The following is a 144,179-nucleotide window of genomic DNA, read 5'->3' as shown; positions in this document are numbered from 1 at the left end:
CAGAAGAGCGTCGCATATTGGACGCAGATCTTGGTCGCGGTCCCGCGGCATGTTATAATGTGATTGAACACCACGGCCGGACCAGAGGGAAACGCAAAGCGCGTCGTGCCGCCCCGGTAGCCCGGCCGCGATTTTTCTAGGAGCGAGCGCGTGAGCGGGGAACGCAGTGTAACAGCCAGGTGAGGCGGGCGCGCTTCGCAGAGCTATGAGCGAGGTCGACGCTTTTGCGACGCTTGCCTAAGGTCGCCCCCTCACGGTGTGTTAAGGCATTGACAAAATTAAACTTCTATTGAAAACGCGCCGAATGGGAGGGGCGTGTTACGCGTTGCAGACGCTAATCGCGGAGGCCACAGCAATGACGAATTACTTTACCGCTCCCAGAGGGCAACACCACCCCGCCGACCGGGAGACTGGTAGATATAAAAGGCGCGTTTGTAAAGACTCTAGAGTCTGTGACCGTGGCGCAGTCTGGTATAGCTCCCGGTAACGTGACCTGAATAATTGTGCGGATGAAAGGGTTCTGCTGATCTCTTAAGAATAAAAATCTACTAACTACCTGTTTCAAGAACAGGTGACTTAACCCCAACCCACCGTCTCTGACCTTCCGGAAAAGATTAGTCTGAGATGTTCGCTCGTATTTAGTTGCCTCCACCATGGACAACGGTCCATATAAATTATCCCGCTACTTATGCGAGGTTGTCTCTTCCTATGGGTTTCTTATAAGTAGATTTTCTATTGAATATTTAGGTAACGTTCCCAGGAAGCGCCTACTGAAAGACCTGGTAGACATAGTTTTTCCAGCCCCCCTTTACAGAACCATTTATGGGGAGGGATCGGGGAGGGACGTCGTGAAACGCTTCAAAAATATGTTAGTTGCACCTGGGGTTAAAACGTTTTTCTTTAAACTTCACACGGGCACACTACCTGTGAAAACATGGCTCGAACAACGAGGCATGTTTGTGTCGTGGGGAGTGAATTGTCTTTTGTGTAACAAACCAGAAACTGTAGAGCATGTTTTTATTGACTATTTCGACGCTGTGTTTTATTGGGATGTGCTGCAGAGAACATTGAAGAAGGAACTACCAGTTGATGCCTACGGAGTTCGTTTTCTGCCTGTTCGTGGAAATAGTGTCCCGTATGACCTCTTTACGCTTCTAGTTCTTTATAGCATATGGAGGTCACGTATGGATATACGAAATGCTGAGCCACAAGCGCTATCGGTTAACGCCTATTTTGTTGAACAGATCACGAAGCTCAGAGAAGTGGTGGAGCACTGAGGGGCAAGTGATGAAATGATTTGTATATTAGATACACTGAAACAGTTAAAAGTGCATAAGTAGATCCAGCCAGCCTTACGCATGCTGGTGGGTGATGTGTGGCACATGTGTATATGTATATAACGTAATAAAATTGCAATAAAGCAAAAAAATGGCCGCGTATCTGCGTGATTCGCTGCAAATGTCGTCTAAAGACGATAGAAGAGGCGCTGCGTGAGATATGGACGCCATCTGGCAATACGTCGGGAAACATGAGGGCTGTGTTGCGGGCTGGTAGTCCCGGCGCAGCAGCAGGCGAAGACCGGCGGTGACCAATGCGATCGGCGGGGACGCCAGCCAGCCCGAACACGCGGTTTGGCGCGAAGCGCTGAAGCAAAAGAAACGTCCGCACTCAACGAGTACTCTCCACACACTGTTTTATTTACACGTCGCCGGGGTAAAGCAGGTATGCCAGAGCGGCGCCCCATGGCATTCGTACAGTGCAATACAGAACCGAAGCCTAAACACAACAATGAGCTCGTGCAGAGGGCACGGAGGAAGGCAAGTTTCAGCGCAGTCGCATTTTTAGCGCAGCCTAAGAAACTAGGGTCTTTAGAATTACGTATGTACGCATTTTCTATTAAAGGAACACACCACCTAATACTTACTTAGTGATGTTGTGCCTCAGATATGCGTAATGTTTACTTTTTGATAGATAATGTACACAAGTATGAACCTAGTCAGCCGTTCAAGATGGCTGGCCCTTGGGCCAGTGGTTGTACTTTGGCCGAGTGGCTGAATCGAGTGACGTGTTGACAAACAGAAAGACAGACAGAAAGACAGACCAAAATTTCTCCGTTTAAGTGTCCCAAGAAAGACTATCGTCTTTAAAAGTGACCGTGGCGCAGTGGATAGCGTGCCCGGCATCTGCAGTAGCGGACCGAGCGGTCGTGGGTTCGATGCCCGTTGACGGAACATTTTTTCTTTGCCATGTGATCGTGTATATTTTTTCAACGTCATTTCCGTGACGGAAATACATCACTGAAGTCTTGGTGGACCGTGGCATAAAACACTTTTGTGTTAAAATTCAGGAGCCTTTCCCTAAAAGGGTAAATGGTGGCGAACGAACATTGGCATGGGCGTTCTTGACGTACTGCTTTTCTTTCTTTCTTTCTTTCTTTCTTTCTTTCTTTCTTTCTTTCTTTCTTTCTTTCTTTCTTTCTTTCTTTCTTTCTTTCTTTCTTTCTTTCTTTCTTTCTTTCTTTCTCTCTTTCTTTTTTCTTTCTTACGTTATTTCTTTGTTTCTTCCTTCCTTCCTTCCTTCCTTCCTTTCTTTCATTCGTTCTTTCTTTCTTTTTTTCTTTCTATGGTTATTCCTTTCTTTACCCTTACGGAAATGTCATATATAGCACTTATATAAATTATATGTGGCCATATATGAGTATATATGTCTGCATATGTGGCTACCGCTTACCATATATGACTGATGCATATATGGAGCCAAATACAGCCATATATGGCGCGGCTGGTCCATATGAGGAGCCAAATCCAGCCATACATGGCACCGCCGCACCATATATGACATCAAGTAGATCCTTATATGGGATCCCCATATAAGGTGCTGGGATGAACAACGTATATATAGCACCAGCCACTGACCTATATGCGGATTGTCATATATGGCAATCCGTACAGAAAATTGGCCTAATTATTATCTACACCAGCAAGAGTATCAATTATAGATATTGTTTCTTGCTATGCAATCACAAAGGATAAAATATTAGGGTTTATGTACGTGACAGTGCATGGTGCACTCGTGTAAAACTTGTACTAGTTTTTCATGTACTTTAGGTTTGCAACAATAATTTGCAATTATTACGACGTCGTTAGAATATACGCGAGAACAGAAATGTTTTTACAAGGGCGCAATCCTGTGGGCACGTATAACACATGTAGGTCCCCAAACCTCGCTATTATGATTAACCAATCCGATATTATAGTTGTGGTGTATAAAAAACGCCATGCATGCAACTTCTTCTTTTGTTCACAGTAATGCATGTTTAAATAAATCGTAGTTTTTAGCTTGCACATCAGTGGACAAAATTGCTGATAATTGGAAGGTGTGATGGCTACATGCTATACACTTCATTTAAATAGATTTCTGTGAATATTGTTTATTGACATCTGCGATTACTGTCATGTCAGCTGCCATTTACCAGTGTAGTATGCGCAGGTCAATGTTTGAGGTACCATTTAATTGACCAAGAACTGAACACTCATAATGCTGAAGTTTTATAATACCAATCCTTAACGTAAGCGGCAACATTCACAAAAATATTTTTTGTGCGTCCTTTCTTGGTCGGGATCGGTAATACGTGCCCCATCAGGATTGGCGTAAATATTACCTTGCGAATGCAATTATCATGAGACGTTTTTTTGAATAAGGGACTTGCATGAAGCGTAAACCAAACTCCACATTATGTTTACAGCACTCTGTGGAAAAGACACGTATTAAATAAAACAACATGGAAGGAAATCCTTTCAACACTAACAGTGTGGAGCATATTCTTGAGAACTATATACGGATACCCTTACATATGCACGCACATGCACAATTACACTCTTGAGTGCAGCGGTTCATAGGCATACGGACACGCGCAATTCGTTCAATGGGGCGAAAGAATTTCTGCATGTGAGAGTAATATCATCAATGTTCATTTCATGCTTGTAGCGCCATTGCATTCATCATTATTATTATTATTATTATTATTATTATTATTATTATTATTATTATTATTATTATTATTATTATTATTATTATAAATGCATGAGAAGTAAGAAAAAAATCCGGCTCGAACGCCTCGTGGTAGTCAGCATACGCGAAGCAGCAGTTGCAGATTCGGCGAATGCCTCTCTCAAAGGTCATGCACGTGTCGCTCTCCGCGGCCAGCGGGGACACGTTGAGCCTTATTGTCCCGAAACGCGACTGACTAGAAAGAAGGTGGAAGGGATAGGTCTGAGGGGTGAGAAATTGGGCGAAGCGTTCTCGGCACACAGCAGCCGTTCAGCGCAGGCTACAAGAAGGCGCGTCGGTCCATTTACAGTTGCGATAAAGAAAATAGCGCGCGAAAAGAATAATTCCTATGGTATTAATATTGCGTCATTATTTGTGAAGAGTTGAAACTTATATCGCCAATAAGCTCCACAAAGCTTACCTGCAGGGAAAAGCGTGTAATTTGGTGATCTCACGGATGTTGTACCGGTGAGTCAGCATCCATCCGCGCCATTGTTGCTTCTTCGCTCACCGGAGTGGCGAGTGCGGCTCGTGTTCGTCACTTGTGATCTCTGTTGCTCTTATTTTGTGTTCAGCTACTGCTGTGATTTACACAGGATATTAACGCAGCTCCGAGGAATCTACTTCGCTGCACGTGGTGCAATTGTGGACGCACACGGAAGGGTTTGTGTGTGTGCGAATGCCGTTGGATTGACCATCGTTAACTTTTCATGCGGAAAAAATGGACACCTAAGCTTGCGTGTAGGCTTTCCCTAGCAACTTCCCTTCTGAAAAGCAGTACAAATTAACCTGCGATTACCGTGCCTTAAGGTGTGATTAAGTTTCACGGGTTTTACTGGCTCCGTGAACCACAAGCCTGTGCTAAATTTTAAGGTAAGTTTATCATTTTCATTGCCTTATTCGCACGTTGTACTATGAAATAATGCAAACTCAGAAAATGTAGCGCATTGCATGTTTTGTGACTGAGTGACTTCATAATAACTGTGGTTACGTGATTAGGCCGTCGTGTTCTAGGAATTTTGTTTTTATGAAATCACTTTTTTTCTATTTCTTCCAGACATGACTCACCCTATTTAATCGGAAACAAGCGCCACAACAAAATTATGGCTTTCGTGCTATGGTAGTTTTCGTAAAAATAAAAATAGATGTAGCAATATATTTGGATGTCCTTTGCTTTGACACTTGAGGGAACAGCAAAACTAAATTACAACTTGCGCAATTAAGAAATGAAAAACAGTTGGAAATCTGCATCCCCAGTTGTGTGTCATGAGGTTTATGTGCCTGTGTCCTAACGTGTGTGTTTTCGCCCAATTTTTGCGAGTGCAATTCTTGAAGGCGGTGTGCAGTACTCACGGATTGAAACGGCACAATGTGGGCCTAAGTCACGCACGTAATTTCGTTTCCATCATCTACAGTTCGGGTCATATATCTGCTTAATTTCAACTCGAGCGGGTACATAACAGCCAACATTATATTTACAGACCAGATTCGTCGCGACATGACGTGGTTATCTCGAGCAATTGCGCATACCAGTCGTTACACCAAAAAAATGTGATATTGCGTTTGAATCCGTTAGTACTGTATATAATTTATGCAAGTCGACAAAAATCGACTGATCTGCATTAGGGCTTGCAACTGCTCAAAATAGTGCATTAGTAGCAGTATAGAAAGCGGCCGCGGTAACGTTTTGAAACCACAATTTGTTTAGTGTGCCGTGCAAGAAATATCGCTAATAGCCTCCGTTCCAATACGTGCGCAGAGACTTATAGCCACCATTTCTAGCAGTTACACTATAATTGCTTCCTAGCCACTATACTTGTGCATCGTAAGCTTCCATATCTATTGCTTTTGATCCAAGTGCATCAATGGTGAATATGAAGTCCTCTAAATTATTCAATGCACACGCAGTCCATACGGTCAATCAAAAACAAGTCGATAATTTCGTTTGACTCACAAAAGACTCTCAACTGACACGCAAAAAAGATTTTAAATAAAAATACGGTGGACAATCTGATTATAAAACTCAACGAAAAATGTCGATAAGCATTTAATTTAAACACAATGTATCTTTTCGGGAAAAGTTGACTAACAGGGACATGTGCTGACCACTAACTTTTAATACACAGCAAAAAACATTTCTAACAATGTTTTGGGGATAACTTGAGGAGTGATGACGAAAACTTGAGCAATAATGTTTTTAGGATAATTTTGAGCAATAATATTTTGAGGATACAACCCTTGCATCAGAACACGACAGCCACGGCAGAACTTCGGGGGCATCATTAATTATCAAGCAGCAACATTTATAGCTGTACAATAATTTGTGCAGCTATTATTCATGCCGGCCACACAAGCTGAATTCATATATAGCAATCATCTATATATGGCTATATAAGGAACTATCCATATGAAGCCATATATGGCTTGCATCCATATATAGGCCTCATCCATATATGGGTATATAATGAATTGGGCATATAGGGCCATATATGGCACATATATGGGGAGCATTCATATATGGCCTGATATGCTCAATTCCTGATATACCCATATATGGGAATTTTAATATAGGTCCATATATGGCATTTTCTTATGGGTATCTCTTTCTTTCCTTCGTTCTCTCTTTCTTTCTTCCTTTCGTTCTTTCTTTCGTTCATTCTTTCCTTGCTTCTTTCTTTCCTTCTTTCTTTCTTTCGTTATTTCTTTTTTTCGTTCATTCTTCCTTCGTTCTTTCTTTCTTTAGTTCTTCCTTTCTATCCTTCTTTCGTTCGTTCTTTCGTTCTTTTTGGGCAGCGGGCTTCTCTGGCTGTTTTCGGGTGGAATCTGCCTGACGTCTTTCACGTCCTTTCCACTTTTCGTGAGCCTGTAGAACGGCCCAACGTAATGACCATCACGCGAGGATAGCAACGCAGTTTAGGAATTCAGTTTTCGGGCAGTCCGAATTTTTATGAATGGTGCCATACCTGATATCAACCTTACGCGTCACCCAGAAGATCGCTTTTAGTTGACCAACATAAAAAAATGTCACAGTTTTGCCGCAACCCCTAAGCAGTAAATTCGATAGCAACAAAGTAGAATGTCACACGAAGAACGGAGAGCAGCTCGATATTTGCAACGCACCGCTCGAGCGCAAAAGACTGACGAAAAGAACACAGGATGACCGCGAACTAACAACGGTCACAGCTCGACTCTTGCAGCGCGCTGCTCAACACAAGGAAGGACAGTCAAAAAGAACTCACAGATATACACAGGACGAGCGCGAACTAAGAATGTTTACGATTGTTACTTCTTCGTGTTTGAGCAGCGTGCTACAACCCAACGGTCTTATTTTTTGTCTTTAAACCTCCGGCACGTGAAGTGACCCTTCCGCATCTCCTGCTGCGCGGTGGCGTTCGACGCAATGTTTACTCGGCGTTCCAATCGTCAGTGGGTACCGAAATGAACCACTTTTAGGGGTGAAGCACCTTAGGGCCTAGACTTGTCCGGCCATCCACGTCCGGCCGTCACGGTACACGAAACCGAAACCAACAGTGCTCGCGCGAAAAAGAAATCTACTTGCTCTTGTTCTTCGAACGCCTTGATGATGTTAAGTGAGCACGCACTCACGCCTTGGAGAGGTATTCCTTCTTGTTGGCCGAGGCTTGTCCGTCCAGCCGCCTCCGGCCATTACGATACACGAAACCGAAACCGACACCACCATGTACAATCGGAACAGAAAACATTTGTGAAAAAAGGTTATGAAAAGGTGAACAAGCACAAAAATAAAATGGCAAAACACCGTAAAAACAGAGCATCTAAAGGTTAACAAAAGGTGAACCCAGGTGCTTCGCCCACTCACCATCCTTCACTTCGTGGAGATGCGGTGATTATTTTTTTGTGTGTGCGCGTCTCAAGGCCAGCTTCCAAAGTGAAGGAAAATGTAGGATCGTTGCTTTAAAGCGCGTCCTTCGGGCAATCTCGCTGGCAATACTACACACACTGAAGCACCTCCGAGCTCTGCGAGCCGTTAGTGTTAAATGGTGTATACAGATAGCTCGCCGTTGTCGTGCTAAACAGCCGGTGGCGCGTGGCCGAGTTGTTTAAAGCAACGCACTGGGGAGCGAGAGATCGCAGATACGAATCCCGGTGGCGCGCTTCAGAAGTTCGTAGCTTCTGCTTCATTTTTCTTTGTGGCTTTTTTTTATATATACATACATACACGTATCCGGGACGTGACGGCGACAGCAACAACCAACCGACAGTGTCCATACCATTGCTATCGCAATGATATTGCAATGAAGCACCCACAGCAAATGTTTTTTTTTTTTTGCATCGTCGGTAGAACGCATACATGTGCTTCAGTTCGCATTGAACAAGCATGGGCGCGTAGCCTAGCGTTCAAGGCAATCCGTTTCGTGCCGCGGGGACGGGCTTTCATGCGCCAGCCCCGGAAAGAAAATTTATTATGTTTTATTTATTATTTGTTTGGAGCGCGCGTGCCAGCTGTGGTTGAGGAGGGTTTTTTTTAACACAATCAGCTACACAAGTCAGTGAATACAAGCTTCGCTTGAAAAACGTTCCCATGTGGTTGATATGGCACAACAGAATTCTCCGAAATCGACCTAGCCCGAGCATTTTAGCAAATCACAGTAATCACAGTTGCAAAAGAAATTGTTACGTGGACGTGACATTGGAGAAGGCAGCAGTCGGCAGATTTTAAGATCAAACTTTTTATGTGGGTGAACCTGTGCCTGGTAAACGAGAAGCTAAACTGCAAGACTTACACGCTGTGCAGTGATCGCGGCGAGCAGAGCGCCGGCCGTCGGTAATATCCACCGCGGTAAGGCTGTCGGCATTTGTACGTGCGCCATCGAACATTCGAGCCTTATTGCTCGTGGCCGCGTTAGTTCGAGAAAAAAACTCAGCTGTTCGCGTTTGCGCGCTCCGGCCTAAAAGAAGATCCTAAAATAATGTGGAGTGGTCTCAGACATTTTAACGCGGTTTGCGCAAGGCAGCAGCTACATGCGCTATTGGCCGGTAATACAAAACATGAAAAGAAAAGGGTGTTTGTCGCAGTATTACGAAGACAGAAATTTTCACCCCATTCGGCCGTCTTCAGTTTCTGAGAATGTCATTTGGCCTCTCAAACTCAGCACAGACGTCACAGTGGTACCACGACACGGTCACACGTAGATTCCCGTTATTAAGGCCCAGGCCATGAGAAGCACCTGCAATATCTACGGCACCACGTGCTCGCTTACGCGCTGTAGCTTAGCCTGGCTGAGATCAACATTGACACATGACACTAGTCAGTGTAGCCCATTTGGGTGGGTACAATTAGGAAAACGGCGGAGCGACTGTTTACGGGCGCGTTAATGTATGCCACGTGGTCAACATTACATAATCATAAAAAATTCTTCTCAAAATATTATTGGGAATTGTATGCGAACAATTCTGAATTCCTTTTTTATCACTGTTCTTGCACGTTGCTTCAGCAACAAACAGAAAGCAGGCTTTCTAGCGCACCGTTACGTCGTTTCTATTCAGCACACGCTAAAGCGATAGGATTACAAATAACCACGGGTGCCACGACAGACCAGCAGGCCCATATCTCCCTACTTAACTTAAAAGATATGTATGGCAAACTTATATATATATATATATATTGTTAATTATACGTACATAATATATAAACATATCTCAAACAAGGCGTCATGATCATAGAACAATACGTGTCATAAACCTCGATGACACGGATTGTCATCGAGGTTTATACATAATCCCGTCCCAGCAAGCGCAGGGACGGGATTATGCAAAACAAGGAAGATACTAGATTGGCTAGACATAAAAACAAACATGTTAATGAAAATTGAAGTAAAGGTGACGTTATTGTACAACTCGAAGCGCTTTCATGCAGCAGCTTGGTGCGCTCCATGCAGAACACTTAACTATGTGATATACTTGCAAATGTCACGTCGTTAGCTTCAGCGCATGCCGCATGTACGTATGAGGCCTGATGGAACGAACATTTCGAAATGAATAAGCACTTCATGGAACATTGCAAAAAGTAAGCCTATTTTTCATTAGTGATGAGCTTAAATAGAAATTATTGGATATGTAGCTGTTTCTTTGTCCTGATGAATATTACGAAGACCCTAGTGACCTTGGTCACCTGTACGATGTGCGCACAATACACTATTAGTGTGCGAAATCTGTCGGAAGTGCAAGACAATGTGTGTGCATATCACTTAATTACTGCGGTATACAAGCATTACAAGCATATTTCTCATTGTTCTGCGAAAGTAACATGACGCTTGCTTCAAATTTAAAAGCTTCTTTGAAGAGTACGAAGTTCATATATACATTTCTATGCAATGGGTTATACCCTCCGTTCAATTAGAGCAAATTACCACAATAATTTATGGAAACGCTTGACTCAAACTTATTATTCTGAAAATTTGACTGGCTTTCTATGGTCAAAATAATCCTGTCAGTTCTACTGAGACTCCCACCTAATAGCCTGGAACATATTCTTTATTACTAGAATAATGTATTACTATGTATAGAAGAAGAATAGAGAAAAGCCGGTCAACGATGATACATATTTCGCTATGACTGCTTCCACGTCGTTTTTTTACTGCACATATATGCGTCATCCTCTAAATCAGGGGTCGGCAACCTGGGGGCCGCGGGCCGCAGGTCGCATGCGGGCCGCGAGGCAGTATTATACGGCTTCCGGTGCGACATCAACCCCCCCTCCCCCCTATCTTTTAAATACGTGGTCTTCTCTTGTCACTTCCTATCCTAAGGTCGACATGGCAGTTTTAACGTAAAACAGAACTTTCGCTTGTAACCTATGTTTTCTTGCAGCTTTGTGGCATGCATACTGGAAATAAACATGATTTCTTCTCCAGTTTTACAAATTATTGCGTATTCGTCCAAGTTTTACGCTTTGCCTGCAAAGCAACGCCCCACCCCCTCCCTTAGCTGTTCAGCTTCCCGCTATATCGGCTTTGTGCAACTTGGCCTTCCGCCTCAAAGGGTTGCCGACCCCTTCTTTTAACTACGTGATCTTATGGTGAGACAATTCAAGAAACAAGCATTTCAGTCTTTTTTATGAAAGAACTTTAGAAATACGACTAACGAAAAAGTATAATATAGTACCGGAACATATACAACGAATTGCACTTGTTCTACTGAAAACAATGTGTCCGAGAATTGGTGCACACGAAGGCCCGCATAACGGCGGTGAATGAAAAAAAAGAAAAGCCCAAAGAAACAAAGAAATCTTCATCGGGAGCATGACAGCATTTGCGGCCACACATCTCGTCTTGCAATGTTGATAGCCGCGAGGCGGTGGGTGTTACGAAAAATTGTCACTTAGTTGCCAGTCCAGCAGGTTGCTGGCCCTATCATAGATAACGCTGACATAGAAGCTTTGTATACGTAGGCTCATTCATAGTCTCATGGCAGGGGCGTTAGCTGAAATTTTTTTCGAGGGGGGGGGGGAGGCACCTCCTTGAATTGTAGTGGGGAGCCGGGCAGGCAGATGTGGTCGAGCGTCATTTTCTGCTCTGTACGTTATAGAAAAAAAAATATTCGGTAGGGGTACTCGCACGGGCCAGACGTGCCACACCCCCCCCTCCCCTCGTCCTCGACTACACCAGCGCTAAGAAACTTCCATATTTCACAGCGCAAGACGACAACACAGTAAGGAACACAAGACACACGGAGCGCTGTGTACGGAACACAGACACACGGAGCGCTGTTCCTTACTGTGTTGTGTTGTCGTTTGTTGTCGTCTGTTACTGTGTTGTCGTCTTGCGCTGTGAAATATGGAAGCTAGAAACCAACTCGCCCAACATATTACCTTGTGGAGCTAAGAAACTGGCTCCCCCCCCCCCCCCCCTGGATACGCCACTGCCGCATGGCGAGCTCTCTCTTCTCTGGTTATGTTTGATTGGTCATCACTAAATACGTTATGTGATGATGTTCATCTCTACTAAAACACCGATGTCCCGAGAGGCTGGATATGACTGCCTCAAATATATGTCAGAGCGGTAACGACAAATGAACGTAACGGTAACGACTGTCAGAACGGTAAAGACAAGGGGAACGCTTCTGCTCGTGTACTGTTCTTCCCATTCTACTGCTTCGCGCTGCACAGCTTCATATTCTCGCCTGAAAGTTGTTCACCACGCTCAAACGCGCCGCGTGGTGAACAACTTTCAGTCGAGAAAATTGTTAGCTAGACTTCTAGCCGGCACTGTTTATTCTTCCTGTTCATAGCGTTCGAAGAATTTTTATATACCGCTCTTATGTAATGGTGCGCTCTTTTTTCAGATAATTCAACAACGATTAAAACTTGTGTAGGCGATGAAGGAAATTGTACTATTTCTCATTCTCGCATCAACCTGTTTGGAAATGTTGGAATTTACTGCCGCAAACAATCAAAAAAAGCCAGAAAGACCAAAGCGGTCCTGGTACATTGTAGTCCCAGTCGGCACTGAGAATGGTAAGACACCGTATATTGCAAACAGCGGCTGACGTGCTACCGCAGAAAGGTGTCCACATAGTGGACGTTTCCAACAGTATTCTAAGTTTCTGTGATCAATAACAAGTTACCGAGCCACGGTTGCAAAGTTGGCCATTGATGCGCGTGCTGCAAAACATAATTTTTGATATGCTGACTAGCATATGCTGTCTACATGTTGAGTCCAATTTAATTTATCCGTAATTGTTACACCCAAGTACTTGAAGCCAGTCACATTATCCAGAGTTTTGTCCTAAATCCTATATTCAAAGAAAAGCGTAGGTTTCTTTTTCGTTATGTAAGTGTAGCTGGACATTATTTGTAATTAATTTCCATCACCCGTTTTCTGCACCACTAACTTAGTGATTGAAGACAGCGGTTCATTTTAAGCTGGTCGTATCTGCATGTAACTTGGCAATAAATTAGACGGTCGTCTGCAAAAAGCTCAATTTTAACAGGTGATTCGACAACTGAAGCAATGTCGTTTATATATATATAGGGTGTTTCAGCTAACTTGCCCCAAGTATACTTTTTAATTTCGCACACTCTAGAAAAAAGCTGGAAAAAAATTTAACAGGGCAGTTATCTTAGCATAGATGAAGCAACTCGAAGTTGCTTAAAAACGTTACAACGTTCCTAGTTAATATTTTTCGTTATAGTTAATATTTTAAAGGTTAGTTAAGCAGTCTTGGTTAATTACCAAGCTTATCGGATTGGCAGTTATACTAGCATGGATAAAATATTCTGACGTTTCAGAACAAGTGCTACATCTTTCGCATTGAAGATTTTTCTCTAGAGTCAATACTAAAAAGTTCATTAAGCAATCTTTGTTAATTGCTGAGCTTAGTGGAATGGAAAAAATAATCTGACGTGCTCTATATGGCTCAGAACAATGCTACGATTATTGGAGACGCGTAGCACCCATGCTTAATTTTTTAATACTTGGTGCTTTTTAGCTGGAACACCCTGTATATTGCCACGTGGTCGTGACGTCGACGAAGACAGCAGTCGGCGTTTTCAAGATGAAACTGTTTATTTTGCCGAACTTGCGGCCGGGAAACGGAAAGTTAATTTACAGCAATACACACGGTAGGCACTGATAGCGGCGAACAGAACGTCGACCGTCCATCAACTGACAAGCGGTGAAGCGCGTCGGCATTTGTACACGTGCCTTCGAATATTCCAGCGTTATCGCTGGTTGTCGCGCAAACTCTAGAATAAGCTCGAGTGTTCGCGTCTTGCGCGCAATCTTAACAAAACAATCTACAATTAACGCGAAGTTTCTCGAACAATGAGGCGCGGTTTGCGCTGAGCGTTGTTGACAGTCTTTGTGGGCGAAAAACAAATACAGCAAAAGTGATAATAGGAAACGCACTTGGCAATATCAGGAACAAGAGGGGCCCTAGCACAGATCCCTGTGGCACTCCTGACTACAGATCTAAATTGCTCGATACACAGTTTTTAAATGCGAAGCATTTCTTAGCGAATTTCTGCGTATTTGAGCGTATCTATCTATCTATCTATCTATCTATCTATCTATCTATCTATCTATCTATCTATCTATCTATCTATCTATCTATCTATCTATCTATCTATCTATCTATCTATCTATCTAGCCGCCTACGACTTTGTGCTCTCCTGGCCGTTTCGTTAATCGGACGTATACCAAAAATGGTGCGTCATAACATGGCCTTATTACGAACATAAATGACAGGTCATATAATGAAAATCATCACACGCATGTCATGAACAGCACGATTTACATTCCACGGCCTTTGGGCTCCCTGGCCGTTCCGTTAATCGGATGTATACCAAAATTGGTGCGTCATAACATGGCCTTATGACGAACATAAATGACAGGTCATATCATGAAAATCATGACACGCATGTCATGAACAGCATGATTTACATTGCACGGCCTTTGGGCTCTTGCGGCCGTTCCGTTAATTTCATATATAACAAAATTGGTACGGCGTGACAAGAGTTCATGAGGAACATAATGACAGGTCCTAACATGCAAATCATGAAGCGCATGTCATGTGCAGCATGATTTACATGACATGGTCTCGGGGCGCTCGCGGCCGTTTAAATGAAGGGATACATACGAAAACTGGTATGACGAGACATTTCGGTATGACGAACATAACTGACACGTGCTAACATGAAAATCATGATATGCATGTCATGTATGACATAATTTACATGCCACGCTCATGGCGCACTCGCGGCCGTTTCGCTAGATTGATATACACCAAAATTGGCATTGTGCGATGTGACTTTATGAAGAACATGAATAACAGGTGGTAGCACGATAACCATGATATTCATGACATGTATGTCATGATTTACATGTCACGCTCATGATGCATTCGCCTCTGTTTCGCTTGCGTGATACACACCAAAATTGGTATTGCGCGACGCCACTGCATGACGAACGTAAATGAAAGGTGGTAACATGATAATCATGATATGCATGAAATGTACGACATGATTTATATGCCATGCTCATGGCGCACTCGTGGCTGTTTCGCTAGATTGATATGCACCAAAATTGGTATTGCGCGATGTGACTGTATGAAGAACATGAATAACAGGTGGTAACATGAAAACTATGACATGCATGTCATGTATGTCATGACTTACATGCCACGCTCATGGTGCATTCGCGGCCGTTTCGATTGCTTGATATACACCAAAACTGGTATTGCGCGATGTGACTGTATGATGAACATTAGTGACAGGTGGTAACATGAAAAATCATAATATTCATGTCATGTATGACAAGATTTACATGCTGTACTCATGGTGCACTCGCGGCCATTTCGCTCCTTTGATATACACCAAAATTGGTATTGCGCGATGTGACTGTATGACGAACATAAATGAGACGCCTTAACATGCGAATCATGTTATGCATGTCATGTACGGTATGATTTACATGCCACTGTCATGGTGCGCTTCCGTCCGTTTTGCTAACGTGATATATACCAAAATTGGTATGGCTTGACACGAGTGCGTGATGAACATAAACGACAGGTCATGCATTGATATACCAGAATATGCGTTTCATTGGCATGGTGTACACTAGATTGTGCATGCATGCGTGCATGGCAAACATGCGATATATGGTGGACTAGATGCCATGGCATGAATGATTTCATTTGGCTCAAAGACAAACAAGGCGATGTATGCAGCTCTTTGCTGGCTGCTTCGCATTACATCGATTCCCACAGTGCCTGGGATCTGCCGAATTTTTTTTAACTTTAACAGCTTTTGGACGATGTGACAAGTATGCACCAATCCAATCAAGCAACTGCATACTGATTCCTAAACTGCGGAGTTTAGAAAGAAGTTTATGGTGAGATACTTTTTCAAATGCCTTTGCAAAATTGATACGTATGACATCAATTTACTGACTTGCATCCATCAAATGCCTTTGCAAAATTGATACGTATAACATCCATTTACTGACTTGCATCCGAAGAGTTCATCATTCGTTCAAAGGTGGCTGGGGCGTTACAAAGGCCAAAGGGCATGACCTTGAATTGATATAGGCCATCGGGGGTGATAAATGCCGTCTTTTCACGATCCATATCGTCCACCTCAATCTGCCAGTACCCGGAACGGAGGTCGATGGAAGAAAAATAGCGGGCACCATAGAGGCAGTCAAGGGCATCATCTATTCGTGGCAGAGGGTAGACTTCTGTTTTTGCAATTCTGTTTAGGTGGCGATAATCGACACAGAAACGCCGTGTGCCGTCCTTTTTGCGCACTAGCACGACAGGCGATGCCCAAGGACTGCAGGATGGCTCAATGATGTTCTTGGCGAGCATTTTGTCGACTTCAGCTTGGATAATTTGACGCTCAGTCGCCGACACGCGATATGGGCGCCTATGAATAGGAGGCTGGTCAGCTGTGTTGATGCGGTGGGTTACACCAGTAGCTTTTGCCAATGGACGGCCGCTGAGATCGAAAACGTCGACGTAGGACAGCAGAAGCTGGTGGAGCTCGTCAGTCTGCTGCGGCGTTAAGGTGCAAGCAATCATCGACCGTATGGCGCTGTCGGGACAAGGATTAGATTGTTGTTGGGCATGGGGATCGGACGGAGCGGTCACCGTGAGAGCAGCCACCGCGCTGTTATCTAAGGTCGAAAGTAATGCCAAGAGATGTCTTGCGGGAGCACTTGCGGTGTCAAACAGATGCACCGGACAGGCGTTGCTCGCAACTAAGCTTCATTCAGGAAAGTGTCCCTAGATATATACACAGCCGTGTGGCACGCGCAGGCACACTGCATGTACCCTACAGTCACAGTTGCAGTTGTTACAGTTGTTATGCTTATACTTGTCCGTTATGACGGAGAAAGCACGCACGCACGGAGAACGAACGAACGCACGCACAAATCGGTGTGCATGTGTGGAAGAGGTTCTTGACAGTTCTTGAACAAGGTCGTCACCACCGTGATCAGTGAGCCCCAGCAGATGGACCGGACTTGTTATTCGGATCCGTTCGTGATCGCGGCTGCGAGGGGTCTAAGTGCATTAAAGTGCGAGTACAGCTGGTGGAAATCCTGGATGCCTCGTACGATGAAATGATCTAAGATGCCTCCTTTCCTGGACGTGGCAGCGATGTCTTTTGATGCCCTGTCGACTTCCAAGCCGTCTTTCACGCAATTTCACGCAGTATGACGCAGGATTAGGCGTTGTTCGGTCTTGTTAAATCAATGTTGAAGTCACCGGTAATGATGGGAGACCTAGTTCTCTCGGCAGATTTATTTTAGAAAACATTGATCCCGGTTTTTGCGCAATCCACGTGGTCCACATTGCGCACCATGGGGACGAGTGGATGGTAGCTGAGCGTCCTCCAGGGCTGTCCTGTCTTCAGTTTCCTCACTTTCCTTGCGTCCGCCGCGGTGGTGTAGCGGTTACGGTGCTCGGCTGTTGACCCGAAGGTCGCCGGTTCGATACCGGCCACGGCGGTCGAATTTCGATGGAGACAGAATGCTAGATGCCCGTTTATTGTGTGATCTCGGTACACGTCAAAGAATACAAGGTGGTCAAAAGTTCCGGAGCCCTTTGCTACGACATCTCTCATAATCATATCGTGGTTTGGGGACATAAAACCCAACAATTAATATTATTATCCCTCTCCCTGCATGTGAATGTGTGTGTGTGTTCGCGGTTACTGTGTTTAGTCGAGACTCTGTATCACCTGTGACACATACCCGCAAACATGAACGCTGTTATGCGGGTATGTGCCACACGTGACTGAGAGAAAGGGTTTCGTGACGTACGCGACAGGTATTTTGAGTTATTCATGTCATGACCAGTGGATCGTGTTCGTCATACGCTTATCCCCTGCTATGCCAATTTTAGTATAATACAATTTAGGGAGACGACCTGGAGAGTGCCCAGACGTAGGCGGCTGGATAGATAGATAGATAGATAGATAGATAGATAGATAGATAGATAGATAGATAGATAGATAGATAGATAGATAGATAGATGGAAACGGCCAAAGCGCCTCAGGTTCGCTAATAAATGCTTCGCATTTAAAATTGTGACACGGATAACGTGGCAGGCACATAAGTCATGAAACCATTTCCCTCAGTCACGTGTGGCACATACCTGTATTCTACTGCCTGGGAAATGTGGACATGTGGCATTTGTTATTACTAGCCTACATCAACCTAGGAACGGCAAGAACAGACTTTGGAAATATTATCGCAATTGTATGTCGCAGAAAACCTCTTGGCGGCATTGGTGATGTTTTCGTGGAATCGAATATGTCCATGGACGCAAAGAACAGAAATCGCCCTTCGGACAGGATTCGTATCCAGTTATTCTTCGTGGCACTCAAGTATTCTACCACACAGCCACCACAGTGCACGTACCTGCTTCGGAAAAAGACGCCGTACAGGTGGCATGCCAGGGCAACATCAGTCGTTCTTTCAGTGTTAGAAATGCGCTTATGACAATTAAATAAACATTACATATGTACTCCGACACTCAACAAGCTATGGTAATGCGTTGCTTGACCCTGGAGGAATTCGAAAATGACTGCTACTAAGAATACTCACACCATCACATTATAGCGTGCACATCCTTGGGACTATCCTGGCGTCTGTGCTGTAACGCGAATGCCCAGGTCACGTCGGAGTGCAAGATACCTTTCAGGTGCCAGTTTAGTCGAAGTCCCTGCATTGCCGTCGATATCGACGCAACTACTGCATTTAAACTGAGACGTGCTTGACTCAAAGAAAAAAAACGGAACATATGTGGGTAGTCACTGACTGCTTCACACGATATGGATTCTTACAAGGCGTTGGAAACACCAGAATTAGTTTAGTTCATGTGTGTATATACATTTTACATTGATAAATATATATTTCACCGATCACCTTCATGTAATCATTCAAATTGTTGAGAAACACGCTGCCAAAAAAAAACGTTTGCGACATTCACAGATTACGAAAACACATTCGAATTAGTATCGACACCAGCAGTTATGAAGGCAAGAGGTCGGCATAGAGCACTTAACACACGCGAATGCAAGAGGCAACATCTACAGAAATTCCAGACACCCTGCTCCTCCTCAACAAAAGCAGTCGACTTAGACTAATGCCTAGGGACTCTGTGAGCTTTCAGGGAATTCCTAATTGTGGCCGTTAGTACTTTTGTAACAATTTGTACCAAACATCAAGTAATTATTCAATACGATGCTATCGTTATAAATCACCCCAGTTTTTTTTGTTACTAGATGCAGGAAAAGCTTTTTTACTGGAGATTGTAGGTGCTTCCTCGAACCCGTACTGCAGAAAGAGATACATACGGCCCTTGTCTTGATATATATTATTGTCAGCGTTGGCATGCTAGAAATAGTGGCGTTAATGCGACCGAGCTGCCTTTTAGGTCAGGCTGCTGTGCTAAGTGACCAAGACTTAATCCCTAAGGTGTATAATTGTATAAAAAATTCCAGCGAGTTATTCATCAGTGCAATCGCATCCACTAGCAAAATGAGAAAAGTCCTCGAACACTCGTAAAAGTTTTCATTTCTACACCACATGACATTGGTGTACCTGATATTTTTTCATTGGTACTGTATTTTCATGGTGAACAAAAGTATGCACTACTTCCAAAAGACCACCTTTCAAGACACTGCTTCATCTTAATTCGTTCGTAGCATCATCTTCCGATATTTCGTTGTAAATGAGCGACATGAAGATATAAATATTGCTTCTTTTCTTAGATATATGCGCTCATAGACGCATGTGCGTAGTATGAACTGCAAAAATATACTGACCGCGTTATGTTCACAAACGCTTACATATTCCTTAGGGATAGTGCCGTGACATCGTTTTTTGTGTGTGTGGCTGCATCAAATCAAATGCGTTGATGTCATCTCGTCGCAGGTAAATGCATGTATCACGGCCTGACCCTAGCTGCGAACAGCTTCAGTCTTTTTGAGAAACCATGTGAAGCAATCGCATGTAATAATAATGGCACGGAAGTTTCTATAAAAGGGTGAGTACTGCGAATACCGTATATCTGTACAATTACGTCTGTTAATATAACATAAATAATTGAAATCCTGGTACAGGCTCCCTTCTGTTATTGCGATAGCAATAATATCAACACTCTTGGAAGGTTTTGGCCGTCGCCGTCATGTTCTTCATACACACACACGCATATATATATATATATATATATATATATATATATATATATATATATATATATATATATATATATATATATATATATATATATTGACACGACGTCAGGCACGCGGTACGGTTGTGGTATTTACAACACAGGCGTGTGCAAGCCAAAGAACGAACGCCCGGCGAGACAATAGATGACTATGACTAGGATGATTTGTATGCACAGGTGAAGACAATAAACTACACAGTCAGGCTTGACGGTTGCTGCTAAAGTGCATGCATTGGTGTCGGTCCGTTGGTTTTCTCTACACTGTGGTCAGGAACTTATTGTCCGATATTTTCACTGAAACATCAAGGAAGTTAGTGGTATATGCCGAATATTCATGAGAGAAAGAAATATTCTCGTGGGCGTTGTTGAAAGCACTGATGAAATCTATGAGTTTCTTTTCTCCATGGCACCAAATGAGAAAGATGTCATTGATGAACTTACGATAAAAAATCACACCATCTCCCGCTAAAGGGGACCATGAGGTGATGGGAAGCAGCGTTTCGGCATGTAGAGCCCGCGTTTCAGAGGGGTAGGGGAAAGGAGGAAAGAGGAGAGGGGAATCGGAGAGGGGGGTAGTAGAGGGGGTAGGGGAGAGGTGAAGTGGTGAGGGGCGAGTAGATGTGGAGGGGAGAGGGGAGGTGGAGAGGGAGGGGGAGGGAGAGAAGGGGTGTGTGTGAAAAGGAGGTGTGTGGAGAGGGTATGCGCATGCGCACTAAGGGTGGTCACGCCGCACACCACCACCGGATTGAACTCCACTATAAGATGCTTCACATCTAAAAAGAATTGGGCATATCCTACGCATTGTGGGAATCGGTTTCCTGCGAAGCAGTCAGCGAGTACTTCTATGCTGTTCGAAGTTGGAGCTGCGGCAACTTCTCGGCCCGTGGCAAGACAGCGTTTGTGCGATGCGCAACACAAAAGCGCTGTTGGTGTTGTGAGGTACGCTCGACTTAACCAAAGTTTGTGAAAGACTGTTTTGTGTATATATGTGTGTTTGTGACTGTACGGAATATTTGTGTGTATATGCGATCACTGTATATACCATAGTCCTCACCCGACACCTGGAGTAGTAAGCCAGGCAACAAACCAGGCTAACGTCTTCGGGATTTTCATTAAAAATTTTTATCTCTCTCTATGTTGTATATATGACATTGAGCCAAGTGTTACGAGGTAGATCGACGGGTTTTTGTAAGCGTAGTAGATACGTGCACTTCGCGGGCTTACCAGGCACGTTGACAATAATGTCGTTTAAAGGGTAACTTATGGTGCGACGTAACGTCAGCGCTCACGTTAGAGCACATACGTCAGTATTATCGAAACTAAGTGCACATTATGGTGCAATCATGTGAATATCACATGTAACTTTCCTTAATGTAATCAACCGGGGTCGAGAAATGCTTCAATATAGCTTGCTGAATCATTGGAATACAAATTTAGTGTTCATTAGACTGCTATAAAAGCGGAGCCAACACTGAAACCACAGACGTTAATCTGGTACGGCGCCTGTATCATAGGAGTACAGCCGCGGCCACGTCTGTGTAGAGCGCGCGAGCAGCCGGTTTTCGATCTGCGGGTCGACACGTTGAGACAGTTTCGGGCTCTGACGTGGTGTGTCAGGAGCATGTGCGGTCTAGTAGTCAGGCTGACCACGTCAGAGCCCGAACTGCCTCAAGGTGTCGGCCCGCAGAGTAAAAACCTGGCTTCTCGCGCGCTCTACACAGACGTCGCCGCGGCTGTACATATGTGGTGTTTATCGCTTTCTTGTAAAATTAGATAGCCAGCATCACAAACACAATGAACGTTGCACCGACATTACGCCTGCATAGGTTGTTTTTCCAAACCAGTTTATAGACCTGGCGTGGCTCTGTGGTAGAATACCTGAGTGCCACGCAGATTGCCTGGGTTCGATTGCTGCTGGGATCCTAATTCTTATTCTTTCCATTCATCGAGTCAACGCTGCCGATGTAGATTTTTCTTTACGCTCTCTCATTTAAATTATCAATGTCTGTTTTCGCCGCTCCTGGGTAGATACAAACTGTCAATCACCTGTGGCGCATACCCGTACACCGTGGCCCGTGGTAAACGGGTATGTGCACACGTGTCTAGTGGAAAGGGTTTGACGACGTACGCGACAGTATTTGCATGTTATTCATGTCATGACCAGGCAATCATACTCGTCAAACGCTCTTACCCTCCCATGCAAATTTTGGTCTACACCAAGTTAAGGATGCGATCATGAGAGCACCCAGACGTAGGCGGCTAGATAGATAGATAGATAGATACGTAGATAGAAACGCTCAAAGTGCCAGAGGTTCGCTAAGAAATGCTTCGCATTTAAAAAAAAAAACGACGTGACCAGCGCATTTCCGTGCAGCGAAGGTGCTGCTATCAGCCGCGGTTTCAGCGAACAAAATTAGCTGCGGCCGCGACTCGCCGGCTCCGTTGCAGCTGTAGGCCGATAAATTGGCGGTGGTTTCTTGGCCCGCGTCAGCCAGTTGGCGCGCGTGACGGTGCAAGTTGTAGCGAGCGCGGGCCAAGAGACCACCGATAACCCATCGGCCTACCGCTGCAACGGAGCCTGCGAGTTGCGATCGCAACTGATTTCGTTCGCTGATTTCGTGCCGTAGAGCTTGCTTTCACACCGTGCCATAATACCGGTGTCGCACGGACACTTTTCATCGCGATCGGGGCCAATACGGATCGAATTTGGCGTGGAGGTTAGCCAAATCCCGTATAAAATTGACCATGCAGAAGCACCTCAGATTTTGTCGTTATGAAGCCTGCTATCAAATGTGCTCGTGTCAGCCTGTCGGCGGGGTCCATGCTTCGCCCAGTGTTTTCCCTATCCGCGCGAGAAAAAAAAAGAAAGGAAGGATGACTTCAAGAAGCACGTAACTGCTCTGCACGGCAAAAGAAACAAAGAAACGAAAGCGACATCAGGAAACAAACTGCAACAAAAAGCAACGTGGCTCCGCCCCAATCCCTTAGTGCACCTCCGGAAAAGGCGACCCAAGGAGAACAGGACTGGCATGGCATGATGTGAATGGGATAAATTTACTTTCACGTACGCCATGAAATCCTTTTTATCAGTCACGTGTGGCACATACCCGCATCCTGCGCCACAGCTGATGCAGAGCTTATATCAACCAAGACTTTAGAAAACGTACGGTGTGAAGAAGCGCGCGTAAGAGACAATGTGGCTCCGCGGTCGGCGGTGTTGTCGGTTGGTTAAATATGTCGATGGAAGCAAACAATAAAAATCACTGCCCGGCTCCGAATCAAACCAGCGTACTCTACATGGCAGTCAAGTATTCTACCACTAAACCACGGCAGTGGTTTAAACTGTTTCGGAAAAAGAGTCTATACAAGTGTCTAGTCAACACAACGCCAATTGAGGTTGCAGTGTCGGCTATGCGCTTTTAAAACAATGAAATAAACATTACATAATAATGGCTTCTCAAGCTGTAAGCAAACTTATCGTGAGTACGCATACGACCCCCATGTATGAATATGATACGCATATCATCGCCCCGTCTATAGCGTGCACTTCGTGACGACGAAAGGTGCGTCTCTGCTCTAATGTTATTCCGACGTTAGGTCGGACCATGGGCTACCCTTTACAACCATGTGCGCTTGGAATGTCGGGTAAGTGACGCAGAATAATTCAATTTACACGATGACAGCCAAATCATCTTGGAACGCTTGGCTCAGAGCGAAAAATCGGCATAAGCTGCTATAATTCGACTTTTTCGCAAGACACCGAGTCACACAATGAGTAGGATTAGCCAGATATTTTTTTTACAGTGGGGGATTTCTCTATAGCGAACGATATAGTTATATCTTTGACAACGGATTCGTCGGAAACAAAACAAATTGCCGCGTCTTAGTTGCGCGTCACAATTTTTACAGAGGTGAAATGCACACGTAGCATTAAATATATGCAGCAAATCTTTCAATAGCCCAGTAACTTAACTCTACTCATAGGTATATCTTTTGCAACGTCATGTATACCAAATAAACGCATGCCTTTGAGGCAAATAATAAGGACGTGACGCCGCGTGCCACCCGACTGAATTGACACACATGCCTGCGACATGTCCTTTTTCTGGAATCGGCATATTATGTGTGCTGTAGATTATGCGATTTTACCATTGTAGAGTCACTGCGGCCTAAAATGCGATTCCACGCGATGCTGTAAAGTCATGCCCTTGAAATCCCGGGAAAGGGAGTGCGACCGCGGACGCAGAAGCAGTGACACCAGCAACATTCACTTTGTGCTCTTCAGTCCTAAGCATAGTCCTATGTTCATTCCACATCATTATCCATCTCGATGCATTGCAGTTCTCTTACTTTGGCCGATGGCTGTCACTCTTACGGATCCGCGAAAGGGCAGCTGCGAAAGCTGTCACTTGGAATAACTTGTAGGAACAGTGATGTCACCCGCGGCTCCACCTTATCTTACGTCGGAGCGTCATAAATTGGAGCGTTATTCACCGCTCCATCTTATCTTACGAAGAGGGATATGTAGATTTAATTTTCAGACAATTAGCTAAAACATCAGCAGTATTCAGAATATAATTGGAAGTCATATAGAAAGTGAACCGCATGGCGAACGCCTTATCACAGTAAAAATGCCAACTAGTTGCCGAGGGAAGCGAAAAAGGTTTGCAGAAGCGACAATGCAAAAACAACTAGCGCAGGATATTGGAGATTAAAATTGTACAAGTTAAAGCACCAAAGACCAATATTAATGATCAGTGTTGAAAAATGAGAAAATTTCAGCGAAATGGTAAACAAGTGAAAAAAATTTTCGCATCTTAAACGTCAGCGTCTAAGGAATTAAAAGCAAATATTGCGGACTCCTCGTGACTGCGCAGCCAGGTTATGAACTATAGAGTGGAAGTTGTGTGTGATGTCTCCGTCGGTGCGTGTGGGTTACCTACTGCGCATGCGTGGCTTGTCCAGGTGGTGTGGTATCTGGTTGCTAGACGACGCGATGCTTGCTTCAGCTTTCTTTGTCTACTTTTTGTAGCGTTAGCTACACTGGCCTAGCCGGGCCAGTTTCGTGTGGATCCTCAATAGCCGTGCTGCACATGCGCGAGGATCAGTGATGTCACGCACCAGAGCTGGCATCTCCCGTGCACTCCGCCGCCGCCAATCTGCGCTTTCCAGAGGAGTGACGTCGTAGCCTTGGCAAACGTGTTGGTGCCGGTGCGCGCGCAGCTATTCGCCTTCGCTGTGCAGTCGCCGTCTGACACCGCGCTGGAGCCGCTTGATAGCCCCTCTGACTGGCGTTTGCCAGTGTGGTTTAGCCATGGAGAAGGAGAGCACAAATGCTGCTCAACGGCGCAGAAGAGCGGAGAAGCTTAACTAATCTGATTTCGAAGTAGTTGCCTGGCAAAGAAACATGTGCCACATATTACGTATACCGTGTGTGTGTCATTGGAGCAGCAGTAAGCATGATAATGATGCTAATCCTAGACAATCAGGAAAGCTAAGAATAATCAACTGAACCTTTGCTAACGCTACGTTATACTGGCATAGCCGAGCTAAGCCACTGCAACATCTTTTTCTCTCTATTTCGTTGATGTTCTCTCTGTGTGCCTTTTTCTTTCTGCATTTCATTCTATTTCTCTCTTTCTCATTCTTTCTCCTTCTCCTAACCATAACATCTCACCCCTCACGCTCACTTTACTTTCCCACCCTCTTGCTACACTGTACTTTAAAAGGGTAGGGGTTGCCGTGCTAGCGTGCCTAGATAGCCGGGTGGTTAGGACGCTTGCATTCGGATCGAGGGTATGCTGGTAGCATCCCGCATCGTGAAGAATTCTTTTTCGGCAAGAATTTCTCTTTCTTTATATCTTTCTTGCCGCCTGTCTGTTTGTTTCTCTCGTTCTTTCCTTCTCTCTTTCTCTTTCTGTACTCGTTGTCAGCGACCCGCACAGTGGCACATACCCGTTAAGATGATAGTTTTCTGCGATCGACTCGCAAAGAAGAATTTGCTAAATGGCTTCACTATTAAAAAGTCACAGTTCCGCCGCAACGGCGAAGCAATGAATGCGATAGCAACAAATTGCAATCTACCGCGGAGAATGGAAAGCAAGTCGAAATTGCCAGCGCGTCGCTCGAGCCCAAAGGACGCACGAAAAGAACGCACACAGGACGAGCGCGAACTATCATGCGTCACAGCTCGATACTTGAAGTGCACTGCTAAAACATAAAGCAGGACGCACGAAACGAACGAACAGGTACACACAGGACGAGCGCGAACTAAATGTCGCAGTTGTTACTTATTTCTGTTTGAACAGCGCGCTCCCTTCGCAAACGCGGCCGCTGTAGCGAGCGAAAGTCCTTCGCTGCGCTCCTCGCGCCACCTCGCTGGCAATGAAGAAACGCTTATAAGCGCCTTCAGTCTCTGAGTCCAGCCAGCGGTAAAGGGTGTGCATATAACGCTCGCCGTTAGCTCCCTTGAGGATCGGCGTTTCGTGGCGTAGTGGCTAGCACCACGGGCTGCGGAGCGAGAGGTCCCTGGTTCGATTCCGTGCTTCGGAAGCACTTTTCTAAATTATTTTCCTGCGGGACTTTCATATATATATATATATATATATATATATATATATATATATATATATATATATACGTATACATATACGGTGAATGACGGCGACGGGGACGGACAAAATCAGCCGAGACTGTCCATATAATTGCTATCGCAATAAAAACATATAGTTTAACGTCTATGCCACTGACGCAGCTGTTGCATCATGGAGGAAGTCGACGGTGTAAGGCGTCGGGTTCGGCGGGTCTCGTTACAGTAGCTGGCTCCCGCCGTCCGTCCCCATAGCCGATTATTCCCAGTGAGGAGGCGCGTTCTTTCAAGAAGGAACGTAGATTTATTTACATGATTAAGGGTTTGACGTGAAAAGAGAGAGCAGTAACATCAAAAGTCTTCGGCTTTTATAGCCCCGAGAACGTCACTGCAGAAGCACAGTCAAACCGGTGTCAGCGTCTCCCGCCAATCCGGTGACCTGTCGTCTTGGCGTCCGGCCTCCCGAAAGGAGGCAAATAGTCACACAATACACTCGCCACGCCCCGAAGACTCGTAGGTGAGAAGGTCGGCGAGGAGTTTCAGTCCAAAGGGGAAAGGGCCGATGACCTCCGCTTCCACTGCCAGTAATGCTTGGAAGAAGCGTTGAATGATGGCTGCCTCGGGTGAAGGCCCCACCTGGGTTGATGGGAGCGTCTTCAACGGCGCACTCCCACGCTGACCAAAACGCATGATAAAGCGGGTGTGTCGAATTTCGGAAGACACGCAGACCGCTCCCTCCGGCACGGGTTAATTTTCCTTGCTGCGGTAGGGTAGAAGGCAGAAGTGGCTGGCTGAGAATCCCTTCCGCGGTGCTATCTCACGCAGAGAACAACGAGCCAAAAAGGGGTCTCCGAATTCCGACGTCCTTTTTCTGGGAAATCCATCTACGGCGACATGTCCGCTCGCCCGGCAAAAGCTCCTCCAGGAAGAATCTGCGTTCCCGCCTCCGTCTAAGCGCCGATACGGGGGGGGAAGACAGCATTCTGGCAGACAGCTGCACGCCCAATGGCGTCTGTCTCGATGAATTTTAAGGCCAAACGTAACAACGGGCGACCACCAGAGCTCTGTTGCAGTAGGAGGGGTCATGGGACGTGTCTGGCAAGCCAAGTAGTCCTGATGACATTTGTCATGTCTGGCGAGTGCTCGGCTTTGAGGTTTACAACTGGCTGTCTCGTAGCAGCTTCTACATATCTGCATTCGCTTCCGAAATCGGCATGTGCCAGAATTTAAGAACTTGTATTTGAAGGGCACCACTACCGCTGGTTCACGCCAACTGCCGCGTTGGCATTGTGGTCACAGATATGGCGTCAATAGCTTCCACGACTGCACTTGCCGTAGTGCTACGCTTTGGAGACAGCTGGCGATGCCGAAGCGTACAGGTGGTACGAGCAGAGGACTTCCTGTAGCCAAGTGGTACGCCTGTTGATAACAATCAGTTCTAAGCTCTTTTTTGCCTGGACCTGCGACAAAACGATATGCATCTAAAACCTTTGTTCTCAGTGTTCTGTTGGTGATTAAAGGAGCGCCGCAATTTTCTGGTTAATATACGCGCTAGTGGAATGCAATTAGTGGTTTCCTAGTCTCGAAGGCTACAGTGGCAATGAAATCAAGGAAGAGTGAAGTTGAGTCCAGGATGTTGGAGTTCAGTGACAGAGACGCAATGGTGACTGACGGTGGTGCATGTTCATCTGGCATTTGCGCAGCCTTTGCGCGTTTCCTGTAAACCTGATATTGCGAAAAGATGCAATCTTACTGTCGTATTATACTTCTAGCAGTTCAATTCACAATGCGCAAAAAGAAATTGCAGCACACATATTAGGCCAAGCGGGTAAGTATTCCCAGAAATGACGTTTTGAAAGACTTTCTACTACAATCTGCTATTTGAAAACTTCCTAGAAGTTTGCGTGCCGCAACTGTGCTCCTTATTCGATTTGGCATTTCATATAATTTGCACAATTGTAACATGTGATGTAGAAACTAAGGAAGACAACTTACTTCCGAAATACCTGGTTTTTCACGCAGGTGCCCGCCTCCCAAGAATGCTCTTTCGAGCGCAGATAAAAGGAGCTGGCCTAACTGCTGCCCACAATGGTCTAAAGAAACAAAGTGAAACTCGGCGCCTCACTACGCCACAACCGACATGGCTTTTTATTGTACAAGGATTTGCATAGGTCGACGACGCAAGCTTCATCGAGGCCACATATGAGGAACTAAATATCCATAATGTGCACAGAAAAAAACTGTCAAATGATGCAAGCCGACAGTTTTATAATGTAATTGGGTAACTCTTAAATAACGAGAGTGAATATTCTGCAACAAAATAAAGCAATTTTAATACAAGGTCTGCCGGTACTACGGGGCTTTATGATGTGCATAAAATAGATTCGGTACATTAGTGGCACTTGGTTGTGAGGGCGAAGAACCGTCGTCGTTGTCGAGCCATCAGATTTTATTTGTACGTGTGTGTATGTGTGCTCTTTGAAGATGACAGTGAAGAAGGCGGAAGTCAGGTTGCCACAGACTAAACTTTCTTAGGTGATCTTGTACTATGAAATCAATAACACTCACTGTACAGGACGGAGTCACACTTGACTAGGACCGGTGGTGCGCGTGGCTGTGGACGCTATTGTTGTCCGGAGCTGCTACCTCACGTTAGCTATAAGCTTCCGTCGTGCTTGAATATAGCCCAACAACCTAGCATGTAGCACGATTTTGTTAGGTGTTATTACAGCGTCGGGCTACATATTTCTACAAAAAACGGCAGCTGTAGCGGCCGGTTGCGACACTCTACACAAGTATGATCTCGTCTGTACAAGGACGTCACGCTCAACAACAACGGATAGCGGCGGCCAGGGTCGTCGATCGTCGATAACCTGATCGTTGGTGAAACAAGTCAGCTTCTACACGTGCACGAATGAAGATCCCATCGTTATCGCTGAAGCCCGCGTAAGTTCTAGAGGCTAGTCGACTAGCGCACAGCCTTATCACAGCAGTCTAAAACAAACGCAAACTTCGGAGACATTCTGCCTTGGATTGCGCCAAGCTGTGGTTACAAGTGTAAAAACCTGCTCACATGAAAATACTGAAACATGCACGCGTCGTAATGCCCCTGTCTCCACCTCTGAAGAAAACAGTCTCGATGCTGCTAAGGAAACACGAAAGCGAAAACAGTGCATGCAGTTCCGCCCAACGAAGAAGGCGCGTCACATAACGCACGTGAATTGTCGAAAAGTTCACTAGCCCTATCACAGTCATTTAGTCCGCGGCACATAGAGACTTGAGGTCGCGCTGTGGCAACGGCGGAGTATCGAGCAGGGCCCAGAGTATCGTAAAGTTTTTCTCAAAGTCCACGTCGGCATAGCAGCATTCAGACCCACACAGCCACCGGCTTTGTATTCCATAAAGCTTCATCGAAGATTGTAGTGACGGTTCTGGGTAACTAGAATCTCACCTACCGGCATACGTAGGTGAGATTCTAGTTACCGACAATATCTTCGAGGCGCTGCAGTTACGTGGCGATGTCGAGATTTTCTTCGTCGGGGACGTTCTGTAGCATGGAGTCAACAGCCGCTGTGGAATTCCTTCCGTAATATAGCCTCAGACGCGTTATCCGGGTCATTTCCTGCACAGCCAATTGTAATCATCCTTTAGATATGGGTGCATAACCTTCCACGTCTTGCGCTCGGCGTCAACGCACAAGGCTAACAGGTCGGCTACTGAATTTACTCCTTCCGTAGACCATTCAGACGCGAGTGGTACAGAGTTGTGCCCTGGTGAGTAGTCTGGCTGTACTGTAGAATCGCTCGAGCAAGCGCCGTTGTAAACGCCGTTCCTTTGTCTATGAAGAACACATCTGGCTCCCATACAATAGTACAATATTCTTGATAAAGAACATCGTCCTTTCGGTCACACTGCCTTTCAGTAGGGCACAAGAATGGCGTTGTTCATAAGGTGTTTCGCCAACCGGCATACCGTCTTTCGTATCGGCCTGGCTACGACACTCCATTTATTGTCAAATGCTGATGTCGCGAGTAGCCTCATATAAATCAGTCCATATTTGTTCTTATGGACGGCACTCAGATTCTACGGCCTGTTGCTCTTCCGCGGGCATTATTTTTGGTGTCTTCGCTGTTGGTTGATGGTAAAGTTGGCATGTCTTGACAAAATGACAGACCTAGGAGGTCAGGAGCGGCCACGAACACTTCTCTTGTATCCTTGCAAACGTACGCGAGAGCCCGAAATGGCTAGCGGTACGATCACCATGCAGCGCTTTGTATAACTCTAGTCACAACGCTGAAGGCATAAAGAGAAGACAGGTGATGTGTGCTGGCAAAGCGTTCTTTGCCATGGGCACCGTCGTGCCAGAAAAACTACGAATGTCCTTGGCGAATCACCTTCAGAACAACATCGGTATTCCGCCTCCGGGTATTCCACAAGGCTTCCCAGTTCGGCATATGCTCACTGCCAGGCCACAAAGTCCTCGCCACCTTATATATCCCTGAAAACGTCATCACTGAGGCCGTCTTGTGGAGGGGGTTCTATTGGAGCGCGGGACAAGCAGCCCTCACTGGAGTGCTTTCGTCCGGACTTGTACATAGCAGAGACGTCAAGTTCCTGTAGTCTGGAACTCTGTCGTGCAAGGCGATATGAAGACTTTTCTCATGTTTGCCAGCCAACTCAAAAAGTGCTGGTCCATGACTTTGCCCGCTTTGAAGGGTCTGCCGTATAGGTGGCGTGAAAAACTGTTTTCCCAAGTAATCGCAAGGCACTCTTTTTCAGTCGTTGAATAATTAGCTTCCCCCTTCGACAACGACAGGCAAGCGCGACAGATGACCCTTCTTCGTCAGTCGTCCGTAAGAGCAGAGTCTTGATACACATACTGCTTCCGTCGCTGTGAAATTCCGTGTCGATATCTTCGTTGAAGTGTGCTAGAATCGACAGCGACTGCGAACACCGATTGCGTTCTTGAAATGCTTATTCCTTACGGTGTTTCTCACTTGAACTCAACGTCGGATTTAGCAGGAATAGGTAGGGGCCCGGCAATGCTCGGAAATTCCTCGACAAACCACCTTCAAAACGCGCACAGACTGAGAAATACGCGTGAAACCTTCTTGTCGGCGGTCTGCTGAAAGTTCATGACGGCAGTAGTATTGTGTGGGTGGGGTGAAATACAGACTTTGCTGATGACGTGCCCAGAAAGAGTAGCTCTACGCTTAACGGCTCTTTTCGGCTTAAAGTGTCAGCCGAGATGACCCGATTACGTGACCTATCTTTCCAAGGCACCGGTGGTGTTGCTCGAAACTTGAACTGAACACAACGACATGATTCAAGAAGACAAGGGTAGTTTTCCACTTCCAGCCAGCCTGCACCGTGTCTATGACGCGTTGGAAAGTCGTTGGTTCGCTGCAAAGACCGAAAGGCATGACCTTGAACTTGTACAGGCCGTCTGGTGTTATTAAGACACGCTTCTTTCACTCTGTTCATCGCCTTCAGTTTGGCGGTAGCAGCTCTTGGAGTCCATCGACCACAAATATCTTGTGTTACAGAGTTCATTGAATGTGTCATGAATCTGTGTGACAGAGTATATATGCTTACATGTGATTTTGCTCAGTCGACGACAGTTAACACAAGAACGCGGGTTCTGTCCTTTTTCTTCACTAAAACTACTGGACACGCGAAGAGACTCTTGGGTGGCCGGATGATATCGTAGCACAATATTTTGTTGACTTGGTGCTTTATAGCATCTCACGTTTGTGTTAAAACTCGGTACAGGCTGAGGTAACTGGTCTGGCGCGTTCTTTGGTTATTATTCAGTGTGAAGCGATTGATGTTTACGGATCTTGAAGACCACAAAAAAAATTGCAGTGGTTGAATGGAGTTAAACCAAATTTGTCGAACGATCATCCTGTTTCCGTTGCCTTGGGAAAGGTCGAGACCATTCGTTTGTAGAGATTTAACTAATGGCATGTCGTTTCTTAGGCAAGGATGATGAGCAGTCTACGCGCTTCGACTAGTCATCCCGACAAGAAAGCCAGTGTGTTGCACCGCGTGACTACACACAGGTGCTGCTTGGCACCGTCGGTGCTCTCGGCATCGTAGCGAGTGCTTGACGCTCTAAAAGTGTTAAAGCTGAAATTTGGGCTAGTTGGTCTTGACTTAAATTCCTTCTCTGTCCTTGTTTTGTTCCGCTGTATTATGTATTTAACTCTAAAAGTGTCCCGCGATGGCAACACCACAGGCTGACCTTGAGCCAGTAAACGCTTTCGCGCACGCGACGCATGTGCCTTTGACTGAAGCTCTTTCTCAATTTGGAGCTTCAGGAGTAGAGCTATCGCTCTAAAAAAATCACAGCATATCCACGGAGTGAATGACGATGAGTGGGCGAAGCTGCGGAGGTTCATCGGTAAACCGTGAATCTTCCGTGAATTCTGCCCAGTACATCATCACCGACGTGAGATCGGGCGCGTTTATACTAAAGGTTCGATGAGTTATGACGACTTGCAGCTCACTTTAATTTTACATGTACGCTGTGAATTTTCATTGTTTAGAAAACCATTGCTTTAGAAAACATCTGGCGTCTTTCGTTAAGCAGCTGGCGTCTTTTCGTTTTGCTTTAGAAACATCTAGCGTTCTTTCGTTTGGTTTTAGAAAACATCTGGCGTCTTTCGTTGGTTTATTTCATCAATCAACGGCGTTTTGAACAAAAGTTTTATTGTTTAATCACGCACAGGAGAAATCTCACCAGGCACTACCTTGGAGGTAAACAATGGCTGCTAATGGGAATGAGAGACAGAAGGAGTCGGCTTTTAGCCAACACTTACACTTCTACTTCTACTAACGTTTCCTACTGGAACATGCCAATGGCTGCTAATGGGGAATGAGAGACAGAAGAATGCGGCTTTTAGTTAACGCGCACGCTGGGAATTTTTTATTGTTCAACAACGCACAGGAAAAATCTCCTACCGGCACCACCTTGGAGGTCAAGATCTGGTACTAGCGTTACGACTGGTTACGCACTACTACGAGGGACAAACGGGTGCCTCCTTAAGGAGCTTCGCCCCTAAAACAGTTGTTGCATCACTGGACGGCACCCCTGAGCTGTTCTTGTTTACACCTATGAAAACTCGGATAAATATCGGAGGCAGGCGCAGGGAGTCGTAGTGTTGTTGCTGGTTCAAAGGAATTCGATAGCAAAAGTGCGCTGCTCCCTGGGGAGAATTCTTATAGGATACAATTTTCTAGCCTTGTTATGGTGCCTGTATTCCTGGATGAAGGGAGTCACAATTACCCGTTGCTTTTCCGCTGCAAAGTTACAAAAATCTGAAGGCGACGCTGGTTGCACGGTCAAGCAGCATGTTCTGGTCGCTCTCAACGATGCCTTCTATCACATGGGTGCTCATTCCCAACTAACAATGGGGCACTTGTTCGCGGCAATATTAAGGGCGTAGTGAGTAAGCATCATTCCGGTGATAGTGCTTGGTCCGTGGATAGCCTTATCGGCGTTCACCTTAAGTCGATTAGAGAGTCATTTCGCCTCAAGGATTGCTGCCGCCGGGTACCTACAGGTAAACTAGATACAAGCACACTTCTGGCCTGGTGCTTGGCAGAAAGTACATAGTCGCTTGGGAGGGCACCCACCCTGTGGGAAATTGGTGGCTTGTGACCGCCAGACCTAAAAGTAAGGTCATCCTCTTTTTTTTGTTTGTGTAGGCTAATCACTTTGCGGTCGCTGTGGTACAGGGTGGTTAAATTAGAATTAGCATAAATTAAATTTAGAATTTAAATATAGAATGCTTCAATTTAAAAATAGCGCCCTTAAAATTTGCCAACTGAGCAGCGTGATACTTGCACCTTTAGCAGCGTTCTAAGCTTCACGGCGCTCCATGTTGTTTCGGCGGGCTTGTCGCTGGGCTTCTTGGGTGACAATGGCTGGGTTTTTTCCTACGACGCTATTGAGCAAGACGATTTCATTTCTTTCGTCGAGCATCGCATGCACGCTGCTCTTCTGGTGTCGTTAATTTTCGTAGTCTAACCGTGGCAGCCTTCGAATGAACTGAATGAGTTCCTGGCCCCCGCGTGGCGCGTGCAACGCGCCGTTTGCCTTTAATTTTAATCTGGCGTGTCTGCTATCAGAGGAGCACGCGAGCGTATATCGTGAGTAGTGGGACTAGCCCACTTTATGTGGCACATACACGCATAGGAGTTTTGTGTTGACGCCAGGAAATTTTCACACCTACGAGAGGTAAACAGCTTCGCTACAAAAACTTGCTTCGACCACATTAAATCCGAGTGCAAGGGTTGGGAGCTGGGCTATGGGCGAAGAGCAGTGGCCGCGTGTTTGCCATGCAGCTCTACTTTCGCAGCGAATCACGCCAGCGTCTGCGGGGGCTTCTCACTCCGACGTTGTCACCTTCATTGAGCGGCCGTTGTACTCCCGAGAAACAACGTGCTTGCGAGGAGAGACGCCGAGAGCAGCGAAAAAGAATGCGCCCGAGACGCCGAGCGCAAGCGACCAGAAGACGGCGACGATGCTCGCGCCAGGGCGAAAGCGAGGTTTCGGCGAGTCTTCCATCGGCATAACAGAAAGGGCTGGGGGGTGATGACGTCATGCTTCTTGTAAGTGTTGGTTTTAGAGGCGAAGCTCCTTATAGCCTCACCTGGTCGGTCGTCGCTCCATCCGGCATTCCCCCGCCGTCGCGTCTCCCGTATCATTCAATAGATGGCGCTGTTCCATAGAGATGCATGCAAACTGCAGTTGGGCGATGATATAGTAGATGGCGCTGTCCCATAGAGATGTATGCAATATGACGGTTGGGTGAATGCACGCTAGATGACATTATAGGTGCCGCTGCTCTCAGATTAGCTGCTGCGCCCGTTATCTCATTCTCCTTGATCGTCGCCGTACGTGGAGGAGTGCGCTTGCCGGTTCGTGCTGCTTGGCGGACCATGGACGACGTGGAGCGCGGGGCGCGGAAGGCCGCTGCGTCTCGTGCTCGTCGGCAGGATCCCCAGGTGCGAGCTCGAGAGGCTGCCGCCAAGCGAGCGCAGCAGTAATGAAAGCGTATCGCTTTGCTTACTGCTGGGCGAAACCACTGAACATTTCACGTTGTAACCATGATTGCTTCAGGAGCTTCGCCCAAGCTCTTCGTCGGTCACCCGTGGATATGCTGTAATTTTTGAACTTGCAGCGATACTGCCGTGCCTCCCCGCACGCATCTTCACAGTTTGGAATGGCTTTGAATTTTCTGTTCATAAACTTCACAGATGAGATCGCAAGCAGTGATAACAACGCTTTAAATCGCAAGCAGTGATAACAACGCTTTAAAATCCATGCAGAAAACAACAGCTTAAATTCTTCTGGGATACGGCTTATATTCTTCTAAATACGGGTTTAGTAAGAAGAGCTAATGAGACCTTTATTGGTGCAATTCGTAATAATCGAAACCACTTAAATTGACCACAATTAAACTAAGGCAGTATTGTTTCCACCGCGAAGAAAGACAGCCGGGATGGTGCCAATTCAGCTAAACCACGTAGAGCTAAAGTGAGTGAAGGTATTAGGAATTCCTATTGGAGAACACATGTCTTTGGAAGAAGGCGTCACTCATATTATTTGAATAAAGCCTCTGTATCCGACGTAAGAGTTTTTAAGATTGACGTACATCAACGAGCTTCTTTATATATTGCGCGCTTTTTAGAAATTAAACTACTTGAAGGACACTTGAGCTTTACCTTGAAGAAGAGAACGCGATAGTATAATAGTGCCCCGCTCGCATCGTCTTCTCAATCGCCAGCTTGGCTTCCTTTCTCAATGGACACCTCAACCGGGCCGCAAAGAAAGGAACGTCTGTGCGTTTAACATTGGTTGTTTCGAACTACCCTAGAATGCCTACTGCAAGTACAAATCCGAAGTGCCCACTGCGCCATATTTATTTTTTTGCAATCCATAACGCCACAAGCGCCAGTGTGCAGCTGCACACTTTGTTGATGATATTGCTGACAATGAAGATTAATTATGAATGTGCACTTGGACACTAAGTTGGGCTTTAGACCAACCACTCATTGTGCATTCAAATATATCGAAGCTAGTGCGATTCTACGGTTCTTCCACGCAATATTCCATGCGTTCAGGGCATCGCACTACATGACATTATTATAGGGTCTCTATTTCGCAACAGTTTCAAGCCCGGGCGTGGCTCTGTGGTAGAGCCCCTGTCTGCTACGCAGAAGTCCTGGGTTCCATTCCCGCTGGAACCGCAGATTTGTAGCACTTATTTATTTTCACCTAATATTTTATCATACGCAAAACGCCAATTTTCGGCTCGCAATCAACGATGCCGAAACCAGCGCCGATGCCAACACCCGAATTTCTGTACAGCTAGCTGTTTAACACCATCGCGTTAAAAGGAATCGTTGTTTTGTGGACTACTTAGCCACCTGCGAAATCACGCGCTAGTTCAAAAACGTGTGATTGGTGTAATATCTATACTAGCATGCCTCTTTGACATCAGTGATACCACTAAGAAGATGAGTTCTCAATTTTTCAACGAAAATTTGTGGTTGTCATGTTTCATAATAATAATAATAATAATAATAATAATAATAATAATAATAATAATAATAATAATAATAATAATAATAATAATAATAATAGGAACGGGCTTGGAACACTGCTTCGAGGATGACAACGAGGCAATGCATAATATGAAGCCGAGAGTTGAACGGAAACCCGTCTGGTCAGGAACAGTCATGAAGACAATTAAAACAAGAAGCTGACCACGATAAAAGACAAAAGGAAGACGTTTCGGCTCCCGTACGGGAGCCTTGTTCCCCAATGGAAATTCAGTGCGTGAGCAGTGCGGTCATATATGTTTCAACATGCGACGTAAGCAACGTGTGTACATGTGTGGGAAGTTTCCGTCATTGCGATTGAGTGTGTGCGCCGTTGTCTGGATTGTGATAGATTCCAGATGAAGCCGAGATGACCAGTTCTTTTCTCGTTCTGCTATCCTTGCATCATCCCCGTCTATATTGTGCCCAGATGTTTCTGCGTTGTAGGCCAGCGCGTTCGAAGACATTCTTCTTTTTTACGTCATAAATATGATGTTTTTGCCGTTGCGGAAAATTGCCTATCTCGTCGATTTAACTGCGACTACTGTCTGCCCACGGGATGATCTAGACAACGCCTGAAAATTTTTCTTGTCTTTTACTCCCACAAGGGAATGCCTCAACTCGTTTGTTGGCACGTGTGCTACCTGCACATCGTAGGAGCGTAGAGCACGCGCAAGGTGCTCGCTGATACCAGAAACATGTAGCACAGAAACATGTTTTCACGTGGCGAACGTGCTAGCTGACGTTCCTCAGAGTGCACGAACGAGTCAGGGTAGCCACTTTGGGAGAGATTCCGATGCACATGCTACATGTCGGCGGTGACATCCTCTGATTTTTCGCAAACTCTGCGCGCTATTCACCAGCGAGACGACCACGGACATTTTGTCGGAAACCGGGTTCACGGAATTAAAATGCAAATTGCGACCAATGTGGGTGCTTCTTCTGTAGGCGCTGGACGACATGCATTCTCCTTCGCGCTTGACGAGGACGTCGAGGAAAGGAAGTTGACCGTGTTACTCCTCCTCTACGGTAAGCCTGATTGCTGCATTCATGTCGTTCAGGTATTCAGTGAATGTATTCAATGTCTCCATCTTGATTAGGATGAAGCAATCATGCACGCTACGTAAAAAGGTCTTCGGTGCAGGACTAAACGAACTGAGTGCGCGTTGTTCAAGACCCTCCGTCGTCAGATTTGCGGCCGTTACTCAGACGGCAGCAAATGGGATCAAAAATGGGATCATGTTATGTTACGAGGGTTGCTTTCGCAATCAGGTGCAGTGGACAGCAATGAGTATTGCTGTCCACTGCACCTGATTGCGAAAGCAACCTCGTAACACAACATGATCTCATTTTTTCCGATTCTCCCCGCGCAGGGTAGCCAACCGGGCATGTGTGTACATGGTTAACCTCCCTGCTTTCACTCTTGTTTTCTTCCTTTCTTCCAGAATACGTGGAAGAAGGTATCACTAGTTACGGAAAAGGCGCAGTCATTGCTACCTACATTGAAAACGCAATCATTTGTGGACTGCTTTAGACGTTAACAAAATTTAATTGAATGATGCAAATCCGTACTACTAGGAAGGCCCCAAGTGAAACTCGTATTCATGCATAAACGTTTGTGGCTAATGTACAAAAAATTGTTGCTTGTGAAGCAAATGCATACGCGACAGTCATATGCATATGCACAACACGCATATGCATGGCTGTCTCAGTGTGTGCTACGTAAAACGGATTACTTTTACAATCATGTTCTTGTTAAATACTCATATGCTGTTCCTTTTACAGGACTGCCAAGTCCTCTCAGACTGTTTGTGTAGCTTCTTCTTTGATCTCAGGCAAGTGCTTTGAAACACATGCTCTCTACCTGTATATTACGATTACATCAAATCGAGTGAAATTGTTGAGGGGGAGAGGGAAGAGGGAAGAGGAGAAGAGAACAGCAGATGGGCAATGCGGTGGAAGATAGTGAAAACAATCAGAAGGAAACGGGAACATCTATCCAGTATTACAGTAATACAAAAGACACCAGTTTTACCTTTCTTGATCTGCAGGCGAAGAACTCTCGCTGAACACTGGGCGGAATCCTGTAAAGCCAAGTCCGCTTCGGTGAACCAAAGTGTAGTCATGTTGCTATAGTCATGTTGCTGTTAGAGATGCACTCGGCAGGGAGCGTTTGAAGAACACACGGGATCTTGCGCAGCTGTCCCTGTCAAGATTTTTCTTGCAGCTGTAGCTACCAGCAGGGTTGCCAGGTTTATCTACTTTGCGCCAATTAGGCTACTTTTTTAAGCCGGTGGCGGTAGAAAAAAAAAAACCCTTGACCACTTTGCCACTTTAGTGTTCCTTCAATTTTAATCAAATTCTCAGTATGTCGCAGCCACTGCCGGATGTCGCAGCCACTACCGTTCCAGTATGCGCTTTCAAAAGAAGGCGGCCAGGGTGGCCAAGGCACGTTTCCAGCTCCCAAAATTTTATTTCGTAGATATATTACACAAAAGAAATTACCTTTGTATACGTGGCGGGGACTCAGGGAAAAGAGTTTCATGGAGCCTCAATTTCCAAACCGCCCGCATTGGTGCGCTGAGCACTTATTCACATTAGAAATGTGGAATCCAACGAACTGCTCATGTCATTTCATAATATTACGTAAGGACTGCGACTCAGGCATATAAACTGCCCGCATTTCGCCATGGCGCAACGAATGATAGCGAAAATGAATACAACCTATGCTTCAAACACTCTAAGTTTGATTTTGAGCGCACTCATGCTGTATTCACTTTTATTATCACCACATCGCTATTACTGCTAGTTCTTTAAAAAAATGGCACGCAAGGTGAGTTAAGAGCGCCATTTTTGCAACAGTGCAAGAAGCTTCGTCATTATGAACGAAATGATAGCTAATGTCAATAATTCATGCTTGAATCTCAACAATTTTGATTTTTAAAGGTTCAGGCTGTACTTATGTACACCTTTGGGAGAATGCTATCGCATATAGTAATTTAAATAAAAAAGTTGCAGTCGTTTCCGCACACGCCTCGCTTCTTTTGGCTCCTTTTGCTGCGCTTGGCTTCAGTTCGCAATTTTTTGGCCAGTTTTTCTAAACGTTTGACCTATGTTTTCTGTTTTCGACCTGGCAACCCTGGCTGCCAGGAAAATCACCTGGTGAAATTTATACACTCCCTTACGGTAAACAAACACACGCGACGAAGAACAAAAAGAAATATTTTTCGTGAACCTTACAGGTCCCTTGCTGACTTAAAGAAAGGAAAAGCAGCCCAGTGCGTCATATAAGTATTAAATGGGTCCTAGCGAGAGACCTTTGAACCAACATTACCATGCAAAATCAAAGCACGCTTTTCTCGAACAAGTAGCGCAATGAAACAGCGACACACGCAGGGACAAATAAACCGGATGGGCGCTAACTTCAAACTCACTTGCACTATTTAATTGGTCTGAATAAAAGTGCCCGAAGTAGCTTGGTATCAAGCCAGGGGCTGATGCCTCTGTGCAGACCAGCATAGCCAGTGAGACAGAGATGTGGGTTTCATGGTCATGAGCAGAAATCTAATCGGTTGCATTACGCTTTTACCAACACTAAGTAGAGAGGCGAAGACGAGCTGTATAGCTTGTCATGTGTATAAGAAAATACGTTATTTCGGGCATCTTATATTGTGTACATGATAAACATAAGGAGCGTTGTTTCAAATAAATCGTCATATTTAAAATCCATAAATTCAGAAGAAAATTGAGCGACCTCGTCTTTATAATCAATTCCTGTATTTCTTCCTGCCCCTTCTTAAGCTGCAAAAAAGGTTGTCTGTGGCAGCGAATATGACACGACCGGTCGTCTTCACGCAAAAATGCAAAACAACTCTTTCCTAAATTGACGGCAACAAATATTAGGGAACTCAAGACTGTGTATGCGGTCCGCCTCGGTGGATCAGGGGTTACGGTGTTCGGCTGCAGACACGAAGGTCGCGGGTTCAATCCCAGCCGCGGCGGTCGCATTTCGGTGAAGGCAAAATGGTAGAGGCCCCAAGCTACGCGACGTCAGTGCTCGTTAAACAACACCAGATAATCGATATTTCCGGAGCCCTCCAGTACGGCGTGCCTCATATTCATATCGTGGTATTGGCACGTAAACGTTCAGATAATATAAGTCTGTCTCTGCATATTCTCAAACCGTCATCTCCCACGTGTTAAGCGCGCATTATTTTCTTGATATATAGTTTCTTTTACATTATGGAAACTTCAGCGACGAAAGCACGTCCTTATATTCTTCAAGGAACGCGCGGGTGTCGACGACAATACAATCGGACGAAATATATTGAAAAAGACGAGAGGAAGGGCAGCACACCCTTTCGTGTTGTAGTGCCTTTCAAGCACAGCCAAGCAACTTGTGTACAAAAATTCATTGCAAAACAATTGCTGATTCAGAATCGACCATCCAGCCTAGCGCTCGTCCTAGGCGTCACACTTATCAGTCAGCGATTGCGGTTCGTTCTCGGTGGTGATAGTCAATATCGTGCTGTTTTTTATATGTATTGTCCTTCTGTCTGCCGCGCCACATGCGTCATCGCGCCAATTTTGAACGTTGAAGGTCCGTACGCCAAGTGGTGTGAAAAACGGCGAACTAAAAGCGATGCATCGAATTCCTGGGTATGGTCGTAGCTTTGAGACAAAGAAAAAAGTGGCCTCTTGTAATAATTGTGGCGTAAAGAAACTAAACTATATTCAACGGCGAAACCTAAATTGAAGCACCGATGAGCGCAACACGCAGACGACCGGAATGACGTCACCGTCCAAGATAACGGTTAGAGAGGCGTAGTTCTTCCAGCTTGGTTAACGTATGTGCGCTAAGCGTGCTATAACTGCAAGCGCAGCCCCCGCACTCGCACATCAAAGTCGGTTGATGATTCATATAACGAAGCTCATTCATTCTCTGGACGTCTCAGAATAATATGGCAGGTGCGCTTTTCCGCGTCTCGGTTTCGGTTTCGCCCTGAATTTGGTTGAAATTCGTTACTTCGTCATTATTACTAGAGACCGCTTTTTCTAAATCTCAATGCTGGAATGGTGTCTTTGCAATGAAGGAGTTTAAGGCGAAACCCTTAAATGCATCATGAAACGCGAAAACTGACCGTTTGGCGGCATGGGCGCCAACAGAAGTGGTGGAAAAATCGTCATCACGTGATGAGGTCAGCACATGAGGTCGCAGATGACCAAAATCTGTGACGTCATCGTTGTTCATTCACATATTGCAAAGTTTCTTAGCTCTGTTAATTTCTTTCATCCCAGTCAGCATGGCTTCCAGAAGGGCCTTTCCTGTGGCACGCAACTGGCTCTCTTCATTAATGACATCAATTCTAGCCTTGATACTAACACCCCCGTTGACGCGCTATTTTTGGACTTTGAAAAAGCTTTTGATAAATTACCCCATAACCGCCTATTACTAAAGTTCTCTCGCCTAAACCTTCATTATCTTGTGTTTCGCTGGATACGTGATTTCCTGTCTAACCGTCAGCAGTTTGTCTACGCTAACGAATACTCTTCTTCTCTCACGCATGTTACATCCAGGGTTCCTCAGGGAACAGTCCTCGGACCCCTGCTCTTTCTCATATACATTAACGACCTTCCAACTAACATTTGTTCCGGGATTCGATTGTTTGCAGACGACTGCGTGCTATAGCGTCCTATTAACAATAACACCGATGTTTTATCCCTACAATCTGACCTAAGTCAAATTGAAGATTGGTGCCGCAAGTGGCTCATGTCATTAAACGCATCAAAAACCTCCCTTCCCACTTTTCATCGAAAGAAGTCACACCCTGCTCGCGATTATATAATAAGTGGCTCTTTAATATCCGCTGTTAACACCTACAAGTATTTAGGAATTAATCTCACTTCTGACCTATCATGGCACACCCACATAACCAGCATAACAAATTCTGCTAATCGTGTTCTTGGTTTCCTGCGACGTAATATCCGATTAGCACCCCCCTCAGTCAAACTTCTAACCTACTGCTCCTTTGTAAGACCGAAGCTCGAATATGGAAGTGCCCTGTGGGACCCATACTAACATAGCACATTACCGTGCTTGAATCAGTACGGAACCGTGCCGTATGTTTCATTTTTTCGGACTATTCCTACAACTCTAGCTCATCGAAACTCAAATCCCAAGCCAACCTTCCCAGCCTTATATCCCGCCGTCGAGTCGCTCGCCTTTCTCTCTTTCATGTGTTCTTCCACAAGCCACCCCAAGCCGATCTCACTGCTCCCGCACATCGCCACTCAAGCCGGATCAACCACGAAAAGACCATATACCCCCTCGGGCTCACACTGTCTCCCATGCCTCCTCATTCTTCAACCAGACATCAAGGGACTGGAATTAGAGTTACTGTATATGCTACCTTTAGGTAGCAGAGTTGCGCATCTGTCTTCCAAACGCCGCTAGCAACCATGCATTGCGGAGAAGCTGACGCTCGGGCCAATTTTTGTATTTTTGGACGCCGCCTCTGCAGCGAACTGCATTAACACTAGTCATCTGTAATCCATGCTTATCGCCGGTCTTCGACACGCCGGACATGTTAAATGCCGACACAATAGGCATGTCGCCTACACAAACGGAGTGCTACTTCACCGCATAGCTGTGGTTGCTAGCCGGACCTATGCGCAACTCTGCTACCTAAAGGTAGCATATACAGGAGCTCTAACTGGAATGACCTTCCCACCACGGCAGTGCTTCATTCCGACCTAGCCATCTTCAAACGCATCATAGAAGAACTGTTTCTGTGGATATGCCCACCCCTCATGTAAACCCCTTCCTTTAGGGGCCTTTGAGGTATCATAAATAAATGTCATGTAAGCTGCCTTCACGTGATCATGTGATCACATGACATAATTGCTTGGTTAAAGGTGGGCCAAGAACAGAGGCTGTGCGAAACCAGGTCAGAAAGCTGGCAATGCCTCTGGAACGCCTAATGCGCTCTGGAAGGTCCCTGGTACCGTTGGCGAGCGTCCTAGCGCTCCGTCTCTTTGCCTACCGCCAACCGCGCTCAGGAACTTCCCTGGAACGCCTAGCGAGCTGCAAGCTCCCATTGCGATGTCCCTGCCAGAGGTCCGTGCAAGTTTACGGTGTTCGACGGAACCTACACGTGCAAAAATAGCAACAAATATGCCGCAGGTCGGTCACAAAGGGAGCACAACGGCTGGCAGCGACTTCATATGCGCAGCACCGCGAGAAACTTTGGCACAAAATGGCGTTGGTGGGGCGGAAGCTCGGTGTTGCCAGACTCTAATGCAGCAGTTTGCAGACTGGCGGGGAGAGAAAACACCGCCGAACTCTCCCAAAGCGGATTATGGCTCTGACCTTTGGTGACGTGCGGTGGTGTCGCCGTCTTGAAAAGGTGAAGTGAATTACTGCTTCATGAAACAATGAGCGCCGAGAGGACGCGCGTCGGTAGTCTCAGCGCAGCGGAGGCTGACTCCCCGATTTCTACTCCATTTCGTTTCAGTACAGCTTGAGTCAGTTCTTTGCTGCAGTGAGAGACGCCAGCGGGCAGCGGAACGCCCTCACGCGTTCACATCCCAAGCTACCAAATCTGCTTTTTTGCGTTCCTGAAGCGCTGTGTGGATGCGCATGCATGAGCAAAAGTGTAAGTTACCCAACTGCTGGAAGGTGCGTAGCTTGCCGTTTCTCTCCATGACGACGCTTTTCATGAGCGCATATGGAGTACTATGATCCGCAATAATGCCGTCTTTGCGTGGAATTCACCATACCTTGTGTCCGGGTTTATGTTAAGTACTTCAGCTATCAAAAAGGTTTAATCATGATAATTGACGCTACTCGTCGGGATGGAGATGTGCATCTAGGATCGACATAAGTGCGTCCACATGAAATGGTGATATAGCCGCCAAACACCAACAGGAATTTTTCAAGCTCTCAGTTATCAATGTACAATGTACATACATTGAACTACTTTTGCAAAGTCACGTTTCACTTTCGCGTTATACCGATTCCAATTACAGAGGGATCAACCGTGTTTTTTGATGAACTAGCCAACTTTCTATTACGCGACTTTGTTTCTGTGAATGAACTGCATTTGCTTCTTGTTCGGTTATTTTTCTGTGAAGGCCAGCCCCCTTTGTAATGCCTTTTGACCCTGAGGGTAAGATAAATAATAATTGCAGAAGCACGCCAAATAGCAGCAGCAAGTAGTGTTCGGTAATAAAAACGTTGTGTGTCCGCTTCGCTGACACAGTTAAAAATGATATCCCAGGTAATAAAGTACCCAAAACCTAAAGTTTACAAAATATCCCTCCTACATAGTAAATGTATTTATTGTTCAATAATGATATAGCTACAACACTGACTAAAACTTTTATTTACTATAATCTGGAGAAGTACACCAGTTTCCAGAGAGCGTATGATGTTTTGCTGTTCTGAAACCTATTCGGAACAGTTTGATACTACAACGTGTTTCTGTGCACAGCCAAATAGTGCACAGGTAAGGGGGCGGCAATCGCATATGATGCACGAAAATTCCGTCTCCTGAAATTGCAATGAAGCGTTTCTTTATAAAAATTCTTATTGGGTTCCCCATGTTAGAACTGAACATATATTTATTTCTTTCTCACAACAAAATAACTTCTTTTACTGCGAGCGGTTAATTTTCCCCATGACAGGCACATAATGCGCGCGCGAATTGGCGCTGAAATTGGCTTTACTTACAAGGATGCTTGCTTGACGTGGTGAAATTCAAGGCGCCTACACAGCTGTGAACACGCAGCAGAAACCCCAACAGAAGCGTCATCAAGTGAACTAAAAAGAGCCAGATATCAATGCCACAGGCAGTAAAAACAATATATAGCACATGGTGCGTGCCCATTTTTTCTCAAAAAGCCTACAGTTACACCGGAAGGTCTAAAAGGCAGCTAGACACGTCGCTGTGGCCCAAGCCAGTGTTGTGTGAGGAAAAGTCACCTTAACCCATATTTAGATGGCGGGGGTTCCTGAGGGTGTTAAGCAAGGTCTTGCACACTGCTGACACGCACGATCCAGCGGAATACTTGCTATAAAGTGTGCAGTTGAGTGAACGCCTCTCTGAAGATTTTAGCGTACTTTCTGCACGCGTTACAGGAAAGTTAGCTCGAAGCATACTTTTCGCACGTCTTAAATACTTGAAATGCTAGTCTGACAACCCGATAGTTTTATGAAGCATAATGTAATGGCAATCATTCGTCCTGGCAGTAGTAGAGCTCGATGAACAAGAACCCCGTGGCTGTCGCGCAAGTGATCCATCGTGTGAGCAGTTCGAAATGGTGTTACTGCTGGAATACGTTGTGTTCGTACTCGTGGTGGCAGCAAATCTGTCTTTGGGTCTCTATTTCTCATTCCGGAGGAGCGGCTATTCTCTCGGAGGTGGCACCACGAAGGATGAGGTATTTCTCGGAAATCGAGCACTCGGTGTTCTTCCCCTTGCGGCTTCATCGGTGGCTTCTCTCTACTCGTCACCCGCACTGGTGGCTTTCCCGGCGCACTATTACGCCTACGGCTGGCACACCATATTTCTAGCTTTTGCACCCCTGCTCTGCTTACCTCTGGCTACACAAGTCATTGTACCATTGCTCCATGGACTGAGGATCACATCCGTGTTTGAGGTGAGATAGTCTCCATTACATCTGAAAGAATTGTCTTCTTCGGGAAAGTCGAAAAGAAACTCGAGTTATAAACAGTTAGCGCTTCACACTTGTGACATGTTCACTGGTATGAAAGGCTCGGGAGAGTTTGCAAAACATCTACAGCGTTGGCGCTGCACTATCATTAGATATCTGTCATAACGACAAATAAGTTTACAACGATGTGTACTTCTGGCAACATGAAACATAAATCGGTTCTGCACTGTCGTTAACAGCCCCACTTGCGAATTTCTCCAAGTAAGCCCATTATGAGATGCTATAGTGTGCCTCAGAAAGTCCGCTTCCTTCGCTATTATCCATACTATAACTATTTTGGGACCTAAATACACACAGAGCACAAGAGTCGTCTTCTACTGTTGTCTGTCTGTTTTTAGCGCATGAAAGGGGATTCCATGCACCACGCCTTTGGCACATTTCCCGTTCGTCGTGCAATGTTCCTTCCCATCATCCCTGTCATGGCACGACGTACGAAAATGTGCCAAAGGCGTCGCGCATGCAGTTCCCCTTTCTTGTGGCAATTCATACATGTGGCAACACTTATAAATGAACGGGCGAAGGAACATGAACTAAATCTAATGAGGGATTGCACTGCAGAACCTGCAAGTGTCAGCAACGTTTTAAATAAATACTTTAGGTAGAAGCAACAATCAGACTGCGCGGGAGTTGATGGAAGTCTATCACACAAAAGAAAGAAAGGAGGAAGTTGTATCAGCGATACGTCTGTTATGGCATACGTATCGGAAAAAAAATTGTTTGATCACTGGATAGTCGGAGTTTGCAATCAGACGGCGTGTGTATGTTGTCTCCTCATTTCTGGGTGTGCGTCCAGGCCAATTCAGTTGGAAGTGCCACTCGTCATGTCGTTGTGTTCCTCCCTTCGTGTGTGTTTTACTTCACGGCTAAATTATGTCCTAACCCCTTCCCTATCGACTTTTTGGATGGAAAACGTTAGAAAATACCTATTTTTTTTAATTTGCCCATTTCATTCTACGTGCCTTGAAACAAGTAAAAAGAATATTGAGAGGTGCTTTATTCGCAAGATATACGCAAAATATTTTTTCGAAAATGTGCAGAGGATTGGCTTCACTACACTGCACCATGGAAAGTGGCCTAACCTCTCCAATCTTCGGTGCAGGAAATGACTCTCTGAAATTTAAGAAATAAAGCGCAGGGAAGTGAGTCCCTGAAATCAAACTTTGACACGCCGGTGGGGGTTCGCTACCATCTAAGGGCGTCCACTGCAGATACCTCGAAGCGCGGTCGTCGTCCGAATCCGATGATTTTGAGAAGCTCGGCTTCTGCGTGTAGTCGCTTCCACACTCGCAGGAGAATTAAATTCTTCATTTCACGAAACTTCGGCACACAAGAAAATTTTTTTATGAGTGAAACTGTTCCGGCGCACGGGCACCGCTCGCGTACTGAGGAGGACGCCATTTTGTAATTCCGGTTACATGAATAAAGTCCTGTCGCGACAAAATGCATGCTTTCAGCGCGTTCTGTTATTTTTTTACCGTGGCGCTATAGGTCTGTATGCAGGCGCTACAGATCTGTGGGACTTGTGTTTTACTAAGCGCATCGGTTTTTCGGCGGTTCTCACTAAAGTCGCTTTTCGTGTTTCGGGAGTTTTTCTTCTTCACTAAATGCTGTTCTTCACGAAGATAGGCTTGCGAAGGGCAGCGTCTTAATTTGCACGTCACGGTGTATTTTTGTGGAGCAGTGATGCGTATCGAAAGACAATGCAGGGAGGAAGGCGCTAAGGGCGAAAGTTACATCATCATGTACATGTTAGTCCTAGCGATCGAAAGTGGACCTTCTTTAATCGCAAAGTTGGAAGTTTTGAAGCGTCTTGCGCATCAACGAATCTCAATATGCAATGTCGGAGGTAGTTGAAGATCTTAAAGCCATTGTGATTGAAATTGCTGATATGAAGTACAGCTGACTCTGTTGACTGGGAGTGCCCATCGGGATATTGGCCTGGTGCATAATAAATGAAGGACAGCGCAACAGACAAGGACTGACGAAGAACAAACACGGAGTACTGCGTGTGTGTGCGCGCGCTTCAAGGTTTCATGAAGTACGACATTTTATTTATTTCTTCATAGTGGGTGGCCATGTGCGTGCTGAGAACGCCATTTGGTGGCGTTCTCAGCAGCACTCTTCGTGTGAACCACTCCTCAGTCTTTAAATGCGACATCTGGTGCGGTTTTATATACCCATTCACAGCGAAATGAATAATCTGACATCCCTTGAAGGTCGCATCGCAAGGATAGCGTGTTTTTAGACAATGCTTTAAGAAATACATTCGAGATGTCTTGGCTCACTACGCTTTTTCATGTAAAATATTTCTGATTGGAACACCCTCTTCAACAATACTCATATTTTGCAGTATATTCATCTACGGTTCAACAAAGCCATTGCTCTGACAGCAAGCGTCATCTACATTTTTCTTACGGTAAGGCGCTAGTCATATTACTTTTCGTTGCTGTGCTGTGATAGCATAAAAGGCTTAGGAACAATTTGTTATCATTGTTTTACACAGTAATGTAGAGTCGTGGACACCTGAAGTACGAACACGTTAGGATTAAAACGCGTTATTTAATTTTTTTCTATTCGAATGCGTAATGTCAACATCTGTTCTGCTTACGCGCTTATTGCGAGGCCCGAACCACATCAGGAAACCACTCAATTCGCGATGCGGCATAGTAAAGACTTTTATTGCCAGGGACCTCAAGCCAATTGGGTACACACGCTCTTGTGTTTCTTTGTACTCGCAGCTGCACCCATGGAGAATACAAAGGGACGTAAGGGCTTACGCACGCAAGCCGCTTTGCGTCCGCGGCAGTAAAACGCTCTCGTAGTGTCGCGTTATCGCACGCGAAAGCTGTTATGCATTGCAATTTCTTGTTTGCATTTGATTTGTCCATCAGTGCACATGACGGGAAGCGATTTACGTTGTGGCTAGAAAGACGAGGTGTGCAGCATCGTGTGTTTTAGCAATGAATGCTTTTAACATATGAGTATTTAAACAGGGAAGTGAAACAGTGAAGTTAAAAAAAAAACATATGTCCTTCCACATTCTACTGTAGCAATGTAGTCATGCTGATGAATTGAGTGAACACCCGCCTATTCAAGCTAAGACGTCTTGTGGAACTGATTACTTAAGTCAGAACAGCACTGCGCCTTCAGGCTCGCAATTATAAATGTGCGAAAAACTCTCGGCATGTAATGGCTGCCGAAAAGTTTCTTTGCAGAGCGTCTTGTTTAATAAAGCTGCTTTTGTTGTCAAAGCTTCCTTTTCTGAACCTAAGGTAACGCACATCAAATATTGACGCACAAAATGTATTATCAAGCAACATCCAGAGAGCACAGTGAAATAAGGTACGCGCACATGTAATACTTAATTCTGTATTTCTTCAATGTTTATTCCAGCAAAGCATTGGCGCAATCTCTATCCTGGCAGCATCAGTGATGCTGGTAAGAGGTATGTATCAAATATTATGAGAGCCGATTCAATTTCTCAAGGGTTATCAAATGGGACATGGCTGAAGAGGACAATACAGACTGTATTAAGTTATGCAGAGTGCTAGAGGCAATAATTACACTATCATGATAATAGATAGCCATATGTTTTAAGAAGTCTGTTTCTTGGCCTAGTTGGTACTTGCTCAGTGACATATTGCAGCCGCTAAAGAGCACATACACAGATCAAAGAAACACACGACGACAGCCGGGCGGCACTTCCAACTGAATTAGACTGAGTGCAAACCCAGATATAAATATACAACATGCACGGATGCGCAGTCTCAACGCAACCTTACGCTATCCAGCTATCGAACAATCTCTTTTCTGATACGTACAACGGGGGTACCCGTTGCCTCTTCCGCGCCCGCTAAACTGGCTCAGTTGTGTCCGAGAACTGCTCGGGAGGAGGCGAGCCGACAGGAATACGGCAAGAAGCATGGCATGACGCACGGGAAACGTGCCGAAGGCGTGGTGTAACAAATTCCCCCTTCGTGTGGGAATTCCTACATCAGGCAGACCAGGCGCTGTACTAATGAACGTGCCAGGGACCATGAACTAAATTTAATGAAGGACGGCTTGGCACAATTGTGTATGCATTACAAAACCTCCAATCGTCAACCACGTTTTAAAATGATCAAGATTAAAGGCAGAAGGAAGTATCAAACTACGCGTGAGTTGACGGAAGCCTATTACATAAAAAAGAAAGGAGAAAGGTGTATCAGTGATACGTCACTGACGTTGTACGGATCAGAAAAGAGATTGTTCGATAGCTGGATAGCCTAAGCTTGTGTTTAGACTGCGCATGTGTGTGCTGTGTATCTATTTCTGGGTTTGCGCTCAATTTAATTCAGTTGGAAGTCCCGTACTATCAGTGTGTGTTTCTTTGCTCTGTGTATGTGCTCTTTAACGGCTAAAATTTGTCTTTAAAAATAGATGGCCACATGCTCTTATGACGAACGGTAAATCTAAGCGAGAAGTAGGGCAATATTTATGTCTTAAAATGTCTGTCTAAAGATGTTTATGTGCACTGGGGAATTGCTTATGCCTTAGCTCCAGCATAGCATGATAATTTTTGCTCCGGATCTTGAGCCCGGTGACTTCATGGTGTATGAAGGCCCATGACCCCACAAATTATTCTTCTTAATATGCGTAAGAGCCTTCCAGTTTAAAATGGTGCATTCCTAGGTGATACTCAAGCGTTCGCCGACTTTCCAAACATTCACTGCGCAGTTGCAGGTGCCGTGGTGGCCAAAGCTAATGGGTGGTGTTCCAATGAGTTGCGAACTTGAGTCGTAACCCTGCCACAGTAAAAATTTTCGAGATATTCCGGGAGGAACAGGTCGATTTTCGTGAGAATAAAGCGCGGAGGGTAATACTATTAAGAGAAGCTCCAGGAACTGTGACCAAAATTTCCTCGCACTTTCATTGAATGGAGCTTTTGAAGCACGCAACTTTGCACTCAACAATGAGAGCGGGATCTACACCTAGTACCGTGTTACGAGAAAGTGGACGCATTTATGTGGCATATATATATATATACATATATATATATATATATATATATATATATATATATATATATATATATATATATATATATATATATATATCGCGCACTGAAAAATAAGTATACAAATATTTCATTGACATTGCAACAACTAGTGAAAAGCTCGCGTCGCAGAGAAACGCTGAGTCAAACTGCAGAAAGGCGAACAATTATTGTGATTCTATACGCCGCCGTAGCCATGCCGACATCCGTATGAGCCCTAAAGCTATATTTATTATATGAAACTCGTACATTGTCAGCTAGGCCGCTTTCACAGTTGTTGTGCGTAGTTGTCCCTTTTACGCACCCCAGTTGTGTCGACATCCGTGTAGGACTCATACTACCGAGAAAAAAAAGTAAAGTTCGTTACAGACAGCTACGAAACGTGCTATTGAGCTGTCTGCAGTGGCATTTGTTTTATGCCTGTGATGCCTCACCTTATGATATATTTTGCTTCCATTATAGCGCTACAGTACTGAAATGGTCCGAATGTCATTCCAATAATTCCACATGTTTCCATACGGAATCCATATGTTTTCCGTACATTTTCTATATGTTTTCCATATATTTCCGTACAAATGTTACGGAAACATTCGGAATTATTGGAATGGCATACGGAACGTTTCTGTAGCGTAGATAATGGTCGTTACCTTAGAGACAGTGCGGGAGGAATTCATCCCGTGGTGAATGATTTATGTAGGCAGCTTTTCACAAAAAAACGCTTTTCACAAAAAGTGTTTCGGTGGAGCAAGGTACAACGCCCTTAAATAAAAGAAGCTTAATAGAGCCATTTTTGTAACAGCCCAACAGCACTGCCAATTCATCAATATCTTTAACTGTTTAGGTATCGCGGCGTCTAACTAAAGCTAATTTACGTTCGGCGCCGCCGAGTCTTGCAAAGGCGCAGTTGCGGTGTACTATACAACGTTGAGTCACAACGGCACAACATAGCTTGTTCTCAACATAAACCAATAGGCTTGCTCAGTACTTTTATTTTGCGATGCTGAACAATCATAGGTGCAAAAGCTAACATAAGCCCCGGCTTCCGGATGTACGACAGCTGCACTGGGTCTACCGAATTGCTGGTTAGCACCCTTGTTATAGGTTTATACGCTTCCTCGAATGACGCTGACAGATTATGCCTTATTTCCGAGCATGCCTAGTTTATATCCGAGCTTCCTAGAATAAATCCAGTTCTTACGTTAGTTTTCTGTCATTTATGCTACGCTTGGCAGTTACTAAAAATATGCACAGCATTTTCTGCACTACCATTGCTCCGGCTGGTTTGTATAGTGCGCACGTGCCTGACGGATTGCGGCACTCCGTGTTTCATATCCTTTCCAGGTATCCTTACGTGCGTCACTTGTAGCACTCCGCTTCAGTACACAAACGCGCACACTTTTCACGTGTAGTTGGGGTATCATACTCAAGCAATGTACACATTCATTCGGGGGCCCATGATCCTATACAGGTTTTCTGCGGATGGACGCATGCCTTTCTAGAAAGGTGGCATGTACGCTGGCAACGAATTTCATCACTTGCACGACTTGGACATTTTCTTGAGCTGTTCTTCAACTACTTGAATGGCATATGCGTCCAAAATTCCTCTTTTGCAGGAAATAACACTGTGACATCGTCGTTCTGTATTGATAATTCCGACCAACCGATGCTGTAGCAAAAGTAAAAAAAATGCTAAAGTTCTATTACTAAGTCATCCGTCAGAAATAATTGGTTCAATAACGCACCTTCTCTCCGTCCAGTTATTTCGGCGGCTTCGGAGAACTAGTAGCGCACCTGCTTCCAATGGGGGCGGTACCGGGTTCGGTTTCCATTTCCCACCGGCAACCAAACGACCGGCATTTTAATGAGCAGAAGGGTACATCGACCTGGCGATCGGTGGTATTTTAGTACTAACCGCGAAAGGTGGCCCCCTAAAGAACTGTTAAGGTCTCTCCACCCTAACTCACGGCCGACTTGGTGACACAGGATCCGCCGATGCTATGGGACGCACAGAGCTTCTGCTGCCGGTTACCTACCGGTGGAATAGGTAGAAACGTGCTTCCTGTCAGGAGCTTGGGAGGGCACCCACCCAGTGGGAAATTGGGGCCGCCAATCCCAAAATTTAGTTCACACCGAATTGCGCTCCCTTTCGAAAAAGAAAAACTAAACAAAAGAAAGAGTCGTTACTTCTTGGAGTGTTTGTCGCTTTGGGACAGTAGTAATCATCCATGTTTCCAGGATGGCATCGCTGTTGATCCCGTTCATTGAAATCGACTACATTCTCGGCAATCCAGATTGAAGAAATGCGTGAGCCAGTTATTCTATTTTTGCTGCCGTGTTCTTTTTTCTTACACTTGTGCGCATTATTGAATGGAGTGTGTAATTACATCCACACAACAATAACCGCCTTTCTACATGCCGGCCGTACATTGCAAAAACTACATGTGGGCCAGATGAAAAATTCTTGAATGGGCGTGTCACTGGAGCCAACGTTTCGACAAGTGGACTTGTCATCACGAAGAGAGCGACTGCTGCATCGACAGATTTTGCCTTGACGAGGACAGGTCTACTTGTGAACACATTGGCTTGAGTGACACTTCCTGTTCCAAGGATTTTTTTAGGGGCGAAGCTCTTTATGCTGTGGGTCTGTCCATCCTCCGTCTGTTTGTAGCGTTGTAGTAGCCACCTCTAGCTCATGAGAAGCGCGCGTTCTGGTATGCAGCAGAAGAAGAAGACGACTTTGACGAGTGAGATTATCGTGCGTGTTCGCCTGTGTGGCATTCTTTCTTCTTTACTGCGCGCGTTCTGGTATGCAGTAGAAGAAGAAGACGACGTGGACGAGTGACACTCTCGTGCGTGTTCGCCTGTGTGGCCTTTTTTCTTCTTTACTACGTCTCGTGTTTTCAAGGACACCCGAAGACAACATTTAAGAAGTAACGCGCCATGAGGCTCCCTCTTGGCACGCTTTCTCTTTAGCTCGGAGTCGCCAGATGGAAGACAAGGCTGCGGAACGGAGAGCACGGAAGGCGGCGGCAGCGCGCGCTCGCAGACAGAATCCTGAGGTGAGAGCCCGCGAGATCGAAGCTGCACGTCGACGCCGCGAAACAGATTCCGCTGTTCGAGCCCGCGAAGCCGAAGCTGCTCGACAAGCTGCACGGCTGCGGCGAGAAGACACCGCCGTTCGAGCCCGCGAGGCCCAAGCTGCTCGACAAGCTGCAGGGCTGTGGCAAGAGGACCCCGCCGTTCGAGCCCGCGAGGCCGAAGCTGCTCGACAAGCTGCACGGCTGCGGCGCGAAGACCCCGCCGTTAGAGCCCGCGAGGCCGAAGCTGCACGGCTGCGGCGGGAATCGAATCTTCAAAATGTAAAGGACCGTGAAGCGGCGAGAAATCGCGCGTACCGGCAGGCAGAGCCCGAGGCTGTGCGAGCACGTGAAGTGGCTGCAAAAATTGGGGGACACTTAAGCTTTGCCTTTAAGAGTTCAACGCGATAGCGATATCCTGCCCCTAGTGCGTACTTCGACCACTACAAGTGTTTAACAGAATGCGCGCACTAAGGTGTGTGCCTTATGTAATTGGTAGCATGCTTTAAACCAGGAGCAATTATGCGCGAGAAACTTTTTCGAAGTTGCAATGCACCCACTTCGTGGTCTTAGGGAATACGCACAGTAATGTGTGTGCCTTTTGTAATGGGTGGCTGTCTTCAAACCACCAAGTCGTTATGATATTGACATAGTGTGACGCCCAATGGCAATGTACGCTTGAACCACGCAATACTACTGCGATATTAAATCTCATACTGTGACACCTGTATACAGGACGCGTATTTTTGTGAAGCATGAAAGTTACTTTCAGTGCATCTCCAAGCAGAGGCGTGGCTGTGTGGTTGAACACCTGCTTGCCACGCAGACGGCCTGGTTTCGATTCTCACTCGGACGCAACATTTTTATTATTTATTTTATTTGCAGCTTTTTCGATTTTTCGGTCACGGACAAGATGATGATTTTCGCTCACAACCAACAGCGCCGTCACCGACGCCGACGGCGGAATTCCTGCGATACGAGCTCTTTAACGCTATCGCGTTAAAACGCACCAGGCGGGCTCTGCCCGAAGGCGCCGATGCGCGCTTCCAGAGGGACTTCCTTGATAACAGTTTCGGCCATGGTTGCTGTGTGTGCAACAGATTGTGGTTCTCAAACAATGTAGTCACAATATCTTCCACCAAGAAGGACCACGCTCGCGCCAATGCCATCGCCGTGCTGCAGCCCGAGTTCGCTTCGCCCCACTCATCATCATTCACCACGTGGATATGCTGTGATTTTTTGTTTCTTCAAGCCTTCATCTTTACGGGAACTTGTCTTGTTTTCGTGTCTACATGTGTACCAAAAGCTCTGCTACTTGCTCAGTGGCTTTATCAAGCTAATGTCGTGGGCACGTGGTCTTCGCTTGCAGCCACGCCAACTGCATATCTATTGGAGAGAGATGTAAATAAGAGATGAGGGAGATAAGTCTCGAAGAAAGTCAAGGCGGTTATTCTTGACTGAGACATCTCGTTCGCTACCCTATGCTAAGGGAAAGGGCAAGGGGAAAAGAAAGATGAATATAAAAGCGGAGAGAAAAGGCAGGATTTCAAATAAATGAAATAAAAACAAAAGGTTGAGGAATGGGACTATTGTGGTCTAATATGCCACTGCCGCGTAAAATATTCATTAAAGCATCAACGTAATTCCGGTACGACGGCAGCTTAGCTTGAAGTTCTAAGATTGAGGCACCTGTCCTGAAGGCGTGCCAACACGGCCGCTAGCTACAGCCTACACACTCTGTGTTACAATGGTTATGTACATACATTATTCACGTTGGAAAATATATGAGGGCATGATTACTTAGGCAGGAATGTAGGCCTTAAAGTGCATTCGTAGTGTTCCGCAGTGTAGAGATAGCGCAGGGAAAACCAAGGGAAGAACGGGCAACACAAGTGCTTAGTATAGATGCCATCATTGACACCGTTCTCCATTCTTCACAGGGCAGCTCTGATGTGCTAGTCTTAAGAACTACATTATTTTAGCATATTACCTCGTGGCTATTGACTGTCCCAAAGGATTCATTGTTACAGATTACAAATTAGTCGTTCGGCGGACTCGTGTGTGTGAAGAAATTTGTTTTGTGTTCTTGAGTTCTGAAATTGAAGTGATATAACAACCTTGTACACTCTTGTGCAGCTTGAGCTACAGTTTTTCTGTGTGCAGAAATACTGGAATCAGCAATACGTGCCTATCGAAAATGTTTAATGGCTAGTCTTGATAATATAGGTGCGTAAAATATAACCAAATCGCTTTTGTTTGCTCTTCATCATCTAAAAAGAAAGAACACTTGTTTTATTTTCTACCAAACCAACCTGACCCCTCTTGCAGTGTTCAATGCTCCCTTGTTATGGTGCAATATTGCGATCGGGCTTTCCGGGACAATCTACACAGCACTGGTAAGACAATGGCATTGCACTGTTTGTTATATTTGCATCGACACGGCGCGCTTAGTTTCCTTGCACAACACAGTGGTCTACTTTAGATATTCTTGCACCTATCTCCTGCATATTTGGGGAAAGTTCTCAATGGCACCCTTCATCACACTGTTCAGAACAACTGAATCTGAAAGAAATGGTTATTTTCGAGGAGGATACATTCTGGATCATTTTGCAGCATTCAAAAAGCTATAAGCTTTCACATTGTTGATGTTCATAAACATGCACATGTTCTGTATTGACGTTAACAGCAACGTAACACTTAATTTTTTGTACGTTGCTTGGAATTTATTTTCTTACCTTCTTATTTCCGCATACGCAACCATATCTTGCGTTCTCTTGTAATGCTTTCTCATTATCTGTGCTAACCAGCTTGTCATTTTCTTTGCGAGCCATCTAATGTTCAATAAGCATTTCCTGTGACGCATGTATCGCAAGTAACATGGCAATATTACTACGTACGTATCGTTATTATCATCACAAATCAGCAGCGATATGGACAGCCTGCTGTGAGCAGTTACTTTGGCTGCATGGTGACTTCCCTTTCAGTCATTCTAAAAAAATGCAGTCCCACTTTCTATACAAGTTTTTATGGTGCGATGCTGCAAGGTTTTGCTTTAGTAATAAACAATATATTTTACGGCAGGTGCAAATTTTGGCTCCTAAATATTTATTAAAAAGACAGGTTAAGAACTTTAAAGAATTACCATCTTCACAAGCAGCACAGTTCAAAAAAATTATTCAAATCACTCCTTTTCTGTGTATATCCGCAACCAGCACGTTCACTCCCAAATACAATCATTCAAAAAAAAAATCAGTTCCTTTGCGCGTTGCTCGCTGTATGTATACTGGTTGAAGACCCCTTTTTTATACTTTTCTACATTGTTTTTCTCTCAGAGTAACTGTGCTTGTAGTTTTAAAAATAGTGTTGCACCTAGAATGCGAATAAGGTGGTCTTTTCCGGATGGGCTACCTTTTCAGTGAGCTATATACGCTTCAGTTTAACAACCATTCGTTATCCTGTCTGTGCCTATTTTGTGGCAGTTACGCGCCTTTTTTGACTGGAGCAGCAGAGTGGACTGATAAATTATATTTGTAGGCAATACGAAGGCGTATGTTACCATGCAATCTTGCCGGGAGTTAAAATGACTTCCCTATGGTGGCCAGCGTACACTTCGCGTATGCTTTTTCAGGGAGGCCTTCGCGGAGTGGTGTGGACAGACTGCATGCAGTTCATCATTATCATGGTCGCTCCGACCGCGGTGATTGCAAAGATTGTGGTGGACTCCTTTTCTGCAAACTCAACAGTTCGGCCACTGAGTGATATGGACGTCGGTATGTACATCGGAAAGTAAGTGTAAAAGTGCCGTAATCTTGAACCAGCGCAAAAATAAGGGTGTTGCTCTTTTTACTTGGATTTTTATGAGCCATTCTGCAATGCTCCGTCTTGGCTTACCTGCTATTTCTAACATTTAGACATGGTGTAGAAAAAATTGCGGGATTTTCGCACTAAGTCGCGCAATGCATGGCACGCCGATGCACGGACCTGTCGCCACTCGTACTCCCCGTCGACCGGCACGTCTAGATTCGAGATGCGCGGCTTCCTCCTCTGTAGTACACAGCGAGGCTATGCACTATAGAGCGGATGTTGTACGCGTTGTCTCCGTCGGTGGGCGTGGCTTAGCTGCTACGCATGTGCGGCTTGGCCAGGTGGTGCGATATCTGGTCACTAGACGACGCGATGCTTGCTTCCGCTTTCATTCTATCTTTTTTTGTCTCCCAACTTTTTTCTCTCTTTCGTTGATGTTCTCCCTATCTCTTTCTTTTTCTTTGTGCACTCATTTCTCTCTTTTTCTCAATTTCTGTGCTACGAATCACTCTCTCCCCTCCTCCTTTCCTTCTTCCTCGCCGTCACATCTCTCCTCCTCACGCTTACTTCCCTTTCCTACCACCTTGCTACACCACACTAGACAAGGTGATGCTATGCTCGGCTAGCACGAGGTCTGTCTTCCGAGAAGAAGCTGCTGAAGTGCGCAGTGTTGTTGAGACTGTTGAGCCCGTTCCGGAGTGGCTTGCACTTCTGGACGCTTGTGTGTGTTTGCCTGACATTTGAACAGCCTCTTACTGTAGGCAACAGTGTGGGTGTTCTGCATGTTAAGGTAATTCTAATGTGACGAAGTATGTAGTGTGTGGTTCACAGCTCTAACGGGTCATCTTTCCATGAATTAAAGAAAAAAAAATGCCTGGATAGCCGAGTGGTTAGGACGCTCGCCTTCGATTCGGGGTACGCGAGTTCGAATCAGGCCTGGTGATGAATTTTTTTCACAACGTTTTCTCTCTTTCTGTTTCTTTATATCTTTCTTTCCGTGTGTCTGTTTGTTTCTCTCTTTCTTTCTTGCTGTCTCTCTCTCTCTCTGCACTCGTTCTCAGGTAGCCGCACAGTGGCACATACCCGTTAAGATGATAGTTATTTTGCGATCGACTCACGAGGAAGGATTTGCTTAACAGTTTCGCTATTAAAAAACATTTATTTCGTCATACGTCGCTGTGCCAATTATTATTGCACATACAAACACTCCAACAATAGGCCCCGTCTTTTTACACTTCTTTATTAAACCATTTTACAAAAGGACTTTTAGACAGTGATGACGTGGTGCGATGGCTGTATTATGAAATTAAGTTCCGCTAAGTGTAATGTCGTTGGCTTAACTGACAGGAGAATACCGCTTGTCATGAATTACTTTTCTAGGAACTGAAAAGCAGTTTTAAGAACTCTTTCGTTCCTTTGAAGAATCACTGTTTTTGCATTATAATATAGTTGACCTAATTATTAAGGCTAGAGATGCGTTAAATATGGCGAAATCTGATCGCTCTAGGTGTCCCGTTCAGTAAAAGTAAGCACATCATTTAACAACGGCACGAGCATACTTCTAATAAGTCAACTGCACCTGGAGCATAGAAACAAATTACATGCAAAACTGAAACGAACACGCAGGCGAGCTTGCCGTTGTTATTTCCAACTATTACTTCATTCCGAGCCAATGAGAAATAGCTACAAGTTTGGAAAGGCTGCTCCTCGAGAATGACGGCAGTATTGACGGCTTAACCTGTTCTTCACTATTTACACCCGCAATATTGGTCTGTGAAGGGAAATGTACACGAACAACTCAAGCGGCATATTACGTGTCTAAAGACCAATTACTGACAGAGAAGCCTACTCGTGAAAAGGAAATTCGCCGAAGAATAAAGAGTAGGTACATACGGCAGGCATTCCCAAATCATGACTGGCAATCTTCCGCTTTTCTTAATGGGGAAAGCGTGCAGCCATTGCGTACTGCCTGTGCTAACATAGGTGGTTCAAACTTCCAAGATAACGAACAAAAACTCGAGAAAAAAAGCTTAGGGAGCACACAGCGTATAATGCGCCGGAAAATTATAAACGTAACAATAAAAGGTAGTAAGAAAGCAGAATGGGTAAGTGAACAAATACGGGTAGCAGATATTCCAGCTGGCTTTAAGCGAAAGAAATGGGCTTTGGCCGGCCACGTAATACGCAGGACTGACAACCGGTGGTCAGTCAGAGCAACGGATTTGTTACGGAGATGATAAACGCAGCCGAGGGCGGCATAGAGTTAGAGTGACAAAATGAGGAAGTTCACTTGCATAATTCGCACAAATTCGCATAATTGACATTAATTCGCACAAAATTAGGTAACCTCGAGACCACTTGGAGAGGCGCTGGTCCTGAAGTGGACACTGATTCGGGTGGTAATGATGATAATAATGCCGTCTATCAAGGCAATAAGAACAACGTGTACAAATGCACTGACACAGTCTTCCAGTTCACTTTCCTTATTCTCCACACACACACACACACACACACACACACACACACACACACACACACACACACACACACACACACACACCACACACACACACACACACACACACACACACACACACACACACACACACACACACACACACACACACACACACACACACACACACACACACACACACACACACACACACACACACACACATGTCTACTTCGCAATTGTGTGCGTCTTGCGCTACATCGTTATTCCTGTCGTACATGTTTACAGCTCTAGTATGCTGAGTGCGTTTCTGGGCATGGTAACCTGCGTCACGTTAATATACGTCGTTACATCACCACACACGCCGGTCGCTCTCCAGCGCACCCACGATGATCTTAATCGGCGGATTCTGCGTTCTCCTTCTACATTATAGAAAAGGGGCAATTCAGGGCCGCAGGGATAGGCCCGCTCCTGCAATATGGGAAGCTGCAGCTCAAACTGCTATTTCGCTACCTATGCTACCTGCTATTTCGCTACCTCACATAAATGGGGCCTATGCCCCATTTATGTCAGAACTTAGGCAACTGGTCGGCTCGGTATCGCGATACATCAGTGACCGGCCCGCATTTATTTCGGCCATGAACGGAAGGCGGACTTTTCATACCGAGACGCGAAATAAGGATACATATTGAACTTTCCATAACTACTAGAGAGCGAGCTCGTCGGTGTTTGCCGCTTGGAGGACAGAACTTATAATTTCGGCGCTGCCTGTCATTTTTTTTCGCCTCTTGTGCGCGGCAACCGGCTTCTGGCAACCGCCAGAAGCCGGTTGATTTATGTTTGTTCTTTTTCTGTCAAGATAACTCGCGCTCCAAGGGAAAGAAAACTGGAGTGACAACAATTATGTGTGCTTTTTTATGTGATTTGGCAATGCGAGCGTCGTCTAGAGGCAGAAGCCTTGGGAGTTCATTTTTTCACCTTATTGAATACCCAATGTTCAGCGTCTAAATCTGGCTGTTATATGCTAGCCAGGAAAAGCCGTCACATGGCTTCCCCCTTTTTTTTTCAGTTTCAGGTTTGATTTGACGAGTGACGAAAATGTGTGGTCCTGTTTACTGGGTGCCTCAGCGTTGGGAATATACCGACTGTGTCTTGACCAAATGGTTGTCCAGCGTATAATGGCATCTCCATCCCTGAAGAATGCTCGAAGGTTGGATCTGCTCGTTTCTTTTCAGTTTGGACGATCTTACTTTGCTCATTTTATGCCATGTCTACATAGACAGAGCGAGAGTCCTCTGTTACTTTGTTTTTTGCGTTTATTATTATAACATTCTCGCTCCTTATGTTGCATTTATTTTGCGAGCACTGTTTTCTGTATTGGATATATTGATCTGCCTTTGCCGCCCAACGGCTTCCGGAAGCACATTGTACTTCAAATGATAGCACAAATATGCTCCGCATTTACGCGAACAGCCCTGCTGAAAAATATTCTCCGGTACAGCGCACGCTTGCGAGAACATCGCCAGGCTGAAGCAAAAGCCGTTTTTTCATGTTAAAAGTCTACAAGTATCGTCTCCCATTATTTGACATACTCATTAATATGTGTTTTAATAATTTTAAGTTTGTGTAGCTCTACTCGTATTTTTATCCCCGCGGAACGGCATTGGAATTATATGTCCGAAAAAGTTTCGTCTCAGCTGACTCTCACTGTGAATGTGCAATGGCCGTAGGTTTCCCTTAGAATTTGATAAGCTTAATAAACAGCCGTTTCGATTGGCATGGAAAATTTTTATAAACGCCAGCTTAACCGCCATTGTACCCTTCGTGGTGCAGACGCTACGTTCTTTCTTTTGGGCCGCCTCCCGAGAATGCATTACCTTGATAGCTGTTCTATTTTTATTTGTGGTAATAAACTTTACATATTTATTTATTTATTTATTTATTTATTTATTTATTTATTCGTACCCGCATTGAGTGTGCTTTCAAGCTTGCAGCATTAATTCGATATATTTGCCCAACGTTTCCTTGCCAAATCGTTCTGTGTGTCACTACATTATTTCCAGACGTTTTGTGCATTATCCTTTGAACAAGTGTCCGGCCTGCGAAATCGGCAAGATGCGAACACACTTGCCTCATAGAGCACATGATATGCGTGGCGGCAGTTTTCACTCTCCCGGATCGAATCATCTTTTGACTAAACTATCCCTATAGACCCAGCAGTCGAAACCATTGCAGTTTGTTGTGTACCTACCTACATTGCAATAAAAACAAAACTTGCTCGCACACGCGCACCTCATGCCTTGCAAAAGAAATCTTCGCTTCGACAACAAAACTCAGCGCGTTATGGTGGGTACTGGTCTACATACTGTCATGGCGATTGTTGCTTAATGGTGACCTTGCCTAGAAAACAGAGCCACCGCTATACTGGAAATCTTCGCGGATAGTAAGTGAAGTGTGAGCCGTTTTATAATATGAATGCAGTCTGTGCATGCTTTATCACTTTTATGGCTGTTGGAAAGGGAACAAGATTCATCAAATGAAAAAATAAGATTTATTTTATGCTGTTTCCCCAACCGTCAAACCTCCTCTTTCTTGCGCGCTTCCCCATAACTTATTGAAGTTGTCGAATCGTTCATCATCGTGCTGCAAGGACGCCTTATAACACCTCGTTAGGTCATAGTGTAAGCAAACTTCACGGAAAGGCTCTTCACTTGGAATCAAATGCCGGACCATGACATTTTGTTATCAATCTGCCAAGCATTCCTTCTAAGAAATGGTATTATTTGCTGTGTAGCTTCGTCCCACAAGTAAGCGGATGTAATCAAATATTGTTGAATAGAGAATGTTGCCGGAGCTACCATTGCACGAGAAGACTTGTCTTCATCAGGGCAGGAATCACCTGCCTTAACAGTGTGCTTTTGTATAGCTTGCTCACACTCGCCCAGCCTCAAAAGTGGAGGAAGGAAAAATAAAGCACAGTAATTTCTAACGCAACAAAACGACACGAGAAAGACGACAATACGCACTCTTCCTTGTGTCGTTTTCTTGCGCCGGAAGTTACGGTGGAAGAGCACCAACTAGCCCGTGGACGCATTGTGTTAAAGAGAAAGAAAGTACGAAAAGTAGGGTAAAGACCGACGCTGATGAGGGGGGCTGATAGAGAGGCTGGCGTGACATATTGCGCATCGGTGTTTTGCAGTAAGGGAGAAGTGCGAATAAGGCTAGACAAACAAGCTGCTACGAAGGCGGTTGCTACCCTGACGAAGATAAGTCCTTTCGTGGAAAGGTTACCTTCAGCGGCATTCCCAGTTCAGCCATTTTTCAGACAACACGAGAGCGCAGAGCCGTCGGCGGATAGATAGATAGATAGATAGATAGATAGATAGATAGATAGATAGATAGATAGATAGATAGATAGATAGATAGATAGATAGATAGATAGATAGATAGATAGATAGATAGATAGATAGATAGATAGATAGATAGATAGATAGATAGATAGACTTCAAGCAGCCATCTCTCCACAGCTTCTAAGTCTCAATTGGTGCATATAGACTAAGTCCTTCGGTGTTTGGCTCGGGTGGGGTCTTTGGTGAGAAAGCACTAGAGCCGGGGTGTACTCCCTGGTAGCGTTGCATGAGGAAGCTTTGATTTGTAAAAGACCAACACTGTCGGCTACACGTGATTGCAGTGAGGTAGATAACGAAGAATATTTCAAATCATCTGTGTACTATTTGGCATGAGCACCAGCCAACGCGCATTTACCTTGAATAATTCAGGTCACTGTAATTGACATTGTACTGAATGCTTTTAGAAATAAAGCGGAACTAGGTCATCAGCTTATTCGACAAATTTTGTAAAAAACACATGAGGATTACTTTGCGACTCAATGTCAGTGTTTAGAGAGGTGGTGGCAGTAATAAAAAGAGACCGTCATTGAGGCACATTTTCCGTGTACCAAACCAGGTGTGCGCTTGGCTTATTTCTCCGCATATCGTTTTTTTTTTGTTGCATTGTGCTCTTTCTCTCATTCTTTTCGTGCTCCAATCTCTGCTTCGTGAAATTTGGGTCGACTTCCATTTCTGCTGAATCGGGGTAAGCCATTCAGCAGGACTATACAAGGTTAGAACATGAAATTACAGATAAATCATTTCGTTATCAGCGACGTAAGATGCTTGCACTAAAAGGCTACAAGAGTAGCAGTAAATACCTACTTGAATATATGCAGTAAAACATATGTGCCACATGGTGCTATACACAAATAAAATGTATTAGAACAGAAACAGCGGTAGGACTGCCATCGAAGCCCGTGATGTAGTAGAAGGGAAACTGCTTGATTTCATATGACGGACACAAGACAGGAAAAAGACGAAGGCAGGTGCTGCATCCATCTCGTCTTAAAGCATTTTCCTAGAAATATGTTGAACCAACTCGACCAAAGTATGACTCCGTTTGTGATATGGTCGCCCTGCTTATCATTCTTATATCTTTTCTTTTTTATTTTGTCCTCTGCGCAGAACCGTGGTCTCTGGTGCCTTTTACTTCTTCTGCCATACATCACCTGTACTTTACTAGGAATAGCGATAACCATTTGGTATCGGGGATGTGATCCCGGGCTGTCTGGAGCGATAAAGAGCATTGATCAGGTAAGTCTGGTTGTGCAGGCACCTTGTCTGTTAATTATAGTGTCATACAAGGTTATTGCCGCTAAGCGACGGATGACAGCATAGCCATACGAATTATAGTGACAGCTATGTCACAGACAAATTCGAGCACAAGATGTTTCCTTGTGGTTTGAAAAACATGCTATAGGAACTCGCGCACAAGCAACCATGTTTCTTTTTTTTGTTACCTTCCATATTGCTCAGCATTTTCACACTCACGCTTGACTGAACCGGCAGCTCATATGTAATGACCGACTTACTAAATCATTACGTTGATACTATTTGCTTCAAATGTTTGGTATACTCTTGATCAGGACGACAACATTGATTTATTTGGCAGTCCACAACATTATCAAACATCTGCGCAGAATATGAATGAATAAAGTTATTTTTTATCACAGGGTCCGCTATTCGTCGCCGTAATTTGCCATAGGAAAAACTATAGCGCTTTTAAGGCTTATGAAAATGCAGGCGGTCTCTTGCTAATAAAATTATTCAATAAAATTCATTTGTAGAGCTGCCCTTTCCGTCTGTTGTGAATCCTAGAAATTTTCGTGTATTGCAACATCTGTCACTTCCCTATTTATGAAAATCCTCAGTTCTTCAGTCTCATTTATATGCCGAAAAATGACCGCCTCTCACTTTCAACTGTTATTACGTTCAAAATGGCGGCTTTTTGTTCGCTTATATTTTCTGCCACTAAACCATCATCGGCCATATATAGGAAATTGGTTAGTATTGTTTCGACAAATTTCGCCCCCCAAGTTCCTTTCACGCAAATTAGCCTCTGGGAACATCTATTCTGTACCCAGCAAAGACGTGCGCAGAATTTCTGTCTTAAATAAGCGTAGAGCAAGAAGCCAGTGTCGCCAAAAAGTTTTTTGGAGCCCTAAATTAATTTGTGTCTCCAGTTGTCCTAACGACTGCTTTCTGTCCAGCATAAACGTTTTAATTAACATACTGGTCGTTTGCTATTCCCATTATTCTTCGATATACCTGCAGCTTGAAGCGGCCACCTGAATCAAAACCGGTGCTTAGTGTAACAACATGAATTGTAAGTTGCCTGGCAACTTACAATTCATGTTGTTACACTTCAGTATTTTTCATGACATCGCGTACTTGAAATGTGGTCGCTGGTATGCTTCTTTCTCAACTCTGCAAGCGGCTACAGCCGGTATCCCATTTCAGTGCCAAATTCAAGCAATTAATTGGGGTCATATAACGGGACCGGAATTCCTTCTGTATGTTGTGTTTGTTACTGTGCTAGTCTGTGTGAAAAGGTGCGGCCGAAGTTCAGCTGCAGGCTCGCAGAATATAAACTTTGAACATTTTAATACATGCCCCCGATTCTCACCAGCGCATGGTATAGTGCGGTTGGTGGTCAGTTGCTGATTTGGAGTTGTTGATGTCAGCGTCGTTTCTTCAATATATACAACTGTATACAAATGACCACAGATGAGTAGTCGTCGTTTAAGCACACCCCTTTTTCGCTAGCCACGGTCACACGCGTACGCAGGCTACTCAATATTATCACCGCTATTCGACGACTTACTGCGACGTTGTCGTAGCAGTCATCGTGCATGACAAATAGTTTACTGATATTAAAATGAATATCTCCGAAAGCGGAGCGCTTGTGTATTAGCGCACTTGCGTTCAGCGTAATAAAAAAAGATGTGGTGGCAGAAGCCGCCTTCGATGATGCTCGAAGTTTAAAGCATTTCGAAATAAACACTTAGATTTACGAACTGCTGTTTTAATTTCCCCTTTTCAAGTTTATCCTGTGCTAACGACATTACCAACAGTTTTTTCACGTAGCTTTACTGTCAACTAGTTCGTTATGGGGAAAGCGGCGCGAAGTGTGCAGCCCATATACACGTGCGAGGCTAGGTATGTCTGTTAGTGACTTGTGCATCCGCACTAGCGGTGAATGCAGTGAGGAGAGTATCCTGCAGCAGCGGCGCATAGACGCAAGCAACGCAGCTGTGCCACGCGTATTCGTAGCGCGCGTGCACATGTCGTCGACTGAAGCAAGCAGGCGCCCAAGGCCAGCACCCTCCGAAGGCCTTAATGTTTATTTCCTCCGCTATTGCATTTTCCCTCCTACTTGAAACTTCCAAATAATTTTACTGCACCGCTCTGCTGGCGTATATCACGAAGGCACATCTTCAACTTGCACTTTTGCATATTGCTAACTCCTATTTGCACTGTTCCTGTATTCGTCGTGTTTGTTTAAAAATTTACAAATGTATGTTTACCCATCGCAGACATCACACCTACAACACAGAAATTTTTCAGAACTGCGTCCGTATAGAAGCTTTTCTTAGTAAGGCTGTGTGCCTTCACTCAGTTAGGCAACAAGCGCACCGGAGTTTCGCTTTGAGAATAAGCACTATTATGTCGGTGCATGTTTGCCGACGGTGTCTTTTCGAGCGTCCTCGACTAATTGCAAAGAACCGGCAAACAACATAGAGCAAAGCTATTAGGTGAAAAGCCAAGGCGCGTTGCCCCACATTGTTTGCGTCTTTAGAAAGATCACAGCTTCGCCGCAAGGGCGATGAAATGAATGCGATAGCAACAAATTGGAATGTAATGCAGATGGCTACCAGCTAACTTTTTCGATCGGATAGCGCGTAATTCTACAAAGGGCTGGTGTAAGCAAATACTGCCGCTCCAGGGGCGAAGAGGTTTTCGTGGTGTCTATCGTCTCAACGCGAACTAAGCGGCGAGAACACAGCACATACAACGGTATACGAGCCGTCCACTGATGTCTGCCTAGATAGCGCGCGCCAGTGCTCGCGACCGCACCCTTACGCATAATCAAGGTTTGTAGTGGGTGAATGGGCACTGCAGTCCCTCTCGCGTGGCTCGTCTCGCGTAGCCAAAGTCGTGAGCTACGCAGAAAACCACCCGATTTCAGCCAGCTTTGACGCCTTAGCCACTTTGCACCGTTTCGCCTTCCGCCTAGGCATTAGGAATAAAACTGTCGTCCTTCGGCATGTCTCACTACATGTGACATTATTATACCACATATAATGTGGTTGCTTTCCCTCTAGAAGATATACTGGTATTCCCTCTATGAAATATGCATAAGCACTGCTGAATACGGAAACCAATTATCAACATATACACCTCCGTAGATTGTCTTTCAGCTTGATCAAAGAAGCATTAGTACACATACTTCGCTGCATAATGACTCATTTCACGCAGCCTTGATCACTAGAAGTTTTCGAAATGTTCTGGGAAATGCAGAATTTTGAATATTATGAATCAATCCACACTCTGCAGAACAGCGCATAAAGTAATCATGAATATATTTTTGTCACTTTATCTTATCAATACCTTGATTTAAGCGTGTAGGTCCATCACTAAGGATACTTGAAAAGCGCGAACGACTACGAAACACATTTTTATATCCACTGGCTAATATTAACAATGGCGCCAGTCCTGTTGTATGTGTTTTGTCTTCGTCTGCGCTTTTCAAGTATACTTTACCTTAAGTTGTTGCAAAACACCTGGAGTGAAAGTTAGGAACCTCCCAATAGAAGCAGCGAGAATCTCCTGCTTCTGCAGTTTACCAAATTATTGACCATGAACTACTTTGTTAAACAGAAGCTCTTAGTTATCTTCGTCACTTTAAATTTTCATACAAACATTGTAAAGTCCGGAGCATTTAAAATTTCCGCCCAGAACGTCCGCACCTACATTTCATGATAGTATTCTCGAATATGTAAAAACTAATTCATTCATAACCACCGAATTACGAGAGTTGCCTGTTATTTATTTCTTTTTCTTCAGATTATACCCCACTATCTTACCACTGAACTTATCAGCATACCAGGACTCGTAGGCCTCTACCTGGCTGGTGTAGTAAGTGCCGGAACAAGGTAAGTGCAAAAAAATCATAGCTGATCCCTCCGCCTTGGGAATCGGTATAACACGAACGTGTACCGCGTGTTCACATGAGTAGTTCATTGTTTATTGTGCATTGAGGTATGAGACCTTGGCCAATGTCTATTGGTGTTTAACAGCTGAAGCACCGTTTCACGTGGATGCCCGCATATTGACGTCTAGTGACACATATTCATCCCGAAGACTGATTGAACGTTGTGGACACAGCATATCGTAAATAACGTGCAAAGATGACATCGACAAGCGCATAATAAACGCTGGTACTGAATATGCACTCTTTCTAAGCGTCGTCACTTGAGGAGAGAAACGGTAGTGTGTGCGCTCCCGAGTAATACGGTAACCTATGACTGTGCTCATGCATACACTACCACACTGCACTTCGTAGGTTCGTAGCTTCAGCCGTGAACGGCCGAAGACGGAACTTACAGCTGGCGTCAGTGTCGCTGCACCAAGGAGCGACATTCGCCCGTGGATATTGCTGCCTTTCTGCGGTGCTTATTACAGCAGTTTTATTGGGTGGTGCTATCACATTCGAGGCAGCAGGTGGCGGGCAAACACCGTTGGTGCATATGGAAGCTGCGTTACTCCTACAACGAGCTCTCACACGCTAACACGACACGAAAGGCAAAGAACGTAACTCCATCAAGGTGACTCCACGACGCTCGCACTGCAATCATTCGTCACTGACATCGAGACCCTTTAACTTCGTCGTCGCCGAATCGCTCCCAATCGGCGCTTGTCAGTGTCATGACACAGTACTTCACTTCACCGCACGCAGATGGCGGCACTGCCTCCCCAGCTACCTCGCCATTAGAGAGCACCGTGCGAGAGAGAACGTGTGAGAGCGCTCATTCGACTACGCCGGTCGCGTCGTCGACGTTGCTGGACCTCGGCATAAAACATTTTCGTGTTCAAATTCTGTATTTAAAACACATGGGGATAGTAACCGCCTTCGAAGAGCGCGATAAACTTTTAGAAGTGCCCTGACATGGAAGCCTCCACTGCAAATCTTCATTGTAAGGGTCCTTTCTTCTTGGCCGTTTCTGGGCAACTAAATCCATCACATGCATCTTTAGTACTCAATAATGCCCTGGAGAAAAAGTAATACAGTTGAACCTCTCAATAACGAATGCCCTCAAGAACGAAATTCTCGTGACAACGAAGAAATCTGGTGTCCCCCGCGACGTCTATATATTGTTCAATGTATTTGCCCCCTCTTGACAGCGAAGAGGTTTTACAAAGCACTCCTGCAATAACGAAAGTTTCAGGTAATAATCCGCGACGTGTTTTTGAACCCGTGAGGTGGTTTGGAACGCAGGAGTCTGAAAATTGCAGCACCGCTATTCAACAAGTCGGCACATACGTTTGTGCCAACAAGCATTGGTCGACCAGTGCTGTTTATATTCTGTCCGATGATGACGATAAGACTGACACTGATGAGAATGATGATGATAGCCACAAGTTCAACAAGAAGCTGTTGAACTGCACGACTTTTTGCGTGCCGACGCCGACCACATCGCGCACGAAGAGTTCAGTGACTACGCTATCATCAAAGGTGTGTGCGAAGAATATGAGAGTGACGGCAAGAATGAGCAAAGCAACAAAACGTAAGAAAAGCAAGTAAGCTCGCGCGAAGTTCTTGATGCTTTTGAAATTATTGGCACTTTCCTCGGCGCCCAAGACACGAAGCTATGCAAAGCTTATTAAACTGCAAGGCTCGAGCCGACAAGCTCGTTCAAAAGCAAAGAGAAACAGAGCCAGATAAGCGATTTCTTCAACCAAATTTGGTTGTCCGAAGTAACTGGTGAGCGTATTTTTCTATGTTTGCGACAACGAAATTCTCACTATAAAGAACAAAACTCGCTTCCCCGGCGATTTCTTTATTGAGGGGTCCGACTGTAGTCAGTTAACAAGTCCACTTCAGCCATCCGTGGTTGTAATGTCCACTGCACCTGTAGATGGTTTTATGACTATGGCTAGAACTCAATTGAACACTGCGCATGAACGCATGTCCTGCTTGTTCTGTCTTAACCGTTATCTGTGGCGTGGCACGACACCCGGCGCTATCTTGTCGCAATAGGTTTATATCTCTTTCCTACGCGTATTTGTACCACAGATCAAATGATATGCGTCAAACAGTGCCATGTAGCCGCCATTCGTCGCTTGTTCCGCATCGTCTTTCAACCCCTAGATTGACATAGGTGGTCACGTGTCGTACTAGGAAGGATGAGCAAAGCAATGCGTAGCGAAGAATTGAGCTACCGGAGCCTTCGACATTGTCAACGCATCGCCTGTCAAAATAGTGTGGCACCTTTTTCTTAGTTCAAATCAAGCCGCTTCTGCGGCTATACGTTGACCCTGTCATTCTGGTGGCGCAGGATTGAATTGTCAAATCGTCATCTTACAGAAACAAAGATTATGTGGTGATGAAACACTTTAACAATGATCTTTATTACGCGCAAAGTTCCCAGAAAATTACGATAGCTATTCGCGCCACAAGTCTGGCACACACTCACACGGGCTAGTAAACATTTCTAGCTTTCCACTATATGGCATCCGGCGTCATTGGCTGCATCATATTGTCAATCACGTTCACGTCCATGGGTTTGCACTCATTGGGCCCACAATGCAACATAAGAATTTTTGAAGCAAGCGCTTCATAGTGACTTGCCCGTCCGTATACAATGCCACGAGGAAATCCACATGAACTTGCCAGAAAGGCAAAGTTACTTGTTGAAGAAAAGTTGGTAGACCGACTGTCCTGTGTAAATTTGGCCCTAGGCCTGATTTCCGAACCATGACGAAATTTCCGTCAGTTAGGTAGCTTGACTTTCTCAGAAATCCGTGAGCATTTCATTGTGACGTTGTGCTACAAAAGGATGGCTGCCCATTTTCCATTTCGTAACACTTATTCCACCTAGCGTGATTCCGAAGAAGTGATTTGCCATAAACGCTTAATCGTAAGTCATAAAGATAATGGGCGCAATTCCTCTAAGGCATTGTTGGTGAAGAGGAAACATGGCATTCGTTGGGGTTTACATCGTTTGCGAAAAGTACACAACAAGGGGCAGCGAAGGACAATAAGTTTAATATAATAAAGCGGCTGAAAGTAAGCACCACTCTGTTTTAGAATGAAGATTCTAGCCCGCCTTCATGTACTCACACTGGGAGGTTCATACTGAATAAGTAATGAGTTAGGAATAATACATATGATTTTCCTAAAAGTTATCTAACTTTCCCACACACTGTTAGCCGACTAAAGGCTATTGCTGATGATGTTCTATGCGACTGTTGTTGAAGTTTTCTCACTTTTGCTTTAGGCGTTGAAATAGCCAAACAAAACATTCCATGTTTTTTCACGCTATACATGTCGTTTAAATGTTTCCAAAGCCATACTTTCCTCATCTGCAGAAGAAGCGCCATATGCCACATGTCGTTTTAATGTTTGCAAAGCCATATACTTTCCTCATCTGCAAAAGAAGCGCCATATGTGGACTCTAACTGCTTATACGTAATTGCGCCAGGCTGTGTAGTTCAACACTTCAGCATAAGTGATGACGACGCATTGCTGAGATCACTTCCTTGCTCAAAACCAGGCATTCAAGAGACCGAACTGTATGGCGACTGTTGAGCTTGCCGTTTCGTGGCAGCAGGCTTCTTGATTGCGGGTTCGGAGAGGTTTAGAAGGGCAGCGAATCGGAAAGTTGGTTTCTATCCATACATGGGACCAGCTGAAGGGGCGATGGGGGGGATATGACAAAACATGATTTTACGGCTACTCATTGACGATAAAGTTAAGATTGTAAGTCCTGTGACTCGCAGTGTGTGTTTCTACTGAAGTAAGCTTCCCGTTGTCTTTGCGTCTCGCTGTATTTCTTGTTTTCGCTTACTGTGCAAACAGCCAAGAAGGACGCTTTTACAACAAGGTGCGCTTGCATTAATTGCAGAAAAAACGCAACGCAAGGCAGCCTTTCGAACCTTACTGAAATGCTCATCGCACTTGTTTTAACACGGAAGTGTTTTATGCCGGGGTCCACCAAGACTTCAGTGACGTATTTTCTTCATGAAAATGAGGTTGAAAAAATGCCCGTGATCAGATGGCAAAGGAAAAAATGCTCCTTCATTAGGATTAGAGCCCACGACCTCTCGGTCCGCGACAACAGATGCAACAGATGATCTGGGAAGAATAACGTGAAGTAATGCAATAGGACCCTGGCTTCCTCGATTAGCTCCTGCAACGCGTCATTGCTATGCGTGCGTCCCAACCGGCGCATTTCCAATAGCAGAAGTGTAATTTTGTCAACGCCATAACACACCGCGAGGTGGTGACTTTAGCCCATGCCTCGGCCTCGCTTAGAGCTTCCATCCATATCAAAAATAGCTCTGCCGCGCGTGCCTGCGTCGCCTAACTGTAACACCGCGTACGCTCGCCCAGAGAAAAATCGCGGCTGGGCTAGAGGGTAGACACGACGCGCGTTGCTTTTCCGTCTAGTTCCGCCGTGGTGTTCAATAACTCTTTAACATGCGGCGGAATGCCGCATGCCGAAGTTCCGCATGCAATCAGCGACGCTCTTCTGGCTGTCCCAGCGCTTTCTCTGATTACGCTCTCACCTTAGCTACTACAGCTACCACAAAGGTTTCTTTAATCATTGATCATGGACATTAGTCCTCGGGATGGACATGTCAGACACCAATATCCATTGTGCAAGCTCCTTCACATCAATGCACTGTAAACATTCTACTACTTTTGTAAATGCACGTTTTAGCTTGGAGTTATACCGATTCCTGACGGAGGGATCCGCCATGTATTTTTTTTGTTTTTACATATGCTTCCAAGCAGGAATGCTGTGTAATTATTGCATTTCGCGCACAGTTCAGCAGTTGCAATTGCCACGAGGCATTTCAGTGCACTTAATAGAATACAGCAGTTTTGTCTGTACAGTACGTATGCGCTAGTTCTGACAAAAACTACTTTCATCCCAACCAGCACGATATCATCAGCAATAAATTCTGAAGCAGCAATACTCTACGTCGACGTTATCTCTCACGTGTACAAAAGAGCGGACGAGCACGTGCTGTTGATAACGCGCTGCACCGGTAAGTAAATACCGCTTTGTCGGCGCTTAATGTGCTCTCACGCACAGATATTTTCACGAAGAGCTATTATTCAAATTACATTGAACATTAAAAGCAAAAGTGCATCAAGAGCTCTCGTTATTCTATTTTGTAAGTGAGGTGAAGGAAAGGCGTTTCTCTCTCAGCCAGGCGCGTGTATGTACATTATTTCAATTGTTGGAATATATTTAGTGTGTGAATATTGGGTCGTATTGCTGGGCGAAATGCACCATCATTCGAACACTTTGAGGTCGCTATATTTTAAAGACATCCAGGAGGCAAAAGGTTACCCGGAGCATCAATTTTTTTTAAATTCAACAACTCGACTTAGGTTTGAACACACATCTGTCAGGCAAAATGCCACTGGTGCCAGAGCGCTCCAACGGCTGAGCTGTTGCATCGCAGCACTTTTACAGCGAAAGCCGTTATGAGATCATTTCACCGGCCGTTTTTGGCGCCGTAGTTGTCCGCCGCCGCCGCCGCCGGTGTCCGTAACCACTATCGCTCGAAATAAGAAAAAAAAACAAAATAAGAAAAAAATTCCAGGATGAAACGAGGTTCGAACCTGGGCCCTCTGCGTGGGAGCCCAGTATTCAACCTCTGAGCCATGCCGGTTTTTTTTTTCTTTCATGGTATTTATTCAACATAGGATATCACTTGAAAGCAATTGAATACAGACAAAGAACTAATATGTTGATTATGCTCTTATCGCAACACAATGACGAACAGAAGGCACTACAGAATTCGCAATCACCTCTATAGCGGATACATCACATAACTGATTTTTCAATTGTGTGCTAGAACAGCGGTAAGGATAAGCACCTCACCAATGCCGTATACCATTCTGGTTGATATTCCATTTGCTCGTAGACATCTCTTAGCTGAGTGACCAACCTAATGAAGTGGGCTGTTGAGGAAACTATCGGCTCTGCGTTTCTCTGCAACATGCGCGTCTTCCACAGGCTATGCATTCCAATGAGGAGAAACATGTCGAATGGTACGTCATTACAACTCGCTGGCAAGAGATATCGCACGGAATGGGAATTTAGCACAAAGTCTTTTTGAAGAGTTCGTTGGAGCACATCCCAAAATAAGATTGCATCTCTGCAGTCTATAAAACAATGTTCAATAGTTTCTGGCACATCACACAGAGGACAATCAACGGACGACACAAAAATGTCTCTTGAACAAAGCCAAGTCTTCACAGGCAAAGTCTCTGAATGTAATTTAAAAAAGAACGTTTTTGTCGATGGTGTCAGCGGCATTTTACGTATTCGATCTAAGACATCATGTCCTGGCAGTCCCAAGTATTTTGCACGATAAAGTGGTGGCGGAAACAGCATCGCTATTAAATCTCTGTAAAGATTTTTGCGTGATACACAGTACAAATATTCATTTGAAAACCTAACTGTTAAAAAACGAACAGAGAAATAAACTTCTCGCATAAATCCCCATAAACATGGTCGTGGAGAAGAATCGGATGAAACTACTAGATCAGGTAGCACATTAACCAGGTTTACCTGCAAGAATGCTCGAATAATAGGGTGAGAAGCGTCGCGGAAAAAGAAGTAGCGAGATACAATTTGCCGCACGTACAGATGTACTAGACCTAGCCCACCTGCACTAACTGGTCTGAATAGATTGTCTCGTCTCATGGATTCATATGTTGATGACCATATAAATGTTGCAAATTTACGATGAAAGCTCTGAATATGCGCTCTAGCACAATGCAGCACTTGTAGTACATAGAAAAGTTTTGTAGCCAAAAACTTGTTGCACGTTTCCGCTTTACCGAAAATTGAAAGGTTATGTGGTATAAAAGATTTAGCGTAACGCTCAAGGCCTGCCACCCTATCTTTCCAGTACTGTGCGCTTGACTTGTGTGCACTTAGTGGAACACCAAGATATTTTGGTGGCACCACAGACCACTCAATACCGGCAAACTGATCAGGTGTAGATCCCCATGACCCAAACCACAAACCTGAACTCTTAGAATAGTTTACCTGTGCGCCTGAGACGCTACCAAATTGCTCTACTGCATCAACAATCCTTTCAATACTGGGTTTGTCAGTACAAAAAAAGGCAATGTCATCTGCATATGCTAAAACTTTAACTTCATTCTCTAGCAGTCTGAAGCCATGAATATTGTGAGACTGAATAATATGCAAGCACATCGGTTCTAAGTATAGAGAAAAAAGGAGCGGCGACATAGGACATCCCTGCTTAACAGAAGAGCTGATAGATATAGGCTGCGAGAGATGACCGTTCACTATTAGGCGGGTAGAGCAATTATTATAACAAAGTTTCACTCCTTTTAACAATGTTGAGCCCACATTAGCTTGCTTTAAAAGGGAAAACAGAAACGAGTGAGAAACACGATCAAATGCCTTTGCGAGGTCAACTTGCAGTAATGCAAGTTGGTCAAAAGAATTTGAGCAAAAATCTAGAATAGTACGAGCGATGTGGATGTTAGTCTGTATAGAACGGCCTTTCAGTCCACATGTTTGATGGGGTCCAACAACAATCGACAATTACAAACTGCAACCGATTAGCTAAAATCTTGGCAAAAATCTTATAGTCTACGTTACATAACGTTATGGGCCTGTAACCATCAGCATGACGTAATTTTTCTTTATCAGCACTCTTTGGAATCAAAATTGTGTGACTTTTTGTGAAAGACTGTGGAAAAGCCTCGATCTCTAACGCCTCTGAGAAAATTCTCATTAGAATGGGACATAGACGTCCCTTAAAAGCCTTATAAAATTCACCTGATATTCCATCAGGGCCTGGTGTTTTCGATAAAGGCAATTGATCGATGGCAAGTTCTAGCTCTTTCTGAGTAAGAGGACCGCTTACAAGTGAACAATCTTCATCTGTTAATGGTTTAATGAGGGACACGAATTGATCGAGAAGTTGAACATTCTGAGCAGAAGTACTAGCACTAAACAATGTTCGGTAGTTGTTCTCAAATTCTGCCATGATATCATCTGGATTGGTCACCAAAGTACCATTAGAGTATACTTCCCATATCATTTTTGACATTGCGTTTCGATGCTCGTCAAGCAGAGCCTGACGAGTTGGTTTCTCGGAATTTAGTGCTCGATTATTGCGCGAGCGAATACGCGCACCTCTGTAGCGTTCTGCATTAAAATGTTGAATTTCACATTTGATACTAGCAATTTCTTCAACACATGAACCAGGTGCTTCACACTCTATCTCATAAAGGCTTCTGAGGCTATTCTCTAACATCTTTTCTTCGTTTTTCTTATAGAACGATTTTACAGAACTTTGTTCTATAGCGAGTGCGCGCACCTCTTGCTTGAACAACTCCCATGCAGCAAATAAAGGTAAATCAGCGTTAAAACAAGTGGTCATAGTTTTACACACCTCAGTAGTAAATGCTTTATCGCTTAAAAGGGTGGAATTAAATTTCCAAAGAGCCCAGCGAGGACGGAACTTTACATTGGAATTTTTTCCTAGTTGAGCAATGACGATGCAATGGTCTGAAAACGATACCGGTTCAGTAACACATGACCACCCACGCGAAAGAATGGTTGAAGAGATGTAAATTCTATCGAGACGTGCATGAGAAAGTCCTTGAATGTGCGCGTACGAACAACTCCCTCTGTGTGAGGCTCCAATATCCACAAGTCCCGCAATTTCAGTAATCTCAGCCAACACCTCACCGCTCTTGTCCCTGCGAGAACTGGGCCCTACACGGTCATTATCATCACAAACACAGTTAAAGTCGCCCATAAGCACTGTCTCTCTACCACAATCTAGCAGGGGGGCCATACTTTCAAAGAAAGCAACGCGTCTACCTATGTCATTCGAGGCGTAAATATTCACCAAACGCCATGCAACACCATGGAGCACAAAATCACAACGTATAAACCGTCCTTCAGTGTCAACCTCATAGCTGAAGGCGGAATAAGGGAGATTATTCTTAAGTAACAAAAGACAACCTGCCGACAAACCCACAGAATGTGACACACATATGTTATAATCATGCTGAAAGAGCCTTAGGGCCCTTTCAGTCTCGTCATCACTCTCAAGCTTTGTCTCCTGAACTGCGACAAAGTCGAAACGCTTGCCTGTAAGCAGCCGACGGAGTTGCATTTGTTTCTGCCGAGACCTAAGCCCTCGTAGATTTAAGGTCGCGAAGGTGAGCTGCATGGACGCCATGGTGACTACACACTGCTTTTCTATTCCAAGCTGTCAGGCGTGGAGGGTGAGGGAGAACCCTCCCTTGCACTGCCACCAGGCCGTCTGGACCTTGATCGTCGATGCTTTTCTTTGTGTTGAGACAGTCGCCTTCCACGTGATTGCTTTGGCACGCTGATGTCATTTTCCTCAGAGGACACAGATGCGTAGGAGGCGCGGCGTTTGGGAACTGCTGTGTCCATTTTAGTGGACACCTCAAGAGCAGGTACGGGAGCATTACCTTGGCTATGTCGCTGGTCAGGAGCACTGCTCGTAGCGACGACAGCATCTGCCGTGATGTCCTTGTTGTTGGCTGACTTGACGTTCAGAGACGTCCTCATCAGCACATAGTGGCTGCTTCTCACTCCGACACGCAGTTGCCTCGCATCTCTCGGACACGGAGGTGCTCTCGGATAACGTAACACTGGTTGTTGACGCGTCTGCTGGTACCGACGTATTCATTGTGCTTATGTCCATAGCGTTAACTGTTGGAAGGTCACCTTTCGCATCAATGACCTCCGTAGCATCCATTATGTGCTCTTTAACGGCATCCTCTTGAGGCCGGGTTCTGTGCCTTAGCTTATCGGCATAAGACACCACACACTCATCCGCAGAATGTCCAAAACGGCGACAGTTTTCACAACGAGGCGTCCGGCAATGCCGACGTATGTGACCAACTCTGTTGCGACGGAGGCACAGAGGTGGCCTCCCAGGAATCAATAGAGGAGAAAGACGAAGACGACGTTCCGAACGGTCGTGTTTTTGATGTTCTCCGCACCAATGGAATCATCGGCTTCTAGCCGAGGTACTGCTCAGGCTGCTGCCAGTAGTAATGAATACCGCACCGTACTTCCACGTCTGCCAACCGGTAAGCTCGTCACCGACTCTGTATTTCTTCACGCTGACCTAGCCGGCCGCCCCTATCGAGTTCAAGACTTCAGAGATGCCCTACGGAATGCTATCGACCTGAAGGAGATAAGTTCAATTGGACAGTTCCAGATGTCGCATGTCTGGATGGTTACCTGCAAGTCGGCGTTAGCAAAGGCCAAACTCGTTGCACTCAGTGAAGTGATGGCTAAAAACCGTCGCTGCATCGTCATAGACCCGGAGCCGGCAGAGGTCAAGATGAAGCTCTTGTGGCTTCCAGAACGGTTGGAGGACATCTATATACGTGAAGCACTTCAACCTTTTGGAAAAGTGACTTCAGTAAGCAGAGAAAGTTGGCGTGTAGCGGACATGGAGGACATGAAGACCCTTAACCGTGACGTTGTGCTCTCGTTAGCCGATGGAGTCACTGTTGCGGAAATTCCACATGTGCTTACTGTCTGCGGCGTACAGAGTCTTCTATTGATTCCTGGGAGGCCACCTCTGTGCCTCCGTTGCAACAGAGTTGGTCACATACGTCGGCATTGCCGGACGCCTCGTTGTGATGCTTGAAACTGCTTTGCAAAAAGGTCCATACAGGCTTCATGTCGGGAAGGAACCACATTAACATATGCTATGTAGCGTGGTAGACGAGTAAAATTAGCACCAAGCGTCGCACAACGCGAATTCTGTAACCAGGCGTCACACAATGCGAATTGCGCAACGAGAAGGTTGTTGAATGCTTCCAACCCATTACAAAGGGCTCCGCCATAAATCTTCATCGTCATCAGGCAGAGCATCAACAAAGTGCGCATAATGCCTTATATGCGTTTAGCAGGTAAAACGGCTCTCCGTAGAGTGACGAAAAATGGCATAATGCCTGCTTTCCTACTTCTCAAAAATTGCAATGATTTATAGCATAGTGGGTTCTTCGCAAGTGCACGTGTATTAGTTGCCAAGGAAGCCCATAATCGCATGATCCATTTCCTCGGGGTCTCAGTAAAGTTCTTCGCCCCCCGCCCTCTCTCTCCCACGTCAACGTATGTCTTACAGTATGGCGGGAGAGGGACATAGCGACCGGGAGGCACCTTATGCAAATTACATACGTCTGCTGGTTCTTGATCCGTAGGCGGGCGAGCTGTCGTGCTTCTTCGGCGCGCTGTAGGTAGGTGGTCACGTCGATGTTCTCCTCTTCGGTCACGTTTGGTAACATGCCGTCGAGCGCCGTTGCCGGGCTCCGTCCATAGACCAACTTATATGGCGTCATCTGTGTCGTTTCTTGTACGGCCGTGTTGTACGCGAAGGTCACGTACGGAAGGATGGCGTCCCATGCCTTGTGTTCGACGTCGACGTACATGGCCAGCATGTCGGCGATGGTCTTTTTTAGACGCTCGGTGAGGCCACTGGTCTGCGGGTGATAGGCGGTGGTGCGGCGGTGGCTCGTCTCACTGTATTTGAAGATCGCCTGAGTTAGGTCCGCAGTAAAGGCGGTACCTCTGTCTGTGATGAGGACCTCTGAGGCGCCATGACGCAAGACGATGTGCTCCACGAAGGACTTGGCTACCTCGGCGGCACTGCCTTTGGGTAAGGCCTTTGTCTCGGCGTAGCGGGTGAGGTAGTCAGTTGCCACGACGATCCACTTGTTTCTGGTATTGGACGTCGAGAACGACCCCAGTGAATCCATTCCGATTTGCTGGAACGGCCGTCGAGGTGGCTCGATAGGCTGCAGAAGTCGGGCTGGCCTAGTGGGTGGTGTCCTGCGTCGCTGACAGTCCCGGCAGGTCTTTATGTAACGGGTGACGTCGGCGGAAATGCGCGGCCAGTAGTACTTCTCCAGTATTCTTGCTAGCGTGCGAGAAACACCCAGGTGTCCAGGCGTCGGGTCGTCGTGGAGAGCCTGGAGGACCTCTGGCCGCAATGTCGAGGGTACCACGAGAAGGCAATCTGCTCGAAGCGGTGAGAAGTTCTTCTTTATGAGAACACCGTTGCGCAAGAAAAACGAGGTCAGTCCCCGCGTGAATACCTTCGGAACAACGGTGGTCCTGCCCTCGAGGTAATCCACAAGGCCCTTCAGTTCCGGGTCGGCTCGCTGTCGTTCGGCCAAGTCGTCGGCACTTATGGCTCCCAAGAAGCTGTCATCATACGTGTCGTCGAGCGGTGGTCGGTCGACGGGGGCACGAGACAGGCAGTAGGCGTCGGAGTGTTTCCTTCCGGACTTGTACACGACGGTAATGTCAAACTCTTGAAGTCTTAGGCTTCACCGTGCGAGGCGACCTGAAGGGTCCTTCAAGTTAGCTAGCCAACACAAGGCGTGATGGTCGCTCACAACTTTGAAGGGCCTGACGTAGAGGTAGGGGCGAAACTTTGCGTAGCTCAGATGATGGCGAGGCACTCCTTTTCTGTTGTGGAATAGTTGACCTCTGCCTTAGACAGCGACCGGTAGCACAACTGATAACCCTTTCCAGTCCACCCGTCCGCTGCACAAGGACGGCGCCGAGTCCTACGCTGCTTGCATCGGTGTGAACCTCCGTATCGGCGTATTCGTCGAAATGCGCAAGTATCGGAGATGTCTGCAGGCGTCGTTTGTGTTCCTGAAATGCTTCGACTTGCGCTGTTTGCCACATTAATTCGACGTCGGTCTTCGTGAGCTGCGTTAGTGGCTCGGCTATACGTAAAAAGTCTTTGACAAAGCGTCGGTAATAAGCGCACAAGCCGAGAAATCTGCGCATGGCCTTCTTGTCGGTGGGTGGCGGGAAAGCGGCGATGGCAGCTGTCTTCTGCGGATCTGGGAGCACTCCAGTCTTGCTGATCACGTGACCCAAAAACAAGAGCTCCTCGTACGCGAAGCGGCACTTTTTTGGCTTCAGGGTGAGCCCGGAGTTCTTGATTGCTTGAAGTACGGATTGAAGTCTCTGGAGCAAAGACCAAAGGACTCGAACAGGCCGTCCGGTGTTATGAAGGCAGTCTTTTCTCGGTCTGTCTCGTCGACTTCGATTTGCCAGTAGCCGGTCTTGAGGTCCATCGAAGAAAAGTACTTCGCGTTGTGGAGTCGATATAGGGCGTCGTCTATACGTAGGAGAGGGTACACGTCCTTTTTCGTGATTTTGTTGAGGCGACGATAATCGACGCAGAAACGTAGGGTCCCATCCTTCTTCACTAACACCACCGGTGACGCCCACGGACTCTGAAGGCCTGGGTGATGTCATCGCGGAGCATTTCGTCGACTTGTTTCTTTATGGCCTCAGGTTCTCGCGTCGAAACTCTGTACGGGCTCTGACGAAGTGGCCTGGTACTTGCTTCTGTTATGATGCGATGTCTTGCGATCGGTGTCTGCCAAAGTCTGAACGAGGATGAAAAGCAGTCCTTGTATTGCAGGAGCAGGGTTTTGAGCTGGTGTTGCTTGACCTTCGAAAAGCTCGGGTTGACGTCGAAATCTGGTTCGGGACCTCGACTCGTCGAAGCAGGTTAGGCAGCATCAAAGAGGGCGAAAGCATCGCTGGCGGCTACACATTCTTCGATCTAGGCGACCGTCGTACCAATGTTGAGGTGCCTATATTCGTGGCTGAAGTTTGTCAGCACTACCTTTGCTTTACCGTCACGGAGCTCGGCTATACCTCGTGCGACGCAAATTTGACGGTTCAGTAGTAGGTGATGATCGCCCTCGATGACGCCATCAAGGTACGCAGGTTTTTCGATGCCGACGGAAATAATGAGGCTGCAACCCGGCGGAATGGTCACCTGCTCTTCTACCACATTCATTGCATGGTTGCCTGGCGTAGCGCGGGGCGGGAGCGCTTTATCTGAGGTTAGTGTTATCGACTCAGACCTCAGGTCGATGACGGCGCCGTGTTCCCTTAGGAAGTCCATTCCAAGTATTACATCCCTGGAGCAGCTTTGTAGGATTACAAAGCTCGCAGGATAAGTCCGGTTATTGATGGTGACTCTCGCCGTGCAGACACCCATCGGCGTTATTAGGTGGCCTCCAGATGTCCGGATTTCAGGTCCACTCCAAGCCGTCTTTACTTTCTTCAGCTTGGTGCGAATGGCCCACTGACGACGGAATAGTCGCCTCTGTGTCGACGAGAGCGTTGATGTTGTGGCGGCGGATGAGAACGTCGAGGTCGCTACTTCGTCGTCTTGCGTTGCGGTTGGGTCGCGGCGTCGGGTCACGGCTGCGTCGGTATGTTCCGCTGCTTCCATGTTGCGTCGTCGGGTCTTCTTCGGTCCGCGAGGTTTCGTCGGCAGGGCTTCGTCTGCTTCGCGTCGTGTTCTGCAGGTCTCGTCGCGTTGTCGTCGGTGGCGGCCGCGGAGGATCTTCGGCATTTCGTCGTACAGCAACCGCACCTCCATCGGTTGGTGCCCTTAGTTTCCCGGATACGGGCTAGGCGACTGGCCCCGATTTAGGCCAGTGTACTGCCGGCGGTGCAGTGACATGTAGCGGCCCAGCGAAGGCGAACGGGAAGGTCGTCGTTCTTGCCACTGTGTTCCGGTGAGGTAGACGTCGATGTCGCGAGGCCGTTCGCCTGGCTGTGGGCGCGGCGCGTTCACGGCGAATACTCGAAGCCCCATCTGTCGGTGCTGACAGCGGCGGTACGTGTGGCCGTCCTCACCGGAGTGGTAGCAGAGCGGGCGGTTGTCAGGGGCGCGCCAAACATCGGTCTTCCCTGGCTTGTATCGCTGGCCGGTTGGCGGGCGGTATGACGTCGGTGCTGGCGGCGGTGGTGCCTGGTGGCGGAACTGCTGTGGTGGTGCGGCGTCTTGACGTGGGCGAGGAGGGGGCATTGCGTCGGGCTCCAGCAGCATAGCTCACTGCTTGGAGCTGCGGCGGTGCCGGCTGAGGAACACCCAGTGATTGTTGGATCTCCTCGCGTACAGCGTCAGCAATGGACGTCACTTCGACTGGTGCCAAAGGTGCGAGCTTTCGCAGCTCCGCTCGCACGATGGCTCGGATCGTTTCACGCAGGTCGTCGGAGCAGAGTGGTTGAACGTCTGCGTACGCTGGCGTCGAGCGGCGATGGAATTGTCGGGTGCGGATCTCCAGCGTCTTTTCAATCGTCATTGCTTCGGAGATGAATTCCTGGACAGTACACGATGGGTTCCGCATCAGACCCGCGAACAGCTCCTGCTTTACTCCTCGCATGAGGAAGCAAACTTTCTTGTCTTGCGGCATTTCGGGGTCGGCGTGGAGGAAGAGTCTGGTCATTTCTTCTGTGAAGAGCACCACGTTTTCCTTTGGGAGCTGGACACGGGTTTCCAGTGTAGCTTCGGCCCTCTCCTTGCGGACGACGCTTGTAAATGTGGCGAGGAACCTGGTGCGAAAAATGTCCCACGTTGTCAGGGTTCGCTCTTGGTTCTCGAACAAGGTCCGCGCGGCGTCTTCCAAGGCGAAGTATACGTGCCGTAGCTTGTCCTCACTGGTCCATTTATTGAAGACGGCGACGCGGTGGTACGTTTCTAGCCAGCTTTCCGGTTCTTCAAATGACGATCCGCGGAACGTTGGCGGCTCCCTGCGTTGTTGTAGTACGACTGCGATGGCACAGGGGCTGTCATCGTTGCCGCCGTCGTGGTCATGGCCTGTGTCTTCCGGGTCTTATCAGGTAGAAGCCCGTACTCTGGTGCTAGACCTCGTTGTCTGCGGCTGGCTCGCCGGTCGGGGTTGGCGTTGACGTCTTCTTTGCGACTTGGACTGGGTTCACGGCTTGGCGTGGGCGTCCGGAACATGAAGGAAAAGCACCTCTACCAGATGTCACGGGGTCGTGACGTGGACGAAGACCGCAGGTGACGTGTCCGAGATGAAAGTCTTTATTTGGCCGAAATTGTGGCCGAGAAACGGAAAGGTAATTTACAGCAATACACAGTGTATGCACTGATAGCGGCGAACAAAGCGTCGACGTCGATCAACTGACAAGCGGTGAAGCGCGTCGGCATTTAAACATGTGCCGTCGAATATTCCAGCGTTATCGCTGGCTGTCGTGCAAATTCTAGAATTAGCTCGAGTGTGCGCGTCTTGCGCGCAATCTTAACAAAAGGATCTACGATGATCGCGAAGCTTCTCGAACTATGAGGCGCGGTTCGCGCTGAGCGTTGCTGACAGTCTTTGTGGCCGAAAACCGAATACAGATAAAGAAAAATAAAGAAACGCACGAGGAGATAAAGAAATGAATAAATAAATAAATAGATATATATATATATATATATATATATATATATATATATATATATACGTACAAATCGTGGAAATGCGATATTTGTTCGATGCCTTCACAAAAGCTTCTGTAGCCGTAGCCTCCTTATGGCTAAAGACGTCATTTGGGACAGTAATTAAGAAAGTTATCTAACTTTTTAGTTAGTAGAGTTAGGCGCTTCTATCAAATAGGAGAATTGAAGCTCTCCATGCGAACAACCGATCGCAGCGATGAAATATAGAAGCGGCATCTAGTAATTATTGTGCCGTAATGAAATTCAGCCTTTTGCAACGGCGAAACCGAAACGGAAGCACCGATGAGCGCAACAAGTACACGAGCAGAATGACGTCAGACAGAGGTGTAGTTCTTCCGCGTTCGTTCACGTGTGTCCATTCATGCGGGCTATCATGGCAAGCGCAGCCCGCACACCCACACAACAAAGTCCGTTGATGGTTGATGTAACGACGCTGACTCATTCTGGGCGTCTCAGAAGAATATGCCAGTTGCACTCGTCCACGTTTCGGTTCCGGTTTCGCAGCTGAATGGGGATGAAATTCTCAAAGCTGCAATCGGCTCTTCGCATGAAGGACTTCATTTTACCTAATTAGAAAGTGAACTGTCGAGAAGTTTGGACCTTTGCAACACCCAGTATACACGCACACACACTATATATATATATATATATATATATATATATATATATATATATATATATATATATATATATATATATATATATATATATATATATATATATATATATATATATAAGTGATCAGCGCCTCATGCATCTGAACGCCACTGACTCTTCTTCGCCTGAACACGAAGGGCGCGTTCGCCTCGTCACCAGCTCAAATTACGTTCTTCGACCATCTATAGAAGAGATTATAAGCGTTAATTCCAACGACATTGTGGATGGCGATATCCTCATTCTTCCTTACGGCCATACTCTGTCTCGAGGCACTGTGATACTTCCAGGCCTTATTTGCTTCTCTGACGGGTCTGCCTTCCTTACCGCTTTAAATCAAACCCCCGAATCTTTACTGCTGCCCCGTCGTGGATCAACCGTCACTTGCGCGGTCGACACTCATCCCGTTGTGATTGTTGCCCTTCCGAGCCATGAACTACCAGAGTCAACTTCACCGCCACTCAATGCCTCTTCCGCACCTTGGTTGGCAACCATAAGCCCTGACCTAACACCTGCACATTGTCAAGATTTGCTCACCCTATTGAACGGACACCGTTCTTTGTTTGACGCGAATTCGCCCGTCCTCAGCATGACTACCGCCGCTACCCACAGCATTCAGACTGACGGCTCCCGTATTATTCACCGGCGCCCATATCGCGTGTCTCTCGCAGAGCGCAAGATCATCGAGGAAAACGTCTCAGACATGCTACGACGAAACATCATAGGTCCTTCCTTGAGTCCCTGGTCATCCCCAGTTGTTCTAGTAGAAAATAAAGATGGAACAGTACGTTTCTGCGTCGTATACCGTGCACTAAACAAAATAACGAGCAAATATGTTTATCCTCTGCTACGGATTGACGACGCACTGGGTTCGTTACATGGCGCCGAGTATTTTTCTAGCCTTGACCTCCGATCAGGCTACTGGCAAACACCGATGTCGGAGTCTGACAAAGAGATGACGGCGGTTTCCACCCCAGATGGCCTCTACGAGTTTAATGTGATGCCTTTTGGGCTTTGTAATGCGCCCGCTACCTTCGAACGCATAATACAGCGTACTGCGTGGTCTGAAATGGAAAAGCTTGTCTCTGCTATCTCGACGACATAGTAGTGTTTTCATCCACGTTCTCGCAACATCTGCGACGTCTTGAGGAAGTCCTCACCTGCGTCGCACAAGCCGGCCTATAGCTCAATACAAAAAAATTTAGCTTTGCAAGCAAGACAATTAAGGTACTCGGCCACTTATTCAGCAAAGAAGGCATTCAGCCGGACCCTGAGAAGCTTGTCGCCGTTCTCAACTTACCACGGCCACAGCGTCAAAAACGCCTGCGCAGCTTTCTTGGGTTAGCTTCTTACTTCCGGCGCTTCATACACCACTTCGCAGCACTTGCATCTCCGCTCCGTCAACTCCTCGCAAGTAACGCGCCCTTCGTTTGGTCCTTATGAGGAACCGCTTTGTTCAGCCGTGCTCGAGCCGAAATCACATTGATGATGATATGTAAAGAGCAGGAAGAGTCATTCACTTATATATATATATATATATATATATATATATATATATATATATATATATATATATATATATATATATATATATGTATATTGCCACGTGCCTTTCTTTATCACTTTTGGTGTATTCGGTTTTCGGCCACAAAGACTGTCAGCAACGCTCAGCGCGAACCGCGCCTCATTGTTCGAGAACCTTCGCGACCATTGTAGATCGTTTTGTTAAGATTGCGCGCAAGACGCGCACACTCGAGCTTATTCTAGAATTTGCACGACAGCCAACGATAACGCTGGAATATTCGACGGCACATGTTTAAATGCCGACGCGCTTCACCGCTAGTCAGTTGATTGACGGACGACGCCCTGTTCGCCGCTATCATTGTACAGCGTGTATTGCTGTAGTTCTAGTTCTCATTTCCTGGCCACAAGTTCGGCCAAATAAACAGTTTCATCCTGCAAACGCCGACTGCTCTCTTCGTCGACGTCACGACCGCGTGACATCTGGTGGAGGTGCTGCTGCTTCCATGATCCGGACGCCCCCGCGAAGCGCTGACCCAAGCCCAAGCCGCGAGGAGGACGACGGCAAAGAAAACCCGGATCGTCGAACTAGCCTCCGGCAGCTAGGACTCAAGCCAGAGTACGGACCTCTTCCCGTCAACGCCAGGCAACCTAACGCCGTGACCTCGACTGTAACGATGACCGACCCAGTAGCTCCAACATCGATCCGGCTGCATCAGCCCCGGGAGCCGCCAACCTTCCACGGGTCGTCGCTCGAAGATCCAGAGAGCTGGCTGGAAAGGTACGACCGGGTCGCCGTTTTCAACAATTGGACAAGTGAAGACAAACTACGGCACGTGTATTTCGCGCTAGAAGACACCGCTCGGACATGGTTCGAGAAAAGAGAAGCCACGCTGACGAACTGGGACCTTTTTCGCGCCGCATTTTTGGACACCTTCGGCAGCGTCGTCCGCAAGGAAAAAGCCGAAACGCTGTTGGAGACCCGTGTACAGCTCCCGAATGAAAGCATCGGGATGTACACCGAAGAAATGACCCGACTGTTCCGGCACGCAGACCCGGCTATGTCCGAAGAAAAAAAGCTTCGTTTCCTGATGCGGGGAGTGAAGCAAGAGCTCTTTGCCGGACTTGTACGCAACCCGCCTAAGACAGTCGCGGAGTTCAGTTCGGAGGCCACAACGATTGAAAAGGCCCTAGAAATGCGTACGAGGCAATACAACCGCCGTATGCCGACGACGAACTACGGGGAAGCACATGCGCTGGGCTCCGACGACTTGTGTGAGACGATAAGGGCGGTCGTGCGCGAAGAGCTCCGAAAGATGTTTCCTGCATCGCAACCCCAAGTGCATTCCATAGCCGACGTCGTTCGCGAGGAAATTCAGCATTCGCTGGGAGTTTCTGCACCGCCGCCACCTGCGCCGGAAGCCATGAGCTATGCTGCCGTTGCACGCCATGCTGTCGCCACTCCGGGCTATCACCAACGCCCCGCGCCATCGCAGTTCCGTCGACAGACACCGCCGCCACCTCCGACGCCATCCCGCCCGCCTGCAGGCCAAAGCTACACCCACCGAAAGACCGACGTTTGGCGCGCCCCTGACAACCGCCCGCTCTGCTACCACTGCGCGGAGGACGGCCACACATACCGCCGCTGCCAGTACCGACAGATGGGGCTACGCGGATTCGCCGTCAAAGCTCCGCGCCCGCAGCCAGGCGAACGGCCTCGCGACATCGACGACTACCTGACCGGAACACAGTGGCAAGAACGACGACCTTCCCGCTCGCCGTCGCCCGGCCGCTACATGTCACCGCACCGTCGGCAGCACACTGGCCCAAACCGCGGCCGGTCGCCTAGCCCGTATCCGGGAAACTAAGGGCAGCAACCGATGGAGGTGCGGTTGCTGTACGACGAAATGCCGAAGATCCTCCGCGGCCGCCGCCGACGACTACGCGACGAGACCTGCCGAACACGACGCGAAGCAGACAAAGTCCTGACGACGAAACCTCGGTCCCTGAAGAAGACCTGTCGACGCGACGTACAAGCAGCGGGACAAGCCGACCTAGCCGTGACCCTGACGCCGCGATTTAACCGCAACGCAAGACGACGGATTAGCGACCTCGACGTACTATTCGACGGCCACAACGTCACCGCTCTCGTCGACACTGGAGCCGACTATTCCGTCGTCAGTGGACCATTCGCCAAAAGATTGAAGAAAGTTAGGACCGCTTGGCAAGGGCCCGAAATCCGGACCGCTGGGGGCCATCTAATAACTCCGGCTGGAGTATGCACCGCAAGAGTCACCATCAACAACCGGACTTATCCTGCGAGCTTTGTAATCTTACAGCATTGCTCCAGGAATGTGATACTTGGGATGGACTTCCTAAGCCACCACGGCGCCGTCATCGATCTGAGATCTGAGTCAATAACACTAACCTTAGAAAAAGCGCTGCCGCCACACACGACGCCAGGAAACCCCGTGTTGAATGTGATAGAAGAGCACGTCACCATTCCGCCTCTCTCCAGCATCATCATTTCCGTCGGAACTCAAGAACCCGCAGACATTGAAGGTGTCATCGAGGGCGATCAGCACCTACTTCTGAACCGTCAGATTTGCGTCGCAAGAGGCATAGCCGAGCTGCGTGATGGCAAAGCTAAGGTAGTGCTGACAAACTTCAGCCACGAATATAGGCACCGCAACATTGGTACGACGGTCGCCTACATCCACGAATTTGTGGACGCCAGCAGTTCTTTCGCCCTCTTCGATGCTACTGAACCTGCTTCGACGGATCGACGAAATCAACCCGATTTCGACGTCAACCCGAGCCTCCCGAAACACAAGCAAGACCAGCTAAAAGCCCTGCTCCTACAATTCAAGGACTGCTTCTCGTCGTCGTCAAGAATTCGACAGACCCCAGTCGCGAAACATCGCATCATAACAGAAGAAAGTGCCCGACCAATCCGTCAGAGCCCGTACCGAGTTTCGACGCGAGAACGCGAGGCCATCAAGAAACAGGTCGACGAAATGCTACGCGACGACATCATCCAGCCGTCCAAGAGTCCGTGGGCGTCACCTGTGGCGTTAGTGAGGAAGAAGGATGGAACCCTTCGTTTTTGCGTCGACTATCGTCGCCTGAACAAGGTCAAGAAGAAGGACGTGTACCCTCTCCCACGGATAGACGACGCCCTAGATCGACTCCATAACGCCAAGTACTTTTCGTCGATGGACCTCAAGACCGGCTACTGGCAAATCGAAGTAGACGAGAGAGACCGAGAAAAGACTGCCTTCATAACACCAGACGGCCTGTTCGAGTTCAAGGTCATGCCCTTTGGTCTTTGCTCGGCACCCGCAACTTTCCAACGTGTCATGGATACAGTGCTGGCTGGCGTGAAGTGGCAGACTTGCCTCGTGTACTTGGACGACGTCGTTGTGTTTGCCTCAAACTTCGACGAACACCTACGGCGGCTTGAAGCTGTACTTCAAGCAATAAAGAGCTCCGGACTCACCCTGAAGCCAGAAAAGTGTCGCTTTGCGTACGAGGAACTTTTGTTCTTGGGACACGTGATAAGCAAGTCCGGAGTACGCCCTGACCCCCAGAAGACAGTCGCCATCGCTACATTCCCGCCGCCTACCGACAAGAAGGCCGTGCGTCGATTTCTCGGCCTGTGCGCCTATTACAGGCGGTTCGTCAAAAACTTTGCCCGCATCGCCGAGCCACTTACTAACCTTACCAGGACCGACGTCGAGTTCAAGTGGGAAACGCCGCAGCGGGAAGCATTTCAAGAACTAAAACGATGCCTGCAGACGCCTCCGTTACCCGCGCATTTCGACGAATACGCCCAAATGGAAGTGCACACCGACGCAAGCAATGTAGGACTAGGCGGCGTTCTTGTGCAGAGGACTGACGGAGTGGAAAGGGTAATCAGCTATGCTAGCCGGTCACTATCAAAGGCGGAAACAAACTACTCTACGACAGAAAAGGAGTGCCTTGCCATAATTTTGGCTACAACAAAGTTTCGCCCCTACCTTTACGGCAGGCCCTTCAAAGTTGTGAGCGACCACCACGCTCTGTGTTGGCTAGCTAACTTGAAGGACCCTTCAGGTCGTCTCGCACGATGGAGCTTGAGACTTAAAGAATTCGACATTACCGTCGTTTACAAGTCCGGAAGAAAACACTCTGACGCCGACTGCCTGTCTCGTGCCCCCGTGGAACCGCCGCCGCAAGACGACCAGGACGATGACTACTTCTTGGGAACCATAAGTGCCGACGACTTCGCTGAATAACAGCGATCCGACCCGGAACTCAGAGGCCTTATGGAATACCTCGAGGGCAAGAACGCCGTCGTTCCGAAAGTGTTCAAACGAGCACTGGCGTCGTTTTTTTTAGGCAACGGCGTTCTTCGAAAGAAGAACTTCTCACCGAATCGAGCAAGTACCTTCTCGTGGTGCCTTCAGGATTGCGGCCAGAAGTCCTCCAGGCCCTGCACGACGACCCGACAGCAGGACACCTCGGTGTTTCCCGAACGCTGGCAAGAATACAGGAAAAGTACTACTGGCCGCGCCTTGCCGCCGAGGTCACTCGCTACGTAAGGACATGCCGAGACTGTCAGCGACGCAAGACACCGCCAACAAGACCAGCGGGCTTTCTTCAGCCGATCGACCCACCTCGGCGACCGTTCCAGCAGATCGGGATGGACCTCCTGGGACCATTCCCAACGTCGACTAGTGGTAATACGTGGATCATCGTAGCTACCGACTACCTGACCCGTTACGCCGAAACAAGGGCCCTACCTAGGGGCAGTGCCGCCGAGGTAGCGAAGTTCTTCGTTGAAGACATCGTTCTGCGTCATGTCGCCCCAGAGGTCCTGATCACCGACGGAGGTACGGCGTTTACTGCGGAACTAACTCAGGCGATCTTGAGGCACAGCCAGACAAGCCACCGCCGGACCACTGCCTACCACCCTCAGACCAATGGCCTCACCGAGCGCCTAAATAAGACCATCGCCGACATGCTGGCCATGTACGTCGACGTTGAGCACAAGACGTGGGACGCCGTCCTTCCGTACGTGACCTTCGCTTACAACACGGCCGTCCAAGAAACGACGCAGATGACGCCATACAAGTTGGTCTACGGAAGAAGCCCGGCAACGACGCTCGATGCCATGCTACCCAACGTCACCGACGAAGAAAATCTCGACGCCGCCGCTTACTTACAGCGCGCCGAAGAAGCACGACAGCTCGCCCGCCTACGGATCAAGAACCAGCAGATGACTGACAGCCGCCGCTACAACCTTCGACGACGCCACATAGAATACCAACCCGGTGACCGTGTATGGGTATGGACGCCAATACGCCGACGGGGACTCAGTGAGAAGCTTCTTCGACGATACTTCGGACCGTACAGGGTACTTGGACGCCTCGGCGCACTCGATTATGAGGTTGTCCCTGACGGCATTACTAACTCTCAACAGCGCCGTGCACGACCTGAAGTCGTCCATGTCGTGCGCCTCAAACCATATTACGCGCGTTAGCGAATCTGAGGACTGTCATTTTGCTTTAATATTGTGATTTCTTTCGTGTTCTTATTGTCTATTGTACTTTGTTGCTTTATTCTTGTTATTTATTGTTGCATGCATTTGCCTGTTCTGTTTTAAGCATCGGGACGATGCTTTTTCAGAGGGGGGCATTGCCACGTGCCTTTCTTTATCACTTTTGGTGTATTCGGTTTTCGGCCACAAAGACTGTCAGCAACGCTCAGCGCGAACCACGCCTCATTGTTCGAGAACCTTCGCGACCATTGTAGATCGTTTTGTTAAGATTGCGCGCAAGACGCGCACACTCGAGCTTATTCTAGAATTTGCACGACAGCCAGCGATAACGCTGGAATATTCGACGGCACATGTTTAAATGCCGACGCGCTTCACCGCTAGTCAGTTGATCGACGGACGACGCCCTGTTCGCCGCTATCATTGTAGAGCGTGTATTGCTGTAGTTCTAGTTCTCATTTTCTGGCCACAAGTTCGGCCAAATAAACAGTTTCATCCTGCAAACGCCGACTGCTGTCTTCGTCGACGTCACGACCGCGTGACAATATATATATATATATATATATATATATATATATATATATATATATATAATCAACACTTTCGCTGACAGTCATGCACACTATCGCGCACCAGATTTTCTTGCACAACATGACATACGTCATTTCTAAATGTTCTAAAAATATGCATTTCTAAATGCCAAATTGATTATGGCACATGCATCATTTCGCCTTGGGAAATACAATATTATAAGTTCTTCGGGATGATTCATAAGGTAAACAATTATAATACTCAGGATTGATGTTCGTAAAGAGCTGCTTTACTAATATCAAACTTCTTCAAATTTTACAGCTCTTATTCTAGGCGTGATGATGACAGCGTATAGCTCACTGGTTATAAAGATGGGATCTCTAACCCGGGTAAGTGACTATCACGTTTTCTACACAGCCTAGGGGCATGATAAAAATAAAAACGAAACGCCGATCGAAATAGTGTTCTAGAAAAAAATTTGTTTCCACTAAGTCGCCCGAAGCTTTGCACAGCGAAGCACGAGCCCGTCTCCGCTCGTAGACCCCGTCGACCGCCACTTCTAGCGTCCAGATGCGCGGCTTCCTCATCGGGAGTAGGCACCTCCGTAGGAGACCCCATGACTCTCTAGATACCATCTGGCGCAGCCAGTCAATGCACTATAGAGAGGTGGTTGCGCGGGACGTCTTTGTTAGTGGGCGTGGTTTGCATGCTTCAGCATCATCACCATCGCACCATCACATCTCTGCTTCTCACGCTCAATTTTCTTTCCCACCCCTTTGTTAAACAATACTATACAAGGCTATGTCTTGCTAACGTGCCTGATTAGTCGAGTGGTTAGGACGCTCGCCTTCGGATAGAGGCTGCGTGGATTCGAATTCCAACTCGCGAAGAATCTTTTTCGGCAAAAATTTTTTTCTTGATCTTTCTTTCTGTCTTTATTTTCTCTCTCTCTCTCTCTCTCTACTTCTTTCTCTCTCGTTTGTTGATGTTCTCTGGCTCTCGTTCTTTTTCTTTCTGCATTTCTTTCTCTCTATTTGTCTCTTTCTCATTCTTCCTGTGCTATGCATTACTCTCCACCTTCTCCTTTCTCTGCTTCTCACGCTCACAACTCTCCTCCTCACGGTCACTTCCCTTTCCACCCCCTTGCTACAGTACACTAAACGCGGCTATGCGATGCTCTGCTAGCGTGCCTGTATAGACGAGTAGGTAGGGCCAGGTAGGGCACACGCCTTCGGATCGTTCACGCCACTTAGATTCCTTCCTCGTGAATAATTTTTTTCTGCAATAATTTTTCTCTTTCTTTTTCTTCATGTATTTCTTTCCGTCTCTCTGTTTGTCTCACCCATCAGGTTCAATACAGACCACGCCGTAGCGGTGAGTCGTGGGACTTGCCCAGATTATCCTGTGGCACATGCGCCTTCGTGATAATGATAGCTTCGCGGCAGGGTCGACATTTTACGGCTGGCTTAAGCAGATTCGCTGATAAAACAATTGTCTTTCGACTAACACACGATGCCATTATACCAACTAGGTTAGAGAGAGAGAGAGAACAACTTTATTAAAGAATAAACGAACCCCAGTCCGGGTCCACTAATAAAAAAAGGCAAGGCTTAGCCGTCAGACAAGCCTAAAAGTTTTAAATGTCCGAGTAGTGCCTTCATGATGTTTGGGGAAGAGTCCGCCAGCCACTCCTCCAGGGTCGCAGGTCTTAGATTGATAGGTATGTGTTTAAGGCTCTCGCCCATGGCTGCACGGCCCCCCGGACAATCGCACAGAACGTGAGCGTTATCCGGGTAGCCACCGAATGCCACGCAGGCAGGAGACCCGTCCTTGCCTTGTATGTAGTGTTGAATGTGGGTTGTCATCAAAGGGTGAGTTTGGGCACGCCTCACCAGGGCTGCCTCGCGTCTCGTCATGGAGTGAGATGGATCGGGATAAACCCTGCGGTTGTTGCGCATCTCGTCTAATCGTTCGCGCCTGTCTAAACGCGCCATAGCAAGTAATTCGGTTCGCTTCAGGGAATCCGGCCACCACAGGGGAGGGCCCGGGAGACTTACACGGGACATGGCGTGTGCCACTTCATTCCCTCTGATCCCCGAGTGACCAGGTATCCACTGTATTCGAGCACGTAACGAAGGGTGGGCATCTAAATGCTTCGTTAATGTGCTGTAATGCGCGTCTGGAATGTCACCTGTCGTGAAGGCTCGACAGGCTGCTTGGCTATCTGTGCGTATCAGTAAACAACGGGCATTTGGGTTGGGTATGGTGACTGCCTCTACTATGGCCGTGATTTCTATGGCCACTGTCATGGGGCTTTCATCATAACATTAGTACGCAATGCATGCCAACTAGGCTAAATTTCTATCCTGTTCCACGCGGAAGCCTTGTTAACCTGGTGAACAAGGCTCGTGTGTAGAAGCCGAAACATTATTTTTTTAGTGAACACCATCTTGGTAGGAGTTTTGTTTTTATTGCTGTCATTCCCATACTTCCCGACCAGATGGAATTCATTCAATTTTGATTTAAAACTCGCGCCAGTTCAGTAGCGATACCACGTAGGATAGCATTCATAGCCCGATAGAATAATGACTGCATAAATCAGATAGCTATGCACTTAGTGCTGTCCTAAATAAGAATGACAAAAGACTATGGGCCATCAGACTTTCCTCCTTATTCCGCATTACCTTGTTCTTACGTGCCTGTGCACCCTCAGAATTATGTAGCTATGGCATAAACATCATTACAGGCTACATCAAGTCTTTGGTCATAAACATGGTTAGTGCTGAATGCTCATATTGCATGCTGATAAGCGCTGACCTTGAGCGTTACATACACATATAGATGTCGATTTGCTATTCGGTTTAGTTTAAAAACCCATTCGTACCTCAGCTCGTCGATAACCCAACTTGGGAGAAATGGAGGATGCCTACTTTTTAAATATTCGTTTGTTCGCTGCTTCGACTTATTATGTCTCTCATTCCCCGTCACATGGAAATGTGCTTGAGTGACGCACCCAACACAAAGCTTGAGGACTACAGGAAAACTGATCTGCGATATTTTGTGTCCCTCCGCTTCGAGTCGGGGATTATTTGCCTTCGGATGGCGATCTGGTAGCCTCATGGTAATCTGAGTTATTGTAAAGAGATTATCCCCCGAAAGTCATTTGTCCATGGTTCAATTCCAGTATCACAAAAATTTCTTAAGCAGCGAAGCATCCCTTCGTTTTAAGCATCACCGTTTTATGCCATACATTCGAGCGGGTCACAATGAATCCTTCTGCGAAGCTTTCTGCACATTGCGGACTTTCTCGTCCTTGCCTGAAGTTTTCATGTGTGATCCCTGCGTGAAATTACCGAATACCGTCTGCCACCACTTTGCACTGCCTCTGACGTTCTTTGCAGATACTCCTAATGGTTAATACAGCCGTCACGGCGCCGTTTGTCGGATTGTGCATCCTGGCTGTGTTGTTTCCTTTTGTTCACTGCAAGGTACGTAAGTAATGCAGCGCGCGTTTTAGCTACACTTTGTATAAATGGCGTTCCATAATAGTGATCGCATTCTGTAATACACAGTCCTACTTAATTATAATTACATAAAGAGCAGAAAAAGGACAACAGGGAGGAGCGAATCATGCAGGACCACCTGTTGTCATTCTTTTTCTGCGCTTTATATCATAATGACCGTTACCAACTTGCCCAATTGTTCCTGTTAGTGCAGTTTATTTAGCCACTTTACAATAAATAACAAAGCCGAATTTCATGTCTGTAAGAATTTTTTTTGCACAATATAGCGCTGCTTCATGCAATGATCACAAAATATTTACGAAGTATAGGAGTTTCACATCCGCTGCCAGAAAGGATATCGGTACGCTCAAGCGTGCATTGTTACAATACCTGTCAGATCCTATACAGTTTTTGGAGTGGGATCTAACGCATGAGCCTTACAGCCAGTGGCAATATTGGCGCGCCTCCTACAATGCTGCCATAGAGAGAAGCCGCGAATGAAAGATCAAATTCACCCACGAGAATGCACACTACGAGAAGAATACCCACCACTACACAAACAACTAGACAGATGACAAGAAACAGATTGGAGAAGATTGCAAACCAGAACTTTCCCAAATCCTTTACACTTAAACAGAGTAAATTTCAGACAATACCCAGAAGCGAGCTGTATGCTCTGCAAGCCCGAACACGCAGATATGGCCCATATCTTATGGAAATTCACACAGATCAGGACAATATACAAAGACGACAACATAGGACCCAACCTTCTCGAGGAGCGATGGCTAAGCGCTCTGACTAGCTCAGATCTACAAAAACAGCTGTGGGCAATCCAGCGGGCGCGGGCAGTGGTGGAAAGGCTATGCCTCACCGCACATAATGCCCGGGTAGCCTGAGCCCGGGCCGGCAACCTTACAGGTGTTTCTTTTTCTAAATAAAGTTTTTTTCCGTCCGCCCGTCCTTCCATATGATCATTACTATCCCTTCTTTATAAATACTCCAAAATCACCTTGGGAATGGGGGAGATGGGGGGCTTTCGTTGAACAGACTTCCAGTATGTGCGTTCATTAGAGTTTAGCTGTGTGGCCGGCTGGACTAGTGGGTGCTTCGTAATCTGATTTTCCTAGGATGGTTAATCCGTTATAATGCATAGATCTGTGTGATCTCGCTAGCACGTGTTATTACAGGGACGCAATGGCTCTAACCTAAATAACACATCTCGAGGTAGCTGGTTCTTCACCAGAGGACAAAAAACAGCGCACATTGCACGAAGGCGCCTCTGCCTCGTGGTGCTTCTGTCCGTCTTATAGTAAAGTGTGCGCCATTTTAAACACCACAGTGTTTTATGCTGGGGTCCACCAAGACTTTACTGACGTATTTGCATCACGGATATGACGTTTTAAAATATACACTAACAGATGACAAAGTAAAAAAAAAGAACTGACGAAAATGTTCCCTCGTCGGGAATCGAACCTACGTGTCCTAGCTCTGAAGCGCGCGGCACGGAACGACTCGGCCACAGAGGATACGTTCTTCAGCAGGTTAACGGCGAGCTGCCTATATACACCATTTACCGCAGGCGGTACGCAGAGCTCGGGGGCACTTGTTCTCGTTATCACCAGCGAGATGGCGTGAAGGGCGCGAAGGGCGCGCTTTAAAGGTCGTCGGCCCGCCTAAGCGCGCGCGCCCCCACCTGTACTTTGCCCTTCAGGGCGCGGTCGTCCGCGCTCGCTTATCGCATGATGGGGGCGGTTTGTGAGTCTTGTGCTTTCACCGCAAGTTCACGTTGAAGTCCCATTGTGCACGAAGGTCACTTCGCTCGCTGTAGCGGCCGCGTTTCCTAAAGGAGCGCGCTGCTCGAACACACAGAACTAACTCTGAGAGTTGTTAGTTAGCGCTCGTCCTGTGTGTGTTCTTTTCATGTATCATTTGTGCTTGAGCAGCACGCTGCAAGTTCAAAGCTGCTTGCTGTTCTTCGCGTGACATTCTAATTTGTTGCTATCGCATTCATTGCTTCGCCGTTGTGGCGAAACAACGCACAATAGACGCTCAGCTACCTCTATGAAGACACGTTTCACTTTCGTGTTATACCGATTCCTATGACGCAGGCATCAGCGCTGTTTTTTGACTTATCAGGGTATAACATAATAAACGGAGCTTTTCGTGCTTCCCCGCATGCAATGGAGCGGTGCGGCGAATGGCTAAAGAATTACCGCTTGCATTAAGCAGCGTTTTCACCCAGTGAGACTCGCATCGTGACGCATCTTGGCGTAACGTTATTAATATTCTTTTATTCCGGGTGTTTCAAGAAATGTCTCGCAAATTCTCAAAAATCTGGAAAAAGCAACGTTTGCTCGTTGCCTTCCTAAATGCTTTTTCTATAGCGGCAGGCATTCTTAGTATGGTAAAAGTCATCGTTTGGAACAGTCATTAAGAAAGTTGATTGAATTAGCTTTTTATTTAGAGGTCTTAGGCGCTCATGTCAAATGTTAGTACTGAATTTCTTCATGCGAAGAACCCAGTGCAGCTTTAAGGTACAGAAAAAACCGCGGAGGGGCGAAGCTTCTAGGGAAGGGGGTTTCAGCTCCACTAACGTGAAACCGGTAGCGGGGCGAAGCATGCAGTGTGCGCCGGTGTTTCCAACAGCAAAACCACTGCTAATGGGCAATGAGAGAGAGAAGAGAGATTAGACGCAGAGACCCGCAGTTCGCTTTTAGCTAACGTGCCGCTGCTAATCTTTATTGTTCACCTACGCACAAGAGAAATCTCCCGCCGGCACTACATTGCAGGTCAAGATTCAGTCCCTCTATATATATGCGGGGTGGCCGGTGAACGGTTGTGCAGCGCAAGCAGTCGGTTTTTTCAATAAAGAAACTGGCTAGCAGACGCTGCCTGTGTCGGCGTTGTCTCTCGCAGGCAAGGGCGCGTTATCGTTCCTTGCGAGCTGGTAGTTCAGCGTTCATCGCAGAAAGAACGTTTCCATAGTCAACGCGCGCCGTGCTCTCTCTCTCTCGCCGCACAGCGAGCGCTGAGGTGGTGGCGCCCTCTCTTGCGTACAAGCAAATGGACCGTCGCGACAGCAGACGACAATGCACACAAACATGCCGAGACACTAAGGTGCTTCGCCCCTAAAAGCGGCCTCAAGAAATTATTGTGGTGTAATGAAGTTACACTAAATTCAAAGGCGAAACCCAGGCACCGATGAACGCTACAAGCGGACGACGAGAATGGCATCACTGTTCAACACAACAATTACAGAGGTGTCGGACGTATTCACGTTCTGGACTTTCGAGAAGAATACGGCCGTTGCGCTCTTCCGCATTTTGGTTTCGCCGCTGAACTTGGGTGAATTTTGTTAGTTTGCAATTATTAGCAGAGGCCAGTTTTTCGAAATCTCAAAAGTGCAGCGGGTCCTGCGCATGAAAGACTTCAATTCTCCCATTTTGACATAACCGCCTAATTCCACTAACTAATTACTGCCCCAAATGATCTATTTAGTCATCTTAATATACCTGCAGCTACAGAAGAAGCAACTGTGAAGGCGTCGAACAAATATCGCATTTCCCTGATGTTTTAGGATTTTGGAGACATTTCTTGAAGCACCCTGGATATACGAAAGTGCAAGGATTGAGAATCCACGAATCGCGTAATCGTAGCGGTAACATAACATTGAAAAGCGCCGAAAACACTACGATGCGCAAGTAAAAATATGAATCAATCCTCCGTGTGACTGTTTTGACTGGTGGTGATGGTTCTGAAAGGAGACTAAAGCTGCTGTCGTTGCTTGACCGGTTAGCTGCAGCGCATTTTCGTCCTGTAACAAAGCATATCTTGTACAGTTTGCACCTGAAAAACGTGCTGCTGTGTCTGAAGGTTACATTCCTCAAAAAACTCAATGCCGTTCTTTGTTTGTCTTTTGTGTACATTATGTTAAAGTGGGATCACCCCAAACATTATCGTTTACGTATGATGAAACACGAGGAATCTGCTGAGGTTAACATCTCTAGCGTCTCAGTAAGCTATACTTATATCTAATAATTTTGTTTATTTGAATGATCTCAAAACCGAGGCACCGCCGACCAGCGTGGGCCCAAATAGTGCATTTTTATCCAGCAATACATTTCCCCTTCGAGGAGAAGTAGCCATCCAATCCGGGTGACTCATGGCGAGGCATAAATATAAGCACCATAGTAGAGTTTTAAGTAGACAACGTGGATTTTCTCGCGACCATCACAGCAATTCTTGATCGGAGGTGTCATTAACCCCCCGACGTAGTTAGGTGTAAATTTGTATTTATTTATTGGGGATTGACCATTGTCTCATATATGTACAAGAATTGCAATTGGGCAAGTTGAAATTGGTTATCCATGTCTGAAATGGGCAGCGCAGTAACAATGAGACGAAAAAAAGGTATTTGCCGACGGTTTCAACCGGTGCGCCGGTCTTCGTCCGGACTTCGGCACATCGGGTGTATATTGACCTGTACTCATGAAACTGCAGGGCGCTGGCATATCTACACTACTCATGGTTGTGTACCAGCTGTGGCACATGGCGGGAGTAATCAAAACAGGAACCGGAGCACGAAGGCTTCCAGTATCTACTGAATACTGCACTGCAAACCAAAGCACGTTTTTATCGCCTAGCGTTTCTTCGACTGCGCCAAGCTTGCAGTGAGTATAGTAGAGCAGCTACCCTCATTCTTATTCTTAACCCGCCAAGGTGGTGTAGTGGTTATGGGGCTCGACTGCTGACCCGAAGGTGGCAAGATTGAATCCCGGCCGCGACGGCAGTATGTTTGATAAAGACGGAAATGCTAGAGGCCCATGTATTTAGATTTAGGTGCACGTTCAAGAACACCAGATGGTAAGAGTATCCGGAGCCTTCCACTACTGCTTCCCACAAAAACATATCCTGGTATTGAGACGTAAAGCGCAAACAATCATTAATAATTACCATTCGTGTTTCTTACAATATAATTGCAGCACATGTTAGTAAAGTAAACGTTGCAGGCACTGCTTACCACTGCACCGCACGTGATAGTCTGCCAGAACGAGAACTTGGGGTAGTATGCGAGGGATCATTGGTCAACTGCCATCTCGTAACAAGATCACGTGCTTCGTGACACCAGCAGGCAGAAAAAGTTCCCCTCACTCGCCGTAATGGCTACTAGCGGTGCTGACTAACTATCCTAGGTTTAAATGCACATATATGCCCCACAAAGTGGATGGGAGTATGACCGCCGCCGTAGCTCAGTGGTAGAGCATTGGACGCGTTATTCCAATCTCACAGGTTCACTCCCTGCCGGCGGCAAGCTGTCTTTCTTCCACTTTACTTTCTTCAGATTTACCATGATAATTACTAGAAATAATATCCCGTACACTTTCTTTAGCTTTCTTGTCTGTTAGTTCCAATTAACGCTATGTCTAGCACAGGAAAACGAACCCTTAAGATTCCCATTCTGTCACTCAAGGATAGAGGAGTAATATAATGATTGTAATGTAACTCTGCCTTTTAGATGGATCTTTTAAATTATTAAGATATGATGCTTGGTTTGATCGCCAGAAACCGAAATCTGATGTTTCATTTTAAAACTACCTAGGCGATAATACAGCGCGATGACGACACACCATGTATTATAAAGCCCTTCATGACCACGACATAAGGTATAGACATGAAGGATCAATCTATCGTGTATTTGTCTTCCAATAGCTAAGCGTCAAAAATGTTCCGAGCAAAGCACTTGAATTTTTATCACGTGCACGAGCCTAGCACCGGGTGCGTATAGAATGCAGGCTAGCGGGAGCAATAATTGGCTCTGATGTGATCTCTCTCTCTCTCTCTCTCTCTCTATATATATATATATATATATATATATATATATATATATATAAGCGGTTGTCTTAATTTTATTTGCCAAAGGTTTCGACCGGAGGACCGGTCTTGGTCAGGTCTTATGAGCAAATACAGCGCAATACAGGCATAGCGCTGTATTTGCTCATAAGCCCTGACGAAGACCGGTCCTCCGGTCGAAACCGTTGGCAAATAAAATTAAGACAACCGCGTAGTCGTGTCTTTTCTCTCTCTCTCTCTCTCTCTCTCTCTTTATATATATATATATATATATATATATATATATATATATATATATATATATATATATATATATATATATATATATATATATATATATATATATATATATAATAAAATACAGAGCGTTTGGCGCCACATTTTTTATAATTTCGGCGTATATATGTCGCAACCGTAATGTAATGGAAGCACTAAAGGGGCACGAATTTCCCAAAATTATCTTTGCTGTCAGGCGAAAAGGAGCAGCTGTATTCTGCACCTGGTGGCACCTGGAGCGGTTGAAAAGTTTGATCGGCTGCGACACTCAATGACATCTGTGTACTTATGATGGTGCCGTCAACAAATGCTAGACACGCTTCGCATTAGCACGTAAAATAACACGCCATACCTCAACGCTAGACGTGATAGCAGGGGAGGAGGTATAAGAACTGAGGCAACCGTTCGCATCAAAGGGCGCTTTTGCATATTTGTTTTGTCCTATTATATATGACAAATTTTGCGCAACTTCTGAAATGATCGAAGGTTCAATGATATTTTCGTAGATTCGACAGAATATATGTTAAAAAAAAGAGCGAACAATATTCCTCAATTTGAACATTTCAGCGGTAATGAGGGAAGTTGTGACGCTGATAACGCAGTTGAACATTACGCTGGCAAGGAGATAAGCAGTTTTGTTCGGGGCATTAAATAATGCATTTGTTAAGCAGGAGCTATAGGAGATTGCAAAGCTGAGATGTTTAAGAAAGCGTTAAAAAATGCTAATTTTGTCAATCTCTCTGCAGGACAGAAGAGCCTTTCTTTGTGTTTCGCCTTTCGTACTTCTGGAGCAGCTTCTTTTCGTTCATTGGAACTATTGTGCTAGCAGTAATTATAAGTGCTGTCACAGGTGAGACCGAATTTGATTATTTGTGTCGTGTACATCGTACCCTTGAATTTACACTAGGTATAGTTGTCCAGAGTAATACAGGAATCTCAAGAACTCCCACAGCATTCACTTTGGAAACATGGCTTGACCTAGCATCGACGGTAACTATGAGCTAATAGTTGAACCCTTACGCGTATCGACCGGCAGGTGTAGTTGCAAAGTGAAGTCACCATGCAATGAAATCTCCCTACCTATTATTTCTACACAGAAGCCTTCTGCTTATTGTTCAACTACACGTTACCAATGAATATATTATTTCCTTTAACCTGGTGCTTAAATAAGGAAAATTGCGCAAGCGTATGCGACAAGTGACTGCTACTTTCTCGACGAAATTAGTTCTTATATATAGCAACTGGCACTGTCATGCTTTATTTCAGGAGATCAAGTTCTCTGAAAATAACACAGAACAACAGATGAAATGCCGTTCTTTAAGCATGTGTGTATTTCACTTGTATCTGGTATGCTGCTTCAAGAGTAATTGACACATAAAGGAAACTTCAGCAAACTGTTGTCAAGCTCTACAAAAGTTATTGTGCTATTATAAGAAGGCCAGCTAGTTATTTGCGTCCATCGCTTCTTCAGAATTCCAATTCACTTTTTCTTTCAGGCGTTTACTACAAGTACATAGCGAGAATAATCAATTAGACGTGTTCTCAAAACATGTCTTGGACGAAATATATGCAATGAAAAACGAAAAAGGCTAGGCGAAATAACGTAAATTATACGTCCTGCACTTTATCCTTTAGTTGCTTCATCGATTGAACGTACATAATGGGCCAGCCCTTTAGGAAGCAATACTGCAAACGAACAATGTTTTACAGCGAAAGCTGTAAACAAGGGCCGCTTGTGGTGCCGTAGTTGTCCACCGCAGCCGCCGCCGCCGGTGTCCGTAACTACTATCGCTCGAAACAAGAAAAAAAAACGAAATAAGAAAAAAATTCCAGAACGGAACGAGGTGAGAACCTGAGCCCTCTGCGTGGAAGCCTAGTATTCTACCTCCGAACGATGCCGGTGCTCGAAACTGCTTTGCAAAAAGGACCCTATACAGGCTTCATGTCGGGAAGGAACCACATTAACATGCGTAATGTAGCGTGGTGGAAGAGTAAAATAACAACCAAGCGTCACACAACGCCAATCCTATAACCAGGCATCACACCATGCGAATTGCGCAACGAGTGGGTTGTTGAATGCTTCCAACCCAATGCAAAGGGCTCTGCCATAATTATCATCGTCATCAGCCACAGCATCATCAAAGTGCGCATAATGCCTTACAGGCGTTTAGCAGGTACCACGGTTCTCCGCAGAATGACGAAAAATTGCATAGTGGCTGCTTCCCTGCTTCACAAAAATTATGATGATTTATAGCGTAGTGGGTTCCTCGCAAGTGCACCTCTGTTGGTTGACAAAGAAGCCCATAGGGCTCCCATGATCCATTTCCTCAAGGTCTCAATAAAGTTAATTTCCTCTTTCTATATCTTTCTCACGTTAGGGTGTTATAAAGCGTGGTGGGAGAGTGGAATAACGACCGGGCGTCACGCAATGCGAATTACGTAACTAGTGAGTCCATTAAAGATTCCAACCCATTACAAAAGGCTCAGTCATACTTCTTCATCGTCATCAGCCGTCGCATCAAGAAACTGCACATAATGTCTTAAAGATGGCACCTCGCTTCTCCGTGAAATGACGAGTAATATCGTGGTGGGTGATGCCGAACTTCACAAAAATTATGATTTGTGTAGGCTTGCGCGAATAGTAAATATTAAGTCCGAAGCGAATTCGAAGCGAATGTCGATGCGAATTCGAATAGTTTATATCACATATTTTAAAGAAAAATGAACACACCTATAATGACCCAACTAACCAACGCAATATTTTTTAAAGTTGAAAAAATATATATGCATATGTCATTCTTTTTGGTTCAAAGGGAAGTGGAAGCAACTTTGAGTAGTAGCAGGATTTGTCTTTCAGTAGAGTGCAAGTGATAACCTGTAAAATATGTTACGTTTTAAAATTTTCTATACTTAGAGCATATAAGCCTGTATGACAACAAGCTTCTAAACTTAAACAATTATGAATCGATGTGAGCGTAATACAGTAAAACCTCGTCATTTCTCACTCTGTTATTTCGAAATCCCGCATGATTAGAAGGATTTCTGCGGCCCCGTATTTTGCAATGTAAATGAGAGTGGATAATTTGAAGCGGCGGTCAGTACCAGCTCGGTTAATTCGAAATCTTTGGGTGCCGTGTGCCAATTCCCCGATCCCAATTTAGCCGCAAATCTGCAGAAACGATGGCCCTTAGGAGCCACAAGGCAATGCAGTGTAGCGATGCTAATGAGTGACAAGTGAGTGGATAATGAGTGACAAATGTGAGTGGATAATCTGAAGCGGCGGTCAGTACCAGCTCTGTTAATTCGAAATCTTTGGGTGCCGTGTGCCAATTCCCCGATCCCAATTTAGCCGCAAATCTGCAGAAACGATGGCCCTTAGGAGCCACAAGGCAATGCAGTGTAGCGATGCTAATGAGTGACAAGTGAAGCATCCCAGCCTCGCTGCTCTCAGCGCAAGGAAAAAAACTAAGCGAACGGCCGTCTCGTGGTCAGCTAAAATGTGCGCCTGCGGAAAAGACATGCTTCACTGCAATACACAGGTGACACGCGGGCAGCATGACGCATGCTTCTCTCAACGTCACCGCGTCATGATTTACCCATCCTTTCTGGGAAAATAGAGAAATTAATAAAGAGCGGTCTGACGAAATTCGCGATGTATGCGAACCTCCGCTTGGCGGTTGTTCCGGCAATTTGCGCACTTGCACTGCTGGCGGAGAACTTGCTTACAACGCCTACTTCGAAAACTCAGTTCGAAAACTTCATCTTTTCACCCAGAACACATCGTGAATTCCGTCTCACTGGTCATTAATAAATTCTTTATTTTGCAGAAAGAATGGGCAAATGGTCGCATCAAGATGCACTGACGCTGCGAGGAGCAGTTGACATGCTGCCTGCGTGTCACTACTGTGTTGCAGTGGAGCACATCTTTTCTGCAGGCGCGCATTTCCGTTGACCACGAGACTGTTTTTAGATGTGAGGCATTATAGCGGAGTCCAACCTGGTGGTGGTGTGCGGCGTGACCACCCTTACTGCGCATGCGCAAGCCCTCTCCACACACCTCCTCTCCCTCCCCACTCCCCTCCCCTCTCCCCTCTCCTTCTCCACTTCCCCTCTCCCCGTTTGCCTCTCTCCCCTCCCCTCTCCACTCCCCCTCTGAAACGCGGGCTCTACATGCCGAAACGCTGCTTCGCATCGCCTCATGGTCCCCTTTAGCGGGAGATGGTGTGATTTTTTTATCTTTTTTTGCTTGCGCTCGCAGAAGCGACGCCCGCCGTTTCCCCTGTTTAGAGGCAAAATTGGGACGAGGTATTGCTGGAAGACAATAACCCTTGTAGCCGCAAACGAGCAGGTACAGCAAACGAGCACCTCTGATTACTTCCAGTAATTGAAAGTTCCTTGCATCCCGCTTTTTGTATGTTTGGTTAATTCGAAAGCCCGCTTAATTAGATTTATCGCAGTCCCAGTGACTTTGAATTAACGAGGTTTTACTGTATGTTCATTTGACCTTGAAGCGGGGCTTCGCGGCAGTGCGGATTTCTGCTGGAAAGGTGTATTCACGGTATAGCAATCCTCTACTGCAGTAAAACCAGCTTTACAAGGGGTTACATGCGGTTTATATATGTCTATACGTTCACTTCGAATACTTCGAAATTTCTTAGAATTTATATTCTTTTCGAAGCTAATTCGAATGCTGTATTATTCGTTCGAATATTCCAAATGCTCGAATATTCGCACAAGCCGAGATTTGTGGCATAGTGGGTGCGTTGCTAGTGTACTTGTATGAGTAGCGACAAGAGATTTAGAACGGGCTCTAAAACTGCCGCTCTTCGAGCTTTCGCTGTGACTGTGCTGCGCTTCCCACGCAGGCCTGGCGTTCTTTTGACCAAGGCACTTAAATAACTTTAGTCAACATTCAGAAACAATCGACAGAACGCGTTGGTGGGCTAGATGGTGTGAATCCGCGGTGCTTTTATAGCGCGACACGACGCCACAAAAAAGGAGACAGGACAAAGCGCTACTCTCAACAAACATTATTTATTGCGTCACTCAACTTTTTATACAGACCAGACTCAGAAGGGCATGCGTAATGTACACCCTGCACAGCAACCAACACAAATTGACCAACCGAGTGCACTCGTGATAGCGCATCCAAAAAATGAAAATTCAGTGCTAAACAAGGTTAAAGAATGAACACTAATGCACTACGAACCCAATGACTGCATCAAAAAAGCTTCCGATAATTAGCGGGCTGTGGTGTCACCGCTGGGCTTTGCGCGTAGTTTCATTGGTGACCGTCCGCTTTCTAAAACCTACCGTAGCCACCTGTAACATATTGAGCGCGCACTCCAGCCAAGAAGAAGTCTTCGTCTTGTTTTTCGACCGCCTTGATGATGATACGTGCAGAGCACTTTAGGGGCTCGAGTTGCCGCATGCTGTCCTAGCTTGGTGTAACGCAGAGAAAACCACGTGTGCTGGCACGTGCTAGCGCGTTCGGGCCTGTGTAAGGGGCTGGGTAAGGCGCTGTCGCCTCTCCCCCTTACACTCTCTCAGCAATCACGTGATGGCGTCGAGGAACGAGATTTTGCAGACGCGCCATGAACCCGCATGGCATGCTCCAACAAGAGTTCGGGACGAGTAACAGCAATGAATTCATGGTGTGCTCCACATGCAAGGACGCGTTAACGGGCAAGGTGCCCGTGATGAACGGAACTTTAAGTCGACCCATGCGGTCCTTCGCATCCCCACATGGTTCACTTTTGTGGGAGATGGTATTTTTTTTGCACTGTTGAGCTAAATGGGAGCCTGTACCAGTCGGGAGGGATCAGTCGTGTTCTTTAGGGCACTCATTAACGCAGCGACCTGACTGACCAACATACACTTGGCCACAAGAGAGCGGAATCTTATAGAACACACCAACGCTGCATTTTATGAACTTCAGGTGTTTCTTTTCATATCGCGTTTTTTTAATTTTCTTCACATATACACCTGCTCAGCATTGAAAGTTTTAGGGGGGATCAGAAAATACTAGTGGAATTTCAAACCTACTTTTTTTTTATACAGTCATTGGGTTGGCAGTGCATTATTGTTCCTTCTCTAACCTTGTTTAGCACTGAAATTTGTTCGTTGGATGCGCTATCACTTGTGCGCTTGGTTGATCAAGTTGTGGTGGTTGCTGGTATGGTGTACACTACGCATGTGCTTCTGGTTCTGGTCGATTCAATAAATGATGTTAGTTGAGAGTAGCGCTTTGTTCTGTCTTCTTTCTAGTGGTGTCGTGTCGCGCTAAAAAGCACTATGGATCTAAAAACAACATTTATTTTCTGGCTATTGTTACGCCGCTGCTGTCGTGTTGTAGCTAATCAAACATTGGCTACGTTTCTTCAAACAGCCCTAATTAAAACGATTAAATCATCATTCGTTGTCTTTACAGCGTAGCCGACTTTAGCCAGCACAATAAATGCTCTTGAGGTTTTTGATGTTAATAATATATACAGTTTTCATGAAATATTTTCGAGTGCTCCTGCGGACTGTGAACAATAGTAATTGAGTTTCCTTCTCTGAACAAACGCGCTCATCTGTGTGTGGATCATTAATTTACCTTATTATCAAGGTTTCCTCTCACAGCCTTTGTCCGTTTCCTTGGCAGAACTCGCACTGCAAGCAAAAAGCCCGCTAACTACGCAGAGTACGTCGACGGTATTTAAGCATCCATCTCTGTACTACCCCCTTCTATGCGCTGGCTGTTGATCCTACTTTTTGCACACTTGCGCAATGCAACAACAAAACACGTTTAATGCGTAATTATCCCCATCCTATTAATCGTCAATGTGCTTCCTTTTGCGGGCTTTTCCGTTTTTCGCGTCTTCATGATCGCTCTCACTATTAAAGTGGTGTTCAGTGTTTCAATATATCCAGCGTTGATCTATTCCATTGGACGCGCCGATATTGTAAACACCTTCAAAGCAGTGGGCCTATATTGCCCAAACGATAATACAATGCCGCCAAAACAACGGCGGCGAAGGAAGACGAAGATGCTTGATGTGTCCTTATCTCGTAACGTACGCTCTGGATCGTCCACCTTCAACGTCGATCTGCATCTTTGTATGCAAAGATAAACGCAGTGCTTTCCCGTAGCTAGATGCCATCTACATTTGAGACTGCCAAGTTATGTTTAGCTTGTGGTGTTAACTTTAAACGTTAATGAGCTCTTCCTGCTACCTCAATTTTAGCCATGTGGGAATTTAAGAACAAAGAACACTGAAACGTTCACATAACTTTCAGGACTTACAAGTAACGTTAGTCATCAAAGAGAAGAAAGAGCGTCGTAGATGTGTTCGTAATTATATATGGCAGTGGTCTCCATAAAATGGCGCACGGGCACTAAGAGAGCGGATGTGCTTGAGTGCTTTGTGTACACCTGCCGTGGCCGCTTTGTTTACGTCGTTTATATCCTGGCAACAGTGCATGGCGTCGAACATACTGCGTGTGCTGGGAAAAAAATAATTCGGTACACAACTGGTGTCATTGTTCGATGAACAGATACCACACAGTGCCCACACGAATCCTGAAATTTATTCACAGAAGATGTTAGGTTACCAAATGCTGAAATAACTTTGTCGATATTGATGCGAAAACCTTGTGTTCCTCATGCGAACGTGACACTGAACGAGAAACCAGCGTGAGAGGCTTGAGTGAAATGAAGATGATGATAATCGATGATGTTGATGATGCTCCTGAGATGAGTGGGACCTACCCACAAGGCGGATCGGTCAAGAGTCGGGTGGATCATCTAGTCTGAATATTTTTAAACGCTAATAGAGGTTACAGAGTCAATAAAAATGAAGAGTTATTTTTAATGAATACCAGTTTTAAACTGGACCAGGTTGCGTAACCTCCCAAAAGACAAGAAAAATTACACCAGCTCCAACTAAAGGGAACCGTGTGGGGATGCGAAGCAGCGCTGTGTGCTCACTTGTGTTTCCATTGTTGTTCTATTTGCATGTTTACGTGTATGTTTCATTTGTGTGTGGAGTTGTGTATATGTTGTGTACCGCTTGTGTCACCCCCCCCCCCCCAGCTCGTTTTCCTTGCACTTCGGCTTCGCGTTGCCTCGCAGCTTCGAGCTTCGCTCGCCGGCGTCGCCGTTTACGTTCAGCTTAGTGAGCGTCCATAACGCTGTTGCGAAGGAGAGTGCAGTGGGATTGAGCACGCGCCGCATTATATACGAGCGCACCGCTGTGGCGGAGAGAGAGAAACGGGAGAGGAGAAACGAAGCGGAGGCAGCGCTCACGCCACCTCCTCCACCCCACCCCCTCGCGCTCACGCGAGGAGAGGGGGGAGAGTTGGCACATGCGCGTGGGGGAGCGGACGCATGAGGGTAGGACGGACAGAGCCCCGAGCAAAAGCTGCTTCGCATCTAAAAATCATGCCAGGAGCACATAATTTAAAAATAATGAGAGGTTCATGTGTCGAATAAATCGATTTTGCTCGCGCATGAATTTCTCTAAAGCGCTGCACATTTACTGAAATGCAAAAAAAGACGCGTACCATCCAGGAAGAACTTAAGACACAAAAGAAAAGGGCGTCAGAAAAGCATGTAGCAACTAGCCCAACAACTAGTTTCACTAAGCACTGCATGTATTCCCTCCGAATGTCACAGCACAGAAGCCCGAAACGACAGTACAGTGGCAGTAACTGGCACAGGAAGTTGCCGCATTGTAATTTCAGTAGCTCTTTTTTCTAGAGCGAGCTCCTCGTTCACGTCGTCGTTGGAGCGTTCGTGCTAAGAAAAATGTATAAAAAAACATAGCGGCGTTCACGTGGTATATCTTGCACAGTAAGGCAGCCAGGCTGTCTCCTTCGAGTCGTCTTAAGTGACTGATTAAGAGACTCTTCGAGCTTTGGTAAAGCGTCACATCGTGCTAAGATGTGAATTAAAAATATGATGCAGAAACCCACAACCGAAGAATTACTAGATGCAGCGTACCAAAATTACTTGGATTTTCGTTATTGCTAAGCATGAAGGTGAATAAACGAAAAAAAGCGAGTCGTTCGGCGTTATTGCGTGCATTACATCAATTATTTGCAAGAGAAGGAAAAAACATTGCCATGTACATGTGTACATTGTTGGTCTGGTTTACAGGCGAGACTAATCATAAGAAAGAGGAAACACTCTGCAATGATGCGTTCGTGCGACTGTGGCAGAAGATGAGGAGCGTCGTTTCTGATAAGGAACTTCACGTGAGTTACAGGCATCAACGACTGTCCGCTTTTTAAGTGTGCCGGACTCACCTTGAAATTTGCTGCCTTTCAGATTACAAAAAACAGCTGTAAAGCAAGATGTTTATCGAAACCAGACGATACAAGCCTCATGATTTGCGAATATATCACCTGCGAGGACAAAGCGTTGACTCCGGATGAAGAAGATACTACAGTTTTTTCTGTGTAAAAAAAATAAAGCTTTGTATCTACAAAAGCGCGTAATTACATCGTTTGCTTGGCTGTGTCGCTTCATTTGTTGTAGTTGTCTCGCGAAGTTACTGCAAAAAAGTGACCGAGTAAAAAATTTACCTTTTAGATATACATTTTGTGATGAACGAGAAACAGAGACAGCACCCGTTTCTCGGGCAAGCTGTTCTAACCTGCCTCTTCTTTGTCTACTTAGATGAGCTCCCCACGCGCCCGGGCCCCGGTGCCGTTTTTTGTCACCACACTCGGCCATGAGTGCGAGCGCGCGGAGCTGGCAACAGCGCCTTTGGTGGTGGTGCGGGCTGTATCGCGGTGGACGGTCTCGACCCCGCTGGAACTTGGTTCGGGGATCGGCCAGAAGTTTCTCTGGTGAGTGACACTGGGTGTGATGCAGTGGTCGTCGCACGCCTGCAGATGATTACACTGTATCAGTTTGGCGGCATGGCGTTTATCCACATTTGCGTGCCAAGCCGGAAAATACTTGTGCAACACAGAATGCGTGTAAGCTCGGAGAGACGGCGGGATATGATTATCGTGATGCGACGCAGCTAGCTCTTCCTTGGTGTCATCGTCCTTTCTTGTTCTGCGGTCGCCACAACGAAAGATGATCTTTGGTGGCTCCGTACCACAGCTGTACGTGTGAACGCAATCATTGCTCGGTCCCACACCGCAGTCGTTGCATTTCTTCGCCTTGACCTCGATGGTTTGGCCGAGTTGGTCACTGTCGAACGATCAGTGGTTAGTTCTATGGCGGCGAGAATAGCTTCGTGGTCCTAAATGCAATGTTCAGGCGGTACTCCGGGAGTCAGAATGGCGCGCTTGTCGTCTTCAGCAAGTTCGAACAGCATGTAGCTGGAATGACCGATGCCGGCTCCGTGAGCAGAAACGCTTCCACACTCGGCCAATGACTGCCGCGAAGACTGCAGATGTGGCGCCACTCTGGCTGTGATCAACTCGCGTCGGTTACCGACGCAGAATCTGAATGCTCAAGTAGTGAACAGCAGCGCACAGCTGGATCCTCGAGGTCGAATTCCTTCTGAGCTCCATCGGTGGTAGCGGTCAGGGTGGAGTTGGTGGTGGCAGAGAGGTGGTAGGGAGTCCTGCCAGATACAGCAATGAGCTTGAAGCTCCACTCCGCGCAAGACTGCTACCGCACGCCTTCGTACATATGCCACGTCACGGCACCATTTCGAAAGTGGTCTATGGCTACACACCACTTCTGCTCTTCCGTCCACACCTTACGAGCTCCGACAGCATTCACGGTCGCTACCCAATTGTCGGCGTCGTCCTGAAGCCGTTGAACTTCTGTAGCTCGCAGGTAGCTGGCGGTAGTAGGACGGCAGGCGAAGAACCGGAGAGTGCGGACTCCAAGCAGCCCAGTTGGTTTGAGAGCTGCGTGAAGGTACACTCGAAATATCTGCACTGCTTGGGTGAGCTCAAATCAAGGTATTGTGAGGCGGCTACATCCAACATGGCGTTCATGGGGCACAATTCCGGCACGATCGCAAGAAACAGCCTAGAGCTCCACACAGCCAAAGCGTTGACCGTGACGCGGAGTCGTGCGATAGCACGGGAAAGCTCGGCGGCGTTTTCAGGTGATGCGCACGCGGAGCCAACGGTGACGTCCAAGGTTGAGGTGGTCACTGTGCTCACTCCAGAGGGAGCCTCCTTGCCAGAGGGAGCTTGGTCAGCACCCCTCAGCAGCTCAGGTGCCGATGAAATCCTGAGCGCGAGGTTGTCGCCACGAGAAGCGTGAACAACATTCCCGGGAAACAGGAGCCGTACGCTGTCATGGTGGCGCCGGGGTAAACCTGCTTTTTGGCCACCGAGGAGTCCTGGACCCCATCCTCGAATGGGGGCATAGGTCCTACCAGCAGTAGTAGGATCCTGGCGTCCATGAGCGAGGGAGTATGGACGACGTTCCGTAGATGGAGAGACCCACACTGCCGATGACCCAAGAAGGAAGGCTAATCCAGGCTGACGGTTCAGGTTTCGTAGACTGCGCCATTGTGACGAACGAGGCAGAGACAACAACCGTTTCTCGTGCGAGCTGTTCTAATCTGGCTCTTTGTCTGCTTCGATAAGCTCCCCGCGAGCCCGGTGTCATTCTTTCACATCACTAAATATGTATATATTGTAAGCACATTTATTGTACTTCATCGTTCTCACTTGTACATAACCATCATCATCGCCATTGGGTTGGTTGGTTGGTTGCTGTTCTGAGCCGAGGCAGACATCGCGGAATAAACGCTGCTGCTGGCCCTGCCTGGTGAAGTCTTCCTGCGTCTTTCAGAGTGGTGGAGGTGGGTCAAGATCCCGACGTCCTCCTACGTTCGTGTCCCACCTGGAGCTACGATCCGGTCGCCGCTTGCGCCCGGCCTCCCCCACAGCTATGCAGACAACGGAACCAACACCTAGCCCTAACCCTACCGCGCCGATGCCTGCGGCTGCCCTCCCTTCATCCACTGTCACCAGCCCTCAGCGCGAACCGCCCGTATTCGCTGGTATCCGCGGTGACGACGTCGAGGACTGGCTCGACCTTTACAACCGTGTGGGTTCAGCCAATCGGTGGACCGAAGCGGAGAAATTGAGCTATCTCCTATTCTACCTGACCGGGGTAGCCAAAACGTGGTATTTCAACCACGAAACTGACTTCGTCGATTGGTTGACCTTTGCCACCAAGCTGCGACAAATCTTCGGATGCTCGTCAGGTCGTTCCGAAACCGCAAAACAGAAGCTGGCTACGCGGGTTCAACTTGCACACGAGACATACACTTCATATATCGAGGATGTTTTGGCCCTCTGTCGCCGTGCGAACAGCGATATGACGGAAGCCGAGCGCGCTCGCCACATCCTTAAAGGAATTGGCACGATTGCGTTCAACGCATTGGCTGTTAACAATCCAACTACGGTTGAAAACATCATTTCCACATGCCAACGCCTTGACCAATTGCAGTCCCTCCGCCTTCAGCAAGACAGCGATCCTCGCCTTATGCCTCCCTCTGATTTGAAAGCTCTTATCCGTGCCATCATCCGTGAAGAACTTCGAGACCTGGCACAGCAGCGGTCCACTGCCGTCTCAACTCCACCCGCACCGTTCGACCTGCGGAATCTTGTGAAGCAGGAGTTGGCGGCCATGACAACACCGACAGCGCCGGTCGCTCCACCAGCACGCCCGCTGCCCACTTACGCTGATGTGGCCTCCCTCACGACACCGACAGCATCAGTTGCTCAAACACTGATGCCCACACATGCCGATATAGCTGCAATTCCGCCTGCTGCGGTCACATCTGGGCCTGCTGACATTACTTGTGGCCATTTGGCTTCTGTGCGAGGTGCGGTACCTGCTCCACCCTCGTCTCCTCAGTGGGGTCCGTCCCGTCCTGTTTGTTTTTACTGCGGTATCCGAGGCCACATATCTCGTTACTGCCGTCGCCGCCAGCAGGATGAACGACGAGGCTATGTTGAGTTCGAGCGGGACCGGTTTCGAAGACCCGATCATTATGGTCCAGACTCCTACCCATTCACGCAGTACCGGTCTCCGTCTCCTCCAGCGTCCCCGCGTCAACATCAGGACTACCGCTCCTCCAGACGACGCTCTCCATCACCCTACCGCCGCTCGCCATCGCCGCTTCGCCCCCTCTCCCGCACTCTTGAACAACATTCGGAAAACTAAGGATTGCAGTTTTTGGAGGGAAAACTGTGTCCAGTCGATCATCAAAAATGCCTCCCGTTTCCCCGGCTAACCTGTTGTCAGTGACTATTGAAGGTGTTCCTGTGCAAGCGCTTGTTGATACCGGTGCCGCTACTTCTGTTATACGTAGTGACTTGTGCTCGCGGCTCCGTAAAGTCAGAACACCTTACGTAGGACCTGTGTTGCGTGGCGCAAATAACGTACTCATCCAACCTGATGGACAGTGTACGGCTCTCGTTTTCATCGACGGCATACGTCACCACATCGAGATGATTGTGCTACGCACGTGCGTTCATGAACTTATCCTGGGTTGGGACTTCCTACATTCTGCCTCCGCTGTCATATCATGTAAACAACACGTCGTTCACATCACGGATACATCGGATGCATCTATGTCAGCCCCGCCTCCATTGACCTTCAACTTGGCTGTCGCTGAAGACTGTGTTTTGCGCCCTGGTCATGAACACGTGGTAGCTGTTGCATCTAGCCAAGTAGCCGATGGTGACGTCCTAGTTGCCCCTGCTCCTCGCTGCACCTCTCGTGGAATTCTCGTCGCCTCCTGTCTCCTCCGGTTGTCCCGTGGCCGCGCGCTTCTGCCCATTGGCAACACAACTGCAGAATCTATGATGTTACCCAAGGGGATGACTGTAGCGACGATAGGCTCATCTCCACTGACCTCCATTGCAGCACTTTGCCCGCCTTCATCGTCAGTACCCACGTCAGGTGCGAGTTCTTCCCCTTTCCGAGCAGTAATCGGCTCCGATCTAACCTCTGCACAATCCACAGCGTTATTGGCTCTTTTAGCTAAGCATAAGGCCTGCTTCGATAGCTGTGCCACGACACTGAGTCACACTCCCGTGGCCGTACACCGCATTGAAACGGATGGTTCTGGTGTTATACGCCGTCGGCCTTATCGTGTCTCACAATCGGAAAGAAAAGTCATTGAAGAACAAGTTGATGATATGCTATCACGCAAGATAATACGGCCATCTTCCAGTTCCTGGGCTTCTCCGGTCGTCTTAGTGAAGAGAAAAGATGGCTCCGTTCGTTTCTGCGTTGATTATCGAGCGCTAAATAAGATCACGCGCAAGGATGTATATCCTATGCCTCGGATAGATGACGCCTCGGACACACTACAGGGAGCGCAGTATTTTTCCAGCCTTGACCAACGATCGGGGTATTGGCAAATCCCTATGAATGAGGCTGAAAAAGAAAAAAACCGCCTTTGCTACGCCGGATGGTCTCTACGAATTTAACGTAATGCCATTTGGCCTGTGCAACGCTCCGACAACATTTGAGCGCATGATAGATACTGTTCTTCGTGGCCTAAAATGGAAGACCTGCCTCTGTTACTTAGATGATATTGTTGTGTTTTCATCTACCTTTGCCCAACACCTTCAACGATTACACGAAGTACTTCAGTGCCTTTCAAACGCTGGCCTTCAGATAAATACCAAAATGTGCATGTTTGCCAGCAAAAGTATAAAAGTCCTCGGTCACGTCGTTTCCAAAGACGGAGTCCGGCCAGATCCCGACAAGATAGCCGCTGTATTGCAGTTTCCTCGGCCTTCCACCCAAAAGACGTTGCGCAGTTTTCTAGGCCTGGCGTCATACTTTCGCCACTTTATACGCAACTTCGCGACTATAGCGGCTCCCCTAAATAAGCTATTAGTCGCTGGTGCTCCTTTCGCTTGGTTCGACGACTGCGAGATCGCATTTGAAGTCCTTAAAGAACGCCTGACTTCCGGACCAGTGCTTCGCCACTTTGATGAGAGCGCGCCTACTATCCTCCACACTGACGCAAGCGCACAAGGTATTGGAGCAGTACTTTTGCAGCGTGATGCCGCCTCTAAAGAGCAGGTTGTGGCATACGCCAGCCGGACTCTGTCGACAGCGGAGAGGAACTACACGATCACGGAGCAGGAATGCCTGTCTATTGTCTGGTCGGTACAGAAATTCCGCCCGTACCTCTACGGTCGGCACTTCACTATCGTCACAGACCATCACGCACTGTGTTGGTTGTCCTCGATCAAGAATATGTCAGGACGTCTAGGGCGCTGGGTCCTGCGCTTGCAAGAGTATGAATTTACCATCACATTTAAGTCTGGCAAAGGTTACCATGATGCCGACGCGCTGTCCCGATGCCCACTTTCACTCTCTCTTCACAATACGTCCTCCGCATCGCCTCCTGAGAGCTCCGACATCCCGCCTGCCTCACGACACCTGTCGATCACCTCACTGGACCCAATTCAACCTTCTTCGCAAGCCGGTTTCCGTTCACTTCAGCGGGCCGACTCCTACTGTCGAACTTTCCTTGACTACCTTCGCGGCATCACTAAACCACCTAACAGCCGCTTCAGACGCCAGCTTAGACAATTCCGCCTCGACGACGGTGTGCTCGAACGCTATATTTATCATCCCACGGGTAACAAGTGGGTGCCGGTCCTTCCCCGCTGCCTTCGTCTTCGCGTTTTAGAAGCATTTCACGATGACATTGCTGCTGGTCATCTAGGTTTTCGCAAGACCTACGACCGCATCAGGACCCGCTGTTTCTGGCCCGGCTTGTCACGTCGGTAGTCAAATACGTGGGCTCGTGCGCGTCATGTCAGCACCGTAAGCGGTCCACGTCCCCACCCGCCGGTTTCCTGCAGCCTCTTCCCTGTCCGACAACACCTTTTGAATTTGTCGGAATTGACTTGTATGGTCCCTTGCCGCTGACGTCTAACGGTCACCGTTGGATCGTCACTGCAGTCGATCATTTGACAAGATACGCCGAGACTGCGTCTCTTCGGTCCGGTACTGCTACAGAAGTCGCCGACTTTTTCTCGCAATCCATCGTCTTGCGCCATGGAGCTCCTCGCGTTCTTCTGAGTGACCGGGGCAAAGCCTTCATTTCGCACGTCCTCGAGGAAGTCCTACGGGCCTGTAGAAGGACGTATAAGACCACTTCTACGTACCACCCACAGACGAACGGTCTTACTGAGCGCTTTCACCGAACGCTCTCTGACATGATCTCCATGTACCTACGTCCGGATTACAAAAACTTGGACAATATTTTGCCATTTGTTACCTTCGCATATAATACCGCGACACAAAGATCTACCGGCTACAGCCCTTTCTTCCTTGTGTATGGACGATCTGCATCCTCAGTCGTCGACACGGCATTCTTCTTTGGTCCAGCTCAGTCCAGTACTTCTCTACCAGAAGAGTTCGCAGCTCGAGTCGCGCAATGCCGTGAAATCGCTCGGCGCAACACGGAAGCCACTCAAGAAGAACGAAAACGTCGCTGCGATAGCAAAAGACGCGACGCGACATTTAATTCCGGAGATAAGGTCTTACTATGGACCCCTACTCGAGCGTCAGGGCTCTGCGAGAAATTCCTTCACCGGTACGTTGGCCCATACACCGTTCTAGGACGAACTTCCCCAGTGAACTATCTCGTCACCCCGCTTCAGTCCGTCACTGACCACCGTCGTCGCAGCACAGAAATTGTTCACGTGTCACGCATGAAGCCTTTCATTACTCGTTCGGCTGATCTTTGAGTTGCGGCCAGGCTGGCCGCTTCGAAGACGGGGAGAAATTAGTGTAAGCACATTTATTGTACTTCATCGCTCTCACTTGTACATAACCATCATCATCGCCAGTGGGTTGGTTGGTTGCTGTTCTGAGCCGAGGCAGACATCGCGGAATAAACGCTGCTGCTGGCCCTGCCTGGTGAAGTCTTCCTGCGTCTTTCATTATATATATATATATATATATATATATATATGGGTCATTCCACGCCAAACGTCCCAGCCATTTTGGCAACTATCTCAAATGTATTGAAAAAAAATTGTGCCGATTTATTACGTTGAAAACAGTGAATTGCTAGAATATTTAGGAGAGAAAAAATTTTTTGGTCTTGTGGGTGCCTTCCAAATTTACCAGAATGTCATCTGGGTGTTGTTTGTAAGAAAATTTATTCTGGGAGTATTGTTTCTTGTTTTAATACCAAATTTGGTTTACATATTAAGCAAAGGTGTTTGTGTAAGCTGTTGAAGGCTCAATAATATTAGTACAATTTTTCTGCCATATATGCCTCCAGGAATTTCGCCAAAATGTTCTATGTTTGCATTTTTTTCATTGCGATATGGCGCCTTGTAGGAATGTACGAGTAATGAATACTTACTCTACAGAAGGTATATTTTGCGATAAAAATATTTTCAGACCCCTCAAGTTTCTAAACATTACGTGAAAAAATCACGAATTTCAGAAAATCGTCGTTTTGGTGCACATTGAGACGCGATTTACACCACGTGGTGCTCCAACTAAAAATCGGCTTTATACCTCAATCGAAAGCAACTAAAGAGTTCTTCTTATATGGCAAGTTTTATCATTACAATTTTCATTTTAAGGAAGAAAATAATTTTTGATGTTCCCCATTGACGGCAATTGGGAATATCAATGAGGAAGCTGCCATGTGACCAAATGGGGAGATAGCCATCAATGGGGAACATCAAAAATTATAGGGATGACAAAGAACGACACCGGAGTCCGGCCGCGCGGGGAGCTGATTTGAAGTAGAGAAAGATGAGGCAGAGAATAGAACAGCTTGCCTGGCGAACGGGTGTTGTGTCTGCCTCGCACACTACAATGCTGCTGTCTACGAAAACTGAACCGTCCGGCTGAAGCCACCTGCCTTCGTGGGTCATGGGCAGTGTGGGTCTCTCCATCTAAGCAACGCCCTCCACGCTTCCTCGCTCATCGACACCAGGACCCTACTACTTCCTGTAGGACCTATTCCACCATTCGGGGACAGCGTCCAGGCCTCCTCGGTGGCCAAAGGGCAGGTTTACACCGGCGCCGTAACGACAGCACACAGCCTCCTGCTGCCCGGTAACGTTGTTCACGCTTCCCGTGGCGACAACTCTTCGCTCAGGACTTCATCGGCACCTGAGCTGCTGAGGGGTGCTGACCAAGCTCCCGCTGGCAAGGATCCCGCCGCAGTGAGCAGAGTGACCACCTCCTCCTCGGACGTCGCCGTTGGCTCCGCGCGCGGATGACCTGAAAGCGCCGCCGAGCTTTCCCGTACTATCGCGCGACTCCGCGTCACGGTCAGTGGATTGACAGCGTCGCGCTCTGTGCCGTTTCCTACGATCGAGCAGGAATCGTGCACCATCAGCGCCATGTTGGATGTAGCCGCCTCACAAGACCTTGAGGCCAGCTCACCCAAGTAGCGCAGAGAGTTCTTGTGCATTCTCACGCAGCTCTCTAACCAAATGGGATCATTGGCTTCCGCACTGTCCGGTTTTTAGTCCTACCGTCGCACCACCGCCGGCAGCCTGCGAACTACAGGAGTTCAATGGCTTTAAGGACGATGCCGACAACTAGGTTGCAACCGTGAACGCTCTCGGAGCTCGCAAGGCGTGGTCGGAACAGGAGAAGTAGTGTGTAGCCACAGACCGCCTTCGAAATGATGCCACGGCGTGGCAAAAGCACGAAGGTGTGCGGCAGCAGTCCTGGGCGGAGTGAGGCTCAAGCTCATTGCTGCTTTCGGCAGGACTCCCTACCACCTCTGCTCCACCACCCAGTCCATCCTAACCACTAACGCTGATGCAGCTCAGGAGGGCTTTCCCCTCGAAGCTGCAGATGTGCGCTGCGGTTCACCATTTGAGCATTCTGATTCTGCGTCGGTATCCGACGCGAGTTCATCACAGCCAGAGACCACAACCGAATACGGGCCTCGGCAAGGGCGTCACTCGGGTCACGCATGCACCGGGAACCTCCCCGACTGTGCAGCTGTGCCCTGCAATACCTCCAGGGACTGCTTGACGTTCCGCCAAGCGGGACGCACAGAAACAGGCATCATGTTTGGTGGGCATCATGGCTCGGGTCTCAGATTCCGCATCGAGAACCACCTCACGAACTTTTTTTACAAGCGACAAATACCACCTCAAATTCGGAACTATCGCAGTCGCGGGCCCCAAGTTTATCTTCGCTAGCAGACATGAAGCTTCGACCGCCTGTACAACTACGATTACACAGATCAGACTTCGCAATCAATTTCCATAACCGGAAGGACGTTCCAACAATACATCACCCATATGCAGATAGCAGGAAGATCCTCTCTGACCACTTGGCGCCACATCTTCAGACTTCACGGCAGTCATTGGCCGAGCAATGCCCACTCCGTCTGCCTTTCGCTGGACGGAGTGGGCATTGACCATTCCGGTTACATGGTGTGCGAGCTTGCTGAAGACGACAAGCGCGCCATTCTGACTCCCGGAGTACCGCGTGAACGCCACGTTTAGTACCACAAAACTATTTTTGTTGCTATAGAGCTAACCACTGATCGTTCGAACAGTGACCAACTCGGCCAAAACATCGATGTTCCGGGGAGTAACTGCAACGTCTGCGGAGTGGGTTCCAGCAACGATTGCGTTCACACGTACAGATGTGGTACGTTCACACATCTGTGCGTTCGAGCACACCGTCGTCGAGCACACCGTCGTCGAGGCGGAATTGTCTAAGCTGGCGTCTCAAGCGGCTGTTAGGTGGTTTAGTGATGCCGCGAAGGTAGTCAAGGAAAGTTCGACAGTAGGAGTCGGCCCGCTGAAGTGAACGGAAACCGGCTTGCGAAGAATGTTGAATTGGGTCCAGTGAGGTGACCACCGAACAAACAAGGGCAATGGCAGCAGGAAAGAGGTAGCTGCGTCGCATCACGATAGTCACATCCCGCAGTCTGTCTGAGCTTACACGCATTCTGCGTTGCGCAAATATATTCCGGCTCAGAATAACTCGGAGCTGAGCTAGTTGGTATGTATTCATTCCAGTCACATGGGTCACTGTCTTTCTTCCGGAGCGGCGCGCAGACGTGGATAAACGCCACGCCGCCAAACTGAGACGGTGTAAATGTCTGATAGGCGTGCGACGACCACTGCATCACACCCAGTGTCACCCACCAGAGGCACTTCTGGCCGATCCCCAAACCGAGTTCCAGCGCGGTCGGGACCGTCCACCGCGATGCAGCCAACGCCGTCCACCAGAGGCACAGTCGACATCTCCGCGCGCTCGCAGTCATGACCGAGTATGATGACAAAGAGCGCCGAGGTCCGGGCGCGCGGTGAACTGGTTCGAAGTAGACAAAGACGCGGCAGAGAATAGAACAGCTGTCTGTCTCGCACACTACAATATATATATATATATATGTATATATACACACAAGGTGTGTCCCGAAACTTTTGTCAGTGAATTGTGACGCAACTACACATCAGAGTGCAATCTAACCGGCTGAAACTGTCAATGCGGGGACCCAGCTAAGCAGTGTTTCGTCGCTCAGTGTGCTCCGAGCATCAAAGAGTGTTAAATGGATCTGCCGTGAGAGTTGTTTTTTGTTATAAAGCAGCACACACACACACACAAATACAAAGAAAGAAGGAAGAACTGACGACACGAGTGGTCGTGTCGTCAGTTCTTCCTTCTTTTGTATTCCTATGTGTGCACTGTTTTACGATAAAATTCAACCAACTCGCCGAAATAGCTGCTAGCTCAAGTTTCCTAAGGTTGAGCGTTGGGCTAGTTGGTGCAGCGTAATCTGAAGCTTTCACAGCGCACACAACGAGGACGAGCAAAGAAGAGACACACTCAGTGATGTGTGTGTCTCTTCTTTGCTCGTCGCGCTGTGAAACCTTTGGATTAGCTCAAGTTGTTCTCCATTTCTGTGCACGTTAAAATGTAGCGCTCGTTAGCGCGAAGACTTGCGATCAAGTTTATTGTGAAACTTGCCAAAACCACTGCGGAAACGGTTGCTATGGTCAAGACTGCTCAAGGAGAACATGCCCTGTAAGATCGGCAAGTGTTTAGGTGGCACAGGGCTTCTTTGGCTGATGAGGAGAACCGTGCCGGACGGCCATCCACGACCACCACGGCTGACAATGTAGCGCGAGTGTGGGAACTGTTCAACTCAGACCGACGATTAGGTTTTCGTTTAATGGCGGACATGCTAGCCATTCCGAAAAATCAAGTTTATGAAATTGTTACGCATGATATCAGCATGCGGAAGGTGTGCACGAAGATGGTTCCAAAAGCACTCATTGCTGACCAAAAGTCCCGCCGCGATGAAACGTGCCAAGAAAACCTCGACGTGTGCAAACGTGACCCAAAATTCTTGGACAACGTCATTACAAGTGACGAGACTTGGGTATTTTAATTTGACCCGTTGACCAAAGGGCAATTATCGGAGTGGCACACGCCATCGTCCCCTCGCCGCAAGAAATCCAGGATGAACAAATGAAAGATCAAGGCGATGCCGATCGGGTTTTTTTTTGTTTTTTCTTTGCACCCACGGACTGGTTCATCACGACTTTGTAGAGTCTGGAATCACCAGCTCCAAATTTTAAGTGGAAGTCCTCAAAAGACTGAAGCGCACGGTTCAACGCAGCCTGCCGAACATCGCAGACAACTGGAAACGCCTCAAAACACCCCTCAAAGTAAAGCATATTGGGGCAAGGGACGGGATCAAAGAAGCTTGCACCGCAGCATTAAATGCCGTTCCGTAGGAGTACTACCGCATCGCATTCGAGAGAGGGAAGTCTCGCTGGAGCCAATTTATCGACGCAAAAGGACACTATTTTGAATATTTTTAAATAATTGAAACGATAAATTCATTAAATGACTTTTCATGGCCCTGCTGACTGCACTTGCAGGGCACACCCTATATCAGGCCCGTAGCCAGGGGGATGGCCCTAGGGGCCCGACCCCCCCCACGGCGAAATGTTCGTGAAGTACGTGTTGTTAACAAAAATCAATAAAACCCCCACCCCCTCCCCCGTAAATAAAACCCCCACCCCCTCCCCCCATAATATATATATATATATATATATATATATATATATATATATGGGGGGAGGGGGTGGGGGTGTATGGGGCGTTTTTTTACACCATAGAGATTTTTTAATAAAATTTCTATGATAGTCAGGCTCCTGACGTTTTCGCACATCGACTCTATGTCGAGGCGGAAATATTTTCCTGCAGCTAAAATTACGTTGACGGGACTAAGTTACAACAACTCGTTAATTACCATTTTAAATATTGGCTCGAGGGCCGGTGTTTATATTACAAAGTTCTAATGCGCGCCAATTTATGGCATGACTATTTTTTGTAAATAACAAAAGTTTCACGTAGTTCGAGATAATCATCATCGAATTTCATGGGCGAAATCAAAACTGATCGCGCCGTGCACGCACAAGGCGCGGCGGAACTCCGGAATAACACGTCACAGGGAAGTGCTGAAATTTTAATTAAGGGGCACGAAAGCAGAATCTGGTCAGGAAAATCGGCAAGCATTCTGAAATACACTAGGAGACAACTTAATGTGTGCATGTGATGGATGGTGCCTATTTGTTTCTTTCCTAAACTATAAAGAGGCGCGAAAAGCTATTTATTTGGTCTGCAAGAAGTAGCGCCGCAGTGGCCTCCCCTGTGTTTGATGCTTGCCTGACATAGAAAAGGTTGATATTGAGGTTTTCTTGTGCACCGTTGAAAAGTAACAGATAAGCACCAAACACTTCGCGCAAAAGTAAGGCGATGCGCGCTCACAAGTGAGATGAATTGCAGCTTTTCACGAAAACATACGGCCGCGGCGCGCCGTCATTCAAAATTCGTCACTCTCATGTGATGGATAGTTCCGGACTGAAGTAGCAGAACGGTCGCGCTTCGTGCGCGCTTTGCGCGATCAGTTTTGATTTCGCTCATGATATCCGATGAAGAATATCTCGCACTACGTGCAACTTTTGTGATTTCTAAAAAATACGTGTGCCATAAATTTGCACGCACTATACAACTTTGTAATATACATAGCTGCCTTCAAGTCAATTAATAAAAAGTTAATGAGTTCTGGCGGTCGTGTGCGAAAACGACAGGAGCGTTACTGTCATGGGATTTTTATAAAAAATATGTATCCTATAAAAGAACACCCTGTATATGCTGATCACACTGCAGGGCGCCGGCCTTTCCACGCTACTGATAGTAGTCTACCAGCTGGGGCACATGGCGGGCGTTATCGCAACAGGAACCACATCACCAAGGCTTCCAGTATCTACGGCCTATTGCCCTGGAAACCAAAGCACGTTCTTGTCGCCCAACGCTTCTTCGGCTACTCCAAACGTGCAGTGAGTACAGTGCACTCGCAGCCATTATTCGTGTTTCTTGCGACACAAATACAATTTTTTTTGTTAAAGTAAACGTTTCCGCCACTGTTTATCACTTTATGGTATGTGATAATACGCTAAGGCGAGAGAAGTAATGTTATGGCTCTATAATGCAACACTTACGGTTTGAGGAATCTCATAAATGAATAAACAAGTGATTTTCGAGTTGTTTGAAAGAAACCAAAATCCGATTCATTCTTGAAGCAGCGCTAAAAGACAGAGACTAAGAAGGAACAATCACACAGGATGAGCGCTGTGTGATTGTTCCTTTTTAGTCTCTATCTTTTAGCGCTGCTTTAAGAATGCATTTGTATCAACTAGCTCAACTGTCTATCCTGTTGCAAGATCTAATTCTTTTTTTTTTTCCTTTTTAAAAGAACTGGACTACAATGCAGCGCGATGACAAGACGCCGAGTAATATACCCCTTAACATTGCCGCGGCAAATGTTTATGAACATTAAGGATGATTTCCGCCGTTTGCTTTTGTCTTGCCGTACCTAAGCATGAAAAACGTACCCAATATTCGAGCAATGCGTTTGAGTGTTGTAATCACATTGCGCACGAGTCTTACACAATGCGTTTGCAGAATCCAGGCTAGTGCGAGCAATAATCTGCTGAGACGTCGTCCTCGTTTTACAACTACTAATGTTCAAAATACCAAGCAAGGATGCGATATTGCTTGCAGGAAAGTACGAGACAGGTGCGGGCCTAAGCCTTCCAAATACGCATATATACAAATACTTCCCAACGAAGCCAGTATCTCTGTTTGCATACAATGGTATTAGAACAGTTTCATTCAACATATAGCTAGAGTTCCAATATGCACTGTGTTTGGCACCACATTTTTTTTATTATTTCGGCAAATATGTGCCGCAACCATAGTGTCATGCAAACACTCAGAGAGCATCAATTTTCCAAAATTGCCTCTTGCTGTCAGGCGAAATGACGCAGCTGTAGTCTGCAGCTGTTGTGCCACCTGCAGAGGCTCAAACGTTTGATAAGATGCGACGATGAATAGCATCTATGTATTTTTATTGTTGAGCTGTCACTGTACAGTGGGCTTCGCTTCAGCATGTAAAATAACACGCTACATGTGATAACAGTTAAAGAGATTTGACGAGACAAGTGCTCGCATAAAAATGACGCGTTTGCGCATTTGTTTTGTGCTATAAGATGTATTACTTTATTTTCGTAAGTCCCGAAATCACCAAGGCTATTGCGGAAACTCGAAAGGTAATATATCTTTTTCAAAAAGCAATAGAACAGACAATATTTTTAAATTTTACATTTCACCAGTAATTAAAATGTTATGGCACTGATAAACACTTGAATATGACATTCTTACGGTGAAAAGTGCTCGTCTTCAGTACAATAAATACTGGATTTGTGATGCAGCAGCTACAGGAGATTGCAAAGCTGCGATGACTCAGAAAGAGGCACTATTACTAATTTTCTTAATCTCTCTGCAGAGCACAAGAACCTTTTTTTATGTTTCGCCTGTCGTACTTATGGAGCAGCTTCTTTGCTTTCATCGGTACTATTGTGCTCGCACTGATTATCAGTGCCGTCACAGGTGAGAGCGCGTTTGATTATTTGTGTAGTGCTCATTGTGCCCTCGAACTTACACGATCTAGTTCTTACAGTAATACAGTAATCTCAGAAAAACTGCAGGGGGTATAACTTTGAGCTAATGATCGAACCATTGTGCGTAACAACCAGCAGGTGTCGTTGCAAAGTGAAGTCACCTTGCAATTACATCTACCTACCAACGTTGCTACACGGAAGCGATAATAATAACACATATGAAGAAATCAGGTCAATTTGCCTATTATTACACACAGTTTTGTCCCGTGCTTAAGGTTGCTCAACGACAAGCCAACAATGAATGTATTTGCCTTAACTTGGTGTCAGAATAAAATTACCTGCGCACGCGTAAGCGACAGGTGACTGCTACTTTGTGAATTTACAAAATAAGTACCTATATATTGCGAGTGGCGTCGTGATGGTTTATTTGGGTAATTCAAGATGTCTGAGATGGCAGAATATCTCATGAAATATCTTTGTTGCAGCATGTGGGTATTTTACACGTATCTAATATACTGCTTCACGATTATTTCACACATACAGGAAACTTCAACAAATTGTTGCCAAACTCTGCAAATGTTATCGTGTTATTCCAAGAAGGCCAGCGAGTTGACTGCATCGATGGCTTCCTAACTTCAATTAATTTTTCTTTCGTGCGTTGAGCGCAAGTACATAAAAAGAATAATCAACTAGACGTGTCTTCAAAACTTGTCTTCCTTAAAGTTCGTTCAATGAAAAGGCAAAAAAAATGCTTGAAAAAGTAACACAAATTATATGTCCTGTATTGTAACCTTCATTCACTTGATCGCTTCAGCGTATATAATAATTCAGCAGAATATGAATATGAAGCAGTTACTATAGTCGTCAATCCATCTATTTTTATTAAGGCTATTTCATAAGCTTGGTCAGCATTCAGAATCAATCAATATTTTCTGGCATGTCGGACGCCACTGCGAGCAACACGTATTGCACGTAGTACGTAACCAAAGATAGCCTGCCCATCTTCAAATGCCCAAAATTAATATAGTTACGTAATTCTTCCTATTATCTCCGTGCCCACTTCAGCCAGCATAATAAATCCTTTCGAAATCCTTTCTTTCTTATTAATTACAGCGAAAGCTGTTATGAGATCATTTCACCGGCCGTTTTTGGCGCCGTAGTTGTCCGCCGCCGCCGCCGCCGCCGCCGCAGCCGCCGGTGTCCGTAACCAGTATCGCTCAAAATAAGAAAAAAAACTAAATAAGAAAAAAAATTCCAGGATGGAACGAGGTTCGAACCTGGGCCCTCTGCGTGGGAGCCCAGTATTCAACCTCTGAGCCATGCCGGTGCTTGAAACTGCTTTGCAAAAAGGTCCTATACAGGCTTGATGTCGGGAAGGAACCACATTAGCGTATGCAATATAGCGTGGTAGAAGAGTAAAATAAGCACCAAGCGTCGCACAACGCGAATTCTGTAACCAGGCGTCACACAATGCGAATTGCACAACGAGTAGGTTGTTGAATGCTTCCAACCCATTACAAAGGGTTCTGCCATAATTCGTCGTCATCAGGCACAACATCAACAAAGTGCGCATAATGCATTACATGCGTTTAGAAGGTACTAAGGCTCTCCGTAGAATGCCGAAAAATGGCACAGTGCCTGCTGCCCTGCTTCTCAAAAATTACAATGACTTATAGCGTAGTGGGTTCCTCGCAAGTGCACTTGTATTGGTTGCCAAGGAAGCCCATAAGCGCATGATCCATTTCCTCGGGGTCTCAGTAAAATTACAATGATTTAGAGCATAGTGGGTTTCTCGCAAGTGCACTCGTATTGGTTGCCAAGGAGGCCCATAAGCGCATGATCCATTTCTTCGGGGTCTCAGTAAAGTTCTTGCCCCCCCCCCCCCCGTCTCTCTCCCGCGACAACGTATGTTATACAGCATGACTTGAGAGGGAAATAGCGACCGGGCGTCACCCAATGCAAATTACATAACTGGTGGGCCGCTTAAAGCTTCCAACCCATTACAAAAGGCTGAGCCATAATTCTTCATCGTCATCAGTCGTCGCTTCAACAAAGTGAACATAATGCATTACAGACGGTAAGCTGGTGCCTCGTTTCTCCGCTGAATGACGAATAATGGCTTTGTAGCTGCTTCCCAACTTCATAAAAATTGTTATTTATGGCATAGTGGGTACCTTGCTAGTGTACTTGTATTAGTAGCCTCAAGGGAGCTTACAACGGGCTCTAGAAGCGCCGCTCTTCCAGCTTTCGCTGTGACTGTGCTGCGGTTTCAGCGCAGGCCTGGCGTTTTTATGAAAGACTTTCATAAAACACTTTGTAATGCTCCTGTAAACTGTGAACACTATTCACTTGGCTTGCTTTTCTCGGCAGACACGCTCAGCTCTGAGTGTATATCATGTACTGACCTAATTTGTAAGGTTTTTTTTTGTTGTCGCCTTTGTGCCTGACTCTATGCCTGGCAAAACTCTGACTGCGCGCCAAAAGGCAAGCGCCGAGTACAGTATGCTTATCTCGGCGCATGAGCTGTTGCACGCAGTGGTTCATTGCAGAGATAAGAATAGGGCAAGGAATTTCATGGGTACGTGTGAGAACGCACCACAAGCAAAACGTGGCTAAAATCGACCTCCCAGGTGAGCGTATTCGACCGGCTGGTCAGGCAGATGAGAAACTGAAATTTACCAGTGAAATCGATCCGTGCTCCATCTATCGTTATCTACTGTAAACATACTGTGTCCAAGGCTTGTGGCGCCTTCATTATCATTCACGCTAATAGAATCGTCCTCTGTGCTCCACTATCTCCAGCATTTATATATCTGATTGGACGACCCTGCAGACAGTATCAGAGCATTAGGCTAATACACCCGACAGCATCAGATAATACCGCCAAAGCTACGGCGACGAAGAAACACCAAGACGCTTCGTGTGTTCTCACATAGCGACGTACGCTGAGACTCCTCGAATCCAGACTCGTCGACGTTCATCGGCATCTCGGGATGCAACGTTTAACGCAATGCTTCCCAACACATAGGTACCAGCTACATTGGAGACCGCGAAGTTGTCTTAATGCTTGGCGCCTTTAACATTAAAAAATCTACAAAACCCACTCTTCCCGCTATCTTAATTCTAGCCATGCAGGAACTTAAGAAGGTCGAAGAGTTAAACGTTCATATAACCTTCAGATCATGCACGGAACCCTAGTTATAAGAAACAATGAAGGGCGTCATGTGTGTATTCGTAAGTTTCATATGGCAAAGTAGTACCGTACTTTGCCATAGGAGAGCAGAAACGTAGGAGTGCTTTGTGTGCACCTGGCGTGGCCCTTTTTTTGTTTCGTGTAAATGTTGGAGACAGTGCATGGCGTCGAACATACTGCGATGTGTAGTGACATTCAGTGCCGGCAAAAAATAATTCGGCGCACTACTGGCGTCATTGCTCGATGAAGGCCATATTGGAAGCGAACAACCTTGTAGATATAAATGCGAAAGCCTTCTATGCCTCATGCGAACGGGATCTTGAACGAGAAGCTGGCTGTGAGCGGCATGACCGAAATGAGTCGCGAGCTGCTTGTTCATTTCTTCGTTGCAGCGTTCGCGGTACTAAAATGTATAAAAAACATAGCAGCGGTCCCGTTATATATATTACATGGTAAATTAGCTCCACTGTGTGGCTTTCACCTTCAAGTTGCTTAAGGGACCCTGCAAGCTTTGGTAAAGCGTCGCATCATGCTACAAAGTAAATTAAAAATGTTATGCAGTAACTCGCAACTGAAGATCTATTTGATCAGGGGTATAATTTTTGGATTTTCGTTATTTTTAAACAAGAAAGTGAACAAACAAAAAAACTTATTCCAGCTTCATCCAGTCTCAAATCTGCAAAACAAACGGAGCTGCGGTTCCTCTTTGCTTCTTTTGTGATTTGCTGTGATTGTGATTTTTTGTGATTTTGTGTGGGTATCTGCGTACACGTTATTTGTAGAGTAGCGATGCACGGGTAAATGACGTGTGGCAGCACCACACCCGCCCCTGCTGCATTGACTTGAAACCCTAAGCATGCTCGAGCAGCCTTTCTCCATGTCAATGTACGGTTACCGCTTCGTCCACGACCGAGGCTGTTACGCCATCTATGGGTGCATCTGGGAACAAGAGCGTGATTACCCTGGACACTCATCTGTCGTCCAGCGTTAGCACAGCTTTACTGTTAAAAGAAGAAAAACTGAGTCGATTGGCGTTATTGCGCATAGTACCTCCATTATTTGCAAAAGGAAAAAAATAGCATCGTGATATATACAGGTGTGTATGTTGTTGCTCTGCGTTACAGGCGAAACGAATCATAAGAAAGAGGAAGCGCTGTGCAATGGTGCACTCTTGCGACTGTGGCAGAAGATGATGAGCCTCGTTTCTGATAAGGAACCTGACGTGAGTTGCAGGCATCAATGTGCGTGCGTTTTCAGTGCGCCACACTCATGTTGAAATTTTCTGCCTTTCAGATGAAGAAAAATGTCTGTGAAGCAAAATATTTACCGGAATCAGAAGAGGCAAGAATCATGGTATGCGAATATATCACGACCAAGGACGAAACGTTGAGTCCAGATCAAGAAGATACTACAATTCTCGCTCTGTAAATAAAAAATTAAAGCTTTGCGTATTGCAACAAATAGTTAGCGTGGATGTGTTGCTTTATTTGTTGACGTAGTCTGGCTAATTCCCTCTAAGAAAAGGGAGACGTTGTCATGAAGACTGACTTTACGAAAAAAATATTGGGGTCAATTTAGTCAATAAAAACAATAAACACCTGAAAAAACACCTATATCATGACATTGAAGATAACAATAAAATAATAAAACTATATCGTAACGCTGAATGCACGCATAGTATTTGTCGGAGGCACATGTAGGTACAATAGGCAATTGTCAGCGACCGGGCCAGTTGTAAGGGGTTGACGAGTTCATAGTGCGCTCACCCCAATTTAGATGGAGCTGTCGTAATTACAACCTCACTGCGGGCCCACTTCTGGTGATTCCCTTCAAGTGCGACTTACAAATGAGGCGTGATCATACATCTCTTAATAAACAATGTAAAGGAAAGACAACATACAGTACATATCATTGTCTATACGAGGATCGAAAAAAAATGAGGTAATACTTATTCTGCAGTGGCGCTCGCGCCTCGCCATACGCGTATTGCTCAGGGCAAAAAAACACGGTTGATCCCTCCGTCACAGGAATCGGAATAACACGCAAGAAAACGTGCTCTTATAGAAGTAACTGAATGTTTACTGTACATTGATATAAGAGAGCTTGCACAATGTATATTGATGTCTGGCAGCTATAGCACCGTTTAACGTGAATGCACCCATGCACCCACTTTGATGCTTGGTGGTACATCTCCATGCCGACGACTAACCTCCATGTTCAATGATTAAACAAACCTTGCGGTAGCTGTAGTAGTTAGCTGTGAAAGCGTAATCAGAGAAGGAGTTGCGATAGTCAGAAGAGCGTCGCATATTGGACGCAGAACTTGGTCGCCATCCTGCGGCATGTTAAAATGTGATTGAACACCACGGCCGGACTAGAGGAAAACGCAAAGCGCGTCATGCCGCCCCGGTAGCCCAGCCACAATTTTTGTCGGGGCGAGCGCGTAGGCGGGGAACGCGATGTTACGGCCAGGTGAGGCACGCGCGTCGCAGAGCTATTTTTGGTTTGATTAGCCTGATGCTATGAGCGAGGGCGACGCTTTTACGATGGATGGATGGATGGATGCTATGAGCGTCCCCTTTATAACGGGGCGGTGACAAGTATGCCACCACGCTCGAAAAAAAAAAAACATTTACTCGTTTTTTTTTTTTTTGGCGTTGGCCTAGTGTCTTTACTTCATTTAAAACTATTTTACTCCAGAAGAAAAAACAAACCTTCAGTTTTCAGCTTCGTTCTGTGCCCTTTACGGCAGAATGTCCTTATTTTTTTTCCAATATTTATTTTTGTCCTTTCTCTCTAGTTTTCTGCCACCAATACTCTAACCGTCTCTTACTTATTTCAATCGCGGGTGTGTTCAGCTTTCCATTGCCTCTAAAACCCAAGGCGTCATGTAGGCTCGTGCCCAAACGTACACCTGGGTGGATGTCTCCACATTAAATCAGAACATCCTCCGCCGTTTCCTGATCTTCCCCGCAGCACGTGCATTGTTCTTCTTCTTTACTGAATCTCGCTTTATAACTACCCGTTCTAAGGCAACCCGATCTCGCTTCAAACAGTAAAGCGCTTCCCAATGAATTGTCGTAAAACGCCTCCCTCCTTATTTCATTTTTGCCCTTTCGGTAGTTACTCAAAGCCGGTTTTTTCTCCATAGCTGCCATCCAGTAAAACCTCTCCGCCTCTCTGACTTTTCGCTTAACGCTCTTTGTTGACATACTGCTTACACTACCAGCCATATATTTATTAGTGAGCCTCCTAGTTCTTTTTCTCCACTGTGTGTCCACGCTCTTCCTATACAAGTAACGGAACACCTTCTCTGCCCATCTACTCTCCTTCATATTCCTTAGCTTTTCTTCGAACCTTATTTTGCTCTGAGCCTCCCTCGCCTCAAAACTTGCCCATCCCATATCGCCCTTTACGGCCTCATTTATCGTGTTCCCGTGAGCACCCAACGCGAGGCGTCCCAAGGTCCTTTGATTTATATCCATTCCCGATTGCACCTCTGCCCTCATGCACACCACTGAGTTCCCAAAAGTAAGCCCCGGAACCATTACACCTTTCCACAGACCTCGAAGCACCTCGTACCTATTGTATACCCACAATGCTCTGCGCTTCATTATTGCAGCATTCCTCTTTCCTTTTGCTGCTGAGGCTTTTTCCTGTACCTCCATGTACCTGTCACCCTCATTTATCCATACTCCGAGGTACTTGTATTCGCTCACTCTCGGTATTTCTTGGCCCTGTATTGACACCGTCTGATCACAAGGGTCATTGAATACCATCAATCCACATTTTGTTACACTAAATCCTAGTCCTAGAGCTTCCCCTTCCCTTCCGCATATATCCGCCAGCTGCTGTATATCCTCTCGACTGTCAGCAAATAAGACAATATCGTCAGCATAAAATAATCCTGGAAGCTTCTGCTCACTCATCACGCCGCCCTGTCTGTGTGACAGATTAAAACCAAAGTTGCTACCTTCTAGCGCTTTTTCCATATTCACCACGTACAGCATGAATAACAGCGGGGACAAAGGACATCCCTGTCTCAGCCCCTTGCTAATCTCAACGTTGTATTTGCTACTCATTCCTTCCCATTCTATGCAAACTGTGTTTTCTCGGTATATCTCCCTCAAAAGCTGTATACAGTCGTCGCCTATGCCCATTCCTTTCAATATATCCCACAAAATTTCCTGATTAACGTTGTCGTACGCCCCAGTGATGTCTAGAAAAGCCATGTACAAGGGCCTATTTTCTATTTTAGATATTTCTATACACTGAGCGAGAACAAAGAGGTTATCGTCTAACCGCGTGTCGACTCGAAATCCATTTGGAGTTGTCCCAAAATATCGTTGTGTTCTGCCCACTTTTCTATTTTAATTTTTACTGCTTGCATCGCCAACCTGTATAGTACCGATGTAATGACTAGTGGTCTATACGAGCGAATGTTATCCTTTTCTCCCTTGCCTTTATAGATCAACTTCATTCTACCTTTTCGCCAACTATCCGGTATTTGCCTGTCTTTTAAGCATTTTTCTACAGCTTTCAGCAGTGCTTCTTTAGTGCTGTTTCCTAGTTCGTTAATGAGGCTAATGGGAATCCCATCTAAACCCGCGGCAGTGCGCTTTGGAATTTTTCCTTTAGCCTTTTTCCAATTGAAATTCTCCAGCACTAGCTCTTCCTCGGTTGCTCTCTCCGCCACACTTTTACTCACCGGGGAAATCCCCTGGACGCTCTCTTTAAACGAATCGGCTGTTACCTTTCGAATGTAACCTAGCGCTTCGTACCCTTCCAATTGATTTCCTCCTTCATCGAGAATATGTTGTTGCGTTGTGACAGACTTCCTACCTAGCGCCTTTATGTGGCTCCAAAATATCCTAGGTGCGGCTTCCTTTTTTTTCATGAATCTCTGTCACCCAGCGTTCACTTTCGCCTTTAATTTTTGCCTCGACCAATTTCTGTACAATGGATTTTTTCTCTACATATATTTCCCATATTTCGCTGACTTCGTCTTGCGGTCGCTTGTCCTTTTTTGCCCTTCTATGATTCCGTGATGCTTCACGCCGCTTCTCGATCGCTTCCCGGATTTCCTTGTTCCACCAACTTTTTGGCTTCCTCTTTGCTTTCCAGCAAATAGTTTTCTTCTCTCTCCCCATCTCTTTCGGCATTAGATCTAATAGCTCACTGTACTCCCAGTCCTTGCCTGGTATTTTGCCTACTTCTTCCTCGACTCTTGTGGCGCGAGGTCGCCACCTCGCGGTATGTTAAGGCGTTGACAAAATTGCACATTTATTGAAAACGCACCGAAAGGGACGAACGTGTAACGCGTTGCAGGTACTAATCGCGCAAGCCACAGTAATGACGAATTACTTTACTTTGCCGCTCCCAGAGGGCAATACCATCCCGCCGACCGGGATAGTGGTAGATATAAGAGGCGCGTCTGTAAGGCCTCTAGAGTATGTGACCGTGGCGCAGTGAATAGCGCGCCCGGCAGCTGTTGTTGCGGGCCGAGCGGTCGTGGGGTTCGATGCCCGTTGTAGGAACTTTTTTCTTTGCCATCTGATCGCGTACATTTTTTCGACGTCATTTCCGTGACGGAAATACGTCGCTGAAGTCTTGGTGGACCCCGGCATAAAACACTTTCGTGTTAAAAGGGCCGGAGCAATGTGGCGTGTGTGGTCGTAGGGAAGCCAATCCAGTCACCCCTCTTTTAGGCGGGTGGAGGCGGTTGCTTCACAAGTGATGACATGTCATGAACACTCATGTTCGTGATGCACGTACGTTATTAGGTGCACATTTTAGTGTACAGCAAGGTAAGGAAACGCTCACCATGACATCACGCTGATGCCTTGTCATGCACGTAATGACGTGTAGGACATGTATGTCACGCTATTAATGCCTTGATGTACGGTAAATACATGCCCTAATAGTAATTTTCTGACTTGCAATTCATGCTGGTCATGAAGTAATGTCACGTCATGCCTTCAGTGTATAAAAAGTTGATAAAGTGGCCACGATAACACCAAGAAATGCTTATGTATTCCATGACATGCATGACGCTGATGACATGAAATTCATGTCGTTATTTGTCAAATATATTAGCAACGTGCTCATGTCACGCGTCATGTCAGTTTTTTCGTATATTCAGTGAATGAGCGGGCGGGGGGTGCCAACGGCAACATAGCTCCCGGGGTGCACAAAGGCTTCCGCCTTTCTCCACCTCGCAGGCCTTTTTGACGTCCATTCAGCTGTGGTCAGCGCTTACCTCTGACGCCTCAGTGGGTCGCCCCTGCTGTGCAGCACGACCTGACGAACATTCCCGTCACCACTGCTTCGATAGCTACTCCCAAATGAATCCACCCGGATAGTCTCACCCAATCTACGGCGCATATACGTCATGAACGGTGACGTCAACCCCCGGCGACTACTTAAACTCGTGGCTGTACGACATCGTCTAGAGTGAGCGCGGGATTGTCAACAGCAACATGGCTCACCTACCGCCTTTCTGCACCTCGAAGGTGTGCAAGCGCTTTTTTTTGTACTCTAAAAAAGCGTCAATTTTTGTTGCTATTTCCGCGCCCCCACGTGCTTCATAATATTATTTGCGAGTGTTTTCATATGTCCATGTTATCACTTTGTTGTGGCGAGATGGAAAGTAATCTTGGACCTACCACACGTTCAGAGCATCTTCTTACAAAACCGACACTACCTGATGACTCCTCGGAAGAAATGACGGTACTTTCCGAGCTACTCAAAGATGTTCATTCGCGATCTGTTCAGTGCTCAAAAAACCAGCCAGAATTCGTTGCCGATGTCAAAGCAATCAAGGCCAACCAGAAAATGTCGAAATAAAAAAAATGGCCGTATACAAGAAAGAATCGACACCCTTGAAGAAAAAGCAATATCATTAGATCAGTTTAAGGAACGTGTCACCAGTCTTCAAAAATCTATGGAGACCTGCAACACGCAACTCGACTCCTTGCAATATCGGTTTAATGACCTTGATGACAGATTGCGCTGAAACAATGTAATTTTTCAGGACATCCCTGACTCTCGCGAATTATGGGAAGAGTGAAAAACAGATCGTTAGCGCTTTAATAAGCGTCATCGGTAGTTTACCTGACTCGGCACTTACGCGCGCTCATCGTCTTTTCATTTATTTGCCTAATAAACGCCGCCTAATTATTGTCGAGTTGAGCAACTACAAAGCAAAAGAAAGAGTGTTTTCTGCGAGTAAGGCAAGGCATCAAGAGATAAAGACATCACCATCTGTGATGAAAACTCACGTGCCACACGCCACGTTCAATGTTCACTGACCGCTTTTGCAAAGAAGCTTAGGGGCAAACCCCCCTATCAGCTGCCATATAACAAAGTAATCGTAAACAAAAAGCGGTACATGGTCGATCACGTAACTGAGAGCGCAATCGAGTGCGCGTCACAACACACGCGTGCTAAAACCAAGCTGCGTACTGCACCATCTGATCGTCGATAGGCAACCGCGATGGGCAGTGGTAGATGCTTGCCATCCCTGCATTGGTCGAAATCTCTCTCTATGCAGATGACATCTGTATATGGAGCAGTGGTCGCAACAGATGTGTCCTACGAGCAAGACTAAAAAAAGCCCTCAATTCAATCGAAAAATTCTTGCTCGCGCGAGGTCTAATGATGTCACCAGAAAAATGTGCCGCCGTTGCTTTTCGAGGCGTGATGTTTCGCGCTATACGTTAAAAGTAGCGCATTCTCCCATTCGGTATGTGCCAAGTCATAAGTTTCTGGAAGTGACAATCGACAGGCTAATGACATGGACGCCCCAAGTTCGAATATTAAAGGAAAAAGTTGCATCATACGTGAGCATCTTCCGCTTGTTATTAAGCAACGCCGGGGGCTGATCCGTAAGTGCCCTGCTGCGAATGTATACGGCTCTCTGCGAAGGTCTTCTACGATACAGCCTTCCTGCGTTACATGGCATTTAACAAACCAACATACAAGCGCTGACTGGAGCTCAAGCGAAAGCTCTGAGAGTGTACCTTGGCCTACCAAAACACATCATGCATTGGAACCCTTGCCGAAAGCAGACCCCTATCAGCTGCAGTGCTTCTGTAGCAAGAGTTTCTTCGAGTTGACTTGCGTTATGCCACCAGTGTGCCGGGTGATCCGCTTGCTTCAGACAGCGGTCTTGTGGTGCGGAGCTTGCTCCCGCTGCATTATCAAAGCGCATCAATGCCTACGGAGCCATCGTGGAAAATTCCTTCGTGGTCAATAATCACTTTAGTGCCTGGGTTCAAGAACAAGAGACGTACACCCGGACCAGCACTAACATATTTCACCCTACAGCACGTGGAAAACAATTAAAGGGCTCACCGTCATATTTACAGTGATGGCTCTGTTACACCTACATCGTCTGCAATTGGTGTCTGGATTCCATCTGCCAATGTCACCATCTCTGCCACTCTTAGGCACCGTACTTCATCTACAGCGACTGAACTGGCTGCACCACGGGCTGCTTTTAATTACATTGTAGATCAGACAGCTTAGTCTTGGGTCATCTTCACCGACTCAAGAGCGGCGCTGCAGTCTCTGAAGTCTCCACGCACACAGGACCAACTCGTCATGGACATCAAATATCTATGCAACAAAGCCTGCGACCTCCATCACCACATTGCTCTGCAGCGGATACCTGCCCACTGTGGAATACAAGGAAACGTCCAAGCTGATGACGCTGCCAAAGCTGGACATGACGCCTCAAGAGAAATCATCGAGATACCTTTCTCGAGAAAAGATGCGGCGACATTCGTATCGGCACAAATTTGGCGGCTCCAGCGATCCCTCTGGACGGATGCTAATCACCGGTATGTACCACTTTACAAGATCGACCCATCGTGTAACTTCGATATGCCGCGAGACCTAAACAGACAAGAGGAAACATGCTTGCACCGCATCAGACTAAACGTCGCATACACCAACTACTTCAGGAGCAAGATTAAGCTGTCGGACTCACCAATGTGCGTCCAATGTAACTTCCAAGAAGATCTGCATCCTGTTCTTTGTGAGTGCAAGCGATACGCATCACAGAGACAGTCTCTGAAGACGGCCTTGCATCTTCAACGAGCATCGTGCTTAGAGTTGCGACATGTTCTGGGCCCATGGCAAAGCAGCACCTGTGCGCTACGTGCCACGAAAGCGCTGTTGACTTTCTTGCGGGCCACGAGCCTGAACTAAACTTTGTAAACTTGCGTGGTTGCATGTGTTATGCGTTTGTCACTGTATATATCATAATCGTCACCCAGCACCTGGAGTAGCATGTCAGGCGAACAGCCAGGCAAACATCTCCAGCTTCAATAAAATGTTTCTCTCTCTCTTTGCCCCCCGTGTCTATCATGTTCACTAATATACGAAGCATCAATAACAAACGCGACTTGTTCACTTCTGAAGCAAGCACGTGTAACCGTAATATCATTCTACTTACTGAAACGTGCCTGCGTCCCAATATTCGAGACCATAAAATCTTCTCAACTGCACATCGCTTCTCAGATTATCGTTGCCACCATACGGTGCGTCAAAGTGGTGGCGTTCTTCTGGCAATTAATAAACACCTACGCTCTCAGCACATTAACGTTGCCACTAACTTATAAAAAGCCTGGGCAATTATCGAAAGGAACTACGAAAAAGTTATAATTGGCACATGTTATCGCGCTCCTACTCGTATTGCCTCTTTTGTTAACGATTTACCACAAGACGCAATCAAGATCGTTATAACCCGCCATCTTTTGCTACCATTGTTTCTACTAGGCGATCTCAATATTCCAAACATAGCCTTGCGCATTGAACAACCCATTGTTATACGCCCTTTCTCCACGTTAGCAAAATATTTTCTTGACTTGTGCACACTTTTTAACACGGAAGTGTTTTATGCCGGGGTCCACCAAGTACATCCGTCACAGATATGACGTTGATAAATGGACGCCAGCGGGTGAGAAAGAAAAAAAACAAGAGAAACATCCCACGACCTTGCGGCCGCGACGATAAGCGCCCGACGCCCTACCGACTAAGCTGACTCGGCAAATGCGGCATGCGGCGCGAACGCGCCTTGTATCTTTCACATATTCTCTCTTTCGCACGGTGCTCGCTGTTGGGGGTGTAGGTAGGCGGAGCGGAGCGGGCGGTGCCGCCGTCTGTGAGAGGTGAAAAGAAGTAATGCTTCACGATCAACACTTACTAGCGCTTACTCCGAGATTTCGCGCGATATCGGAGGTCATGGTTAAAGCATCTCGATACCAGCGAGGCACACTGGCCGCGCTGGCGTCGCCGAGGCACCCTTGATGCAGTTACCACAGTTACTTCGTTACGTTATTTGCCTTTCGCTTCGTGTTAGCGTGCGTCGGCTCATCGGAGTAGTAGTGCAGCTTCCACATGCACTAACGGGATTTCTCCGCCGCCGACTGCTCCGATTGCGAGAGCACCGACTAACAAAACTGCTGCAATACGCGTTGCAGAAAGGACGCGATTTCGACGGGCGAATGCCGTGCCTTGGAGCGAGACCAGCGCCTACGAGACAGAGACCAGCGGGACGCACGCGTTTGCGGCTCAGGTTACGAACCTCTACCTCCCATGTTGCTGAAGCGCAGTGTGTGGTAGTGTATACATGAGCGCAGGCGTCGGTCACCCATTGCTAGCAAGTGCACACTGTGTCGTTTCTCTCTATAATTGACGACGCTTTGAAGAAGTGCATACCGGGTACCAATGTTGATTATGAGCTTGTTGATATCATAATTACGCGGGATTCACGATTCGCTGTGTCCAAATATATGTTCACAACGTCAGCTACCACAACGGTTTAATCATGATCATGGGCGTTAGTCGTCGCGATAGAGACAAGCCGTCCATATAGATGCATCCACGTCAAACGGCGCTGTAGCTGCCAAACACGAATATACATTGTACAAGCTCTCATATACCACTACACAATTAGCACTACTTCTGTGAAGATACGTTTCACTTTCGTGTTATACCGATTTCTATGACGGAGGGATCAGCCATGCTCTTTTTTTATTTCAGTCAGCTAATAACACAGTCTACCAGAATCACGCCACAAGTTTGTAACACCCTTGATCTACTGCTAACAACACGACCCGATATTATTTCGAACATCTCTTACTTACCCCTCTTAAGCGATCATTCTCTTATCAATTTCAACATGAGCATTGCAAGGCCAAAATCAGAAAGCAAAATCAAATCCATACGTAATTGCAAGAAAGCTGCTTTTGTATCAATTAACAATGACCTCTGTACTTTTCTTGATGCTTTTCTAACTAATTTTAACGACCGCAGTTTGCAATCCAACTGGAAGATGTTCATTGCTAAAATCAATGAACTAACGGAAAAATCTATTGCTACTCATACTTTTTACCTATAATGATAACGCTTCTAGGTATAATACTCATATTAAGCGCCTTTCTAACAAAAATAAATATTTGTACAGATCAGCTAAAACATATGTTATGAATGAAAGATGGGCAGCCTACACACACGCAGCACGTGACTACATAACAGCACTTAATGAAGCTAAAAATCACATTTTAACGAGCACATTACCATCCATGCTAACTACTGATACGAAAAAGTTCTGGCACACTA

The 144,179-nt window shown here is 46.5% G+C and overlaps 1 protein-coding gene across 1 annotated transcript; it reads left to right on the top strand.

Moving 5' to 3' along the window:
* The first annotated feature begins 66,117 nt into the window (after positions 1–66,117).
* On the top strand, positions 66,118–114,266 carry LOC125759124 (uncharacterized). The gene is made up of 8 exons (XM_049417424.1): positions 66,118–66,223; positions 70,037–70,125; positions 75,138–75,247; positions 95,118–95,185; positions 98,198–98,284; positions 102,800–102,969; positions 105,172–105,304; positions 114,090–114,266. The coding sequence occupies exons 4-8, from the start codon at positions 95,135–95,137 to the stop codon at positions 114,264–114,266; spliced, it is 618 nt and encodes a 205-aa protein (XP_049273381.1). The 5' UTR covers positions 66,118–66,223; positions 70,037–70,125; positions 75,138–75,247; positions 95,118–95,134.
* Positions 114,267–144,179: the final 29,913 nt, after the last annotated feature.

This window comes from Rhipicephalus sanguineus, chromosome 7 (assembly GCF_013339695.2).
Source record: "Rhipicephalus sanguineus isolate Rsan-2018 chromosome 7, BIME_Rsan_1.4, whole genome shotgun sequence".
Taxonomy (NCBI): Eukaryota; Metazoa; Arthropoda; class Arachnida; order Ixodida; family Ixodidae; genus Rhipicephalus; species Rhipicephalus sanguineus.
This window is presented reverse-complemented; position numbering and strand designations above follow the sequence as displayed.

Bases quoted from the DNA above. Each gene is read 5' to 3' on its own strand.
- LOC125759124 (XM_049417424.1), top strand. From the start codon at position 95,135: ATGATGACAGCGTATAGCTCACTGGTTATAAAGATGGGATCTCTAACC. The intron at 95,186-98,197 runs GTAAGTGACTAT...CGTTCTTTGCAG, and splicing joins AGATGGGATCTCTAACCCGG to ATACTCCTAATGGTTAATAC. The intron at 105,305-114,089 runs GTACATCGTACC...TTGTCTACTTAG, and splicing joins AATTTGATTATTTGTGTCGT to ATGAGCTCCCCACGCGCCCG.